The following is a 120,142-nucleotide window of genomic DNA, read 5'->3' as shown; positions in this document are numbered from 1 at the left end:
CAGTCATCACCCACCACATGGCCTCTGGCTGACCATCAAGTAGGCCCAGCATTTTCCATCCACACCACAGGCCCCATGTCCTAAACCAGGAGTTTTACAAGTCTCAGGGAACTGGCTGCAATAGCTAAAACCAGTATACCTCTGGGACCAGCAGCTGGAGCCCTCCAAATGGCAGGCACGTAGATTCATAGATAACACGTGCCCAATTTTTCCAGTTTTACCTCTTGCTTTTATGAATCAGAACAAGTCTGGGAGGTTGAAGTAGGGAGAGGGTTAGAAATCATTTCAGCATATACTTTTTTAGGTTCTGCCAGACAACCTTTTATTACATCAGAAAAGCAACACTAGGCACTAGATCTTGCAAAATATGTCCTGACCAACTCTAAACTGTCTGAAATTATAACCACATCAGTAAGGTTTTTAATGAACAAAAAAGTTAAATACAAACTTTCATATGCAAAATAGATTATTGTATAACTGGCAACCTCAGAGCCAAGTACTAAATTTTCTTCCACAAATTTCAGTGGGGATGGAGTGGGGAGATGTTAGTCTTAAATGAGTAGAAAACTTAATTTAGACTTAATTTATAGAAAAGAAAAACTCTGAGGAAAAATAGCTTTAGATTGAATAGTATCTTTTGAAATAAACAGCTCAGGCCAGCCCCTAAAATTCTGAGGTTTATACTCAACCAGATCTGGGATGAAAATGAAGATTTAGGGTTTACAGTTACTTCAAATCCATGAATCCAGTTTGAAGACTAAGCCAAGTCACCACATTTCCAGAAAGGGAAGTCTCTTTAAGGTGACCACGACACTCTTCAGAAGATGCTTGCATAGTCAGAGTCCCTTGGGCACAGTTCCACTGTTCAGGGCACTGTGCTAGCGCTGTAGTGTCAGACTTCCTCTGAAAGGCAACGGGAGCCCTATCCCACAGCATTTGCATTTCTCCCAGCATTTTTTGAGCCTCAAAAAAACAAAAACAAAAACAAAACAAAACAAATCCCAAACCCTCCAGCTTCACGTTGGCAGTTACTGCTCCAGCTCCACTTCCTTCCGCCCCCAGTGAGAGTTCCCTCCTGCTCTTCAGCAGGGAGTGGCAGCTTGAGTAACATTCCTTTCAGAAATAAATAGTTCAAACAAGTAATTTAGAGCTAACTGTAAAAGAGCAGCAGTAAATGACCACTGCCCATTATGTTTGCAAACGAGTGAGTGAATGAATATGCTGAACAAACACACAGAAAACAAACAATTCACAGAATAAATCCTGCATTTCCCACATTCATAGGGAAAAGAATCTCTTAAAAAATATATTAGTTAGCGTTTGTTCTTGTGTGGGTTGAACAGTCCAAAGCTCTGAGCAGGCACAGCCTTACAAACAGGATTGCAAGCAGCCCTCTGCACCCCAAGTCAGGACTAGAGTACAGTGAGAGGCCTTCATGCACTTTTGACAGCTCAGTACCTGTGAGAACAGAAGTGATGCAGGGACTTTTTAACCCACAATGCATGAGGTATATGGAAATGTCTGTGAAAGAACCACCAGCAGCTAGAGGGACCAGGCAAAGTTTTCTCACAGCAACTGCTGATGAAGGATTTCCCACACCATCTTCTTTCGGAAGAGAGGCATCTGGTGCTGCAAAGAACCCCATAAACAATGCACGCATTACATATTAATGTGCACAGCAGCACAACCTTCAGGTGTAATCACGTAATTAAGCAGGATGTCCATGTTCTTTTTCTAAGTGTTGACATTTTTACATCATGGAACATACTTATAAAACCATTTTTAAGTTTATAATTACATGATATGTACCATAAGTTTTTTTTTTTTTTTTTTTTTTGAGATGGAGTCTTGCTCTGTCGCCCAGGCTGGAGCGCAGTGGCGCGATCTGCTCACTGCAACCTCTGCCTCCTGGGTTCGAGCGATTCTTGTCTCTCAGTCTCCAGCGTAGCTGGGACAACGGGCATGCGCCACCACACCCGGCTTATTTTTATATTTTTAGTAGAGACAGGGTTTCACCATGTTGGCCAGGCTGGTCTTGACCTCCTGACTGCAGGTGATCTGCCCGCCTCAGCCTCCCAAAGTGCTGAGATTATTTATAGGCAAAAGCCACCACGCACAGCCTACCATAAGCATTTTTATATGTTAAGGAAAACCAAAGCAGGATGTAGAATTATACAGCATAGTACAACTTGACAGTCCTGCAAATATCCAAGTGGTGGCACAATAGACAACTTTTCTACTTATATGAATTTTCAAAACATTCTAAAATGAACATATTCTGTTTTTTTATGAGAAAAACATATTTATTTAAATAAAGAAAAAACAACGAAATCTACAAGTTTCTTTCTGCTCTACCAGGCGTTGTACATTGCCAATTCTGTTCAAATAGCAACTTCTCCCTTTAAAATCTCATCTTATGAGGTTCAAAGAACAGCCAACTGCTTTGCTATTTGGCAACATTAAACAATGAGATGTTTTACTTAATAAATTATTCTGCTTTAACTGACAATCACTACATGGGCAATTTGCAAAGCAGCAACACAAAAAGCAACTCCAAAATTACCCGTAGTACAACTAGTCCTTCTAGTGAAATCGGAAGTTCACATTCTTGGCCGGGCGCAGTGGCTCACGCCTATAATCCCAGCACTTTGGGAGGCCAAGGTGGGCATATCATCTGAGGCCAGGAGTTCGAAACCAGCCTGACCAACGTGGAGAAACCCCGTCTCTACTAAAAATACAAAATTAGCTGGGGGTGGTGGCGCATGCCTATAATCCCAGCTACTCGGGAGGCTGAGGCGGGAGAATCGCTTGAACCCGGGAGGCGGAGGTTGCAGTGAGCTGAGATCGCGCTACTGCACTCCAGCCTGGGCAACAAGAACGAAACTCCGTCTCAAACAAACAAAAAAAGAATTTCACATTATTGAGGTACTCCTGATGTATCATTATAAATAGTTGGATGTCCCTTACTATAAACTAGTGATGTCACCAGGCGTGGTGGCACATGCCTGTAATCCCAGCACTTTGGAAGGCCAAGGCAGGTGGATCACCTGAGGTCAGGAGTTCAAGACCAGCCTGGCCAATATGGTGAAACCCTGTCTCTACTAAAAATACAAAAATTAGCCGGGCATGGTGGTGCATGCCTGTAGTCCCACCTACTGGGGAGGCTGAGGCAGAAGAATTGCTTGAACCTGAGAGATGGAGGTTGCAGTGAGCCAAGATCACACCACACTGCACTCCAGCCTGGGCAACAGAGCAAGACTCTATCTCAAAATAATAATAATAATAAACTAGTGATGTCCTACCTAGGGGTGGGGGCTAAAAAGTCTTAACACATGATTCTTAAATTATTTTAAATAGTTCAAAACATCTAGTAAAAACTGCACATTTGCGCTTAGTAAAACTGCTGAGACTAAGCAATAAATGCCTTTATTTTTTACTGGAATTATATTAATTCAGCACGGGAGTCCTAGTTACTTCACGTAATGGAGTTTGTATTACAGTTTGTATTCATGGAATACATACAGTTTGCTTGGTAGACAACATCTATCAAAATAAGGTCTGTGGATGAAAAATATTTTTTAATAAGGTTGTCCTCAGTTGTAAAAAGGTTGAGAATCCACTGTTACAAATTCTCAAGAATTCCCAACATACTTGAGTTTCCAATCAAATGCAAAGCCATGGAGAATTAAACAAACAAAAGAGCAGAACAGGCCGGGCACGGTGGCTCACGCCTGTAATCCCAGCACTTTGGGAGGCTGAGGCAGGTGGATCACGAGGTCAGGAGTTCGAGACCAGCCTGGCCAACATGGTGAAACCCCATCTCTGCTAAAAATACAAAAATTAGCTGGGCATGGTGGCACACGCCTGTAGTCCCAGCTACTGGGGAGGCTGAGGCAGGAGAATCACTTGAACCCAGGAGGCAGAGGTTGTGGTGAGCTGAGATCATGCCACTGCACTCCAGCCTGTGCAACAAAGCGAGACTCCATCTCAAACCAAACCAAACCAAACCAAACCAAAACAAAACAAACACAAAAGAGCAGAACAGAAAGGAAAAGCAGTATTCACAAGTTACATCTTAGATCTGTGGCTTCAGTTCTCACAGGCCCATTCTTCCCTTGCTATTAAACACTGACATACCTCTTTCTTTGGCTAGAAATAATAATACACAGGAACCAATGAATGCCAGAGTTCAGAGATTTGCAAATTGTGCTCATTGTGTCACCAAAGACTAGGATAAACCTGAGAGCAATAACCCTGATTCTGGCAGGAGTAGGGCTAAAACCAAGATTTAAAGCAATAAGAATAGCACAGCTACTACTATTTTTTTTTTTTTTTTGAGATGGGGTTTCTCTCTTGTTGCCCCAGGCTGAAGTGCAATGGCACAATCTCGGCTCACCACAACCTCCACCTCCTGGGTTCAAGCAATTCTCCTGCCTCAGCCTTCCCAGTAGCTGGGATTACAGCCACCACGTGGCTAATTTTTTGTATTTTTAGTAGAGACATGGTTTCTTCATGTTGGTCAGGCTGGTCTCGAACTCCTGACCTCAGGTGATCCACCTGCCTCGGCCTCCCAAAGTGCTGGGATTACAGGCCTGAGCCCAGCTACTACTATTTATTTTATTTATTTATTTTTGAGACAGAGTCTCGCTCTGTCGTCCAGGCTGGAGTGCACTGGTGCGACCTCGGCTCACTGCAACCTCCGCCTCCTGGGTTCAAGTGATTCTCCTGCCTCAGTCTCCTGAGTAACTGGGATTATAGGCATGCACCACCATGCCTAGCTAATTTTTGTATTTTTAGTAGAGATGGGGTTTCACCATGTTGGCCAGGCTGGTCTTGAACTCCTGACCTCAGGTGATCCACCCGCTTTGGCCTCCCAAAGTGCTGGGAATACAGGTGTGAGCCACCACGCCTGGCCAGCTACTACTATTGAGAGCTGAATGTGTGCCAGGCGCTAGCCAAGTGCCTTATCTTGCTTAGTAACAAGTAAATGGATGAAGACAGTCTTCACTCACCTGAGTAAATGTGATAGGTTTGTCCCTAGAAATATAATCTGCATATTTACAAGTAAACATTCCACAATCACTCCCATTCAACTGTTGAGGAATCTCCTAAAATTACAAAGAAAAAAGAAGAGAGGAAAGGGTAAAACATCATTAAATACAAATTCCTTGGACTTTTTCTAAATATTGCTGTAAACAATATTATAAACGTAAATATTAAATCAGGTATTACCTAAACACACAGTCATATACAAAAAACACAATTATTCTTACTCTACGTGGTATAAAACAGATCATAGCAAGGGAAAAACAGGCCTTGTGAGAACTGAAGCCACAGGTCTAAGATGTAACTTGTGAACACTGCTTTTCCTTTCTGTTCTGTTCTTGTGTTTGTTTAATTCTCCACGGCTCTGCATTTGATTGGCTAGAGTGCAGTAGCACAATCCTATGGCATAGGCATAATCCATAGCAGGGCACAAACCCTAACTATGAGATGGAGTGCATGACCCCACAGGAAATGCTTTTCAGAAGAGAAAAACACAAAGTGAGAGTTGCATCTCTCAGCTCCCATTCCAAGAAACCAAACTGAAAGGAGGTTTACTACCAGGGATGCTAGTCAGAATTATTTCAGAAGCATTTATCAATTTTAAAAAGGGCCAAGTGTGGTCAATCAGAAATGTAACTTCTCTAGCTAAGAAAATAAGACTACTGCTTTGGACCCTACAGCTTCAAGGTGGACAGAGAGAAGTTCCTGGATAGGCTTTAACCAATTAGGATCTTGCCTTGATGGATCAGTTCTGCCGTAAGGCAAAAACAACACTTGCTACAAGCAGCACTAAGAGCATAATAAGCCAAAGGTGGTGGATTCTAAACCCAATGAGCTCACACCTTCTTCAGGCCTGTGTTGCCCTAATCTTGGCAGTCCCTGACACACTCTGGCTGTCAGTCACAATTAGCTCAAGTTAGTAAGAGTACGGGAGAGGCCACTTCCACTGCTGGAAAACACATTAGATGACAATAGCTCAATTTTTACTCAAAGAAATGAAGTTTATTATGATTTTTAAAGTTTGCTTAAATACATACCACCCATACATACACAGATACCTCACACTTTTCTCTCGAGCCTAGCATCTCTCACAGAATGGACAAAACTAGAGACTACAATATACAAAGAAAGGCAATTTGTTTTCTTTATTCCATTTCCCATACCAGAACACAGTATTCATCCTAACAGACTCTTCCTTATATCTGTGCTCTCCTTAGGAAATTTCAAAGCTTATCCTTCAAATTTTTCTTTTTCTTTTTTTTTTTTTTTTTGAGACAGTCTCGCCTCTGTTGCCCAGGCTGGAGTGCAGTGGCGCTATCTCCGCTCACTGCAACCTCTGCCTACCAGGTTCAAGTGATTCTCTTGCTTCAGCCTCCTGAGTAGCTAGGATTATAAGCACGTGCCACCAGACCCAGTTAATTTTTAGTGGTGACAAGTTTTTGCCATGTTGGCCAGGCTGGTCTCAAATTCCTGACCTCAGGTGATCTGCCCACCTAGGCCTCCCAAAGTGCTGGGATTACAGGTGTGAGCCACCACGCCTGGCCCAAATTTTTCAGTTTAGAAATTAAAATGCTTTTTTTGGCATGGGATCCTAAGACTTAAACAAACTCCCAAATTTTGGAAAAGAAATGTAAACTTTCATTAGCACCAACCGGGAAATTAGCCAACTTGAATGTAGTGGGTTCCTTCCCAATTCTGTGGGAGATATGCAAGCATATGTTAACATTTACATTTAGACAAGAAGATGAAAGCTAAGCAACCATTTTAGTTAAATTAATTGCTAAAGATTTAGAAGCAGATCATTCTTAAGATGTATACTCTGGCCAGGCATGGTGGCTCACACCTGTAATCCCAGCACTTTGTTTTGGGAGGCCCAAGACTAGCCTGGGCAACAAAGCAAGATCCCATCTCTACAAAAAAGAAAGAAAGAAAAAAAATGATGTGTACTTTAAAAGTATGCAGGGAGCCAAATCTGGATAATATACTATTAGTAAATGCAACAAAGTATGTCAAATATAGATGATCGTCACTCACATGTGGTTTCATGCTGTAATGGGTCCACTCTAAAAGATTCAGATCAATATTTCTTTTGGTCTTACTTTCATCCTGTAAATACTGACTAAAAAGCAAAACAAAGAAGAAATACATCAATAAATCCCTACAGAAACTAACCATTATGGTTACAAAGGGCTTTGTGATGTTAAACAGATATGCCATTCTCAAATCCATATTCATTAGCTTTTTAAAAACGTGACTGCTTTCTGGATTTTTTTTTTTTTTTTTTTTTTAAGACAGAGTCTCGCTCTGTCGCCCAGGCTGGAGTGCAGTGGCGTGATCTCGGCTCACTGCAACCTGTGCTTCCCGGGTTCACGCCATTCTCCTGCCTTAGCCTCCCAAGTAGCTGGGACCACAGGAGGACGCCACCATGCCCTGCTAATTTTTTATATTTTTCTTAGTAGAGACGGGGTTTCACCGTGTTAGCCAGGATGGTCTCGACCTCCTGAGCCTGTGATCCTGCCTGCCTCAGCCTCCCAAAGTGGCTTTCTGGATTTTTTATTTAATTTGGGGAGGTCTGCTTACAAAAATTGTACATGCTTGTTTTTAAAAGTTGAAATATATATCAGGTTGATAAGCATTAGATGCCCCCACCAAAATTAAGATATAAAAAATAACATAGGCCGGGTGTGGTGGCTCACGCCTGTAAATCAACATTTTGGGAGGCCAAGGCAGATGGATCACCTGAGGTCGGGAGTTTGAGACCAGCCTGACCAAAATGGCTACTAAATCTCTACTAAATCTCTACTAAAAATACAAAATTAGCTGGGCGTGGTGGCACAAGGCTTTAATCCCAGCTACTTGGGAGCTGAGGCAGGAGAATCTCTTGAACCTGGGAGACAGAGGTTGCGGTGAGCCGAGATCACGCCATTGCACTCCAGCCTGGGCGGCAAGAGTGAAACTCCATCTCAAAAAATAAATAACATAAAAAGCCAAAGATCGCCGGGCACGGTGGCTCACGCCTGTAATCCCAGCACTTTGGGAGGCTGGGGTGGGCGGATCACCTGAGGTTGGGAGTTCAAGACCAGCCTGATCAACATGGAGAAACTCCGTCACTACTAAAAATTCAAAAATTAGCCAGGCGTAGTGACAGAAGCCTGTACTCCCAGCTTCTTGGGAGGCCGAGGCATGAGCATCACTTGAACCCAGGAGGCAGAGGTTGCAGTGAGCTGAGACTGCACCACTGCATGGGGTGACACAATGAGACTCCATCTCAAAAAAAAAAAAAAAGCATGAATGTAATAAAATATGAATTTTCAAATCCTGTTACAAGCAGCACATCAAACTATACTGTATGATCCCAGTAAGAACATTTCTATACATGGGATAATACATGTATACGTATGAACGCAAATGTATGTGTGCACAATCTATACACATCTTCAAAGAAAAGACTAGAAGAGAACCATTTTATAAACAATTGGTGTATCTTACGATTTTTAGAATTTTCTTCTCTATGCTTTTTATTCAAGGTAAACAACCATAAATAAGAATAATATTTTATACTAAAACAATATTGAATTATTGTTAGCAGCAACTTTTCTTCACAAGATTCATTTGTCCTTAGTAAAGTTGAAAGAAGGAACTTCATTGCTTCCAGTGAGCAGAAAAGGAAAAATGGACCCATCTTACTGCTGCATTTTCTCACTGAACTCATGTCACTACTTTACCTAGCTAAGAAGTAGCTATGCTTTAAAGACCGGTTTCTATTATAGCAACTACTATTTGAAACAGTCCCCTCAAACCACACACTTTAAACACTGCGCCTGGGTTCTGAGATAAACTCAACTCTCATGGAAAGCATAAAGATATGAGTGGGCTTAAGAATTTAGAGGACTAACACTCCCCAACTAACAGTTCCTTAGAACATTCAGAATAACGTATCGATCCCAAAGAAATCTAATGCAAATCACAGGATTCTAATAAGATCTATTTTACATCATAATACATGACAAACTTGTTTCCAGTGATGCTACTAAACATGTTTTCTCAGTTGAAATCAGCTATTATTTTAAAAATAAAATGCATGCTAAGTCCTGAAATAGCCTTAACTATACATTAGACTACCATCCACACAGCTTCCTAGGATGAGATAGAAGAGCGATCACCTCAACAGGGGGTAGTGAGGTTTTCAACCTTTACTTACAGGAGAATCTCACAGATCCTGTGGCCCTTTTGTCCCATAGAATCCAGATATTTAAGACACTTTTTTCTTAGGTCAATCACCTATAATGGAAAAAGATAACATCCAGAAATATCTTAAATGTAAGAGGAGTGAGAGTTTTACTTCCAAAAATAAAAGCATCTTTTAAAAAATACATGTACCAATATAAATTGTTCATGTATCTTAGAAATCCATTTATGGACCAGGCATGGTGGCTCACACCTGTAATCCCAGCACTTTGGGAGGCTGAGGCGGGCAGCTCATGAGGTCAGGAGTTCGAGACCAGCCTGACCAACATGGTGAAATCCCATCTCTACTAGAAATACAAAAATTAGTTGGGCGTGATGGCATGTGCCTGTAATCCTAGCTGCTCAGGAGGCTGAGGCAGGAGAATCACTTGAACCCGGGAGGCAGAGGTTGCAGTGAGCCGAGATTGTGCCACTGAACTCTAGCCTGGGTGACAGCGAGACTCTGTCTCAAAAAAAAAAAAAGAAAAACGATATCCACTTATATTGATACATGTATTAATTTTTTTTTAGTTAAAAATGTATCTTACGTATCTTTAGTAAAAAAAAGTGTGTTCCTAAGTTAAAAAATTAGTGGTCCTCTCAGAGTGATGAGACTTTTTTTTTTTGCTTTCTTTATATCTGTATCTTTCTTTCTTTCCTTCTTTTCTTCCTTTCTTTTCTTTCTGTCTTTTTTTTTTTTTTTTTTGAGACAAGATCTCACTCTGTCACCCAGGCTGGAGTGCAGTGGTGTGATCACAGCTCACTGCAGCCTCGACCTCCTGGGCTCAGGGAATCTTCCACCTCAGCCTCCCAAGTAGCTGGGACCACAGGTGTGCACCACTAGGCCCAGCAAATTTTTAAATTTTTGTATAGACAGGGTCTTTGCATGTTGCCCAGGCTGGTCTCAAACTCTTGGGCTCAAGCAACCCCTCCTGCCTCAGCCTCCCAAAGTCTGGGATTATAGGCATGAGCCACCACACCTGGCCTTATAAATGCATGTAAACAAAACTAAATAAATTTAATAACCCTTATGTGTACTAAGACTCTTTCCTGTTAAAAATGAAAGCTCCTCGGCCGGGCGCGGTGGCTCCCACCTATAATCCCAGCACTTTGGGAGGCTGAGGTGGCGGATCACGAGGTCAGGAGTTTGAGACCAGCCTGACCAACATGGTAAAACCCCATCTCTACTGAAAATACAAAAATTAGCCAAGTATGGTGGTGCATGCCTGTAATCCCAGCTACTCAGGAGGCTGACGCAGGAGAATCACTTGAACCCGGGAGGCGAAGGCTGCAGTGAGCTGAGATTGCGCCATTGCACTCCAGCCTGCGAAACAGAGCAAAACTCCATCTCAAAAAAAAAAAAAAAAAAAAGCTCCTCAAGTACAAGGACTTTGTCTTGTAGCCTTCTAAAAGTTGTTCAACTCAAGAACTAAAAAGGAGGCCAGGTGTGGCATCTCACCCATCATTTTGAGAGGCTGAGGTGGGAGGACTGCTTAAAGCCAGGAGCTCAAGACTAGCTTGGGCAAAAAAACAAGACTCTTGTCTCTACAAAAAAATTAAAATAAATTTAAAAAAATTAGCCAGGCATAGTGGTGCATGTCTGTAGTCCCAGCTACCTGGGAGGCTAAAGTGAAAGGATCACTTGTGCACAGGAGGTGGAGGTTACAGTGAGCTATGGTTGTGCCACTGCATGCCAGCTTGGGTGGCAGAATGAGACCCTGTCTCTAAAAATAAAAATTAAAAAAAAAGAAAAGAAAGAAAAAGAAAAAAAGGCCAGGCGTGGTGGCTCACACCTGTAATACCAGCACTTTGAAAAACTGAGGCAGGAGAACCACTTGAGGCCAAGCATTGGATACCAACCAGGGCAACATAGCAAGACTCCATCTTGCCAAATAAATAAATAAAATTAGGCAAGCATGGTGGACCATGCCTGTAGTCCTAGTCACTCAGGAGGCTGAGGCAGGAGGATCACCTGAGTCCAGGACTTCCAGGCTACAATGAGCTATGATCACACCAATTCACTCCAGCCTGGGCAACAGAGCGAGACCTGGTCTCTAATTTTAAAAAATAGTAAAATAAAATAAACATAAAATTGTTTAAAGAATAAATAAATAAAAAGAACTAAAAGGGTTGGGTGAAGGATGGGACATTAAAAAAAAAAAACTAAAAAGAGACTCTGCAGAGTATGCTTATAATATATACTATTGGCCTCTATACACAGGGCAGAAAAGGGCAGCATTATTTTTAAAAAATGGTCTTTATCCAAGTCCAACAATTAACCATTAACCCTCTCTACTCACCACCAGGCTCCAATGTACCTTCCGATGAATAGGCACCAGAATAATTTCTTGTTCAAAGAGATTTACCCCTTTGGTCCATCGTTTCACTGCTTGGTAACCTCCAGACTTTAATTTAGGATAGAAGAAAGTACTGAATACATGAAGTGCTGGATAGCCTTGCTTTTTATTTCTTTCCACCAGAAGATTCATGTAAAAATTAATGACCTACAAAATACCAAGGGAGCAAAAGCTGGAACATGGCAAACATATTATCAAAACTAAATTTCTACCTGAATAAGGATGAATTCGAAGGTAAGGTACTAAAGAAGGGGATAAAAAGACTGTCTATAGTAGAAGACAGGGAAAAAAGTGATCAGTGCAAAATGGGACACATGAAAATGGAATGAAACTGTACTTTTAAGGCATGTGAGTAACACTTAACAGCCAGAAGAAGGAATCCAGGAAGAAAGTCTGTGCAATAATGGAAAGATCTACATAACCGTATCACACCAAAAATATGCAGAAATATTAACAGTAAGTGAATTTTACTACATATAAATTAGACTTCAATTTTAAAATATTAACTGGAAGGACATACACCAAAATAATAACATTTTATTTATCTCTGAGTGGTGATACTTGTTTTTTGAGACGGAGTCTTGCTCTGTCGCCCAGGCTGGAGTCCACTGGCGCCATCTCGACTCACCGCAAGCTCTGCCTCCCGGGTTCACGCCATTCTCCTGCCTCAGCCTCCCAAGTAGCTGGCACTACAGGTACCCGCCACCACGCCTGGCTAATTTTTTTGTATTGTTAGTAGAGACGGGGTTTCACTGTGTTAGCCAGGATGGTCTCAGTCTCCTGACCTTGTGATCCGCCCGCCTCAGCCTTCCAAAGTGCTGGGATTACAGGCGTGAGCCACCACGCCCGGCCGAGTGGTGGTACTTTTGAACCGTAATATTTTTTACTTTTCCTGTTTTTTCCAAATGTTCTACGATAAATAAATTACATTTATAATGTAAAACAAAACATTCCTGTTTTCAAAGAATGTGTTTATAAGTAACTAGTCATAGGGGACTTCCCTCAAAGAGAGAAGATGCAGGGGCTAAGCAGTTCGGGGAAGAACCCACCAGAAAATTGTCAAAGAACTTAAGAGTTAGCTTTTGCTAAATGTATTAAGGTTACAAGATGACAAGTTAGGCAAAATTTTTCAGCTATCACTCAAAGAAAAATACACATAGTATATAGTGATCAATATATCCCTTTATTATTCAAAAAATAAAACAGGCCAGGCACGGTGGCTCACGCCTGTAATCCCAGCACTTTGGGAGGCCAAGGTGGGCGGATCACCTGAGGTCCAGAGTTTGAGACCAACCTGACCAACATGGAGAAACCCTGTCTCTACTAAAAATACAAAATTAGCCGGGCATGGTGGCGCATGCCTGTAGTCCCAGCTACTTGGGAGGCTGAGGTAGAATTGCTTGAACCCAGGAGGCGGAGGTTGCGCTGAGCCAAGATTGTGCCATTGCACTCCAGCCTGGACAACAAGAGCAAAACTCTGTCTCAAAAACAAAACCAAAAAACAAAAACAAAGAAACAGCTACTGTAAGAATTCACCTAAAATACAGTATCACTTGCTGCTTCCTCCCATTTATCAGCTGTACCCAGGGTTTATTGAAGACCAGTAAATGAAGTGGTGGATGCAATAAAATACAGATGCAGAAAAGGGAAACATCGCTAATGAAAGGCAGAAAATCAGAACTAACCATCTTTTTAAGATTTAAGATGTTTTTGTTTTAATTATAACTAAGAGTTGCTTTACCAACCCATTATAACTGAGTAGGAGTCACTTTGATTGTAGATAATAAATAAATAAACTTAATGATAGCCAAAAGGGGGGAGGGAATACAACTTACTTCATCATTGAGCCAGTGATAGTTCTTTAATGTCTGAATATCTCCTCGAGTAATTCGCAATTTGAAAGCACTACTTAGGATTTCATCCTGTGGGCCATGGCCTAGGGCATTACTGATTTCCTTTTCCATGTCCTGAATTAGAAAGTCCAGAAGTTGCTATTTTAATATAGAACCATTCGTTATCAGTTATTGAAAACTCCGAGACTGAAAAAAGTTTTTCATCTCGGCAACAGCTGACTCTTGAGAAAAATATACTATCAAGACCTACTAAACTACAGTATGAAAACATTTTTTTCTTATCTTTAGTAATAGAGATGGGACCTCATTATATTGCCCAAGTTGGTTGCAAACTCCTGGGCTCAAGCAATACCCGCCTTGGCCTCCCAAAGTGCTGAGATTATAGGCATGAGCCACCGCACCAGCCCTGAAAATATTTTAACTTATAACTACAAAGTAGTCTTACTTATTTGTTGTAAGTAATACTTACAACAAATCCTGGTTCACTTATTAACTTGTGGAAACAATAATTTAATAATAATATTTACATCTAAAGTATAGTCTCAATTTTCCTACTACTACGTATTAACCACCATGAGTCAAACATGGTGTTAGATGCTTGAAGCACATCATTGATCCATATTAGTGAGGAAGACATTATTACCATTTTATAGAGAAAATTGAAACCCAGAGAATTTATTTTACATATTCAAAGTCATATAATTATTAAAAGGTAGAACGAAGATTTGAACCCAGGTGCATCTAATTTCCTGGACTTTGCTCCCTTTCCACTTTAAACTTTTTTTCTTTTTTGGAGACGGAGTCTCGCTCAGTCTCCCAGGCCGGAGTGCAGTGGCGCCATCTCGGCTCACTGCAAGCTCCACCTCCTGGGGTCACGCCATTCTCCTGCCTCAGCCTCCCAAGTAGCTGGGACTACAGGCGCCCGCAACCACGCCCAGCTAATTTTTTGTATTTTTAGTAGAGATGGGGTTTCACTGTGTTTGCCAGGATGGTCTCGATCTCCTGACCTTGTGATCCGCCCATCTCGGCCTCCCAAAGTGCTGGGATTACAGGTGTGAGCCACCCGCCTGGCCCTTTTTCCCTATTTTTTTTTTTTTTTTTTTTTGAGACAGCTTCTCACTTTGTTACCCAGGCTGGAGTGCATGCAGCTGCATGATCTCAGTTCACTGCAACCTCTGCCTCCCAGGTTCAAACAATTTTCATGCCTCAGTCTCCTGATTAGCTGGAATTACAGGTGCGTACCACCATGCCAGCTATTTTTTTGTATTTTTAGTAAAGACGGGGTTTCACCATGCTGGCCAGGCTGGTCTCGAACTCCTGACCTCATGATTCGCCCGTCTTGGCTTCCCAAAGTGCTGGGATTACAGGCATGAGCCACCTCCATTCTCTCCTTTAAACTTTTAAAACATCAAAATAGGCTGAGTGCAGTGGCTCACGCCTGTAATCCCAGCACTTTGGGAAGCCAAGACGGGCAGATCATGAGGTCAGGAGTTCGAGACCAGCCCGGCCAGCATGGTGAAACTCCATCTCTACTAAAAATACAAAAATTAGCGGGGCGTGGTGGTACGCGCCTGTAGTCCCAGCTACGCAGGAGGCTAAGGCAGAAGAATCACTTGAACCTGCGAGGCAGAGGCTGCAGTAAGCTGAGATCGTGCCACTGCACTCCAGCCTGGCAACAGAGCGAGACTCCATCTCAAAAATAAATAAATAAATAAAACATCAAAATAAGATTAGGACATCTAAGGGGTCATACCATCCTTTTTGACATGAAGAGAATAAGCAAACAGGCAGAAACTTGGAAATCACCCAGCAGTCTAGCAATTGACTCCTTATGGAATAAATGGCTTCATCATACTAAAGAATTATGCAGATAAATGCATTATTTAAGATACAAAACTAAATCTATAAACCCAATAGAAATTATTTTCCTCTAGGCCGGGGGCAGTGGCTTGCGCCTATAATCCCAGCACTTTGGGAGGCCAAGGTGGGTAGATCATCTAAGGTCAGGAATTCAAGACCAGCCTGGGCAACATGGTGAAACCCGGTCTCTACTAAAAATACAAAAATTAGCTGGGTGTGGTGGCAAGTGCCTGTAATCCCAGCTACTAGGGAGGCTGAGCCAGGAGAATCACTTGAACCCAGGAGGCAGAGGTTGCAGTGAGCCAAGATTGTGCCATTGCACTCCAGCCTGGGCAACAAGAGCGAAACTCTGTCTCAAAAAAAAGAAATTATTTTCTTCTAAATATATGCTTCTTCCCACTGCACATAGCTTCACTATTTTATGGATCTCTGTCCACCTGCATGCTCAATATAACAGTAAGTATTCAAGAGATTTGCCTACTAGGGCAACGTTGTGGAGGAAGCCAAGATGTGGGCACATCTTTAAAATAAGAATTTTAACTACCTTCATTGTTTATGTTCTGTAAGTTTTTACTATTTTCAAATGCAATAATCAACAAAGGGGGCATTTTAGTAAACTATAATAACTTTTTAAAAAAATGCAATGAACTTATTCCTAATGCCAAACCCATACTATATAACTCAACATATTTGAAGGTTAGAATTTACAAAGAATCTGTTGTATTCCAAGATATGAGATGATGGTGTTGACTCCCATTTGCTGAATATCAATCTGATCCCTTAGGCCACTAATGAACATGACTCACTAAAGATTAATGTCATCAAAGTGAATCAACAGACCATGGACCTGGCCTGTCTTCATGTACTCACCCCTAGCCTGGAGAAAGTGCTCAAAACAAAACATTCAAGTTAGAACAACTGAGGTTACTTAAAGACACGCCTCTTTTTAGGATCAATACAAAGAACAATACCTCTGTAAGTTCAAGGAGATCGTCCGTTCTTCTGTCCCTCTCTTTGCCTGAGCAATTCTTTTCCTTTGTCTCAATTATTGACACTTTCCTCCTGAGTAAGCCATTGCTTCCACTGCCCAGGCGGAGTCGGGCCGACACTTCTTCTGATAGGTCAGGCTCCAGTTGGTATCCCCTCCTCTGATCAAAAAATTATCTAAATTCTACTGACATGTTTGATACTTGCAAATATAAACACAGATTACACATGAAATATAAAACTGCCACTAATGTGAAAGAAAAGAGAATTAGCAAATCCCCCAAGTGATTAGATTTACCCTATCTGTCTGTCTCTGCAAGGGGGAACAAAAAAAACTCCAGACCTAGGCCTCACAAGACCCTCAGTTATGAACCATCAAACAGAACACTCACCACCTTCCCCGGAAGTAGCAAGAAAAGTATTTTTAGTTCTCCTATCACAATTAAAATTAGTATGTTTAAAAGATATTATGAAAGTTTTAAACAGCAAACAATATGACCCATAATCCCATCACTCAGAATAAATCCCTACTATCTTTATAGTAACTAAATTTGGTTCTAGTTTAGCCTTGAAAAAAGTCATTTTATATTACAGAAAATGCACAAAACATTAATGTACCACTTAATTTGTTTTTGTAAAATGAACACCTATATACCACAATTGTGGTAAACAAATAGAATTCTGCCAGCAACCCAGAACATGTCATCTCTCTCCAGAGATGTACGATGTTTAAGAAATTCTCCCTGAGAAGCCATAAAATGTAGGTAACATGCTGGTATGGAGGCAGGTTCGTCTCTCATAAACAAAGGTGGCTACTGTACAGAGGCAAAACTCCAACAACTCAGAAGGAAGAAAAAAGTGGTGTATTTTCAATGCTTCCTGCTGCTTTTTTTTTGAGACAGAGTCTCATTCTGTCACCTAGGCTGGAGTGCTATGGTGTGATCACAGCTCACTGCAGCCTTGACCTCCTGGGCTCAAGCGATCCTCCCACCTTAGCTTCCCGAGTAGCTGGGACTACAGACATGCCACCAGGCCTGGCTAACTTTTAAGTTTTTTTGTGGAGACAGTCTCACTATGTTGCCCAGGCTGGTCTCAAACTCCTGGGCTCAAGTGATCCTTCTGCCTTGGCTTCCCAAAGTTCTGGGATTACAGGCATGAGCCACTATGCCTGGCTGGCTTGCTGCTTTTTTAAAGAAAAACAACAGAATTAACAATCAAAGTTTTTTATATATATATATATATATATATATATATATATATATATATATATACACACACTTTTTCTTGCTTTTCATGAGCACCAAAACATGTTATGTAAGTAAACAGATATCAAATGTAACTAGGATTTTTACTTACACTTTCATTTTCAAATCTGATTCCAACCATCTTCTCTGTATCAGTAATTTTCCCCTTTGAACACCTAAGGAAAAAAATTGAGAGATGATAGACTTCTGCTAGATGATTCAAACCTAGTACATCCTAGTTTTAGAAATAAGATTTCGTAATTTGTAAATAAAAATTGCATTGAGTTTATATAATACTCTAAACCAGGAGTCAACGAACTTTTCTGAAAAGGAACAGACAGTATTTTAGGCTTTGCAGGTTTTATGGTCTTGGGCACATCTGGCAACTCTGCCACTGTAATTTAAAAGCAGCCAGACAGTATGTAAATGAATTCGCATGTTCCAATAGAAATTTACTATACAAAAATAGGCAAGTAGACCAGATTTGGCCCATGGGCCATAGTTTACAAACTCTGCTATAAACCATCATCCCAAAATCCTAAAGCATGCAGAGCTGCCTTTACTGTTCCTATCCTAAAGACACTGATCACTAGACATCCCCACTCCAACCAAACTCCCATCTAAGAAGCATGTGCTTCTCCCAACCCCTGATGCCTGGGAGATAAGGGGCACCCCCCAACCCACCAGGCTAGGGTGGGCATCTGACACAACAGCTAGCTACCTATCTACCCTATATGCCGACCAACTACCAGAACTCAAGAGAGTTCACAATTCCTCAGAACTGCTTACTCATAAATACAGCTTATAAAGTAAGAAAATATATATTAAAAGAAAGTGTAGAATGAACTGAATGTACATACCTCTTTTCACTTCTCAATGAACATAGAGGTCCCCTTGTTTCAACAAGTCTATCTGTGAGGATGGTAAAGAAAAGATTAAATGTTTCCTTCATTAATGAATAATATAGTTAGAATTTCAGCTTACAGAGTTTCCACAACATCAAAACATTCCTCTACACTGAAACGCTACAGTGAATTCCAAAGACACTAGCCTCCCTATATACTAAGTTGCCTAAAAAAATGCATACATATCTTCGCTGTTTAAATATAATCTTTACTATAAACTGAGTGATATCTGCTTATCTGGTAAGCTGTCATTTAGTGGACAGTAAGTGGAGAAATATAAGGAAATTGTTATATAAGGAATATAATAAAATTTCAGCTCACAAAATAGTTGCTACTATCTAGCAGCTTAGGAATAATAATCCAGAGCCATGTTATGAATCTATTTCACCCTGAAACAGCTTTTCTACTAAATTCCTAGATAAGCCCCAGTCAATGCTGTGAGTTTTTTTTTTGTTTGTTTTTTTTTTTTTGAGACAGAGTCTCGCTGTCACCCAGGCTGGAGTGCAGTGGCGTGATCTTGGCTCACTGCAATCTCCACCTCCCAGGTTCAGGCAATTCTACTGCCTTAGCCTCCTGAGTAGCTGGGATTACAGGCAAGTGCCACCACGCCTGGCTAATTTTTGTATTTTTAGTAGAGATGGGGTTTTACCATGTTGGCCAGGCTGGTCTTGAACTCCTGACCTCAGATGATCCACCTGCCTTGGCCTCCCAAAGTGCTGGGATTGCAGGCGTAAGCCACCGCGCCCGGCCCAGTGCTGCGAGATTTGACAGTATTTTGGTACACCATCTACACTGGAATGTCAATTTGCTACCTCATATGAACACTGTAACATGAACTAAGGTCAATATATTAAGACAAGGCTAAATCTGGGAACTCACATTGTTTTGGAACAAACTGAGTTGTTTTGACTCCGTGATTTTGCTCTTCCCCCCAGCCTTTGGTCTTTAGTGTGTCCATCTGACTTCTTTGAGAACTTAGAAACACAAAAAGTGAGGGAGATCAGATACAAAAGCAAAGTCTACCATTAATATGCACTATCTCTGTCCAGCAAGCTTCTTCAAATAGGGGTGATTGATTACGCTATTATATCAAATTACAACAGAAAGGAAGCAACTATGTGGGACTAGGATAAAAGGAGTCTAATCCTGATTCTAATAATATTTCAGCCATGTTACCTAACCTCCAGTTTCTCTGTTTGTAAAATCAGAGGTTCTGAATCCCCAGTGATGCATTAACTGAAAAATCTCAGTGTGACAAAACTCAGATTAAAAGATAAAAAACTTTTTAAGCTATATATTTAAGTGGATCCTGAAACAATACATTAAAAGCAAGAATTTTTTGTTTTTTCAGATGGAGTCTCCCACTGTCGCCTAGGCTGCAGTGCAGTGGTGTGATCTCGGCCTCACTGAAATCTCTACCTCTCAGGTTCAAGCGGTTCTCCTGCCTCAGCCTCCCAAGTAGCTGGGATTACTGGTGCACGCCACTACACCTGGTTAATTTTTGTATTTTTAGTAGAGATGGGGTTTCACCATGTTGGTCAGGCTGGTCTCGAAGTCCTGACCTCCGGTGACTCACCTGCCTCGGCCTCCCAAAGCGCTGGGATTACAGGTGTGAGCCACCGCACCCAGCCAAAAGCAGGAACTTTAATCATTTATTTATTTATTTTGAGATGGAGTCTCGATCTGTAGCTCAGGCTGGAGTGCAGTGGCACAATCTCGGCTCACTGCAAGCTCCGCCTCCCGGGTTCACACCATTCTCCTGCCTCAGCCTCCCGAGTAGCTGGGACTACAGGTGCCCGCCACCACGCCCAGCTAATTTTTTGTATTTTTTAGTAGAGACGGGATTTCACCGTGTTAGCCAGGATGGTCTCGATCTCCTGACCTCATGATCCATCTGCCTCAGCCTCCCAAAGTGCTGGGATTACAGGCGTGAGCCACTGTGCCCAGCCAAAGCAGGAACTTTAAAAAGCAAAAATAGTTTGAGGGTTTCGCCAACATGACAAAGCTAAGAGTTCGTTAAACATACTGCTGTTTCCAACATATGGCTGGTCAAAATGGAGAAAATACTGACATTCTGACTAAACCAAAAGAATTTTTTTTAAAAGTTCACAACTGATTATTCTCAAATAATCTGTTATTTCTGCATTCAAAAGCTAGATAGTAGGCTGGGTGCGGTGGCTCACGCCTGTAATCCCAGCACTCTGGGAGGCTGAGGCAGGTGGACTACCTGGGATCAGGTGTTCGAGACTGGCCTGGCCAACATGGTGAAACCCCGTCTCTACCAAAAATACAAAAAATTAGCTGGGCATGGCGGTGGACGCCTGTAATCCCAGCTACTCAGGAGGATGAGGCAGGATAATCGCTTGAACCCAAGAGGCGGAGGTTGCAGTGAGCCGAGATTGCGTCACTACACTCCAGCCTGGGCAACAATAGTGAAACTTCATTTCAAAAAAAAAAAAAAAAAAGTTAGATAGTATTGTGTGACTTTTTAATCTTCGATTTGCTATTATATAATTTCTGGGATCCCTGTGTTTTCTTACACCACTTGTTAGAATTACCTATTGTACCTCAATCCTGAGCTCACACATTTTTTGTCCTCCTTTCACAGGCAAATACAAGGCCAAATATCACTTCCTTCTGCCACTCTCATCTATTAATATTTGCTCAAATCATTATTTAATTAATAAGCTGTCCTATAAGGAAAATTGTTATGACCTGGGAGACTTTAATCTTGTCTCTAGTGGGTTTCCAAATGTGCTAAGATTCAATCTCTATGATGCCGTAGGGACTAGGTGTGTCTCATGGGGTGGGGGTGAGGCAGGGGGAAGGAAAAAAGACAAAAAGAAAGACCGGAAGGAGGTGAAGGAGAAAGGGAGAAAGGAAGGAAGGAAGGGAGATGGGAGAAATGGAGAGATGGGCAGGAGTGGGGTGGGGAAGGGAGGTAGAGAGATTGTGGGAAATGTATGCTGGGGAGGTTGAAGAAACTCTCTGCCTCTTGGGAGCCCTACTTCAACCAGTGATCCACTTTTTTATATAAGAGTTTCAAGTAAAAGTTTACTTGAACAAAAGGTGCTAAAGGTAACATAAAATTTTACTTTGCAAAACCACTGTTACATATTATTACTAGATAAATATCCAGGCAAATGATAGAGCTAGTTCTCTCAGGGTTAACCTCTTCTTTCAATATAGCCCTTCCCACCAATACTTTCTCCAAAACAAACAAAAAAAAGATGCCTAGCAAAGCATTATCTGTTAGCTCATTGTCACCTGTGATAATTTGAAGTTACAGGACAGACAGAGTTTCCATGACCACTTTCTTTAAGTCGTTCCAATAACTTTCGGTACTTCTCTCTTTCCTCTTTTTGAACACCCTAAATAAAAGAAAGCATGTTAGATAAGTACCAGCACATTAAATTTATAATTAAAAGGCCAAATGTAAACCATAGATGGTTTTATTTGCCAGCACTATGTTTTTAATATTTCTTTGAATTAATTACTAACTTTATACATTTTTTAAAAATAAAAAAATCTAGCCTCCTTTGATCAACTGAATCTACAATCTATAGCTATGTAGGGCTATCCCATTTAGATGAGCCACTGCTCTCCAGCCCACTTTATTCGTGTTATCTGCTAAATTCTGATGGCATCTAGGTTTTTGACAGAACTGGGTTGAACAGAATTAGGTTAACTACAAAAAAACTCAGCAGAAATCACCTGCTTGCATAACGAGAATATGCAGCTTCCAAAATGAATTGGCCTCACCAACATCACCAGTAACCTCTATGGCTACATTTAATAGACACTTTTCCAGCGCTTATGTTGCTTGATCTCTCTTCAGCATTCCACCCTGCTGGCCTGCCTTGCTTTCCTACACAACAAGCTCTTCTGACTCTTTTCTCTGTCTCCACTGCAGACTATTCCTTCTGCCTACATCATACTGATGGTTTGCCCATATCTCTTCTTGCACTACATTCCTTCCCTGAATAATCTCATCAGCTCCCTTGATTTAAATAACACCAACAGGTTAAAGATTCAGAAATGTGTCTCCTCCTCAAAATTCCCATCACATATATCCACAAGCTTCCAGGAGAGGGTTTCTTGTGGGTTTCACAGTGAGTTTAAACAATGTCCAAAACTGGAGTCATCATCTTCCCCATAAACATAGGGTTATCTTGGTAAGTGACACGTAGTGATTCCCAAAACTGAAATCTGGGACTCAGACCCTTCTATCTACTTTAGATCACACTTAATCAACAGATACGTCCTTGCTAATACTACCTACCAATATTTCTAGAGTATATCTTCTGCATATTTCCCTGTAGATACTGGCTCAGTCCCATTTCTGATTTCTCATCTAAGAGACTGGAATATTTAACACCTCATCTTAAAACCCCTTTCAGGGATATGATCCATTCCTCTCTCTCTGCCTGCTTATCAAATAGCAACTATTTATGTATAAGCTCTTAGAGAGCAGAAACTGCATTTCATTTAATCTTGAATTGCTAGCACAGTACAACTAGCACAGCACCTGGGACCCAAATAAATATTTCTTTGATGAACTAAATTAAACAAGTGGCTCAGAAAACTAGTTGGCAAGTGAAACAGCAAATGGTCCTCAGGAGTGCCAGATACAGGAATAATTCTAAATTTTCCTGGAATAAAGGAAAACCTCAAAAGGAAAGTAAAAAGATTGACTCTTCATCATGCTGAGTGTTCTGAAAGGTGAAGGAAAAAGCAGAGATGCACACCATTTACTTCCCTTCCTTAGTCACAGTTATTAAAGTTTGTAAAAAGAAACAAGTTATGGCTGGACGCAGTGGCTCACGCCTGTAATCCCAGCACTCTGGGAGGCCGACGCTGGAGGATCGCTTGAGTCCACAAGTTTGAAACTAGCCTGGACAACATAGCGAGATCCCATCTCTCTCTATAAAAAAATAACTTGATAAATTTTTTTTAAAAAAGCAAGTTAGACTAATTCAGTTACCCAAAAAGAATCTAATCTTGGCCAGGCGCAGTGGCTCATGCCTGTAATCCCAGCACTTTGGGAGGCTGAGGTAGGTGTATCACCTGAGGTCGGGAGTTTGAGACCAGCCTGGCCAACGTGGTGAAACCTCATCTCTACTAAAAATACAAAAAATTAGCCAGGCGTGGTGGCACATGCCTGTAATCCCAGCTACTTGGGAGGCTGAGGCAGGAGAATCACTTGAACCTGGCAGGTGGAGGTTGAAGTGAGCCAAGATCACACCATTGCACTCCAGCCTGGGCAACAAGAGCAAAACTCTGTCTCAAAAAAAAAAAAAAAAAGAATTTAATCTTATCTCTTCCTAACATGACTCTTTTTCTTCCTTATGATAAAAATAACCACATCTAAAAATTGACTAAATTATATGTATATAGAATATCTACAAAAGAATACATATAGGTATCAGAGGTTACTTGCTAAGAAGTAAACATGGTGGTGGAAGCCAGGTATGGAAGGGAGTCTGAGAAACTTAGTTACCGTATATACTTTAGTACCTTTTGAAATATATAACATATGCTGGAACATGGGAGACAGAGGTTGCAGTGAGCCAAGACTGCACCACTGCACTCCAGCATGGGTGACAAGATTCTCACTCTGTCTCAAAAAAAAAAAAAAGGAAAAAAGAAATATATAACATAGTAGATATATTATTTGCTCCCAAAAATATTCATTAAAAATTCTTTTTAGTCTTTTAATTTTTATTACTCAAAAAAGTTTCATTTTTAAATTTAGCTGTCTGACTCTGTGTCTGTGCCTTCAATACTTTCACAACAATTTTCTGCTCCTTGACAAGCAACATGCTTGATCCTGTCACGGACTCATTGAGCACACGTGGCCGCTATAGGCCTTGCTAATGTGATCTGGACAATCTCATAAGAACTTTAGGTCTCATAGCATGAACCCCTCAAAGTCTGCCTGGGCACATGCTGCATGCAGATTTTTGGTGCATCTGGGTTTAAGACAGCCTCATTTTGTTAGAGGCTGTATTGTAGGAAAACCTACAATGGTATGTCAAATGTTGAACCATTCTGAGTGTCTCTAGGCAGCATCCTTGGGAAGAGCTGTAAAAATTTTTTTTAAGAAATCAAGCTAAAAAGGCTTACCTCCTCCACAGTACAATGGGGACGCCTCAGACCCTTGCCACTCTCTTCAGAAATCATCTCTGTTACAGCCTGTTCCTGAGGTTTCCACATTAAAGAACTCTCTGGATTACCTTTGCTATGGCGACGGCCACCTGGTCTTCTATTATAGCCTTCTGAGTTCAAAGTAAAACTGAGCAACAGAAAAAAAAAGAACAAAAGTATCACCAAGCTGCTTAAATTGCTGGAATCTAAGCTCCCAGACCATCCTGTGATTAAGCTGCTTTAGGTCAAGCAAGTTGCTTTACTCCTGGCAAGTCAGACCAGTACAATTATGCAAAAGTTAGATCTATCCCTAGAGCACAGGGCACCCCAGCATTCCACTATGGAATGAATGTCTGTTTCTAAACTAGAGCTGCCACACAAAGAAAGTCTCTGCCTTCCTCTTCATGCCCATTTCCAACCCCAAATCTAGATTAAGCTCCCCTATTGCATATACCCCTTCTGATACTGCATTTTTCCTTTAGTCACCTGGAACCACTGAAATTCATTATTGGTGTGATTATTTGTTTAACGTCTATATTCCACACTAAACTTTAAATTCCATGAAAAGAGATTACATCCTTTCACCACTGTTATCTTAGTACAGGGTCTAAGCCACAAGGCCCTCAATAAATATCTGCTGAATGCTAAATTAATAAATGCTAAAGGAACTGAAGCCTGGAATTCCTACCCAGTCACAGTTGCTGGTGACAAATCTGCCTTTCCTGCCATTACCAACAATGCGACAAACTGACATTATGCCCCTCCTTCCTTGGGTGATGCTTTTGAAATGCATACCACTTATGCGGTGTTTCACAAAAAAAAAAAAAAGGCATAATCTGAAGCAAATCATCAGTAAATATCAGACAAAATTAAAATATTAATGCCACTGAACACAAAGAAAGGGCAAGGAGTTGTTGCAGAATAAAGTAGATCAAAGAGACGTGAAAACTATGTGCAATACCCAATCCTGCACTGGATCCTGTATTAGGAAAAAGAAAAAGCTATGAGATAAAAATTTAAATAAGACCTGTAGATTACATAATAGTATTATATCAATGTTAATTTCCTGATGTTGGTAATCCATGATCATGTAAGTGAATGCCCTTATTCTTTTTTTTTTTTTTTTTTTGAGACGAAGTCTTGCTCTTGTCCCCCAGGCAGGAGTGCAATGGCGCGATCTCGGCTCACTGCAACCTCCACCTACCAGGTTCAAGCAATTCTCCTGCCTCAGCCTCCCATGTAGCTGGAGTTACAGGCACCTGCCACCACACCCGGCTAATTTTTTGTATTTTAAGTAGAGATGGGGTTTCACCATGTTGGCCAGGCTGGTCTCAAACTCCTGACCTCAGGTGATTTGCCTGCCTCAGCCTCCCAAAGTGCTGGGATTACAGGTGTGAGCCACTGCACCCGGTCTTGAATGCCCTTATTTTTAAGAAATAAACAGATTCGGCCAGGCGCAGTGGCTCACGCCTGTAATCCCAGCACTTTGGGAGGCTGAGGCGGGTGGATCACGAGGTCAGGAGTTCAAGACTAGCCTGGCCAATATGGTGGAACCCCAACTCTACTAAAAATACAAAAATTAGCTGGGCATGGTGATGCATGCCTGTAGTCCCAGCTACTCGAGAGGCTGAGGCAGGAGAACTGCTTGAACCCAGGAGACGGAGGTTGCAGGGAGCCAAGATCGTGACACTGCACTCCAGCCTGGGAGACAGAGCAAGACTCCATCTCAAAAAAAAAAGAAAAGAAAAAAATAAACAGACTCAACTATTTAGGATTAAAGGGACATGAATCAAAGACTCTCAAATGGTTCAAAACAATATGTATATATGAGAGAATGAGAAAGCAAATGTAACAGAATGACAACTGGTGAATCTAGGTCAGGTTATCCGCCTAATAGAGCTTCAAAATATATGAAGACAAAAAAACATGGAGCAAAAACTAGCAAAGCTGAAGGAGAAATAGAGAAATCCACAATTATGGTAGAAAACTCAATTCCTGACTCATCAATCAATAAAAAAGTTGACAGAAAAATCACTAACACCTGTAAAACATTATCAACCAAGCTGACCTGACATTTAGGTCACTCTACCCAACAACAGCAGAATATGCATTCTTTTCAAGTGTACATGGAACATCATCCAACTGGACCATACTCTAGGCCAGAAAACAAACATTAAAAAACTTAAAAGAAATAAAATCATACAAAGCATATTCTCTAACCATAATAGAATTAAACTAGAAATCAATAACAGATATCTGCAAAGTCCCAAATATTTGGAAATTAAACAACATATTTCTATCCTTCTAAATCACAGGTCAAAGAGGAAGTAAAACAGAAATTAGAAAATATTTATTTACTTTTTTATTTTTTTATTTTTTTGAGACAGTGTCTCACTGTGTCGCCCAGGTTGGAGTGCAGTGGCCCAATCTCAGCTCATTACAACCTCTGCCTCCTGGGTTCAAGTGATTCTCCTGCCTCAGCCTCTCGAGTACCTGGGATTACAGGTGTGTGCCACCATGGCCAGCTAATTTTTGTATTTTAGTAGAGATGGGGTTTCACCATGTTGGCCAGGCTGGTCTCAAACTCCTGACCTCAAGTGATCCACCCGCCTCGGCCTCCCAAAGTGCTGGGATTACAGGTGTGAGCCACCACACCTGGCCTAGAAAATATTTTAAATTGAATGAAAATGAAAACCAACATTTCAAAATGTGGACAATGCACCTAAGCAGTGCTTACAGGGAAACAGCATTAAATGCTTAGAGAATAAGTTCACCCCTAACTAACTCTGTATCTCCTAAGAACAAGGGCATCTCTTATATAACCACAATATAATCACCAAATTCAGGAACTTTTGCAATAGTACAATGTAATATGTAGCCCATATTCAAATATCTCTAAAGCTATTAAAAAATAACCGTCATAGCAATTTTGTCCCATCTAAAATCTAATCCAGGATCTCACATTGCATGCATTTAGTTATCATGTATCTTTCATCTCCTTCAGTCTGAAACAACTTTTCAGCTTTTCTTTATCTTTTTAATGAATACAGGCCTATGGTTTTGTAGAATGGACCTTAATTTCAGTTTAACCAGCTTTCTCATGATTAGAGTCTATCATTTTTGCAGGAATGCTGCATTTAGTTATGATGTCTTTCTCAGTGCAATACATTTGAATGCCATGATGTCAGTTTGTCCAACTGCTGGCAATTTCACTTTGATGTCTTGGTTAAGGTGGTGTCAGTCGTGCTTCTCCACTTTATTTTTCCCTTTGTAAGTAGTAAGTAATGTGGGCTGGGCGTGGTGGCTCACGCCTGTAATTCCAGCACTTTGGGAGGCCGAGGCAGGTGGATCACCTGAGGTCAGGAGTTCGAGACCAGCCTGGCCAACATAGTGAAACCCCATCTCTACCAAAAATACAAAATTAGCTGGGCATGGTGGCACGTCCCTGTAGTCCCTGCTACTCGGGAGGCTAAGGCAGGAGAATCACTTGAACCCAGGAGGCAGAGGTTGCAGTGAGCCGAGATCATGCCACTGAACTCCAGCCTGGGCAACAGAGCAAGACTCCATCTCAAAAAAAAAAAAAAAAAAAAAAAAAAAAAAGTAATGTGTAAGGAGATATTTTGAGTTTATGTAAATACCAGTGCCTCATCAAACTTTCTTTTTTTTTTTTAAGACAGAGTCTCACTCTGTCACCCAGGCTGGAGTGCAGTGGTGTAATCTCAGCTCACCGCACCCTCTGCCTCCGGGTTCAAGCAATTCTACTGCCTCAGCCTCCCGAGTAGCAAGGACTACAGGTGCGTGCCACCACACCTAGCTAATTTTTCTATTTTTAGTAGAGACGGGATTTCTCGCCACGTTGGCCAGGCTGCAAACTTGTATTTACTAGTTTTGGCTCAATTGATGATTCCTGCCCATATCAGTTATTACCAAGACAGTTACAAAATGGTGATTTTCTAATTCTATCATTCCTTCCACACTTATTAGTTGGCATTCTACTATAAAGATCTATCCCTCCTCAACACTATATATTTATTTATTAGCATCTGAGTCCCTGTCTTTATTCATTTTCATGTTTAAATTATCCCATCTGGCCAGTGAAAGCCCCTGTGAAATCTCCTCCTCTGTCAGGGTGGCATGCCCAGTTTTTGAACACTCCTTTACTTTCTGGCACAAGATGTTCAGACTCACTTTATACTTTCTTTCCTAGCCCTACAATCAGCCATTTATTCAATTCCAGAGGGCGCTAGTTTTTAGTTTCTCATTCCTAAATATAAGTGGATAGCCAAGGAGTACCAAGTACTTGAATCAAGACTCTAACTTCAAAGATCAGACCAAAATAAACAAACACAGAGGGAGAGGGCATAAACCAGAAAGGAGCACTCAAAACATATTTTAAAATAATAAACAGCTTTAGAGAGATAAGGAAAGATTTTGCATCCTTATAAGAACAAGATGCTTAGAGAAAGAAAAAAAACATTGGGAATAGGCAGGGGGAGAACTTTTCTAACTTAAAAACTGACAGTCAAGAAAGAATTAGTAAAAAATGGTTTTAAAAAGAGCAAGAAGGCTGCGTGCAGTGGCTCAAACCTGTAATCCCAGAACTTTCAGAGGCTGAGGTGGGTGGATTACCTGAGGTCAGGAGTTCGAGACTGGCCTGGCCAACATGGTGAAACCCTGTCTCTACTAAAAATGCAAAAAATAGCCGGGCATGGTGGCACGCCCCTGTAATCCCAGCTACTCAAGAGGCTGAGGTGGGAGAATTGCTTGAACCCAGGAGGCGGAGGCTGCAGTGAGCCGAGACTGTGCCACCAAACTACCTGGGTGACAGAGCAAGACCCCATCTCAAAAAAAAAAAAAAAGCAAGAACGACAAAAGGAGAGAATATATGGGAAAATTAGATCAATCCAGAAGGTCTAATGTCCAAGCAATAAAAATTCTACAAAGGGAAGGAAGAAAACTATTAATAATAACATTTTAAAGAACTGATGGATATGAACAGTATATGAAAATTAACCAGGCCATGTACACTTATAATTTCAGCACTTTTCTGTATGTATAATTATATTTTTAAGTTGAGAATAAAGTAAGTGGCAATTCTTTCTAAAACAGTTTTCAAAATCAGATGCTATGGGCATATAATACAGTAGAAAATGTAAGGCCAGGTGCGGTGGCTCATGCCTGTAATACCAGCACTTTGGGAGGCCAAGGTGGGCGGATTACCTGAGGTCAGGAGTTCAAGACCAGCCTGGCCAACATAGTGAAACCCCATAACTACTAAAAATACAAAAATTAGCCGGGCATGGTGCAGGGGTGCCTGTAATCCCAGCTACTCAGGAGGCTGAGGCAGGAGAATTGCTTGAACCTGGAAGGCAGAGGTTGCGGTGAGCCAAGATCGCACCAATGCACTCCAGCCTGGGCAACAGAGAAAACTCCATCGCAAAAAAAAAAAAAAAAAAAAAAGAAAAAAGAAAGAAAACATAACACACTCCTACTAAGTTCAAGTCTCTCACTGGCTGCATGACATTCAGCAAGTTACTAACCTCAGAGCGCTTAGCAGGACTACATAATAGAACAAAAGTGAGACTGCCTAGCAAGAATGAGCACCTAATAAATGCTAAGTTTCCATTTACAGAAAGAATTTAACACTTACCCAAAGGAAGGCAGGACTCTGCGTGGCTGATCTCGGGTTACTGTCACTCTGATCTTTGGATAGTCACTTATTCCATTAGGAGATTTATTACCTATTTAAAAAATGCATTTGTAATTGTGAAATGAAAAATCACCTTCAAACAGTCTGCATAAGGAAAGAAAAAAGTCTGTGAGCAACCTACATCATAGAGCTAAATCAACATCTTGTTTTTCAATGTCTATTAATAGCACAGGAGTCTAGCACAAATTTTGTAGAAGTTAAAGGAAAGCAATAGGGCTTAGTTTGTTTTTGATCTCAGATAGGTAATAACAGAATTCACTGGCAGGCTTTGCTTATTTTGCTTGATGGGACTGTTAAGAGGCCACGAAGAACTCAAAGATTATAACTCTCTGTAATCTAATCAATTGGAGTAAATTGTTCAAATTCAAACCAGCCATACGTTTGGCTGGTAACATACCTAAAATATGAAAAATTCTGAATTCCCAAACACATCTGGCTCCCAGGGGTTGCAGATAACAGATTGTGGACCTCTTTACACAAGAAACCTGCCCTAGGAACACCTGGGCTTCTCTGACTAGACTACACAAAACCCACAGAAACACAGTAGTGCCAGCATCTCAGGCACAAATCTACCATCCCTCATATATGTCAATCTTAATGGTAAACAATTCTAAACAAATATTCCAAACAGATGATAAAATTCAATTTATATTAACTTTTTAAATGAAATAAAAGCCTTCAAAGAAATATCATCTTTGGGCCGGGCATGGTGGCTCACGTCTGTAATCCCAGCCCTTTGTGAGGCCGAGGTGGGCAGATCACCTGAGCTCGGGAGTTCAAGACCAGTCTGACCAACATGGAGAAACCCAGTCTCTACTAAAAATACTAAATTAGCCAGGGTGGTGGCGCATGCCTGTAATCCCAGCTCCTCGGGAGGCTGAGGCAGAAGAATCGCTTGAACCCAGGAGGCAGAGGTTGCGGTGAGCCGAGATCACCCCATTGCACTCCAGCCTGGGCAACAAGGGTGAAACTCTGTCTCAAAAAAAAAAAAAGAAAAAAAGAAAAAGAAATATCATCTTTGTTCCAAGTTTTTAGGAACTAGCTTCTCAGACACAGGGGTATGTATTTGTTCTCCTTTGCTTTTCTCTACTCCTAGAGGTACTTTTTTAAAAAGTTTGAAAAGCACAACTCTAAGGCTTTTATCATTTCCTTAACTTCTTCCACTTTTGAATTTTAAACCTACAACTTCTCTAAGCTCATTTTCCCTAATTTCCTTCCCCCGCAACTTTATAAGCCTTCCTGAGTGGCAGACATCACAACTATCTTGCAGGATTCCGGCTTCTTCCTACTTTTCCCCACCATAGCATTTTGTATAGTGCATATATATAATAATGACAATTCCACTTCAGGATCTAAGGATGACATGGAAGTCCCTAGTCCATAAAACTGTGATAACTGGGAACCTAAGGCTGCTCCCCAACTAGATGATGAACTCCTAAAGGACAGGAATAAGGTTTTATTATTTTGTTATTCTTAATAACTTAGCACAGCACCTGGCACAGAGTAAGTTCTCAGGAAATGTTTTGCTTTTTTTTTTTAAATGAATGAACCTTTTTAATATGACCTTCATCTAAGTCACATTGAGGACACCGATAATACAAACAAAAAACAACAGTAAATTCAAAGACAACAATTCTGAAGAAAAGCTATTTGCTTTTTAGAATGGTAGAAAGAATGTCTTTCTCATCCCAATCCAAATCAGTGTTTTCCTTTCATATTTTCAAAATATAGGAAAAAAATGGGCAGAAGGAGGTAGGGGGAAACAGAAATATTTTTGACCACCTCACCCAGTTTCAGCATGTTGTTCCAGGATCCAGAACCTGTCAGTTCACAAGATGAAGAGTTCGAAAATACCTTAAAATCAAACAGAATCACTTCTGTAGCATCTAAATTTTCTCATCTAAGTAAGTTTCTATTATGAAAAGATAACTTTTTCTTAGGTAGCTCACAGAAGAGATACCATCAATAAGACCTAAGGTTTAATTTGTCAAGACTCACAAAATGATGTAGAAATAACAATTCTAGTTTCTTTGTACATACTTAAATAAGAAAGCATATATAATAATATTTAGCTCTTTATAAACGCGTTTTAAATGTTCATTTTATTAACCTTTAATTTCTTGGCCTTTATAGCACAGCTAATAAATATACAAATATTTCTGGAAAAAAGTAATTATACACATTAACTCTCAAAGAGAGAATTTTCTAAAATGTAATGATTAAGTATAAAGATCAGTATTCCTAATGGAGTCTCATCCCCACTGACCTCTCCTGAAGGGGCCACATTCCGTGTTCCATTACAAGCAGAAGTTACCATGGGCTTTGTGGTCAGCTGGAATGGGAATCCAAATAAGCTGGCAGCATTGTAGAGACTGTTTTTCACTTGGTGAATAAAGCAATCTAGAAAGTGTCAACAAACTGTAAATATAAAGTAATAAACTTCCAGCTAAAAAACAAAATGATATCTTGGAAAAAGCCTCTCTCAATTTTTATCAAAAGTTCTATTTGCTGGGTGTGGTGGCTCACACCTGTAATCCCAACACTTTGGGAGGCTGAGGTGGGAGGATTGCTTGAGCCCAGGAGCTCGAGACCAGCTTGGGCCACCATGGAGAAACCCCATCTGTACAAAAAATTAGCTGGGGATGGTATCACACGCCTGTAGTCCCAGCTACCTGGGAGGCTGAGGTGGGAGGATCACCTGAGCCCAGAAGGTTGAGGCTACAGTGAGCTGTGATTGTGCTACTGCACTCCAGCCTGGGCAACAGAGTGAGACTCTGTCTCTGAAAAACAAAAATTAAAAAAAGTCCTATTTTCAACCATTGAAATAAAAAGGTATTTATAAATATAATCCTTTTCTAGGTCGGGTGTGGTGGCTCACACCTGTAATCCCAGCACTTCGGGAGGCCGAGGTGGGCAGATCACCTGAGGTCAGGAGTTCGAGACCAGCCTGACTAACATGGAGAAACCCCATCTCTACTAAAAATACAAAGAATTAGCTGGGCGTGGTGGCGCATCCCTATAATCCCACCTATTCAGGAGGCTGAGGCAGGAGAATCGCTTGAACCTGGGAGGCAGAGGTTGTGGTGAGCCAAGATCGTGCCATTGCACTCCAGCCTGGGCAACAAGGGCGAAACTCCATCTCAAAAAAAAATTGGGCCAGACTTGTGGCTCTCATCTGTAATCCCAGCACTTTGGGAGGCCAAGGTGGGTGGATCACTTGAGGTCAGGAGATTGAGAACATCCTGGCTAACACAGTGAAACCCCGTCCCTACTGAAAATACAAAAAATTAGCTGGGCATGGTGGTGCACGACTATAGTCCCAGCTACTCAGGAGGCTGACGCAGGAGAATCGCTTGAACCCGGGAGGTGGAGGTTGCAGTGAGCCAAGATCGTGCCACTCCACTCCAGCCAGGGCGACAGAGTGAGACTCCATCTCAAAATAAATAAATAAATAAATAAATAAATAAAATTTTTCTAACTGAATAACTGGAATGCCAGTATTGTAATTGTGTTTTTTAAATAAAACATCTGAATATAAAAACATAAAACCATCACTTTAGCAAATCCATACTGATTCACACACACACACACACACACATACACAAAATGTTCTGAAATGACAGCTTTTAAGCAGAGTTCTCCAGGATATATAAAATAAATTTTTGCTGGGCGTGGTTGCTCACGCCTGTAATCCCAACGCTTTGGGAGGCCGAGGTAGGCAGATCACGAGGTCAGGAGTTCAAGACCAGCCTGGCAAACATGGTGAAATACCGTCTCTAAAAAAAATACAAAAATTAGCTGGGCTCAGTGGTGTGCGCCTTTAGTCCCAGCTACTTGGCAGGCTGAGGCAGGAGAATCGCTTGAACCCGGAAAGCAGAGGTTGCAGTGAGCTGAGATCGTGCCATTGCACTCCAGCCTGGAGGACAGAATGAGACTCCATCTCACAAAAAATAAACAAATAAATAAATAAATAAATTTTTACCACAGAGATGAGGGCATGATTAAACAACAAGGAGCATATAGCCACCAAGTACGGCAGAATTCTACAGGAAGCACTGTCATAGTCTCACTAGCTTGTCCTTATTTCCCAAGCAGGTAACAATATACTGTAGTTGCCCTAAACAACTATTTACTAAGCCCCTATTATATGTTGGCTAAGTAAAGTATAAAATATGCAGTTTTTTTTGTTTTTTTTTTTTTGAGGCAGGGTCTTACTCTGTCACCCAGACTGGAATGCAGTGGCATGATCACTACTCACTGCAGCCTCAACCTCCCAGGCTCAAGTGATCCTCCTACCTCAGTCTCCTGAGTAGCTGGGATCACAGGCATGCACCACCATGCCTGGCTAATTTTTTTGATTTTTTGGTAGAGGCAAGGTCTCACTATGTTGCCCAGGCTGGTCTGGAACTCCTGGGCTCAAGTGATCCTTCTGCCTCAGCCTCCCAAAGTGCTGAGATTACAGGTGTATGCCACTGCACCTGGCCTAAAATATGCACCTTTTAAACATCTAAGATAGAACAAGACTATCCCTCTAGTGGAGATGTGTTAGAAGATCTTAGGCAGGGCACGGTGGCTCATGCCTGTAATCCCAGCACTTTGGGAGGCAGAGGCGGGCAGATCACTTGAGGTCAGGAGTTCAAGACCAGCCTGACCATCATGGCGAAACCGTCTCTACTAAAAATACAAAAATTAGCTGGGCGTCATGGCACACACCTATAATCCCACCTACTCTGGAGGTTGAGGCAGGAGAATCGCTTGAACCCAGGAGGCGAAGGTTGCAGTGAGCCAAGAAGGTACCACTGCACTCCAGTCTGGGCAACAGAGTGAGACTCCATCTCAAAATAAATAAATAAATTAGCAGGGCCTGGTGGCACATGCCTGTAATTCCAGCTACTTGGGAAGCTAAAGCAGAAGAATCGTTGGAACCCGGGAGGTGGAGGTTGCAGTGAGATGAGATCATGGCACTGCACTCCAGTCTGGGTGACAGAGGGAGACCCTGTCTCAAAAAAAAAAAACAAACAAACAAAAAAAAAACCTCAGACTCACCCTTCCTTGCCACCAAAAATAAAATGAAAGGGTAGGTTTCAGTGCTTTCCTCACTTCCTCCTTTTATTACACTACCTCTTTCTCACTTTCTATATATCTGATGTAAGCTTTCTATAATTTCCTATGTCCTAATTAAGGGTATTTGAAGATGCTAGTTTGAGAAAAACAGAACATCACGTTAGCCATTCTGCTTTAGAGAAAGACAGACTGCAATGGTAGCTTTTAAGCAGTGCTCCAGAACATGTAAAATACTTTCCAGAAACATAGGGGAATAACAAAAGGGAAAAAGTAATGGCCAGGTAAAGCACAATCCAATTTGAGTAATTTGCTAATAGTTATAAGTACCAAACTATGCAAATGAGTTGTTTTTCATTTTAGGGATCAGAGAATTCCAGGTTATCCCCCTCTAATACTGCTGAGGGATAGTACCCACTCTGCTGCGCTTTCTAAGGAGGAGAAAAAGAGCTTTAGCGATTGATGCTTAATCCACAGTCTGTCATCCAGACTCTAGAGGACAAGAAGCCTCTTGGTAACATAGCAAATTGTGGCTACTAAACAATATCATAATATTTATTTTCCTATGAATGTTATCAAAATCTGGGTATGCCCCTGAGATTATGTCAAAAGATCTCACTGATTTTTTTAAAAAACAGAAGGCCTGCCTCATCTGTAAAATGGGGAAAAGATCACATTACTTTCCTGAAACTAGACTACATAGATCTCTTAAAATCTCTTTCACCTTTAAGGTCATGAGCCTGAGCCAGGTACGGTGGCTCACACCTGTAATCCCAGCACTTTGGGAGGCCAAGGTGGGTGGATCACTTGAGGTCAGGAGTTCGAGACCAGCCTGGCCAATATGGTGAAACCCTGTCTCTACTAAAATATAAATATTAGCTGGGCGTGGTGGTGCACACCTGTAATCCCAGCTACTCAGGAGACTGAGGCAGGAGAATCGCTTGAACCTGGGAGGTGGAGGGTGCAGTGAACCGAGATTGTGCCACTGCACTCCAGCCTGGGTGACACAGCGAGATTCCGTCTCAAAAAAAAAAAAAAAAAAAAAGATCATGAGCCTGAAATTCTGAGGTCTTCTTTCTTTTACCCTTGCTTTGCTTTTTTTTTCTCAAAAGCAACCAATGGAGTTGTACTGTCCAACACAGTAGCTAGTAGCCAGATACGGTTACCTAACTTAAAGTTTTATTAGAATCAAATAAAGTTTAAAATTCAGTTCCTCAGTTGAACTAGCCATATTTCGAGTGCTCAACAGTCATCACTGCAGGAAGTTCTCTTGGACAGCACTTTACAGGCCTTTACAAACTCTGCTACCCACTGCTTACTCTTTGGTTTAGATTCCCTTCTACAATTTGCCATTCAGAAAATCATACTACATATTTAATGGGAATGATGCAATAAGTGATCCTTAACATAGAATCCATAAAACAGATGATTATCCTAAATAATTAAGTCAGAAAACTTCTGTAATACCAAAGTTTGTGTTCTTGTTTTTTTTTTTTTTTTTTAGCCACATCCAAGTACAAGCTATTTCTTTAAAACTGACTTCCTTTTTTGGCTTTAAAAAAAAAAAGATAATTTTAAATTACTACTGTATACGTAAAGCCAACATCACCTGCCTTATAAAGAAATGAAAACACAGCCGGGTGCGGTGGCTCACGCCTGTAATACCAACACTTTGGGAAGCCGAGGCGGGCGATCACTTGAGGTCAGGAGTTCGAGACCAGTCTGGCCAACATGGTGAAACCCTGTCTCTATTAAAAATACAAAAATTAGCCGGGCATAGTGGCGGGCACCTGTAATCCCAGCTACTCAGGAGGCTGAGGCAGGAGAATCACTTGAACCTGGGAGGTGGAGGTTGCAACGAGCCAAGTTCGCACCATTGCACTGCAGCTTGGGCAACGAGAGCAAAACTCTGTCTCCAAAAAAAAAAAAAAAAGAAAACACAATAATACTAAGTTATAGTTGGGCCTGTTAAAAAAATGGGAGATTAGCATATATTAGACAAGTATTGAAGATATACTAGCATTAAATCAAGATTTTTCTGTTTGAAATAAACAGAATGTGAGCACCTCAAATAAATAACTGAAAAGGATACACCTTTCTTAGTACATAATCATCATTCAAATGTTACATAATGCTGTGAATGTTGAATCCCCTAAAATCATTTCCTAAATTGGTATCTATCCTGTGCTTTGGGAAATACTGTTCTAATGAATTTAGTATAAATTCCTGTCATTCGAAAATCCTTGGCCGGGGATGGTGGTTCATGCCTGTAATCCCAGCATTTTGGAAAGCCAAGGTGAGAGGATCACTTAAGCCCAGGAGTTCGAGATCAGCCTGAGCAATATAGCAAGACCCTGTCTCTATTAAAAAACAAAACAAAACAAAACAAAATGATAATTTGATCTACCTGTCTTCAGCCATTTTTTTCCCCTGAGCTCTATTCGTTATTTCTTGAATTTGTACAACTTTCCCATACTATTCCCTCTGCCTAGAATATTTTTCCTTCCTATTGCTCTCCTTTGATATCCTATCCATCCCCTTCAAGACCTGGGCTAACATACTAACTCATACTAACTCCAGCAAACATTTACTGAGACTCGATGAGCTGAAAATTGGATAGGATTTTGCTACTATCTTTGTTTATTTTTTATATTTTCATTGACATTAGCATTATTATGTGATTGTCTTATAACCCCTACCATATAATCATATAAGGTCCTTAAAAATGGAGACCCAGGCCGGGCACAGTGGCTCACGCCTGTAATTCCAGCACTTTGGGAGGCCAAGGCGGGTGGATCCCTTGAGGTCAGGAGCTCGAGACCAGCCTGGCCAACATGGCGAAACCCTGTCTCTACTAAAAATACAAAAATTAGCCAGGCGTGGTGGTGGGCACCTGTAGTCCCAGCTACTTGGGAAGCTGAGGCAGGGGAATCACTTGAACCCGGGAGGCGGAGGTTGCAGTGGGCCGAGATTGTGCCATTGTACTCCAGCCTGAGCAACACAGCAAGACTCCATCTCAAAAAAAAAAAAAAAAAAAAAAAATGGAGACCCTGTCTTACTAATTTTTGTATTTTCTGTAAAACCTAACACATTGGTTAGCACTGAGACATGCTCAATAAGTACTCACTGAATTTAAACAAAATATTAACACAAATATGTCCATACTCAATTACCACATCTGGAGGTAGACCCAAATTTATAATCATTTTTGAGAAAGAGGAATATATTATTATAGTATTTTACTATGCCTTTTTCCTTTAATCTACTTTTATTTTCTTTATCCATTCAGACATACTGAAGTAAAAGACTTGGCTGGGCACAGTGGCTCATATCCATAATCCCGGCACCTTAGAAGGGCAGGAGTTCCAAGATCAGCCTGGGCAACATATGGAGACCCAGTATCTACATATGAAATAATTTGCCAGGTGTGATGGTACGGGCTTATAGTCCCAGCTACTCAGGAGACTGAGGCAGGAGGACTGTGTGAGCCCAGGAGTTTGAGACTGCAGTGAGCTACGATCGTGCCACTGCACTGAAGCCTGGGTAACAGAGTGATACCCTTGCCTCTTACAAAATTTAAAAAAAAAAATTGTTGATGACAAGATCAAGACAGAGCAAGATCCTGTCTCAAAAAAAAAAAAAGAAAAGAAAAGAAATATTACCGGTTCCTAAAGACAGGAGTATTCTTTCAAAATGCCACTGCTGCCTATTTTCAGCCTGTGCAATGTGGCAAGACCCTGTTTCTACAAAAAAAATACAAAAATTAGCTAAGTGTGATAACGTGCCTCTAGGCCCAACCAACTACTTGGGAGGCTGAGATGGAAGGATCACCTGGGCCCAGGGAGGTGGAGGCTGCAGTGAGCCATGATTACGCCACTGCATCCCAGCCTGGGTGACAGAATGAGACCCTGTCTCAAAAAAAAAAATAGAAAAGTAAGATGGGTTCCCTCAGCCATCTGAACAACAGTCACCTCAGTTTGAAACATTTACAACATTTCCTCCTTAAAAATAAGTAGGGCTGGGCGCGGTGGCTCACGCCTGTAATCCCAGCACTTTGGGAGGCCAAGGCAGGTGGATCACGAAGTCAGGAGACAGACCATCCTGGCTAACATGGTGAAACCCTGTCTCTACTAAAAATACAAAAAATTAGCCGGGCGCCTGTAGTCCCAGCTACTCAGGAGGCTGAGGCAGGAGAATGGTGTGAACCCGGGAGGCGGAGGTTGCAGTGAGTCGAGATTGCACCACTGCACTCCAGCCTGGGTGACAGAGCGAGACTCCATCTCAAAAAATAAATAAATAAGAAGTATCTTTTCTTTGTAGAATGATTTAGAATTTTAAAATGCATAGTCTACACCTAGGCTTATTTACCTGCAAGGATTAGACAAGTCCCTGGTAACAGTAGTTACCTCTAGAAAAGGTAAGAAAGGGACAGGAAAGAGACTTTCTTGGGTTGGGTGCGGTGGCTCACGCCTGTAACCCCAGCACTTTGGGAGGCCGAGGCGGGCAGATCACGAGGTCAGGAGATGGAGACCATCCTGGCTAACACGGTGAAACCCCATCTCTACTAAAAATACAAAAAAATTAGCCAGGTGTGGTGGCGGGCGCCTGTAATCCCAGCTGCTCGGGAGGCTGAGGCAGGAGAATGGCGTGAACCTGGGAGGTGGAGGTTGCAGTGAGCAGAGATTGTGCCACTGCACTCCAGCCTGGGTGACAGAGCGAGACTCCCTCTCAAAAAAAAAAAAAAGAGACTTTCTTTTTTTTTTTTGAGATGGAGTGTCGCTCTGTCACCCAGGCTGGAGTGCAGTAGCAGAATCTCGGCTCACTGCAACCTCCACCTCCCAGGTTCACGCCATTCTCATGCCTCAGCCTCCCAAGTAGCTGTGACTATAGGCGTGCACTACTTGGCTAATTTTTTAATTTTTAGTAGAGATAGGGTTTCACCATGTTGGCCAGGCTGGTCTCAAACTCCTGACCTCAAGTGATCCTCCCACCTCAGCCTCCGAAGTGCTGGGATTACAGGTTTGAGCCACCGCGTCTGGCCAGGAAAGAGACTTAAGTTTTTTGTTTTTTTTGCCTGACACAGTCTTGCTCTGTCGCCCCAGGCTGAAGTGCAGCGGCACCATCTCGGCTCACAGCAACCTCTACCTCCCAGGTTCAAGCGATTCTCCTGCCTCAGCCTCCCGAGTAGCTGGGATTACAAGTGCCTGCCACCACACCCAGCTAATTTTTGTATTTTTAGTAGAGACAGGGTTTCGCCACGTTGGCCAGGCTGGTCTCAAACTCCTGACCTCAGGTGATCCACCTGCCTTGGCCTCCCAAAGTGCTAGGATTACAGGTGTGAGCCACTGTGCCCGGCCAAGACTTACTTTTTACCACATACTTTTTACCTTTTGAATGTTGTTCCATGCATATATTTTTCCTATTTAAATACTAAGAATTTTTAAAATTTATATTTAGTACCTAATCTTGGTCTTTTGGCTGGTATTTCATCGGTGTCCACTGTAGAAAACAGAGTGCTGAAAAAGAGAAAGAAAAAAAAATACATATATAGATATTTACACACACATTCATGTCTGTAAGTAAACTTACTATTCATATAACACATCCCCCTTCTATCACTTTGTCATAAAATGAGATCCAACTGATGTTTTGAAAGAGAACGCTGGTGGGACGCAGTGGCTCGCGCCTGTAATCCCAGCACTTCGGGAGGCCGAGGGGGAGACCGCTTGAGCCTTGGAGTTTGATATCAGCCTGGGCAACAAAGTAAGACCTCATCTCTACGAAAAAAATAAATAAAAAATTAGCCAGCCTTGGTGGTAAGTGACTGTGGTCCCAGCTACACTAAGGCAGGAGGATCACTTGAGCCCAGGAAGTCGAGGCTGCAGTGAGCCCAGGTCATGCCACTGCACTCCAGCCTAATCAAAAGAGTGACACCTTGTCTTAAAAAGAAATAAAACTAAAAATAAAAGCAAAACAAAAGAGAGAATGCTATTCTATAGTAGGCTTTTCACATCCGAAGACTCACTGCTACAGTTTCAACTATTTGAGAGAGACCCAAACTTCTTACCAAATAATAATTTGCCATCTGGTTAAAGAACAAACTTAAAACTGGCCAAAGTCACTTAGCTAGTAAATCAACCCAGGTAAGAGTTTAGGACTAGTATTTTCTCTTTCGCTCCAGAAATGATTTAAAAACAACAAACAAGCAATTTCCTTTTGAAAATGATCCCCAAAGGAAGCCATCTTTTACTTTAGGTGACAGTATTAATATGAACAGCCTTAAAAGACAATTCTTTTTTATTGTTTTTTCTTTTGTGTGTGTGTAAGGGAGTTAAAAAAAACTGTTCTACAACTTAAAAAAGACAAATCTTAATCAAGTGTTATATTTAATTTCATTTGTATCACGCAAACTCCATTACGGTGGTAATAAAGAACTTTGGAATTGAGGAAAGTTTCAGGACCCAGATGTCCAGAATGTTAAAGGGTCATAGTATATTACTCATCATCTCTCTGAACCCTTATGATCAATTATATTCACACATGCAAAAAAAAAAAAAAAAAAAAGAATAGAATGAGATCCCAGGATTCCATTCAGCTCATAACTTTATACATTCCAACAAGCCCTGCGGGGCTTCATTTTGACTGAAAATTGGTTTACACTGAGAAGCGTTGTTTTGGATTAAGGATGTGAACCTAAAGTATAGTAAAGATCAAGGTTTTGATCGCCAAACCATGTTCCACTGACTAGCAAGGATTCACATCAAAGAGAGGACAAAGGAGAGGAAATTAGCTTTCCCTTATTCCATAAATAGGGACCAAGTGCTTATCATGCACCAGACTCTGCAAAAGGCCCCAGGGTAGGACAGACAAATACTACCCTTATATACATTAAGCATCAGTTTAGGCACTTTACACCACGTTCTCAAATGATCCTCACATCAACCCGACGGAAAGATAGGAGAGAAAAATAAGGCAAAACCATGCATCTCTGGAACACACGATGCAATTTAGCCAACAACCAATCTCATCAATAACCTGCATTCTCGGACTAATGTATTAGACATCTTGTTCTCTCAAGCTCCCACAAATGAACACTTCTTCCACTTTTCTTGCTATTGAGGCTTAATTAAAAAAATGAAATTAACGGCCGGGCGCGGTGGCTCACGCCTGTAGTCCCAGCATTTTGGGAGGCTGAGGCGGGTGGATCACGAGGTCAGGAGATCCAGACCATCCTGGCTAACATGGTGAGACCCCGTCTCTACTAAAAAATACAAAAAATTAGTCGGGCGAGGGCCGGGCGCTGTGGCTCACGCCTGTAATCCCAGCACTTTGGGAGACCGAGACGGGCGGATCATGAGGTCAGGAGATCGAGACCACGGTGAAACCCCGTCTCTACTAAAAATACAAAAAATTAGCTGGGCGTGGTGGTGGGCGCCTGTAGTCCCAGCTACTCAAGAGGCTGAGGCAGGAGAATGGTGTGAACCCGGAAGGCGGAGGTTGCAGTGAGCCGAGATCGCGCCACTGCACTCCAGCCTGGGCGACAGAGCGAGACTCCGTCTCAAAAAAAAAAAAAAAAAAAAAAAAAAAAAAAAAAAAATTAGCCGGGCGTGGCCGGGCGCTGTGGCTCACGCCTGTAATCTCAGCACTTTGGGAGGCCGAGGCGGGTGGATCACGAGGTCAGGAGTTCAAGACTAGCCTGGCCAAGATGGTGAAACCCCGTCTCTACTAAAAAAAATACAAAAGATATAAGCCGGGTGCAGCGGCAGGCGCCTGTAATCCCAGCTACTCCGGAGGCTGAGGCAAGAGAATCGCCTGAACCCAGTGGACAGAGGTTGCAGTGAGCTGAGATCGCGCCACCGCACATCAGCCTAGGCAACAAAATGAGACTCTGTCTCAAAAAAAAAAAAAAAAAAAAAAAAATTAGCCGGGCGTGGTGGCGGGCGCCTGTAGTCCCAGCTACTCGGGAGGCTGAGGCAGGAGAATGGCGTGACCCCGGGAGGCAGAGCTTGCAGTGAGCCGAGATTGCGCCACTGCACTCCAGCCTGGGGGACAGAGCGAGACTCCGTCTCAAAAAAAAAAAAAAAAAAGAAAAAGAAAAAGAAATTAACACTTGATCACTAAAGTTGGGGAGGGGGCATAGAATTTGTATAGTATTTTATTTTCCAGATTTTTAGGTAAGGAGGTCGATACAATAAAATGGGACACTCCAAAGAGTAGATGCTAAATAAGAATAGCTTTTGGGGCTGGCTGCAGTGGCTCATGCCTGCAGTCCCAGCACTTCCAGAGACTGGGGTGGGCAGATCGCTTGAGGTCAGGATATGTTCAAGGCCAGCCCGGCCAATACAGTGAAACCCCATCTCTACTAAAAACACAAAAATTAGCCAGGCGTGGTGGTGCACACCTGCAATCCCAGCTACTTGGGAGGCTGAGGCAGGGGAATCGCTTGAACCCGGGGGAGCGGAGGCTGCAGTAAGCCGAGATCGCGCCACTGCACTCCAGTCTGGGCGACAGAGCAAGACTCCGTCTCAACCAAAAGAAAAAGAAAAAAATAAAAGAACAGCTTTGAGTTTCCCCCAAATTTTAACCGAATTTAAGAGTACAGACTAGTGATTGTTTTAAAGGAGTGAGGCACCTAAGCCTTTTTACTCATTCACTAATTCTAAAGCACAAAACCCTTCTGGCCCCAAACACACAGACTGTTTGACAGCTGTTTTAGAACAAAACAGGTGCTGTTTCTTGCTGCAAGGACAGTACTCACAGTCAAAACGGCTTTGGGCAAGCTATGAATCTCACTTCCTTTAACTGCACTTAATGTCTGCAGATGACACTTGCGAGGGTGCTTTGTAAACAGTGCGCCACAACAAAGACAGTATTCCTTCAATGTCAGCGTTCAGCCTAAGAGCGGCAAAGCCCCATTTGTTATCAGCAACCAGCTTGGCCTCTGACAAGAATGTCAAAGACCCTGCCATCACCGGCCGCTACGAAGACGACCAGCTCCTCCTTCATCAGGAGCTGCCTCCCCACAGCCTGGCGGGAGCGACTACGTCACTAGGATCCCGGCGACCTGCTTCGGGTGAGCCTGGCTGAATCAAAGCTATCACGGCCGAGGAGCCCGCTGTGGGGGAGGGGGTAAGGCCAGGCTGGCGCTCAGCCCCCTCTGCGTCTCACCTGTCTGAGCGCCGCCTCTTCAGGAGGGCCCGGGCAGGGGGCACCGACCGGTCGCAGAAACGGAAAATGGTGCCGAGAATCCTAACCAGCCATCTGTACATACCAGGCCCGAGCAGCAGCGGCGGCCGACACACCCCGAGACGCAAACCCCAGAGCTGTCGCCGCCGCTGCCGCCTTCGCCGTCTCAGCCACCGCCGCCAGAGTTCGGTCGCTGATTTGTGACGCGATTCAAGAGCCCACAGATACAGCGTCCCCAGGGCTACCAGAGGCCCCCACCCGCCACCGCTCCTGACGTCACCTCCTCCCGCCCGACCGGAAAGCTCCATTCTCAATCTGCGCACGCGCAACCTAGCACCGCTCCCTATTTCCGAGCCCAGCAACGAGAGTAATTGTGGGACGGTCCTGGCCCAATCGCTGACGAGATCGGAAGGGCTGTAGGCAGGGTTTTCTCTTCGGCGGAGCCAATCCCGAGCCGGCCCGTGGGACAAGGCCCACAGGCCACCTGTGAGGCTGCTCCACTCCGGAGGAGGCGTTCCGGGGTCCCAGAGGACTCAGTGTTTGCTGAGTGCACATGTAAAGGTAGATCGGGTTAATTAACACACGTTTACCGTTTTAGGCGCCCTTTATTTTGCACTTACCTTTTGCCTCGTACTTTTCACGCATTGTCACCTTAATATGCCCAGCAATGGCATGTGACAGAGAGTCTTATGCCAATTTCATAAGTCAAGGAAATTGAGGCATAGAGCGATTAAGTTATTTGTCTAAGATCACAAAACTAGCTAGAGACGTGGCTGGAACTTGAACCCGGGGTCTAAGTACCAGCGCCAGTCCCTGGCCCTTGAGGTCAGTCTACTTGGAGACATGTACATAGATAATTACAAATTACAATACACCGTAAGTGGTTACTGTGATAAAGATGTGTGCAGAGTGCAGTGGGAGCCAGAGAAAGGAAAACCACACACTGAGGGAGAGAAGGAAAGGGCAGATGTCCTCAAGAAAGGCTTCACAGAAATTTAAGGATGAAACCTGCGGCCCACTAATGTCTCTACCCTGGGCTAGTAAGTAAAGAGTCTCGTTACTCTCCCTCTATAATTCCAAGGTCACACTTCTAGTTAATTGTCAACTACAGGCCGGGCGCGGTGGCTCCTGCCCTTAATCCCAGCACTTTGGGTGGCCGAGGTGGGCAGATAGCTTGAGCCCAGGAGTTTGAGACCAGTCTGTGCAACATAGTAAAACCCCATCTTTACAAAAAATACAAAAATTAGCCGGGTGTGGTGGCACGCACCTGTAGTCCCAACTACTTGGTAGGCTGTGGTGAGACGATCGCTTGAGCCCAGGAGGTTGAGGCTATAGTGAGTCGTGATCACGCCACTGCACTCCAGCCAGGGTGACAGAGTGGGACCCTGAGGCACCCCATCAAAAAATTATCAACTGTAAAACAAATCCCACCCTATTTAGTGGTAGAAAATCCAGTCCCCTCTTCCAAACAATCCTGAGAATCCTCAAAGGTTTTCATGCCCCACAAATCCATTCCTGATTAACCTGTTTCCTACTTGTGATTCAGTTAAGGCCAGAGTTTTACACTTGGTTGAACTTCAACGCTAGCACTCCCCAGTACAGCCTCTTCCTTTCCTCAATAGACAGCATTCCAGGCCGGGTGTGGTGGCTCACGCCTGTAAACCCAGCATTTTGGGATGCCAAGGCAGGCGGATCACTTGAGGACAAGAGTTCAAGACCAGCCTGGCCAACATGGTGAGACCACCCCCCATCTCTACTAAAAAAAAAATAACAAAAATTAGCCAGGCATGGTGGTACACTCCTGTAATCCCAGCTACTTGGAAGGCTGAGGCAGGAGAGTCGCTTGAACCTGGGAGGTAGAGATTGCAGTAAGCGGAGATTGCACCACTGCACTCCAGCCTAGGCAACAGAGTGAGACTCTGTCTCAAAAAATAAAAAAAAACCAAATTAAATACATATATATATATGTGTAGCATTCCAGAATTCTGCTGCAAGCCACCCCCTAGAGCTTCGGAATCACCAGCCACACACCTGAAGCTACCACCACTCTGGCCTGGGGGGCTGGGGTCATATCCTAGAGGATGGAAGCAAATCCTAAGTGTGGACACACCCGCCTCCCTTATTCCCCTAAGCATAGCAAACACCAACCAGGCTGTTGCTGAAAGTTTGGGGCATTACAAAGCTGAGAAGACTTAGAAGTGGCTGTTAGATTATGCAGCATCTATAGTCCCTGGCCTATTGTCTCGCAAAGGAATTCCCTTCACCTCAAGGCCATCCCTTTACTCTTAACACCTTTGGCAAGCTGCCAACAGAAGGGACTTTTCCCTCTACCTCTACCCCGACTATTTCAGGCTGGACTCCCTATAAATGCAATCAGAGTCAGGACTCCTATTAACAATAGACAGTCATTGGCATTATTGTGCAGAGCAGTTCAGTTACGTCTGTCCCTTCCACTCACTATGAGAGTTGGGCTTTTGCCTTTGCCAAACCAAGAAGCTCACTCAAGTACTGGAAGAGGATTCTCCCAAATAAAAGAGCAGTCTTCATTTAAACACAAATCATACATCCCAAGAAAACAATTTTTTTTTCCAAGTTAAGAAAAAAAAAACAACACATAAATCAGAAAACTACAAGCTCTGCCAGGCACGGTGGCTCATGCCTGTAATCCCAGCACTTTGGGAGGCCGTGGCAGGTGGATCACGAGGTCAAGAGATCGAGACCATCCTGGCCAACATGGTGAAACCCCATCTCTACTAAAAATTAACTGGGCGTGGTGGCACGTGCCTGTAATCTCAGCTACTCGAGAGGCTGAGGCAGGAGAATCGCTTGAACCCGGGAGGCAGAGGTAGCGGTAAGCTGAGATCACGCCACTGCACTCCAGCCTGGTGACAGAGCGAGACTCTGTCTCAAAAAAAAAAAAAAAAAAAAACTACAAGCTGCTTTTGAATAGCAACTTATCCCAGGTCTGGCCACTGAGATTTAAGAAATACTGTGGTAGGCTGGGTGTGGTGACTCACACCTGTAATCCCAGCACTTCGGGAGGTCCAGGCAGAATGATCACTTGAGCCAGGGAGTTTGAGACCAGCCTGGGCAACATAGGGAGACCCTGTCTCTAAAAAAATTTTTTTTTTTTAATTAGCCAAGAGTGGTGGCATGTGCCTGGAGTCCCAGCTACTTGGGAGGCTGAGGTGGGAGGTCAAGGCTGCAGTGAGCTGTGATTTCACCACTGCACTCCAGCCTAAGTGACAGAGTGAGATTTATAGTCTCAAAAAAAAGAAAAAAAAGAAAAAGAAAAAAATATATTGGGGTCACACTTGATAGCCCTGCGGTGCAACACAACAACACATTTTTTTTTCTTTTCCTGCCTCATAAATAGCACCCTTACAAACTCAATACTGAAACACTGGCCATCTGCCAGGAAGAGTGCGAAGGCTTCAGGATTACAGATCTCAGTCAGAATCCCAGGACCCCATCAGCAAACAGTAACTCATGAAACGAATGTGGCAATCCTCAGCCTCCCACCGTGCATGTTCCCTCCATATCCCCCTAGTTACCCTCTAGAAGGAAGAAAAGGAGACGCATCCTTATACTCGCTCCCACCTGGGACTTGTCTGCCGGTTGGTGCCTTCGCTGTCCTGTGGTCCACAGTAGAGACATGGGTGACTGTCCATCCACTGGCCAAGGAGTGGGATTATCCTTAACCCCAACCCCACCACTGCCACAGCCTTTCCGGGACCTAGCAGCTCTTTACTGCAGGGCCATGGGAGAACCCCAAGGCCATATGGAGTAACAAGGACATTGAGATTTCTGCCCTTGGCTTGGATAATTTGCAGCCTTGTACTGCAAGAAGGGCACAACCTCATTGCTTAAGCTTTCGTAGGTGTTCCAGTCAGATGCCCCAGTTCTCCAAGAAGATCCTTAGCCCCTTTCAGCTCAGAGCAGCTCCTTGAAGCCTTTTCAGGGCCCCACCCCCTTCTTCCTCCAAACCTACCTCCCCTCCAATCCGTTCTTTAGTGTTGCAAATTTCCCCTTTTAAAGCATTCAGAGAACGTTAACAAACTTCTTCTCAACTTTGTTTTTCCTGACCCCTGGACAGAAAAGAATTCTAGGCCATTTGTTGGAAGGGGTAAGAGCCCCTAGAGGAGGTTGTGTTGGGTTAGGCCTAATGTGCCTAAAATCCAACATAATTCACCACTCTGTAGATTAATTTCTTTCTAGGTACCAACCCTTCTGGTACTTTTTTTTTTTTTTTTTGAGACAGAGTCTCATTCTGTCACCCATGCTGGAGTGCAGTGGCACGATCTTGGCTCACTGCAACCTCCGCCTCCCAGGTTCACACAATTCTCCTGCCTCAGGTTCCTGAGTAGCTGGGATTACAGGTTTTTCTTAAGTACCAGAAGAGGGCCAGGCGCGGTGGCTCACGCCTGTAATCCCAGCACTGTGGGAGGCCGAGGCGGGTGGATCACGAGGTCAGGCGTTCGAGACCAGTCTGGCCAACATAGTGAAACCCTGTCTCTACTAAAAATACACAAAAATTTAGCCAGGCGTGGTGGTGGGTGCCTGTAATCCCGCCTACTCAGAAGGCTGAGGCATGAGAATCGCTTGTACCCGGGTGGCCGATGTTGTAGTGAGCCGAGTTCGCACCACTACACTCCAGACTGGGCGACAGAGGGAGACTGTCGCAAAAAAAAAAAAAGAAAAGATGATGGGCGCGGTGGCTCACGCCTGTAATCCCAGCACTTTGGGACGCCGAGGCAGGCGGATCACGAGGTCAGGAGTTTGAGACCAGCCTGGCCAATATGGTGAAACCCCGTCTCTACTAAAAAAATACAAAAATTAGCCGGGCGTGATGACACGTGCCTATAGTCCCAGCTACTCTGGAGGCTGAGACAGGAGAATCGCTTGAACCCGGGAGGCAGAAGTTGCAGTGAGCTGAGATCGTGCCACTGCACTCCAGCCTGGGCGTCAGAGCAAGACTCCCTCTCAAAAAAAAAAAAGAAAGAAAAGAAAAAGAAAAATGTTTATGTGGATGAAGGGCCTATTCAGTGCCCAGCACAGCTAGCTGACGCTTAACATTTCTCTTGCCTCTCCTTCCTTCTCATATCTAATAAATCTTAACTTGCCTGGTCTGTATCCTACATTTTTCACAGATCTGTTCATTCCTCTTTCCAAACTTATCAGAACTACAGTCCTTCCTTTTTTTTTTTTTTTTTTTTTGAGACAGAATCTCCCTCTGTCGCCCAGGCTGAAGTGCAGTGGTGCGATCTTGGCCCACTGCAATCTCTGCCTCCTGGGTTCGAGCAATTCTCCTGCCTCAACCTCCCGAGTAGCTGGGATTACAGGTGCCCGCCACCACATCCAGCTAATTTTTGTATTTTTTGTAGAGACGGGTTTTCACCATATTGGACAGGCTGGTCATGAACTCCTGGCCTCAAGTGGTCCACCCGCCTCAGCCTCCCAAAGTGCTGAGATTACAGGTGTGAGCCACCTACCGCACCTGGCCCAGAACTATAGTCTTTTATAGGGGCTGATCATTTCTCACACGGTTGCAATAGACATTTCTGCTTCTACCTTTCATCTTGTTAACTTATGCTGTTTGCAGGATGATCTCTCCTGTTGTCTTTTGTCTTTTGTTCTTCTGTTGTTGTTAAGAAACTAAATTTTATATTCTTATTTATTAAGAAAGGTAAATTTATAAACTAAGTTTCTATCTTTTTCTATTATCGATTGACTAAAAATGGTTGGATTGATTTTCACCAAATTTGGGAGGTTTGTTTGGGGTGGTCTGACTTAAAATATAGAGCATATGGCAACCTTAAAAAATTTTTTTTCTTCTTTTGAGACAGGGTCTTGCTCTGTCACCTAGGTTAGAGTGCAATGGAGTGATCTGGGCTCACTGCATCCTCGATTTCCCCGGGCTCGAGCGCTCCTTCCTCCTCAGCCTCCCAAGTAGCTGAAGTAGCTAGGACTACAGGCACCCTCACCACCATGCCCTGCTAATCTTTGTATATTTAGTAAAGATGGGGTTTTGCCACGTTGCCCAGGCTGGTCTGAAACTTCTGAGCTCAGCCCATCTACCCACCTCAGCCTCCCAAAGTGAGTGAGCACGCCCAGCCAACTCTAAAATTAACTTCGGATGGCCCTGGGGAGAGCCTAGAAAAAAGAGACAGGCATCTCTGGAAGCAGCTGCAATTTAGGAGCAGCCAGAAGACAGGGATTCCTCAAAGTGAGAAATGCCCTGCAGAGTGAAACAGCATGAACCCCTTAAATGGTTCATGAAGGTTCTAAATGATGGCCCAAGAAACGTTACAAGGATCAACCTTCCAAATTACAGAAATTTCCGTAGAGTTGCTTCTCACATGGAGAGACAACTCTCCATGCATGCTACAGGAAACAATTGTCTGATAAAGGCTCCCAGTTTCATGACCAATGCTTGGGAAGCCAGTTAAGTAAAAATAAAAACAGAAATCTGGCCCTAAGAATAATATTTTAAAATAACAGTTTAAGATCCAAGTACATTTAAAAATTATGTGGTACCAATGGAAAGTTATGTAAATATTGCACACTTCCCTCAAATTTTTATTTATTTATTTATTTAAATTTTTTCAGGCTGGGCGTGGTGGCTCACGTCTGTAATCCCAGCGCTTTGAGAGGCCAAGGTGGGTGGATCACTTGAGGTCAGGAGTTCAAGACCTGCCTGGCCAACATGGTGAAACCCCATCTCTACCAAAAATATATAAATTAGCCAGGCATGGTGGTGCGCGCCTGTAATCCCAGCTACTTGGGAGGCCAAGGCAGGAGAATTGCTTGAACCCGGGAGGCAGAGGTTGCGGTGAGCTGAAATCGTATCACTGCACTCCAGCCTGGGTGACAGAGTGAGACTCCACCTCAAAATAAAAATTATCGCTGGCTGGGGTGGCTCACGCCTGTAATCCCAGCACTTTGGGAGGCTGAGGCAGGTGGATCACCTGAGGTTAGAAGCTCGATACCAGCCTGACCAACATGGCAAAACCCAGTCCTACTAAAAATACAAAAATTAGCAGCCAGGCACAGTGGCTCATGCCTATAATCCCAGCACTCTGGGAGGGCGAGGTGGGTGGATCACCTGACCTCAGGAGTTCAAGATCACCCTGGGCAACATGGTGAAACCCATCTCTACTAAAATACAAAAAAGAAAAATTAGCCGGGCATGGTGGTGCACAGCTGTAGTCCCAGCTACTCAGGAGGCTACGGCATGAGAATCGCTTGAGCCACGGGGGTGGAGGTTGCAGTGAGCCGAGATTGCACCACTGCACTCCCACCTGGGCTACAGAGTAAGATGCCGTCTCAAAAAAAAAAAAAAAAAAAAATTAGCTGTGCATGGTGGTTTGGGCCTGTAGTCCCAGCTACTGAGGAGGCTGAGGTGGGAGGATCACTTGAGCCTGGGAGGCGGAGGTTGCAGTGAACCAAGATTGTGCCACTGCACTCCAGCCTGGGTGACAGAGTGAGACCCTGTCTCAAAACAAAAACAAAAACAAACAAATTACAAAACCAAAAAAAAAACTTTTTTCAGTGGGATGCATTAAATTAAAAAAAAAAAAACTTTTAGTAGGCTGGACGTGGTGGCTCACACCTATAATTCCAACATTTTGGGAGGTGAAGGCAGGAGGACTGCTTGAGCCCAGGTGTTTGAGACCATCCTGGACAACATTGTGAGACCCCGTCTCTACTTTAAAATTTTAGGCCAGGCATGGTGGCTCATACTTGTAATTCCAGCACTTTGGGAGGCCGAGGCGGGAGGATCACCTGAGGTCAGGAGTTCAAGAATAGCCTGGCCAACATAGTGAAAACCCGTCTCCATTAAAAATACAAAAAATTAGCTGGGTGTGGTGGCAGGTGCCTGTAATCTCAGCTACTTGGGAGGCTGAGGCAGGAGAATCGCTTGAACCCAGGAGGCAGAGGTTGCGGTGAGCGGAGATTGCGCCATTGCACTCCAGCCTGGGCGACAGAGCAAGACGCCGTCTCAAAAAAAAAAAAAAAAAAAAAGGCCGGGCCTGTGATCCTAGCACTTTGGGAGGCCGAGGCAGGTGGATCACCTGAGGTCCAGAGTTCGAGACCAGCCTGACCAACATGGAGAAACTCCATCTCTACTAAAAATACAAAATTAGCCGGGCGTGGTGGTGCATGCCTGTAATCCCAGCTGCTCCAGAGGCTGAGGCAGGAGAATGGCTTGAGCCCGGAAGTTGGAGGTTGCAGTGAGCCGAGATCGCGCCATTGCACTCCAGCCTGGGCAACAAGAGTAAGACTCCGTCTCAAAAAAAAAAATTAATTAATTAATTAAAAAAATAAATTTTCAATAAGAAAAAGTGTTTTGTCTCTGTCTTACTAGTGTGCATACTGACCTTGTTAGAGCCATCTCTCCTTGAAATGTCCTGTGCAGCACTCTGAATACAAGCAGTAAGTGGCAGGGTGGACTTGCATTGATTGTGTTTGATACATTGTCTGTAAAGAAGTCATGGTAGCTCTATGCCATGAACAATACTTTTTAAGCAGATTTTAATCTTTTATCTTTTTCTTTTTTTTTTTTTTGAGAAGTAGTTTGCTCTTGTTGCCCAGGCTGGAGTGCAATGGCAGGATATCGGCTCACTGCAACCTCCGCCTCCCAGGTTTAAGCGATTCTCCCGCCTCAGCCTCCCGAGTAGCTGAAATTATATGCATGTGCCACCAAGCCTGGCTAATTTTTTTTTTTTTTTTTTTTTGAAATGGAGTTTTGCTCTTGTTGCCCAGGCTGGAGGGCAATGGCGCGATCTCGGCTCACCACAACCTCCGCCTCCCGGGTTCAAGCGATTCTCCTGCCTCAGCCTTCCAAGTAGCTGGGATTACAGGCATGGCCACCAGGCCTGGCTAATTTTGTATTTTTAATAGAGACGGGGTTTCTCTCTGTTGATCAGGCTGGTCTCAAATTCCCAACCTCAGGTGATCCACCCGCCTTGGCCTCCCAAAGTACTGGGATTACAGGCGTGAGCCACCATACCTAGCTGATTTTTTTTTTTTTTTTTTGAGAGGAAGTCTCGTTCTGTCGCCCAGGCTAGAGTGCAATGGCATGATCTCAGCTCACTGCAACCTCTGCCTCCCAGGTTCAAATGATTCTCCTGTCTCAGCCTCCCTAGTAGCTGGGATTACAGGCATACACCACCACAGCCAGCTAATTTTTTGTATTTTTAATAGAGATGGGGTTTCACCATGTTGGCCAGGCTGGTCTTGAACTCCTGACCTCAAGTGATCCATCTGCCTTGGCCTCCCAAAGTGCTGGGATTACAAGCGTGAGCCACCACGTCTGGCCAGATTTTAATTTTAAATAGATTTTTCCTTCGGTTTTTTTTTTTTTTTTTTGAGATGGAGTCTCGCTCTGTCGCCCAGGCTGGAGTGCAGTGGTGCGATCTCGGCTGACTGCAAGCTCCGCCTCCCAGGTTCACGCCATTCTCCTGCCTCAGCCTCTCGAGTAGCTGGGACTACAGGTGCCCGCCACCACTCCTTGCTAATTTTTTGTATTTTTAGTAGAGATGGGGTTTCACCGTGTTAGCCAGGATGGTGTCTCGATCTCCTGACCTCGTGATCCGCCCTCCTTGGCCTCCCAAATTGCTGGGATTACAGGCGTGAGCCACCGCACCCAGCCTGTTTTGTTTTGTTGTGTTTTGTTTTTTTGGGACAGAGTCTCCCTTTGTTGCCCAGGCGGGAGTGCAGTGGTGCCATCTGGGCTCACTGTAACCTCCACCTCCTGGGTTCAAGCAAGTCTCCTGCCTCAGTGCCCCCTAGTAGCTGGGATTACAGGCACACGCCACCACGCTTGGCTAATTTTTGTATTTTTTGAAGAGACGAGGTTTCGCCATGTTGGCCAAGCTGGTCTTGAACTCTTGACCTCAGGTGATCCGCACACCTCGGCCTCCCGAAGTGCTGGGATTACAGGCGTCAGCTACCATGCCCAGCCTTTCCTTCTTGTTTTGTAATAAATGACCAAAAATTTTTTGTGTGTAATAATGTTAATAAGTTAACATATAGATATGTTATATTTATTATGTAGTATAGTATATATTAAGTATTATTATATTATATTCATTTGTATTATTATATAATAAAACATATTAACTTTTAAATGAGTTAACAAGAAGATGGTCAGGTTCCTACCACCTCGAAGGTGAAATCCAATATCTTAAGCATGGCTATGAAGTTCTTCACAGCTTATCTTCAAATTATCATTTCCCTGTTCATACACACCAATCCCTTAAGCTGCGCTTCTGTCATGGCTTCATGACTCCTGGTCTTTTCACTTTGCCTGAAATACCCTTCCCCCACCTTCTGTACCTCATGAACACTTACCTAGTTTTTGGAACCCAGACCAAAGGGCACCTCCTCCGTGAGGCTTTTGCAATGCTTTTGCAATGTCTGAGATTCCCTATATCTCATTGCTTTCCCCTCTGTTCTCCCATAGAATTTGTGTCCATGTCTCTATATTCACTTTTTTTCTTTCTTTCTTTCTTTCTTTTTTTTGAGATGGGGTCTCTCTCAGTTGTCCAGGCTGGAATGCAGTGGCACAATCTCGGCTCACTGCAGCCTCTGCCTCCCAGCTTCAAGCAATTCTCCTGCCTCAGCTTCTCAAGCAGCTGGGATTACAGGCACCTGCCTCCACGCCAAGCTAATTTTTGTATTTTTGGTAGAGATGGGGTTTCATCTTGTTGGCCAGGCTGGTCTCAAACTCCTGACCTCAGGTGACCCACCTGCTTCGGTGTTCCAAAGTATTGGTGCAGAGCTTATAGCTTGCAGTGAACGCCAATAATGAGTTCTCAGACAATTCCAGCTGAGCAGGGCGGGGGGCAGCTCTTCTAAGAGAGTCAACCTTAGCATCCGTCTGTCATTTATTGAAAGGGCTTGTGAAACCACAAACATCCACTAGATGGCTTTTTTGAGGTCGGGTCGTGAGGCACCTGTGGCCTTGTAAAAGCACTCAAACTGCATTCTCAGGAGGCTGTTTTCAGCGTTCCTTATCACAGCACACACTCCACTCCCTGTCCTGTTTTCAGGGTCGAGTTTCATTCTCATGCACACATAACATAGACACAGCGCCTCAGTATTTTTCCATGCCCCGACCTCAAATGCCTTGTACATAAGCTTGAATATGTTGCCATGTGCCTCCCACATCTCCCCCTTCTTTAATTCTTAGAGCTTGCTGGTCATCCCATGCAACGTAATTCTTCCCTGGTATCATTCTTCTCTGGTCATAGATGCATCGGGTGGCAGCACAGAGCCTTCTGCAAATGCCTAGCAAACAGATACAAAAAAGAGTAAGTACAGCGGCCATCATCCAAATGCGTATATTTAACCCAGACAACCAAGTGTTCGGGTTTAACCATTGAAAGCCTTCTTGTAATTGTTGAAGGGTACTTGTTTGTAATTACTGCGACCATTCTTCAAGTCCTTTCTTTAATTCACACTCAAGAGTGGAAATCTGAGAAGACAAATGGTCGTGATAAGCCCCTTGCAGATGTGCTTTCACTCTCTCCCAATTATATTGGGAGCTATTATATGGCAGGGGTGTGATCCAGATAGAATTATATTGCCAATCACAGTGTAAATTTTGATGGGTAATGAATGCCTGCTGCTGATTCCCCAGCTACGTAACAGAAGCTTCAAGAGCCTTCAGATGAGACAGAATAGTTTTATCAATATTTACCTGTTCTTGAAATTCATGGGTTACATTATATACCATGTGGTTTGCCACTGAGGCTGTGTGAATAGATTCCATCAGAGAAACAGCTGCAGTGGCAGCAGTTGCTAATATAATAATAGCTGAGACTAAAAAGGCAATTAAAGTGGCCAGAAATCTCTTTTTTTTTCGAGTATGAGACAGCGCTTTTCTAAATAGCTGCAGGGTGGAATCTACTTCCCAGCTCGGGGTTAAATTTACAGGCAGCCACAATTCCACACACCATTTTAAGATCATGACAGGTTGTATTCAACTGTGTAACGTTTCGGTGAGACAAGCATGTAGCATACCAACTACTGGAAGAGACTTTAATACTATAAAAGGATTGATTCTGCTCTATGTTAGGAACACCTTGCCCAAACAAAAGCATATAAGTGTGCATAGTACAAATCAGGACTGTGTCAGTAACATTATTACGCAAAGAGAGGGTATAGTTGCCACCGCTAGTAATATACTCACCATGTGAAATAACCCGTTCAAAAAGGGAAATCCTAATCTCCAAATTTGGGTATGAGCAGGGCTTAAAGATTGTTTCCCTTTCAGTTGTAATATTGGTCCTGAAAGCCCACATTCTGACTAGGTAATAGAACTATTGGAGGGACTCCTAAGTCCAGTAGTCTGATTTGCAGACATAAGATTTCCATGGGGACCCCAATCAATTAAGGTGCCATTATCAAACAGAGGCCCTTGACATGGTGTAGGCTGTCTGCACGGCAACCACTGGATGGCCTCAAACTTATGTCACCAGTCCCTTCTCGGAAGGCGTATAGGAAGATCAGGCACTTGTGAAGCTTGATTAGAGACCTCGGTAAGATTAGTGGTTATAGTAGAAATAAAGGTCAAGTTTGCAAGCTTAGCATCCCTTTTAGGCTGATAGTGAAGATACTCCTGAGGGATGAGAGTAACACACTTATGTGCTATTGTGGAAAAACTAAGAGGGGGGTTACTAGACAATAAAATCAAGGAGTCATTAAGTTTAATCCATCACAAATTTTCAGTTAAGAGGTAACACAGGGGCATCCATCAGCCTCCTGTCCAAGAAGTATCATTAGATGACAAAGGCAGGTCAGCATCCCACCATGTAATAACATTAAAACAGGGGGATTTAGAACATGACTCAAATAAACATGTTCTTGAGCTGATCCCACTGACAAAGGACAAGAATTACCAGCCACTCCAACATCCATGTCTGTCTTACTTTCTCAGAAGTTTCCCCAATTACTGCCAGATACATAAGAAACTGATTCTCTGCAGTTACAGGGGCTTCCATGGCTGCAAGCGGAACAGATGCCTGTTGATCCAATTTCTTTAGCTGTCCCCAGGTAATGTCAGGTGCCTTCTGAATCATCACCGTCATTGTCAGTTGGTTCTCCAACAACAGGTCTTGTTTTCGAGAAGAGAGTCCCATATTCCCCCTTTTTTGTTTATTAAGATATACTTTAAGAGTTTGATGAGCTCATTGAACAATGGCCTGACTGGTTGAGTTATAAGGAATACCAGTTTTGTGTTGAGTTATAAGGAATACCAGTTTTGTGTTGTATGTGCCAAAGGTGCAATGCATATGCAAATCAAGCACTAAGATAGCAAGGTCCATTATTAATTATAATTTTTTTGTTGTTGTTTTGGTGAGACGGAGATTCACTCTTGTTGCCCAGGCTGGAATTCATGGTGCCATCTCGGCTCACCACATCCTCTCCCTCCCAGGTTCAAGCAATTCTCCTGCCTCAGCCTCCTGAGTAGCTGGGATTACAGGCATGTGCCACCACGCCCGGCTAATTTTGTATTTTTAGTAGAGATGGGGTTTCACCATGTTGCCCAGGCTGATCTCGAACTCCTGACCTCAGGTGATCCGCCCGCCCCGGCCTCCCAAAGTGCTGGGATTACAGGCCACTGCACCCGGCCCATTATTAGTTTTTCTAGTGTCTGGAAGGCTTAGAGTTATAATAGATTTAAACAAATGAGCAACTGCATCTTTAGTTTTTTTCTCTGGTCTGGAGGGTAGCATGTATCAGGCCTGTATACGTGTCCACGGTAACGTGGAGAAATTTGAAACGTCAAAAGGGTGGATACTGACTAGCATCAGTTTGCCAAATAGCATTAGGCAGACCTCGTGGGTTGGCACCAAGGCCTAAGGAAAAAGGGGAAAGAGAATGCAGTTGGCAATCAGCACAAGTTTTAATAATCATGTGCGTTTGAATAAGTGTCAGATGAAACTGTTGTTTAAGACTACGGGCATTCTGATGAAAAAAAGCATGATCAGCCTGAGCTCGCAAAAAGCAGGAGAATTTGCAAACCACATCTGTGGTCATACCAGAGTAGCAGCTCGAGCGTTCCCTTCTGATAGGGGACCAGGTAGCCCAGAATAGAATGAGAGCGGGTATCTGTGATGTAAAGAGGGTGATGACAGGCACAGAGGAGCTCTTGCGCTGCAAGAAACAAAGCTAATAAGGGTTTATTAGTAATGCCCTTCACATGTGCAAGATCTAAATGAATAATACTATACATCACATAAGCGGAATCACTAACTATATGTCTTGGTGAGGAAAAGTTTGTAAGGCCAATATCAGGACACCTAACTCTGCCTGTTGTGTAGTTTTTAAAATGCTCCTGGATTTTGTGCTGCCAGTTCTGCATGGCATCTTGCCACACTATAGCTGCTTTTTCAATTTTTTTTTTTTTTTGAGCCATCTGTAAAGACAGTGGTGGCATGAAGTAAAAGGCTCAGAGACAACAATAGATACAAATTTAACAGGCACAGTTTGTAAAAAGTTCAGGAGCTTAGAGGCTGGTAAATGAAAGCTGATATTACCAATAAAGTCAGTCATTGCTACTTGCCAATCAAGATCACAAGCTAAGAGATACTCTCTTAGTATGAAATTGTTCCTCGCTTAAAGACAGGAAAAGAATAGCAGGGTCATATCCTGACAGCTGGACGCAACGTTGGCATCCCTTTATGAGAAGAGAAGCTATTAAATCTGTAGTCTTTTGCAATGTTTAAAGGAATTATGAGACAGGTACATAACATATAAAATACAGAAATGGCAAAAGATAAAGCCTACCTGTTAAACTAAGGCATGGAAGGGATGGATATTTTAAGTGATTTTTACTATATTTTGGCCCTTGAAAGTCATTAGAATGTGACTGCAAGTCGCCAGGATAATAAACCTGCATTGAGTTAGCTTAAGTGTGTAGAAAACAGAAAAAAAAAAAACTTTAAAAAATGTCCTTTGATGTTGGCCATTTTCCTGCATCAGCCTTTAGCTGGAATGTCTTAGAAGTGAGCTCGAGAAAGTAGGGTTGTGGCTGGTTTCTTTGTATTCATTCTGGGCTCCTTAGGCAGCTTCTCTTTTTAATAGCCTGCCACTTGTTGCTGTCCTTACCCTGAGAGGAAGGAAGGAAGACTACTATTGGCAGTAAGAGGCTAGAGAATGACTGGGTGGTAAAGTGCATGTGTAAGCACAGAGGCTGGAGGCAAGAGAGTAACAGGCTGGGAGAAAACCACTCCCCTTATCTTCTAGGCCCCCTACGCCTGGAGCCAACCCTGTTAGGTAAGGTACTGAAAATGTGCTTTTTATTATTTTTACCACCCCCAAGCAGAGAGGCTTAGGGGAGGAGCACACATGCAGCACAGGGTCTGCTTTGAAGTTTCTTAGCCACAGTGTTTTTAAACATTTTATAAAAAAGCAAAACAAACATTCCTTACTGCTGTGTCTGTCTTCTGAAGATGACAGCAGCTGGCAGAGCTCCTCCACCTTAACCTAGTTAGCATTTAATATATGGCTACAGGAGAGCGCCCCTTATTAGCGGGCTCCTCCCCCCCAGGGCTCTGTACTCTAGGATGCTTCACTCCTTTGCCCACCTTAGGCTAGTGAGATCGGGGTGCACATGGACAGTTTTTTAGCTCTTTCCCTAGGGAGCCAGGGAAGACAAAGGAATTGCTTGTCAACTGAGACATGCGAGGGGTGGCAGGGAAGGGCAGAAAGAGCAGCACACCGAGCAGCAGGCCACTTCCTGGGCACAGTTACTAAGGCACGTGACCGTGGTGAGGCGTATCCTCAGGACCCGGCTGGAGCTGCCTGCTCTTTGCCTTTTGGCTTCCCCTCCGTCACCATAAACCCAGAAAGGGGTAACCTGCCCAGACTGCCAGTGACCAAATGGGCACTCCCTGGCATCTTAGCAACTCTCCTGCCCCAGGCCTCTGTGGGCAGCAAGAAAGCTACAGCTAGCTGGGATAAAACCAAGGAGGCAGCATGCAACTTCCCCTTATACTCCAGAAAAACAGAAAAAAAGACAAGGCCAGAAAGGCTGATGCTGGAAATAGGAAATGGGAACTTGCATATTAGGAAGACAATCATAATTAGCCACTTTCCTTCCCTCCTGGCGGCACCCCTCCAGCAGGGAAGTTGGTTGAGGAGACGCGGTCACCCGATCATACCGATGTTCGCTGACCAGGGGGTCTTATCTAAGAACTGTCCCTCGGGCGGCCTCTAGTCTCCTTAAGGGGGATGGGAGGTGCTGTTGGCCGAACGGGGCCAACAAACGCAGGTCCCTTTAAGGGTGGAGGAAAGGAGGTCAATGGGTTTTCTATACGGGGAGGAAAAGGCTCCGGTCGTCTTTATCTTCACTAGAAAAAAAGTCCTCATTAGGCCCCTCTACAGAAGGGAATGTAGTAGAGAGAGGAGCACTGCCCCGCCCCCGCTGTTCTGGTTCCTGTTTTTCCTCACTGGAAAAAATCTCTTCCTTATTCCCCATAGAAGGGAATGAAGTGGGGAGAGGAATCGCTCCCTTTAAATCTTCTGAATTATTTTCAGGTGGAGATAATGGGCCATCTAACCGCGATCTGGCAGATAAAGAGGATACAACGCAGAGTGTACCAGCGCCCAGGTGGTCAAAATAGTAAAATTAGTAGAATGACCTTGCTCATATCCTCTTTTCAGGCAGCGACCTACCTGCTCCCATAGCTCTAAATCTAAGGTTCCTTGATCAGGAAACCAAGGACATTCCTGCCGAATTAAAAGCATGAGCTTGTGTAGAGCTCCAGGCTCTACAGTGCACTGGATAGCCTTAAGTAGCTGTTGCACTGTTTTAAAAAATACTTTCTGGGCCGGGCGCGGTGGCTCACGCCTGTAATCCCAGCACTTTGGGAGGCCGAGGCGGGCGGATCACGAGGTCAGGAGGTCGAGATCATCCTGGCTAACGCGGTGAAACCCCGTCTCTACTAGGCTGACGGGCGCGTGTAGTCCCAGCTACTCGGGAGGCTGAGGTAGGAGAATGGCGTGAACCCGGGAGGCGGAGCTTGCAGTGAGCGGAGATCGGGCCAGTGCACTCCAGCCTGGGCGACAGAGAGAGACTCCATCTCAAAAAAAAAAAAAAAAAAAAAAAAAAACTTTCTGTTCGTTGGTCATTTCCTGACCCATGATAACCCAACCCCTGATATTTTACGTGTGGGTCGTGTCCTCCTGATGGGAGTCAGGAATCTCTCCCTTTAAATCTTCTGAATTCTTTTCAGGTGGAGATTCCCCGAAAATTGATGAGCTCTCCTCCTTCACACGTAACTTCAAGGCGATCATGTCAGGGACACCACTTGCAGAGCTTATAGCTTGCAATGAATGCCACGAAATGAGTGCCCAGACAATTCCAGCTGAGCGGGGTGGGGGGCAGCTCTTCTTTTTCTTTTTCTTTTTCTTTTTTTTTTAATTATACTTTAAGTTCTGGGTTACATGTGCAGAATGTGCAGTTTTGTTACATAGGTATACACGTGCCCTGGTTGTTTGCTGCACCCATCAACCCGTCACCTACATTAGGTATTTCTCCTAATGTTATCCCTCCCTTAGCTCCCCAGTCCACAACAGGCCCCGATGTGTGAACAGACACTTCTCAAAAGAAGACATTTATGCAGCCAAGAGACACATGAAAAGATGATCATCATCACTGGTCATTAGAGAAATGCAAATCAAAACCGCAATGAGATACCATCTCACGCCAGTTAGAATGGGGGGTGGCTCTTCTTTCTTTCTTTCTTTTCTTTTCTTTTCTTTTCTTTTTTTTTTTTTTTTTGAGACGGAGTCGCTGTGTTGCCCAGGCTGGAGTGCAGTGGCATGATCTCGGCTCACTGCAACCTCTGCCTGCTGGGTTCAAGCAATTCTCTGCCTTAGCCTCCCGAGTAGCTGGGATTACAGGCACCTGCCACCACGCCCGGCTAATTTTTTGTATTTTTAGTAGAGACAGGGTTTCACCATCTTGACCAGGCTGGTCTTGAATCGTAACCCACCCGTCTCCGTCTGCCAAAGTGCTAGGATTACAGGCGTGAGCCACCGCGCCCGACATTGGGGGGTAGCTCTTCTAAGAGAGTCCGCCCCAGCATCCGTCCGCCAAGTATTTATTAAAAGGGCTTGTTAAACCACAAACATCCACTAGATGGCTTTTTTGAGGTCACGTCGTGAGGCACCTGCGGCCTTGTAAAAGCGCTCAAACTGCATTCTCAGGACGCTGTTTTCAGCGTTCCTTATCACAGCACACACTCCACTCCCTGTCCTGTTTTCAGGGCCGAGTTTCATTCTCATGCACAAATAACATACACACAGCGCCTCGGTATTTTTCCATGCCCCGACCTCAGATGCCTTGTACATAAGCTTGACTATGTTGCCTTGCGCCCCCCACAGTTGGCATCACAGGTATGAGCCACCATGCTGGCCTATATTAGCATTATTATTACCATTTTCATTGTTAATGTGTCTGTCTTCTTGAGGGAAGAAGCATGTTCTATTTCTTCCATATTTCTTGTACTGAGAGCTCTAGAAATGTTCGATAAATGAGGGAATGATGAAATGAAACGAATAAACGGAATTGGGGAAAGTTACCCTTATCTCTTTGCAGGATATGAATTGAAAAAACCCACTTATCTTTCCAAACTTGAACTGCAAGTGAGAAATGGCAGGGTCACTGATGTGGAAGGGAAGACCAAAGGGTGTTACAGTGAGTCATATCCCAGCTGGGAGCCCTAGACCTGGGCGGATGGGGACATAGGTCACCTTTCTTGGCTGTTGAAACAAATGAGAGTTATAAAACCTCCACCCCTTAGCTCCATTACACTTCATACCTGTTTTTCCTGTCCATGCGTTTGGAAGCTTGCCTGTACCTTTTAAATATGCTCTCTGTAGCAAGTGACTTTTAGGTTTAATAAAGAAGAAGAAAAACCCACAGGTTTCTAGATTGGAAACTAGGAAAACTGTGGTATTCTTGAGTTGTAATCAGGAGGTCATAGGATTGAGAAAACAGTAGTTAACTGATTGGAAATGAAGAAATGCTTTTTCTTAGAGTACTTTTGAATAAATTATTTCAAATGATTATGAGTTGACTCATCTTTTAAAATTGTGGAAAAGTTCTTTTTTTTTTTTTTTTTTGAGACTGAGTCTTGCTCTGTCGCGCAGACTGGAGTGCAGTGGCGCAATCTTGGCTCACTGCAACCTCCACCTCCTGGGTTCAAGCGATTCTCCTGCCTCAGCCTCCCGAGTAGCTGGGAATACAGTCGCCTGCCACCATGCCCGGCTAATTTGTGTGTGTGTGTGTGTGTGTGTGTGTGTGTGTGTGTATATAGAGAGAGAGAGAGAGAGAGAGAGAGAAAGATGGAGTTTCACTCTTGTTTCCCAGGCTGGAGTGCAATAGCACAATCTCAGCTCACTACAACCTCTGCCTCCCAACCTCTGCCTCCTGGGTTCAAGCGATTCTCCTGTCTCAGCCTCCCAAGTAGCTGGGATTATAGGCGTATGCCACCACGCCTGGTGAATTTTTTTGTATTTTTAGTAGAGACAGGATTTCATCATATTGGTGAGGCTGGTCTCGAACTCCTGACCTCAGGTGATCCACCCGCCTTAGCCTCCCAAAGTGCTGGGATTACAGACATGAGCCACCACGCCCAGCCTGGAAAACTTTATTTTGAAATAATTTTTGGGTCGGGCATGGTGGCATACACCTGTAATCCCAGGACTTTAGGAGGCCGAGGAGGGTGGATCACTTGAGTCCAGGAGTTTGAGACCAGCCTGGCCAACATGGCAAAACGCTGTCTCTACTAAAAAATACAAAAATTAGCTCTGCGTGGTGGCACATGCCTGTTATCCCAGCTACTTAGGAGGCTGAGGGGCAGGAGGATAGCTAGAACCTGGGAGGCAGAGGTTGCGGTGAACCGAGGTTGCACCACTACACTCTAGCCTGGGCTACAGAGCAAGACTGTGTCACAAAAAAAAAAAAAAAGAAAACTAAAAGAAAATAAAAAGAATTATTGGTTCTCAGAAAGTTACAAAAATAGGTGCAGTGGCTTGTGCCTATGGTCCCAGCTACTCAGGAGGCTGAGGTGGAGGATCAGTTGAGCCCAAGAGTTGGAGGTTGTGGTGGGTGACAGGGTGAGACCTTGTCTCCAAAAAATATAAAGTCAGTATAAAAATAAGCAAAACAAAAAAATTGACCCTGGTTGACAACCCACAGACCTCACTTAGAGTTTCACATATAAGTGTGTGTAGTTGTGTGCTATTTTATCACCTGTCCACCACCACATAGCCACTACCACAATTAAGATACACAATTATTTCATCACTAAAAGATGATTTTTTTTTTTTTTAAGACGGAGTCTTGCTCTTGTCACCCAGGCTGGAGTGCAGTGGCACGATATCGGCTCACTGCAACCTCCACCTCCTGGGTTCAAGCAATTCTTCTGCCTCAGCCTTCTGAGTAGCTGGGATTACAGGCACCTGCCACCACACCCAGCTAATTTTTGTATTTTTAGTACAGTCGGGGTTTCACCATGTTGGCCAGGCTCGTCTCGAACTCCTGACATCAGGTGATCCACCTGCCTCGGCCTTCCAAAGTGCTGGGATTACAGGCATGAGCCTGGCCAACTAAAAGATTCTTTTACAGTCACACCCATTCTCCTCTCTTCCCTGCCTCTCCTCTCCCCATTCTCGGCAATGTTTTATGTTTTCTTATATTTGATATTTCTCACTATTGCAAAAAACTAAGGGACAGATTCTCCATCGATTTTTGTGCTGTTCTGAAAGCCTAAAATAGAAAGGAGCACAGTTAAGAAGTTAGAGACCTTCTGTGCCCACCAGCAGGAAAATCATTAATAGTAACACAAAGAGGCCAGGCACGGTGGCTCATGCCTGTAATCCCAGGACTTTGAGAGGCTGAGGCGGGAGGACTGCTTGAGTCCAGGGGTTTGAGACCAGCCTGGGCAACACTGTGAGACCCCATCTCTACAAAAACATTAAAAAATTAGCAGGGCATGCTGACATGTGCCTGTGATCCCAGCTCCTCAGGAGGCTGAGGTGGGAGAATCCCTTAAGCCCAGGAGGTCAAGACCAGTGAGCTGTGATTGAGTCACTGCACTCAAGTCTGGGTGACAGAGTGAGACCTGTTTCAAAAACAACAACAACAACAAAAAGTAACACACAGAGTCCTCCCAACAGAAATGATTCCCATTCCTATAATTGGATAGTTTCCAGGAAAATGTACATTAGCTCTGTGTAGATAAGCACTTGGCATGGTACTTAAAACTCACAGGACCTCAACAAATATTTATCAGGCAAGTATACTGATTAAACAGGGAGCAAGGAATTCCCTAACAGGTTCCTAAAAGATATGTGAAACAAGTCTCCGTTTGTTCCAGAGGGCAGTTGTTTTCAAATTAGTAAAGCTTACAGCAATAAAAGCAAATTTTTCTCTAAACTAAACAAAAGCTGAGCGAGAAATAGACAGGCTAACAGGCCATCTATTTGGTTTTTCTTTTTTTTGTTGTCGAGACAGAGTCTCACTCTGTCGCCCAGGCTGGAGTGCAGTGGCGTGATCTCGGCTCACTGCAACCTCCACCTCCCAGGTTCAAGCGATTCTCCTGCCTCAGCCTCCCAAGTAGCTGGGATTATAGGCGTGTGCCACCATGCCTGGCTCACTTTTGTATTTTTAGTAAAGATGAGGTTTCACCATGTTGGCCAGGCTGGTCTTGAACTCCTGACCTCAGGTGATCCGCCCGCCTTGGCCTCCCAAAGTGTTGGAATTACAGGCGTGGGCCATCACACCCGACCTATTTGGTTTCACTTATTCACAGTTCCTTAATTTATTTCTCCAAGCAGGAGACAAAATCAAAAACAAAAACAGGCTGAAGTGGTGACTGAAGTCTCTCACCTGAAGCCCCAAGACTTAGGGTGCCCCCCAGTCCTAAAAATCCTGTCTAAGTCTCTCTTCTCAACATTGTGCAGCCTGCCTTCTGCTGGAAAGGAAAGGTACAGATGTGTCGCCAGCTAGATAATAACAATAGTTATCAAGTTGCCAGAGTGCTTACCTTAGCACAGTGCTAAGGACTTTAGCTGTAATATCTCATTTAGTCCATATAACAACCCTGTGAAATGTGTGATTTTATTATCTTCGTTTTACAGCTAAGAAAACAGACTTTAAGTACCTAAATGTTGGGTCAGGCACGGTGACTCACGCCTATAATCTCAACACTTTGGGAGGCTGAGGTGGGAATATCACTTGAATCCAGAAGTTCTGAGACCAGCCTGAGCAATGTAGCAAGTATCCCACCTCTACAATCAAAAAATTAGCCGGGCGTGGTGGCATACACCTGTAGTTCTAGGGAAGCTGAGGCAGGGGGATCACTTGAGCCTAGGAGTTTGAGGTTACAGTGAGCTTGCACCACTGCACTCCAGCCTGGGTGGTAGAGTGAGACTTTGTCTGGAAAAAAAAGAAAAGAAAAGAAAAGAAAAAAAAGCGGCGGGCCGGGCGCGGTGGCTCACGCCAGCACTTTGAGAGGCCGAGGCGGGCGGATCACGAGGTCAGGAGATGAGACCATCCTGGCTAACACTGTGAAACCCCGTCTCTACTAAAAATACAAAAAATCAGCCGGGTGTGGTGGCGGGCACCTGTAGTCCCAGCTACTCGGGAGGCTGAGGCAGGAGAATGGCGTGAACCCGGGAGGCGGAACTTGCAGTGAGCCGAGATCGCGCCACTGCATTCCAGCCTGTGCGACAGAGTGAGACTCCGTCTCACCAAAAATAAAAAATAAAAAAAAAAAGAACTTAAATGTTTTGCATAAGTCTACACAACTAAGCTAGTGGAAGACAAGGGATTCGAACTCAGGTTAGTATAATAAGTCAGCCCTAGGCAGTCTTGGTATTCATTAGGTCTGACGTGTGACACAGAAATCTGCCCACAGTACTTTTAAAAGCTCCCAGGTGATTCTGACTTACTGACTTCTTGGGAAGCATTGCTAGAATCTACTTCCTGCAAAGGAATCTCCTGCTATTCAAATGGGGTGGGAACATGAAGAGAACTAATAGATAAACTTATATGAGCAGTACTATTACTTCACAAACCCATACTTCAGGTAGACAATGCTAAATGACTAATTGCTTTTGCCTCATGCTTTGGATGAAATGTTTTCTTAAGTTGTGTCTTTATTATTTATTTATTTAGAGACAGGGTCTCACTCTGTCACCCAGGCTGGAGTGCAATGGTATGATTTTGGCTCATGGCAACTTCCTGCTTCCTGGGCTCAGGTGATCCTCCCACTTCAGCCTCCTGAGTAGCTGGGACCACAGGTGCACTAAACAATGTCTGTATTTTTTTTCAGAGATGGGTTTTTGCCATGTTGACCAGGCTGGACTGGAACTCCTGGGCTCAAACGATCCACCCCCTTCAGCCTCCCAAAGTGCTGGGATTACAGGCATGAGCCACTGTGCCCAGCATATTAATTTATTTTTTTATTATTTTTTATTTATTTATTTTTTTTGAGACGGAGTCTCACTCTGTCGCACAGGCTGGAGTGCAGTGGCACGATCTTGGCTCACTGCAAGCTTCGCCTCCCAGGTTCACACCATTCTCCTGCTTCAGCCTCCCGAGTAGCTGGGACTACAGGCGCCCGCCACCACGCCTGGCTAATGGTATTTTTAGTAGAGATGGGGTTTCGCCATGTTAGCCAGGATGGTCTCGATCTCCTGACCTCGTGATCCGCCCGCCTCGGCCTCCCAAAGTGCTGGTATTACAGGAGTGAGCCACCGCGCCTGGCTTATTAATTTATTTTTAAGCTCATCAGACCACTAGAAGCCTGAGTTAGTGTTGCAAGCATTCTCACCAGAAAGGGAATTAAATTACCTTGGAGCTATGCAGCACAAGTTTAGTTACCTCTATCACTGAGATACATAGATTCTGGCACGGGGTTCTATTTGAAAGTTTTTCATTCATTTTTCCCTTTTATTTATGTATTTATTGTTTGAGACAGTCACTCTGTCGCCCAGGCTGAAATGCAGTGATGTGATCTGGACTCATTGCAACCTCTGCCTCCCGGGTTCAAGCAATTCTTGTGCCTCAGCCTCCTGAGGTAGCTGGGATTACAGGTGCGTGCCACCACACCCGGCTAATTTTTGTAATTTTAGTAGAGACAGGGTTTCGCCATGTTGGCCAGGTTGGTCTCAAACTCCTGACCTCAAGCAGTCCACCCGCCTCAGCCTCCCAAAGTGTTAGGATTACAGACGTGAGCCACCGCGCCGGCCTGTTTTTCTTTTTTAAAAATGACCTATTAGAGATGTAGAAATTCTAGGTAGGAAGAAATACAAATAAAGATATATAATACCAAAAAAAGTTTCTTTTAATCTGAAGCATACATATATTTTGGCAAATGTAGATGTATAATTGGACCTAATGATATGTTCTTAAAATCTAAAGACTGCCCTATGATGAATGAGTGTATGAATTAACAAACATAAAAACTGGTTTTGTATATACAGGCCAACAGATACAAACTGGATTTGTTATTTCATTCACAAGAACCAAGGGGAAAAGATCTCAAGTCATACTTGGTTTCAACACACCAAGCCAAACAACTAATAAACCGCCCACGAAGAATGAAACTATTCTGAACTCGTCATTCTGCAGATGCAGATTATAATATTAAGATATGCACAAAATTGTATAAAGTAGACAATAACTGACCTTTTATTGAAAAGAGGAGGAGTCAAAGATCCTGAAAGGGTTGGGACTGCCTGCAGTCAGTCCCTAGGGAACTTCCTGTTGTCACCACACCTCTGAGTCGTCTGAGCTCACTGTGAGCAAAATCCCACAGTGGAAACTCTTAAGCCTCTGCGAAGTAAATCATTCTTGTGAATGTGACACACGATCTCTCCAGTTTCCATATGTTGAGATTCTACTTATTCGTCAGTTTGATGTGCTTGTCAAGATCAGGTAGGTTATTTACAAACTGGTTTTCTTAACTGCTTAAAAAATAGAATTAGTTGTGTTGTCATTTTGCATGTCATCATTCCACTTCCTTCAGTGAACTTAAGTTCCATAGAGTCGTTTTTAAGGAAAAAGATATAGGAAGCCTGTATCATTTCCCTAATCTTTCCTTAAAAAAAAAAAAAAAAAAAAAAAAGATACAGGTTAGATGAACTTTCTCATCCTGAAAAAAATTTCTCAATAATAAAAGAAGCTATTATGTCTTAGAATTAATTTCTTCTTATTTACAGCAATCAAATATGCTGAAAAATCTAGAAGTCTTATTTTCTTTCTTAGCCTATTTATCTGTGCCTTTCTAGTTCTGTGAAATGAGATGATTTATTTTCTGGAAATATAAAAATCTATCTTATATTTAATATATCGAGGGTTGGTTTATATATTTTCATGCATTGAGAGTTTATTTAAATTATTCTTAGAGAAAACATAATTTTATATAAATAAACTCCTTGGAATGGTTCCTGGCATTCTTATAACTTAAAAATTATTAATCATAATGAAGAAATCAAAATTAAAACCCTAATGTATCAGATAATGTAACAAAAATAAAGTGAAATGCTTAAAAAAAAATTCGACACTTTGCAACCTTTTTAGGTATTCAGTTTTGTTTCAGATAGCTGTGGTAATGAAGGTTGATATAATTTTTTTGAAGGGCAAAGGGTAAATATGTTATATATTAAGACCTGTAAAAATGTTCATATACTTTAAGCTAGTAAAACCATTGCTGGGAATTTATTCTAAATGAATAACTTTTAAAAGAAAAAAGCCTCCTATGCAGAGATAAGTCTAACTATATTACTTGCAATAACTTGAAACTAGATATAACCAAAATGTTTCTACATACAGGAATGGATAAAAGATGGTATATCAACTTAATTTTTTTAAAGTAGCCTTTAAACTAATTCTGATGATATGCAGAAATAAGCAAACATTTTTAAAGTAATGCAAAGTAGAAAAAGCATAACTTAAATTTGTTGGTAAACTATAATTACAACTATGTTAAAATCATGTATGTATGCATGTGAATGAAGTTGAGAAGGGAAATGGAAAAATAGTATTAGGATTTCTGGCCTATAAATTTTTCTTTATATATGGTTTTGAAGTTGATTTTCTAGTAAGTTAAAATCATACCAATGATGATATTTTTAACTGAGAAGTCGATATTTTAAAGTATATGTTTATTATCTTTTTTTTTTTTTTTTTTGAGACGGAGTCTTGCTTTGTCATCCAGGCTGGAGTGCAGTGGCGTGATCTCGGCTCACTACAACCTCCCCCTCCCTGGTTCACGTGATTCTCCTGCCTCAGCCTCCCAAGTAGCTGGGACTACAGGAGTGCGCCACTGCGCCTGGCTAATTTTGTATTTTTAGTAGAGATGAGGTTTCACCATGTTGGCCAGGATGGTCTCAATCCTGTGATCCACCCGCCTTGGCCTCCCAAAGTGCTGGGATTACAGGCGTGAGCCATTGCACCCAGCCTATTATCATTTTTAAATTAAAAAAATTAAGATAAATGGCCAGGAGCAGTGGCTCACGCCTATAATCCCAGCACTTTGGGAGGCCAAGGCACATGGATCACCTGAGGTCAGGAGTTCAAGACCAGCCTGGCCAACATGGTGAACTCCGTCTCTACTGAAAATACAAAATTAGCTGGGCCTGGTGGCATGCACCTATAATCCCAGCTACTCGGGAGGCTGAGACGGGAGAATCTCTTGAACCTGGGAGGCAGAGTTTGCAGTGAGCCAAGATTGTGCCACTGCATTCCAGCCTGGGCAACAAAGTGAGACTCCATCTCAAAAAAAAAAATAATAATAATATAAATGTAGAGGTATCTTAAGTGGGTCAGGGCCAACCCTAACACAAAAACACGAGATGGCTTGTGGGTACCTTCTTCCAGTCTTTCATTATGTATCTCCATTTATAAAGTTGAAAAAATGGCAACTTAATTTTTTTGTGACCTTCCTTTTCCTTAGCATCTTCTCAGAAGTAAAGTCTTGTTTTACATGATTCTAGAAGACTGTCACTGCTGCATGATAGAATCTCAGCAGACAGAGACACACAAGAATAAACTTCTGTAGGTAGAAGGAAAAAAACTAGTATAGCTGTAAGCTAATTCTAGTCTTCTCAGTGTCTAGGAAACCATAAACTTGGAACTTTCATTAGGGAGGGTGTTGAATAGTATTCATCTGGTAGCAGACATTGTCAATCTCAAATACACGGACTTTTTGTTTTTCCCTTCTGCTTGCAGTTCAAAAATTAACAAGCATTAAAATGGGCTTCAGAAATCCCAAGGATACAAGTCATTCAGTTTCAGAAATGTTTGTTTTGTTTTCTAATCTTTGTCAAATCATGTTAGGAATGTTTGCCATAATCTTACCAGTGAACAAAGCAATGGCTAACAAACTAAAGTACACTAGAATCCCCTGAGGGCTTGATTAAAATGCAGACTCCACCTCCAAAAATCCAAACTTAGTAGGTCTGGGAGTGAGATCCTGGAATCTACATCTTAAAAAATTTTTTGGTTGGTCCTAGGGGCTCACACCTGTAGTCCCAGCACTTGGGGAGGCCGAGGGGGGAGGATGGCTTGAGCCCAGGAGTTGGAGGCTGCAGTGAGCTATGACTGTGCCTCTGAGTAGCCATTGCACTTCAGCCTGGCTGAACAAGACCCTGTCTCAAAAATTTTCCTGCTCTATCTGTATCTGGAACTTACAGGCACATACCATTGTGCCTGGCCTGGAATCTGCATTTTTAACAAGCCCTCAGGGTTTTTCAGCTGCAGGTGGTGAAACAAACATAGGCTTTAAAATATTGTTCTAAATTAAGGCTGCTTGACATAAGTATTTTTAAAAGTTACTCTGCTATCAATATTTTGGCCCATAGCAACTGTAAAACTAGATAGATATTTTCCCAGAAAAAATTGTTTAGTGCCAAAACCAGAATTATTTCCTCAGATATTTGCAATCCTCTAGAATGATTTGGAACTGTGCCTGTGTGCTGACTCATCTTTCTCTAACAAGTTGACAAAGGTGAATGAGGGGGTGTGAATGTGCATATTTATGCACACGATTCAGAAATGAGAATGAGAAAATCTGGCATCTCATTTATTTTCTCGGTTGCATCCTAAAGAAATACAGCCAGTGGTTAAAAGCAGGCATGTCCTTCCAATCAAGAGGGTGTCCTGCCCATATGCTTCTTGCCTGTCTCTGCCCAGGGTAAAAAAGAAACAAATATTTTCTTTTTTTTTTTTTTGAGATAGAGTCTCGCTCTGTTGCCAGGCTGGAGTGCAGTGGTGCGATCTCGGCTCACTGCAACCTCTGCCTCCCAGATTCAAGCGATTCTCCTGCCTCAGCCTCCCGAGTAGCTGGGGATTACAGGTGCCTGCCACCACGCCCGGCTAATTTTTTGTATTTTTAGTAGAGATGGGGTTTCACCATGTTGGCCAGGCTGGCCAGGCTGGTCTCTCGAACTCCCGAACTCAGGCAATCCACCCTCCTCAGCCTCCCAAAGTGCCGGGATTACAGGCGTGAGCCACCGTGCCCTGCCTTCAGTAAATACTTTCAGGCAGCATCAAGTCAGTAAACCTGACTGTGAACCTCTGTTCTAAAGAATGTATTGATATACATCTATGTCATGTTTGGGGGCGGGGTGGAGGGGAAGAAAGCTCAAGCACACCTTAGAAACTAAAACTCGAGATAAAAAATCAGTATGAGTCAGGGCTGTTTTACTTACTGACTGGGCACTACATGTCAAGGTTAATTTCATGTAGGACATGTCAGAATTTCACTTCTGTAATGTAGGTTTGGAGGTCAGTGGACCAAAGGGTCCAAGGCACCTTCATCAACCATGGGTCTGAGATATCGTCTTTTTTTTTTTTGAGACGGAGTCTTTCTGTCACCCAGGCTGGAGTGCAGTGGTGTGATCTCGGCTCACTGCAACCTCCGCCTCCCGGGTTCAAGCAATTCCCGCCTTTGTTTACTGACTATCGTAGAATCGCAGAACTTCCTCGCCTCTGTCCATAATTCCGTCTTCTTTTTTCACAGATGCCTCTTTGGATATGAATGAGGAGCCTCCTCTCTTTGAAGAGGGTTTTCTCCAATCAGAAATGTGGGAAATAAAATTAATTCCTCCAAAATGAGGTAGAAGTTAAGAAGCCAGAGCTGAGTGTGTAGCTGAGACAGCACAGGCCGTTTTTTTGGTTTTTGTTTGTTTGTTTTTAGACAAGTTCTTACTCTGTTGCCCAGGCTGGAGTGCAGTAGTGTGATCACAGCTCACAGCTCACTGCAGCCTTGATTTCCTGGGTGCAAGCCAACCTTCTGCCACAGGCTCGGTGTAGCTGGGACCACCAGCATGTGCAACCACGCCCAGCTAACTTTTTGATTTTTTCTAGAGACAGAGTCTCACCTTATTGTTCCAGGCAGGTCTTGAACTCTTGGGCTCAAGTGATCCTCCCACCTTGGCATCCAAAAGTGTTGGGATTACAGGCGTGAGCCACAGCACCCGGCGGGAAAATTTTTTTTTTTTTTTTAAAGAGATGGGTCTTGCCGTATTGCCCAGGCAGGCTTTGAACCCTGGACTCAAGTGGTTTTCCTGCCTCAGCCTCCCAAGTAGCTGGGATTATATAGGCCTGCACCACCATGCCCAGCTTTAGAAATTTTTTTTTTTTGAGACGGAGTCTCACTCTGTCGTCCAGGCTAAGAGTGCAGTGGTGCAATCCTGGCCCACCACAACCGCTGCCTGCTGGGTTCAAGTGATTCTCCTGCCTCAGCCTCCTGAATAGCTGGGATTACAGGTGTGCGCTACCACACCTGGCTAATTTTTGTATTTTTATTTTTATTTATTTATTTATTTTTGAGACAGAGTCTCACTCTGTCACCCAGCGTGGAGTGCAGTGGCTGGGTCTCGACTCACTGCAAGCTCTGCCTCCCGGGTTCAAGCAATCCTCCTGCCTCAGCCTCCCAAGTAGGTGGGATTACAGGCATGTGCCACCACACCCAGCTAATTTCTTTTTTTTTTTTTTGTATTTTTAGTAGAGATGGGGTTTCATCATGTAGGCCAGGCTGGTCTCAAACTCCTGACCTCAAGTGATCCACCCGCCTCAGCCTCCCAAAGTGCTGGGATTACAGGTGTCAGCCGCTGTGCCCGGCCTATTATGATTATTTTACAGATGCAAAGCTGAGGCCCAGAGAGGTTAGGCAATTAATTACCAGGGGTCACATAGCTAATAGGCAGTGGAGTTGGACGTCAAATCTAGGTCTGACTCAAAAACTCATGCTGTTTCCAAAGACGTGTTTTTTTGTTTTTTTTTGTTTTATAGAGATGGGATCTCACTATGTTGCCCAGGCTGGTCTCCCACTCCTCACATCAAGGGACCCTCCCAAAGTGCTGGGATTACAGGTGTGAGCCACCCGCACTTGGCCTGTATTTGTGTTTAGGACATTAGACTAGGGTTGGCAAACATTTTCTGTAAAGAGCCAGATAGTAAATATTTTCAGCTTTATGGGCCATTAGTCATAACCACTCAACTCTGCCTTTAGAGCAGGAAAGTAGCCATGGACAATATATAAATGGGCATGACCAGATTTGACCTGCAGGCGACCATGCGTTAAATTGCAAGAAAACATCTCAGGCACAATTATGCTAAAGAAGTTACAGTCAGATTGCCCTGGTATCCTACTTGGATATGTTTCTTTTCTTTTAAGAGATAGAAGGGAATAAATGATAATCATGCCTGCTCTAAATAGGAGTCCGAATTCCTTATCAAAGGATATTGGAAACGCCACTCATCCAACTGTAATTTTCCAACTGTCAACAGGAAATGGCATTTCAGAGTAACTGAATTTCAAAGTAGTCTGAAGAGGACAGGCAAAATTTCTCCTGTTTCAGATAAACTCAAATAGAAGAAGTTAAGCTTTAAAAACCAGTTTAACATGTTCTGTGGTCACTGGTTATATGTGCTCTGTTGCACTACCTCTGAACAACCTTGACTTTGTACCATAACAATAAAATAACTCAAAAGGATTTTGCTTTCTGAAGGCATACAAGTATCTGATGACTTTAGAAATACCAACAGAAATAAATTTTTAAAGAATGAGGCCGGGTGCGGCGGCTCGCACCTGTAATCCCAACACTTTGGAGGACCTGATGTCTGCAGAACATGCTAGCAGGTTGATATTCATTTGTTCAAGCAACATTTATTGATGCTAACTCTGAACCAGGCCCTGTTCTTGGCACTGACATTACAATGGGTGGAACAGATTAATTATCCTGGAGCTTCTACATCAGTGGGGAGTTTTTCTGGAAAAAGGAAATAATGCTTCAGGTATGTGGTAGAAAAAATGCAAGTGACATAAAAAGGAGAAAATTCTCGCCCAGGCTCAGTAACTCATGCCTGTGATCCCAGCACCTTGGGCAGCTGAGGCAGGAGGATCACCTGAGGTCAGGAGTTCGAGACCAGCCTGGCCAACATGGTGAAATGCCATATCTACTAAAAATACAAAAATTAGCTAGGCGTGGTTGTGGGTGCCTGTAATCCTAACTACTTGGGGAGGCTGAGGGAGGAGAATCGCTTGAACTTGGGAGGCAGAGTTTGCAGTGAGCGGAGATCACGCCATTGCACTTCAGCCTGGGTGACAAGAGCGAAACTCCATCTCAAAAAAAAAACAAAAAAACAAAACAAAAAAAAAACAGAGGAAAATTCTCCAGGGTAGAATTCAGTACAAGAAAATAGTAGAATATTGATTTTTCCTGAAGGAAAGAGTGTGGTTCAAAGCCAGGTCATCATTTAGGCTAAGGAATTTATTCCCAGATACAAATGAATTTAGGCATTATATTAACCATGAGCCCTCCTTGAAAGACAGCAAGAGCACCGGGCATGCTGGCTCAAGCTTGTAATCCTAGCACTTTGGGAGGACGAGGCAGGTGGATCATCTGAGGTCAGGAGTTCGAGACCAGCCTGGCCAAAACAGTGAAACCCTCTGTACTAAAAATATAAAAATTAGCTGGGCGTGGTGGCATGCACCTGTAATCCCAGCTACGGGAGGCTGAGGCAAGAGAATCACTTGAACCCGGGAGGTGGACGTTGCAGTGAGCCGAGACCATGCCATTGCACTCCAGCCTGGAGCACAAGAGTGAGAAACCGTGCATCGAAAAAAAAAAAAAAAAAAAAAGACAGCAAGAGCCAGTCACCTTAGTGGTAAAGGGAGAAGCTTAGGAAAAGGACTCAGTGAGCAATGGACATGTACTTTATAGAACTAAAACTACATAACTGGAGAAGTATGGTTTCAGAAGATAATTACAAAAAAATAGATATGGAGTCTTGCTATGTTGCCCAGGCTGTCTCAAACTCCTGGGCTTAAGCAATCCTCCTGCCTTGACCTCCCAGAACACTGGGATTACAGGCGTGAGTCCAGAAGATAATTTTTATATCCAGCCTGTTCTCATTGTTTGTGTTAGTTATGTCCCATGAAGTGGCCTCAAACACTGAATTAGCAAATGCTGAACCATTGCTCCTAGGGGAAGTCCAAGGTTAGTTTTCTGCAAGCCTCTGGTCACAATATTTTTGTCAGTGGATCAATACATAATTTTCTGTGTGTTTCTGTTTAAAGGCATCTGATTTAATATATACTGTTGATTCATTAACATTGGACTTATGGCCAACGGCACTCTAACTCATGCTTGAATGAAGCTTACCTAACACATGTATTTTCTCTCTAAGGCACATCATAGCCTTCTTCTGCTTAGAAACATTAGACAGCACTTCAGCATTATGCTTGTGCACCATTTTATTTATTTATTTATTTATTTATTTATTTATTTATTTATTTTTGAGATGGAGTCTTGCTCTGTTGCCCAGGCTGGAGTGCAGTGGCATGATCTCAGCTCACTGCGACCTCTGCCTCCTGGGTTCAGCAATTCTCCTGCCTCAGCCTCCCGAGTAGCTCAGATTACAGGTGTGTACCACCATGCCTAGCTAATTTTTGTATTTTTAGTAGAGACGGGGTTTTGCCATGTTGCCCAGGCTGGTCTCGAACTCCTGAGCTCAGAGTGATCTGCCTGCCTTGGCCTCCCAAAGTGCTGGGATTACAGGCGTGAGACACCACGCCCAGCCCTAGATATATTATTTAGCTCTTCTTTATAAGTGAGAACATGCAGTATTTGTGTTTCTGTGTCTGTGTTATTTCACTTAAGATAATGGCCTCAGGTTCTATTCATGTTGCTGCAAAAGACATGATTTCATCCTTTTTTATGAGCACATAGTATTCCATTGTATATATACATCATATTTTCTTTTTCCAATCATCTTTTGAGAGACACTTAGGTTGATTCCATATCTTTGCTATTGTGAATACTGCTGCTATAAACCTATGAGTGGACACCACTTTAAACAGCGAAATAACCAAGAAAAAGCACAGGAAGCGGCTGGGTGTGGTGGCTCAGGCCTGTAATCCCAGCACTTTGGGAGGCTGAGGTGGGTGGACCACCTGAGTTCAGGAGTTCAAGACCAGCCTGGACAACATGGTGAAACCCTGTCTTTACTAAAAATACAAAAATTAGTGGAGCGTGGTGGCAGCCGCCTGTAATCCCAACTACTCGGGAGGCTGAGGCAAGGAGAATCGCTTGAACCTGGGAGGTGGAGGTTGCAGTAAGCCGAGATCTCGCCACTGCACTCCAGCCTGGGCGACAAGAGCAAAACTCCTTCTCAAAAAAAAAAAAGAAAAAGAAAAAAGAAAAAGCACAGGAAGCAAAAAACGTGGCACTAAGTGACTGTCACCTAAGTGTTCATGAAAAGGACACCTGTTTAGAGTATGAGAGCTGAAACAAATAAGAAGGTGGAGTGTTGCTCTCTCTGACCTCAGCTGAGATCATGCATGTCAGGCAACACAAATTTTTCGCCACTCTACGCATGTCCCTGAATGACTGAAAAGGTTCCTCAAGTATTGATTTTGGGGTGATGAATAATTTTGCACATAAGAAATTCACAAATATGGCCAGGCACAGTGGCTCACGCTTGTAATCCCAGCACTTTGGGAGGCTGAGGCGGGCAGATCACCTGAGGTCGGGAGTTCGAGACCAGCCTGGCCAACATGGCGAAAACCTGTCTCTACTAAAAATACAAAAATTAGCCAGGCGTGGTGGTGCACGTCTGTAATCCCAGCTACTCAGGAGACTGAGGTGGGAGAAATGCTTGAACCTGAGAGGCGGAGGTTGCAGTGAGCCAAGATCATGACACTGCACTCCAGCCTGGGTGACAGAGTAAGACTCTGTCTCAAAAAAATAAAATAAATAAATAAATAAAACACAAAAAACCAAAAAGAAATCCACAAATATGGCTGGGTGGGGTGGCTCACGCCTATAATCCCACACTTTGGGAGGGTGAGGCAGGAGGATCATTTGAGCTCAGGGGTTCAAGACCAGTCTGGGCAACATAGCAAGACCTCATCTCTACCAAAATTCAAAAAATTCAAAAAAAAAATAGCCGGGTGTGGTGGCACTCACCTGTAGTCTCACACACTTTCAGGGCTGAGGCAGGAGGATTGCTTGAGCCTAGGAAGTCAAGGCTGCAGTGAGCTGTGATTGTGCCACTGTACTCCAGCCCGGGTGACAGAGTGAGACCCTGTCTCAACAAACAAACAAACAAACAAACAAAGAAAGAAAGAAAGAAAGAAAAATCCAGAAATAATGAGAATCGACTGTATTTGACAATGGGAAGAGACTGCATGCTTCCAGGGGTGTATGTATATATTCTGAAGGAAGGATCAAGGAGGATTTGAGAGGCAATATAGGTGTATTAACTTTCTCATTTTTCTTGGTAGAGAATGAGTTGATAGAACAGATACAGTAAATAGAACAGAAACTCTGTGACTGATACATCAATACACAGAGGCTTAAACATTTATTTTGAAACTATATAAGGAATCACCAGATGAGACAAAAATAATTTTGCAACTAATAAAAATCAGGAGGTAGAAGTCCAGTTAGTGGGGAGAAGTATTAAGTGTGTTAATGTCCTTGTCACATATAACAAAGAAGCATTACATATTGTCTCAAGGCACTAACACCAGGACTACAGCAGAGTCAGGAAAGAGCTGTTCTGACAAAGATCAGCAGCAGAGCACATGGCAGAAGTTGGCGGTGCACTCCGAGTTGGAAATCCAGTTTCCAGATGCCCAGAAACCCTTGCCAGGGGTTGCACATTGGTGAATAAGTGTGGATAGATATATTTCAGTCTGGAACAGTTCTGCAGGTAGTCTGCTTCTGGCATACAGGTCTCACATCTACATTCCATGAAAAAGGATTTTAAATATTTCTTTTTTTTTTCTTCTTTGAGAGGGAGTGTTGCTCTGTCGCCCAGGCTAGAATGCAGTGGTGAGATCTCAGCTCACTGCAACCTCCGCCTCCCGGGTTCAAACAATTATCCTGTCTCAGCCTCCTGAGTAGCTGGGACTACAGGCGCACGCCACCATGCCCGGCTAATTTTTGTATTTTTAGTAGAGATGGGGTTTCACCATGTTGGTCAGGCTTGTCTTGAACTCCTGACCTCAGGTGATCCACCCGCCTTGGCCTCCCAAAGTGCTGGGATTACAGGAGTGAGCCACCGGGCCCAGCCTTAAATATTTCATATAAAGTTATCAAGGTGTTTACCAGAAGAATTAAAGCAAGCTATAAACTTCCCAATATGAGAAAGAACACATACATACAAAAGAATCCCCGATAAAACAACAACAAAAAACATGAGGACAATCCATAAAGCAAAAGATAGTGAACCTAGAAGGCACTAATCCTGGAAAATATAGCATTGTAGAATTCATTTCAGCCGTGTCCATGTGGGACCTCTGAGAAGATGGGGATGGATGTGCAAGAGATCTATTTCAGAAAGTGTGAAGGATAAAGGAGGAGGGAGTGGGAATAGGCAGAGGGAGCCTTCACACCATGATGCAGGCAGTTTGGCACCTGAGAAAGCAGAGGAGAAAGGAAAAGTTGGGTAGGAAGAGCCTCAGATCCCAGCACAGTTCTGAGAATATTTCTGCCAGACTGATGGGGAGTCCTTGAGCCAAAGTTTCCAATTAGAGAGGGCCACATGGGACAGGAATGACCTGCCTGGCCTGGCTCAGTGATTGGTGGGGAGCAGCATGGGGAGCCATGGCTTCATGTAAATGCTGTGGGGCAGCTGGAGGCTATCGGCCAACTCAACTGTGCTTCCTCCAGAAGTTTCTCTGAAAGGCAGGTCTTAGGCATTTCTATGGGCACCACACCAAGTATATGTTATGCCAATAAATGTAAATAGATATACTCATTTATCTTTTTTAAAGGATCTCAGAATGGGTCAATTTGATCCTATATATAAGATCCATAAAATAGGGCCAGGCGTGGTGGCTCATGCCTGTAATCCCAACACTTTGGGAGGCTGAGGCGGGTGGATCACCTGAAGTCAGGAGTTTGAGACCAGCCTGGCCAATCTAGTGAAACTCTATCTCTACTAAAAATACAAAAAGTAGCTGGGCGTGGTGGCGGGCACCTAAAATCCTAGCTACTCCAGAGGCTGAGGCAGAAGAATCACTTGAACCCGGGGGGTGGACGTTGCAGTGATCCAAGATCGTGCCACTGCACTCCAGCCTGGGCAACAGAGTGAAACTATGTCTCAAAAAAAAAAAAGATCTGTAAAATAAAGAAATTCAGAAGGTAAAAAGGATAAAGACATGGTAGGCAAATGCTGACAAAAAAAGAGCCCAGTTATGATTAAAAATATCATTTGAGGCCGGGCGCAGTGGCTCACGCCTGTAATCCCAGCACTTTGGGAGGCTGAGGCGGGAGGATCACAAGGTCAAGAGATTGAGATCATCCTGGCCAACATGGTGAAACCCTGTCTCTACTAAAAATACAAAAATTAGCTGGACATGATGGCACGCACCTGTAGTCCCAGCTACTTGGGAGACAGGCAGGGGAGTCACTTGAATCCGGGAGGTGGAGGTTGCAGTGAGCCAAGATCATACCACTGCACTCTAGCCTGGCAACAGAGCAAGACTCTGTCTCAAAAAAAAAAAAAAAAATATATATATATATGTATATATATATATATATATAAAAAATTTGGTGGAATTAAAGGTAAAAGGGCCATATTAAAATTAAAAAGGACATAACACCTGAAACATTAAGTATAGGTAATAAAAGAAAAATAATCTACAAAAATAAAGCTTAATAGTTTGGGTAACTTGAATTTGCCCAACTGTGATGTTATCGTACTTTGATGTTATGTTTTTATTCTTTAAAAAGAATCCCCCATTGTTGGCATTTAGATACTCATTATTTTCAGAGGATGCAAGAGAAAGAAGATTGCTGATCCCCAGACCAGACCAAGCTCCCTATTTAAGTTCTCATCTTACACTCTATCTCTTTTACATGGCACGTACCACAGGTAGCAGTTTTATACTTATTTGTGTGTATTATTTCATTACTGACTGATTCTTCCTCTAAAATGCCACCTGACATAGAATCTAGGATAGAGTAGATTCTTTTGGAATGAATTGCACATATTCTCTGAGGATGAGAGATAATATATGTAAAGCTCTTATAATATTTAGTATTTAGAGGAACAAGGAAATCTATTTCACTCAATACTTACGATGGACTTCTCCGGGGGACAGTACCATTACAAAAATAACTAAGACTTAAAAGAAATTGGGTAGGGCTGGGTGTGGAGGCTCATGCTGTAATCCCAGCATTCTGGGAGGCCGAGGCAAGTGGATCACTTGAGCCCAGGAGTTCAAGACTAGCCTGGACAACATAGCGAAAGCCTGTCTCTACAAAAAATATAAAAATTAGCCAGGCATGGTGATGTGCGCTTGTAGCCCCAGCTACTTGGGAGGTTGAGGTGGGCAGATTGCTTGAGCCCAGGAGGCAGAGGTTGCATGAGCCGAGATCATGCCACTGCACTCCAGCCTGGGCAACAGAGCAAGACCTTGTCTCAAAACAAAACACAAAACCAGACAATTAAACAATCCTCTTCCTGGGAAAGTAATCTCTGTCTTCTCAAGTATGATCTCATTCGGAATTAGTCTCCCCAGGATTCCTCTCTTGGGCAGATAGGTGGCAAGTGAAAGATGACATAATTTCCCCAGGCCACCTGGTGAGTCAGTTGCACAACTAGGAACAAAACCCAGCCTTACTGATAGCTAAGAAGGAGAGGCTCACCCTACCCCAAGACACCTCCCGTTCAATAAGAAGATGACTAATTACACAGGCAACTCTTTGCTCTGGGTTTTGCTCTACAAACAACTGGGCAAGTCCATGTTCCCAGGAGCATGCGACTTACAGAAAGAGGAAATGAAAGAGGCCAATGGATGGAGAAAATATTTACATCATGAGCATGCCTCACTACACAGGCTACTTGATGCAGTAGAGTAAAAGGAGGAATGCACGCATTTGGGGTTCAACATTAACCACCTGTTTTCTAGGATGAGGGATTTCAAAGCCTCCTTAACTTTTTTTTTTTTAAGAGATAGAGTCTCGCTGATTATTTATCTACCTGATTAACCACAGTTTTGAGCACTACACAGAGGATGCAGATAATTTTCAGATACCAAGAAAAATTATTTAAAATGGCAAGCTTGGCTGGGCACGATGGCTCATGCCTGTAATCCCAACACTTTGGGAGGCCGAGGCGGGCGGATCACCTGAGGTCAGGAGTTCAAGACCACCTTGGCCAACATGATGAAACCCTGTCTCTACTAAAAATACAAAAATTAGCTGGGCATGGTGGCGGGCCCCTGTAATTCCAGCTACTTGGGAGGCTGAGGCAGGAGAATCGCTTGAATCCCGGAGATGAAGGTTGCAGTGAGCCGAGATTGCACCAGTGCACTCCAGCCTGGGCAACAGAGCAAGACTCCATATCAAATAAATAAATGAAATGGCAAGGTTTTAGTCCTAAATAAGTCTCTTTAACTTCATGAAAGCAGAAATCCTACAGACGGTGTTTTCTGGGAACAAATTTCACTAATTGTTAAGTAACGATAAAAGCCATTAATTTAAGTATAACCAACAAGTAACATCTAGCCACATGTAAATTTCCTTTAAGTTCATTTAATTTTTATTTATTTATTTATTTACATATTTATTTATTTGGGGGGTTGGTTTTGTGCCGATTCTATTATGAAACTTCACTCACTCCTGAGTACCAGAGACTTTGCAAAAAGTTTCAATAAATGCATAAATGAACAGACTCAGGTTGTTAAAGATGGGCAGGGACCCCAAGACGAAGGTTACTCTGAGGCTTAGAATGAAGAATAATTCCTGGATGTGCAAACGAAGATTCATTGAGAACAGGAACCCAGAGCAAATGCTTCCTGAATTCCTACTGGAGGAAGTCAGACTGATGTTTCCCAGGGCACTCTTGTCTTCTGTTGACCCACTGCATGTTAACAGCCTTCCCTTTCTGCTCTTGTCCACCAAGAATGGCCATTGGTAGTGCCTTGCCTCTTCTGAGTATCTTACAGAAGATACTCATCATCTCCCACTTGGAACTGGGGATGACTTGCTGTTCCACATGTTATTGAGTCCTCTACCATGTGCTGGGCACTGTGAGGGATATACAAGTAATGAGCTGCCATTTCAAAGAGATTGTGTTCTAGCAGGATAGACACATATGTATGTAGATACCTATAATGCGTGCCTGAAAGTGGGTTTTCATTGTGTCGTCAACAAGGTGCATAAAGGGAGTTTTGGGAGTTCCGGGGTGAAGGATAGTACTTATAGCTGGGAGGGTCAGAGAAGGCTTCATTAAAGTGGCTTTTGGGTTAAATCTTCAAGGAGGATAGGATTTGGAAGAGTGGTTTTCTGGTGAAGCAAGAGGTCACTACTTACAAGCTCTGGATCAAATATGATTTTGTTGGCTGGGCACAGTGGCTCATGCCTGTAATCCCAGCACCTTGGGAGGCTGAGGTGGGCAGATCACCTGAGGTCAGGAGTTCGAGACCAGCCTGGCCAACATGGTGAAACCTCATCTCTTCTAAAAATACAAAAATTAGCCCGGTGTTGTAGTGGGCGACTGTAATCCCAGCTACTTGGGAGGCTGAGGCATGAGAATCACTTGAACCCGGAAGACGGAGGTTGCAGTGAGCTGAGATTGCACCACTGCACTCCAGCCTGGGCGACAGAGTGAGACTCTGTCTCCAAAACAAAAACAAAAACAAAAAAACAAATGTGATTTGGCAGCCAGGTGCGGTGGGCTCAGGCCTGTAATCCTACCACTTTGGGAGGCCGAGGTGAGTGGATCACTTGAGGTCAAAAGAGTTTGAGATCAGCCTGGCCAACATGGTGAAACCCCGTCTCTATGAAAAAATACACAAATTAGCCGGGCATGATGGCATGCGCCTGTAGTCCCAGCTGCTCAGGGAGGCTGAGGTGGGAGAATTGCTTGAGCCTGGGAGGTGGAAGTTATAGTGAGCTGACATTGCGCCACTGCACTCCAGCCTGGGTGAGAGTGAGACCCTGTCTCAAAATATGTATATATGATTTTGCAACTTCATTCAACTGGATCCAGCCCTTAGCCAGGTCCTATCAGGAACATAAGAAGAACTCCTACAAATATAGAACAGCACTCTTGCTTGATGCCCAGCTAAGGAAAGACCTGTCGTGATGCCATCTAATTTTTATTTTCAGACGCAGAAGAAACATGTCCTTCATTCACCAGGCTGAGCTTTCACAGTGCAGTGGTTGGTACGGGACTAAATGTGAGGCTGATGCTCTACACAAGGAGAAACCTGACCTGCGCACAAACCATCAACTCCTCAGCTTTTGGGAACTTGAATGTGACCAAGAAAACCACCTTCATTGTCCATGGATTCAGGCCAACAGGCTCCCCTCCTGTTTGGATGGACGACTTAGTAAAGGGTTTGCTCTCTGTTGAAGACATGAACGTAGTTGTTGTTGATTGGAATCGAGGAGCTACAACTTTAATATACACCCATGCCTCTAGTAAGACCAGAAAAGTAGCCATGGTCTTGAAGGAATTTATTGACCAGATGTTGGTAAGAGAATTCTCTTAGATGATTCAGAGCTAAGCTGAAACTGGCCCATTATCTGAGGGCTTAAAGCCAAGAGATAGCTACAGTGAGCAGGAGGCCTATATTGCAACATTTTGCAAATGTGAATAAGCCCCAGGGAAGGTGGGATGAGGGAGCACCCTTGTCATTGTGACATTATAGATTTATATATTTATTATGATAAATTTCCCAGATGATGACAAAGTGTCTTGAGGAAGGGGCATTTTTTTCTAGCTCACAATAAAGGTGTCTTACAGGTGGGAGAGGTTCTGTCTAGGAGTTCTTGGTTTGAATGCCTAGAGCTTCCTCAACTTCTTTTTTTTTTTTTTTGAGACGGAATCTCGCTCTGTCAACAGGCTGGAGTGCAGTGGTGTGATTTCAGCTCACCACAATCTCTGCCTACCGGGTTCAAGCGATTCTCTTGCCTCAGCCCGCTGAGTAGCTGGGACTACAGGTACACACCACCATGCCCAGCTAATTTTTGTATTTTTAGTAGAGACAGGGTTTCACCATGTTGGCCAGGCTGGTCTTGATCTCCTGACCTTGTGATCCACCTGCCTCGGCCTTCCAAAGTGCTGGGATTACAGGCGTGAGCCACTGCGCCCGGCTAATTTTGTATTTTTAGTAAAGACGGGGGTTTCTCCATGTTGGTCAGGCTGGCCTCGAACCCCCGACCTCAGGCGATCTGCTCACCTCGGCCTCCCACAGGGCTGGGATTACAGGCGTGGGCCACTGTGCCCAGCGGACAGACTATTTTGAATCCTGCTCTGCTCTCTCCCCAGCTGCCTGATCTGGGGCAGATGACTTCAACTTGGGGCCTCAGTTTCCTCATCTGCATAATCAAAAGAATAGTATTTACTTTGCATAGGTGTTGTGACCTTTAAATGAGATAATAGATGTAAGGTGCTTAGAATTACTTCTCCAAAGTCAACAGCCAGGAAATTTCTACAAATGTTAATTCCTTGGCCCCTTACAATTTACAATGATGGACCTCTTGAAATTCCAGGCAGAAGGAGCTTCTCTTGATGACATTTACATGATCGGAGTAAGTCTAGGAGCCCACATATCTGGGTTTGTTGGAGAGATGTACGATGGATGGCTGGGGAGAATTACAGGTAAGTGCCAGTGAATGGGCAAGGGGTGGTGGCCTGGGCAGGGTGCTCACTGGGGGAGCATTATGTAGGCCAATCCAACTCCTTGGGTTCAAAGTCAGCTCCAATTACCTAACCTCTCTGAGCGTGGGTCCTTGCGTGCAAAAGGAAGATCAAAATAATATTGACCTCAGGCTACTGTGTAATAAAACATAAGTAAAGCATTTTGTAAATTGTGTATACTATAGAAAAGATAGGTCGTGACTTTATTTCTATTATGGCTGGAAAAACAGCTATGTCTCATTCAGATCTGTGTGCCCCAAGCAGTTAGTCCTCTTCCTTTTATTTAATCCAGGAGACCATGAACTATAAACCTAATACGCTTCAGTCCCCAGGCACAGCTGGAGTCTCATAAGAAAATGAGATGGGAATTTTGATGGCTGGGGCTTATTCTCTAAATATCAGCTTTCGGGCCAACACTGAATGAAAACCTTCAAAAATGCAGCAGGTCAGATCCCAAACAAAGACTCGCTTGCTGGAATCTCTTGCCTAGGGCTTAGTAGTTTTCCACAGTGGCTCTCTCTTTCAGAGTCTCAACGCCTCTCCCATTTCTCCTTTCCCAGAATCCATCCTCATACCTAGAGGGCTATTTTAAATCTATGGAAACTGAAAAGGCAGAAGTGGATGGAAAAAGGGGAGAGGTAAATGATTACAACTACATTTAGGAGGTAAACTTTTAGGGCCGCAAGTTTTTAATTTTATTTTTAATTTAAATTTTATTTTATTTTATTATTTATTTATTTTTGAGAAAGAGTCTCACTCTGTCACCCAGGCTGGAGTACAGTGGTGCAATCTAGGCTCACTGCAACCTCCACCTCCCGGGTTCAAGTGATTCTCCTGCCTCAGCCTCCTCAGGAGCTGGGATTACAGGCATGCGCCACCACTCTTGGCTAATTTTTGTATTTTTAAAAGAGATGAGGTTTCACCATGTTGGCCAGGCTGGTCTCGAACTCCTGACCTCAGGTGATCCACCCATCTTGGCCTACCAAAGTGCTGGGATTACAGGCATGAGCCACTGCACATAGCCTTTTTTTTTTTTTTTTTTTTTGACAGGGTTTCGCTTTGTTGCCCAGGTTGGCACGCAGGTCACTGCAGCCTCAACCCCATAGGCGCAAGCAATCCTCCACTCAGCCTTTCAAGTAGCTGGGACTACAGGTGTGTGCCACCACACCTGCTTAATTTTTAATTTTTTTGTAGAGATAGAGTCTTACCATGTTGCCCAGGCTGGTCTTGAACTCCTGGGCTCAAGCAATCCTCTCACCTCAGCCTCCCAAAGCGCTGGGATTACAGGTATGAGCTGCTGTGCCCGGCCTATGTTGTATTTCTGTTGGACAGCACTTCCTTCAAGAGTTTACGTTGATCTCGGGTATGGGAGTAAGAGGCCATGAAGTTGCATGCAAAATGTTGGGTGTCTGTCCTGGGGAGGGGTCCAGAATTTTCATCAAATTCTCAAACCAGTTAAGGCTGCAATAAAAGCCAAGGATTCTTATCTGAACATTTTTCTGGTGACTTAGAGCAACAAGAAAAAGCTCTTTGGCTGGGTGCAGTAGTTCATGGCTGTAATCCTAGCACTTTGGGAGGCCAACGCAGAAGAATAGCTTGAGTCTAGGAGCTTGAGGATGCAGTGAGCTATGATCGTGCCACTGAACTCAAGCCTGGGTGACAGAGTGAGATCCTGTCTCAAAAAAACAGTAAACAAAAACCAAAACAAAGCAACCAAAAAGGAAAAGCTCACTTTTTACATTCTGTTTGTATTCCACAATAATCTCAGAATGTTCTGGATTTAGATTCAGGAGCCATTTATTTATTTTAATTTTTTTAATTTAGTGATGGGATCTCATGATGTTGCCCAGGTTGGCCTTGAACTCCTGGGCTCAAGCAATCCTCCTGCATTGGCCTCCCGTAGTGCTGGGATTACAGGTGTGAGCCACCACCTGATCTTAGGAGTCCTTTCATAAGTCTTCTTTTTTTTGAGACAGAGTCTTACTCTGTCGCCCAGGCTGGAGTGTAGTGGCGTGATCATGGCTCACTGCAGCCTGAAGCTCCCCGGGCTCAGGTGATCACCTCTGAGGCTCCCATCTCAGCCTCTCAAACAGCTGGGACTACTGGCATGCACCACCCTGCCTGGCTAATTTTTGTATTTTTTCTAGAGATGGAGTTTCGCCATGTTGCCCAGGCTGGTCTTGAACTCCTGTGTTCAAGCAATCTGCCTGCTTCGGCCTCCCAGATTGCTGGGATTACAGACATGAGCCACCACACCTGACCTTATGAGTCTTCTGAAGTAGCTATTAATTCTACCTCTATTTTATAAGTTAAAGGAACTGAGATTCAAAGAAGTAAAGTAACCTGCCTAAGGGCACACAGCTGGTTAGCGCTAGGTTTGGGGCTCTGTATCTATCTGCTCACACATAGTATGCAGCTTTTACTATAATTTTTTTTCTGACACTGGAAGCTAATCATTTGCTATGGCTTATCACTAAGGAAATCCCAAGTCCAAGCCTGCCTGTGACAGTCTCAGTTTGTACCTTTGTCTTGGTATAATTATTAATAGCACCGTTATCACTCTGAAAACTGTCCTGGTTCAGATGTTTTATTCATCTTGAATCTGGAGGTTGCTATAAACTGAGGCTTTCACCGTTAATTTTATTTATTTATTTATTTATTTTTGAGATAGGGTCTTACTTTGTTACCCAGGCTGGAGTGCAGTGGTGCAATCACAACTCACTGCAGCCTCAAACTCCCAGGCTTATTAATAGCATCCTTATCACTCTGAAAATTGCCTGGTTCAGATGTTTCATTCATCATGAATCTAGAGGTTGCTATAAACTGAGGCTCTGTTAATTTTATTTATTTATTTTTATTTTTTTGAGACACAGTCTCACTCGGTCACCCAGGCTGTATTACAGTATCACGATCTTGGCTCACTGCAAACTCTGCCTCCCGGATTCAAGCAATTATCGTGCCTCAGCCTCCCAAGTAGCTGGGATTATAGGCGCCTGCCACCACACCCAGCTGATTTTTGTATTTTTTAAATTAATTAATTATTATTATTATTATTTGAGACCGAGTCTCACTCTGTCGCCCAGGCTGGAGTACAGTGGCACAATCTCGGCTCACTGCAACCTCCGCCTCCTAGGTTCAAGAGATTCTCATGCCTCAGCCTCCCGAGTAGCTGGGACTACAGGTGCCTGCCACCACGCCTGGCTAATTTTGTATTTTTAGTAGAGATGGGGTTTCATCATGTTGGCTAGGCTGGTCTCAAACTCCTGACCTCAGGTGATCCACCCACCTCAGCCTCCCAAAGTTCTGGGATTACAGGCATGAGCCACTGTCCCCAGCCTATTTATTTATTTATTTATTTATTTATTTATTTATTTATTTATTTTTGAGACAAGGTCTTACTTTGCCACCCAGGCTGGAGTGCAGTGGTGCAATCACAACACACTGCAGCCTCAAACTCCTGGCCTCAAGCCATCCTCACAGCTCAGCTTTCTGTCCATCTCCCCACCACCTCAAGTAGCTAGGACTACAGGGACTACAGGCGCATGCCACTGTGCCAGGCACTGGTTATTTCCTTCCTTCCTTCCTTCCTTCCTTCCTTCCTTTCTTTCTTTCTCTCGCTTGGTCTGTCACCTGGGCTGGAGGGCAATGGCACAATCATGGCTCATTGCAACCTGGAATTTCTGGGCTCAAGTGATCCTTCTGTCTCAGTCTCTGGAGTAGCTAAGATTACAAGCATGAGCCACCACACCCAACAAATTTTTAACTTTTTTGTAGAGACAGGGTCTCCATATGTTGCCCAGGCTGGTCTCGAACTCCTGGTCTCAAGCAATCCTCCTGCCTTGGCCTCCCAAACTCTAGGATTATAGATGTAAGCCACTGCAACCAGCTGAAATGGAGGGATTAAAGCTAGAATCAGGTAGGCTGGGTGTGGTGGCTCACACCTGTAATCCTAGCCTTTTGGGAAGCTGAGGCGGGAGGACTGCTTGGGTCCAGGAGTTTGAGACCAGCCTGGGCAACATAGCAAGTACCCCCACAACCAGCCCTCCCCTAGCCCCACCAAAAAAAAAAAAAAAAAAAAGAAAAGAGAAAGAAAAAGGCTAGAACTTAGGAAATAAAGGCAAAGATACTCTTGCATTTTATATGTAACACCAGGGGATAGGAGTTATAAAATGACATTCATAGACAAAAACTTCAAGGGAGACTTCCCTTGAAACCTTCTTCACTCCAGGTAGGGATCTGGTAAACCAGACCTTTTGGAGCTGCTGAGTTTTTTTTTCCTTTTTTCTTTCTTTTTCTTTTTCTTTTTCTTTTTTTTTTTTTGAGATGGAGTCTTGCTCTGTCACCCAGGCTGGAGTGCAGTGGCACGATCTCGGCTCACTGCAACCTCTGCCTCCCTGGTTCAAATGATTCTCCTGCCTCAGCCTCCCGAGTAGCTGGGACTACAGGCGTGTGCCAACACGCCCAACTAATTTTTTTTTTTTTTTTTTTTTTTTTTAATAGAGACGGGGTTTCACCATGTTAGCCAGGATGGTCTCGATCTCCTGGCCTCGTGATCCGCCCACCTTGGCCTCCCAAAGTGCTAGGATTACAGGCATGAGCCACCACACCCAGCTTTTTCTTGTTGTTGTTTAATCTTTATTTTGTGGTTACAACATCATAGGAGCTTCTCTCCTGTTTTTCCAGCTGCTTCGTAGTGATGGTGAGGAACACCCAAATAACGTTGACCAAGAGTGAGAAACCGGTTTAGGCATTTATAGAGTGGGTTAATTCTGCAGGGACTGACACCCACTTGGTTTCCCTCTTCAATACCTGGCCTGATACTTGGCCTGACCAGTGAGTTTCGCCCTCTCCTGCCGAGCTTGCTAAACTCAGGGCAGTGAAACCAAGAGCTCAACAGATAGACGTGGTTGCACTAAGAGGCTGTGTTCTGATCAAGGTTCTTGATCTTCCCGAATCACAGTTCATTCATCCGGAAAATAATAATAGCTACCCTGCCTCCCTCACAGGTTTGCAATGTGGATCAAATGGGCTAGCATATATGAATAAGAGTGGAAGTTCTTTATTTATTAACAACAAAAAGGAAGGGCTGAGTGAGGTTTCTGGGTCATCTAAAGTGAGATAAAGATGAGTATAGCATCTGCTCCTTCCTTCCTTCCTTCCTTCCTTCCTTCCTTTCTCTTTCTTTGAGACGGATCCTTGCTCTGCCGCCAGGCTGCAGTGATCTTGGCTCACTGTAACCTCTGCCTCCCGGGTTCAAGCGATCCTCCTGCCTCAGCCTCCTGAGTAGCTAGGACTACAGGCACACACCATCACGCCCAGCTAATTTTTTTGTATTTTTAGTAGAGACGGGATTTCACCATGTTGGCCGGGATGGTCTTGATCTCTTGACCTCATGATCTGCCTGCCTCGGCCTCCCAAAGTGCTGGGATTACAGGTGTGAGCCACTGCGCCCGCCTGCTCTTTTCTCTTTAATGCGCCCTTTGATGCTTTTTTCCTGGGGAACACCCGTTTATCCCCACCCCTGAACCTCATGCATGTGTGCGTTCCCTACTGTTGAGCTCTGCATGAGACATGCCCCTGATGGAGTCTGGATGCCATTCCCAGGGGCACAGCCAGGGTAACCGTCTCCACTGTGGGAACAAGCTGCAGAGCCATGGAAAGGAGTCCTGGCCAAGTGGGACGGGAGTGTGAGTGCTCGCCCACCTGAGGGTGCCCTGCAGCCTGGGAGCCACCCTCATCCAGAAGGATCAAAGGCCCGGCTGCAGGTGACTCATGGTGTGGGGCTGCCAAGTGACTCTGTTTTCCTTCCAGGCCTCGACCCTGCGGGCCCTTTATTCAACGGGAAACCTCACCAGGACAGATTAGATCCCAGTGATGCGCAGTTTGTTGATGTCATCCATTCCGACACTGATGGTAACGCTCCTTTCCTCGTGGGCCAGTGACTACCCCAGTCTCCTAAAGAGTCTCCCCTGGGGAGAGACCATCACGTAGGAGCAGATCAGGTTCCTCTAGATTCCTACTTTTTTTCCGGGCAGGGTTCCAAATCCACCGAAATATTGAAGGGAAGCTGGTTTAATGTAGGCACCCACGACCTTGTGCTACAGCATGGATGATTATCCCACGGTCTCTTCATATTTTTATTTTTTTTATTTTTTTTGAGACAGAGTCTCCCTCTGTCGCCCAGGCTGGAGTGCAGTGGCGCAATCTCGACTCACTGCAAGCTCTGCCTCCCAGGTTCTCGCCATCCTCCTGCCTCAGCCTCCCGAGTAGCTGGGACTATAGGCGCACGCCGCCACGCCTGGCTAATTTTTTGTATTTTTAATAGAGACGGGGTTTCACCATGTTAGCCAGGATGGTCTCGATCTCCTGACCTTGTGATCTGCCTGCCTCAGCCTCCCAAAGTGCTGGGATTACAGGCGTGAGCCACCGCGCTTGGCATATTTTTAAAGGAATCATCATGCTCAATGAAGGACAGGCTAATTTTTTCAACATGAAGATAAGTGTTTTCCTATATGCGACTGGGTTTGCATGCATGATTTCTTGGTGTTGTTGGTTCTTTTTATTTTCTTGAGCTGCAGGTGTTAAATCTCTCCACGCAGAGTCACTTTGATGCACCCACAGCTCTCTGGCTCTCTGCAGATCTTCTTGGCCTTTGCTGTCTTTATTTTTATTTTATTTTATTTTATTTTTTTTGAGACGGAGTTTCACTCTTGCCGCCCAGGCTGGAGTGCAGTGGTGTGATCTTGGCTCACTGCAACCTCTGCCTCCTGGGTTCAAGCAATTCTCCTGCCCCAGCCTCCCAAGTAGCTGGGATTACAGGCACTTGCCACCATTCAAGTAGCTGGGATTACAGGCACTTGCCACCATTCCCAGCTAATTTTTGTATTTTTACTAGAGACAGGGTTTCACTATGTTGGCCAGGCTGGTCTCAAACTCCTGAGGTCAGGCGATCCACCTGCCTTGGCCTCCCAAAGTGCTGGGATTACAGGTGTGAGCCACCGTGCCCGGCCATCTTTATTTTTTTAATTTTTAAATTTGTCTTCTTTTTGTAGAGATGGGGGTCTCGCTATGTTGTCCAGGCTGATCAATCGATCCTCCCACTTCAGCCTCCCAAAGTGCTGGGATTACAGGCTTGAGCCACTGCAGCTGGCCCATTTCTGTCTTTCACGGTGCTGTTTTTGTGTCTGGGATTGGACACGTGTCATGTGGGGTTGGGTGATACTCAAGGATGGGTACCTATATCCAGGTGTCTGGGAGAAGAGCTGGAGTAGGAATTTGAGGAAGATTGAGGAAACAGCAGAGTGGTCATTTAGTCGGACATTCTCTTCATGATACAACCACCTAAAAAAACCCTTGCCATCTCTCATCGGCATTCTGGTGTGGTGTTCAACAATTATTTGCCTTGAAAGAAATTGTCTCTTTGTGAAACAGTGGCATTCTTACTATGAAGTTTGCAAAGTACATTTTAATGCTTGGTGGAGTAGGATAGAGCAATTTATTTTTGGGAAGTGAATTTTGAAGGAAAGGGTATAGTTTTGCCATCAGGCAGACGTAGATTCAGATCCCAGGTTTTACCCTTTCTAGTGATGTCATGTTAGTTCCTTAAGTCCTCTGAGCTTCCTGGTTTTTCATTGATAGAGACGAGGTCTCACTATGTTGCCCAGGCTGGTCTCAAACTCCTGAGCTCAAATGATCCTTCTGCCTTGGCCTCCCAAAGTGCTAGGATTACAGGAGTGAGCCACCATGCCTGGTCCCATATCTTCACCTAAGCTGTTTCATCTGAATTTACCAGTGGCCACTTTGCATTGTGAAACACCTAGTACCATGCCCAGAGACACATGTGGGTTCTCAATATATAATAACTATTATTATTATTACTATGATGCATTATGTATATACATGTGCATATATATGTACACCTACATTAAATTAATAAATCAAGCACTTTACTGATTGGGGGTTTAATAAACACAATAAACAGTTATTAAATCTATATATACTTTTTAAAATTTTTATTATTATTATTTTTTAAGACAGGGTCTGTCTCTGTCACCTAGGCTGGAATGCAGTTGCACTTTTGGCTCACGGCACCCTCCTCCTCCTAGCTTGAGTGATCCTCCCACCTCAACCCCTTGAGTAGCTGGAACTACAGGCACACACCACAATGCCTGGCTAAGTTTTGTATATTTTGTAGAGACAGGGTTTCGCCATTTTGCCCAGGCTGGCCTCGATTCTCCCACCTCAGCCTCCCAAAATGCTGGGATTATAGGGGTGAGCCACTGCAACCGACCTATGTATACATTTCTAGGTCCTCATTTTCTAGAAGTAGTTCCAATCTTTTTACCATCCTAGATCTCAAATATTTAAAGATTTTATCTACTAAGTAAAAATTCATTTTTTCCTGTCTCCTATTTATTAGTTATACAAATGCAAATAGAGGCTTGGAAGCACCAGGCAATTAAAGGGTTGCAGCAAAATATAAGGAAGAAATGGGGCCGGGCGCAGTGGCTCATGCCTGTAATACCAATGCTTTGGGAGGCCGAGGTGGGCAGATTGCGAGGTCAGGAGTTCAAGACCAGCCTGGCCAACATGGTGAAACCCCGTCTCTACTAAAAACACAAAAAATTAGCTGGTCATGGTGGCACATGCCTGTAATTCCAGCTACTCGGGAGGCTGAGGCAGGAAAATTGCTTGAACCCAGGAGGTGGAGGTTGCAGTGAGCAGAGATCTCGTCATTGCACTCCAGCCTGGGCGACAGAGCAACACACCATCTCAAAAAAAAAAAAAAAAAAAAAAAAGAGAAGAAATGTATCATTTTATCAGCCTTGCAGTGGATGAGTGACCAAACTCTCTTAGGTCGTTAGAAATACTGGAAGTAAATTCCTCACCATCTTCACAGTTACCTAGTTGGAAATCATTGCCTTCTAACTAACTAGCTGGGTGACTTTGGGCAAAACACTTACATAGGTATAACAACAATGATATAACAACAATAATAATACAATTCCTGCTTATATCCGGCAGGCAAATGAGCTGTGAGATAGGAAAAATTCAAAGCAGTATAAAAGCAGAATGTGTTCTCTTTTAGCACTGGGCTACAAGGAGCCATTAGGAAACATAGACTTCTACCCAAATGGAGGACTGGATCAACCTGGCTGCCCCAAAACAATATTGGGAGGTAAGCACAGATACTTTATATTTTGTAAAATAGTGGTATAAAAAGGCATATTTGGAGGCCGTGCATGGTGGCTCATGCCTGTAATCCCAGCACTTTGGGAGGCCGAGGCGGGTGGATCACCTGAGGTCAGGAGTTTGAGACGAGCCTGGCCAACATAGTGAAACCCCATCTCTACTAAATACAAAAAATTATCCAGGCATGGTGATGCATGCCTGTAGTCCCAGCTACTCAGGCGGCTGAGGCAAGAGAATCTCTTGAACCTGGGAGACGGAGATTGCAGTGAGCCGAGTTTGCGCCACTGCACTCCAGCCTGGGCAACAAGAGTGATACTCCATCTCAAAAAAATAAAAATAAAAAAATAAAAAGGCATATTTTGGCCAGGTGCAGTGGTACATACCTGTAATCCCAGCACTTTGGGAGGCCAAGGTGGGAAGTTTGCTTGAGCCCAGGAGTTCAAGACCAGCCTGGGCAACAGAGGGGATATGCCATCTCTACAAAAAATAAAAACAAAATTAGCTGGGTGTTGTGGCATGCTTGTGGGCTCAGCTACTCAGAAGGCTGAGGTGGGAGGATTGCTTGAGCTTGGGAAGTAGAGGTTGCAGTGAGCCATGATCATGCCACTGCACTCTAGCCTAGGCAACAGAGTGAGACGTGTCTCAAAAAAGAAAAAAAAAGAAAGAAAAGAAAAAGGCATATCTTTAAAATCTGACATTATTCTACATGTAGTAATTTTTAATAGAAAACAAACTTCCTGAGAAGATACAGGTAGTATAAATATAAATTATAAATTATAACTCAAATATACTACTTTTAAAACTATAGCCACATGTTTGAAAGCTATTATGAATTATTTCTCTTTCTTGAAAAGGTATGTCTTTGACCTAGAAATTCCACACCTGGAAATTGCTCCTAGAGAAATAATGGAAAATGTAGACAAGAATTAGAGTGCAAAGATGTTCAACATAACATTATTTATAATAATTAGAGCTTTTGAAATAATTTAAATGGCCAGCTTACAAAAATTATTAAATGAATTATGGTATGCTCACAAAAAATATAATTCTTAAAAGTCACATTTTCAGAGATTAATAAAAATTCTTAGTGTGATAAGTGAAAAAGATAAAACTATATAATATGATGCCAATTTATTTTTTTAATCTGTATTTGTACAGATGTAAATACAGATAAAAAGACTAAAAGTAAATGCTCCAACTAATTATTACTGGCAATCTGTTGATATCAGACTTTTAGGTGTTTTTGCATCACTGTTTCCTATCATTTTGTGTTTTTCAAATAATTATATATTACTTTTACAATGAGAAAAAACTCAAAAACATAAATGGGGAGTTACAGGGCAACATAAAAGTGAGATGACTGACAGAATATGACGGCCACCTTCCTTCCTTCCTTCTTTCTTTCTTTTTTTCTTTTCCTTCTTTCTTTCTCTCCCTCCCTCCCTTCTTTCTTTTTTCTCTCTCTCCTTGCTTCCTTCCTTCCTTCATTCCCTTCCTTCCTTTCTTCCTTTCTCTCTCTTCCTTCCTTTCCCTTCCTTCCTTCCCTCCTTCCTTTTCCTTCCTTCCTTCTTTCCTTTCCCTTCCCCTTCCTTCCTTCCTTCCTTCCTTCCTTCCTTCCTTCCTTCCTTCCTTCCTTCCTTCCCCTCCCTCCCTTCCTTCCTTTCTCTTCCTTCTTTGCAGTCCTCCTGCCTTGGCCTCCCAAAGTGTTAGGATTACAGGTGTGAGCTACACCTGCCAGCAATAATGTCAGCCTACCCTGAGAATGACCCTTACAGCAGACACAGCTGACAGCAACACTTCAGTAATGAGGGTTGCCATGTGGAGGTTGCTGGATGGGGTGAGGGTGCTAAGTGAAGATGCTGTAAAAACTGCATGCTTTGTACAAGTGGTTGCAGTTCTCATGTCCGGCCTGTTGTCACTGGACTGTCCCTGTACGTAAGTTCCTCCAATAAGCTGTAGGTCTTGTTCACTGGCTCTAGGTATCTTCTTTAGCCTTTTGAACCTGGTGTCATCCTTAATGAAGTCAACAGGGGCCCAGCACAAACAACCATTCCTGGCTGTTGATAGTGTTTCTGATTGTTCTATTTCAGCGGTTATAAGTACAATGTATACATTTCCGGTTTTAAAATATTTGAAAACAAATTTGGGATACTTAATTGGCTGAGTTAGGAAAAAAATCCTAAACCACAAAAATACATCTATCATCACCATTATTTCATAACAAAGGGCATTTAACGCATATACCCACAAAAGAAAGGACATAAACCCAGAGCATGCAGAACTTTACATTAATTGCAGTTAGCTTAATGAAATACTCACTGTCTCATCTGTGTGGTTCCCATACTCTACTACAGACTCGTGAACACATTGTCGTAAACCAGCACTAGTCCAGAAATGGCATTTTGGAACTACTGAGCAGTTGTACTTTCCAATGACCCTCAACATCTGGCAGGTGTCCCCCATGTCTCTCTTGATTGTCTGCCTGGTTTCTGTGCAGTGCCAGGCCCCGTTGCCTTTGACATGAATGAAAAATGTGGCAGGAATCTGAATGACTCTTGCTCTTGAGTTTTTGGCAGTTGTTGGGATTATTGGCAACAGTCAATAGTCTGGCAACAGGCAACAGTCTGAACAGTACCAGACCAAGGAAGCTCATAAGAACCAGACTTCCAGTTAAACCCTCGAGCAGAAATAAAGCAGACGGGTTTCAGCAAACAGGGGAACCCGCTAGAGGTTGCATTTATTCATTCATCCAACAAAAACCTATTAATTTGCCATGCGTCTGGCACTGTGTTAGGATCTGGAACTATAGGAGAACAGTTCAGTGTATTATAACAGTTCAGAACAGTATTAATAGTTCAACTATCACGGTGAACTAAATAGACAAAGTCTGTACATTGAGAAAAGCAGAGTCAAGGTTATTCTATTCAAGATAGAAGCTAGTACTCAGCCGAGTACGGTGGCTCATGCCTGAAATCCCAGCACTTTGGGAGGCTGAGGTGGGCAGATCACCTGAGGTCAGGAGTTCAAGACCAGCCTGGGTAACATGGTGAAACCCTGTATCTACTAAAAATACAAAATTAGCCAGAAGTGGTGGTATGAGCCTATAATCTCACCTACTTGGGAGGCTGAGGCAGGAGAATTGCTTGAACCCGGGAGACGGAGGTTGCAGTGAGCCGGGATCTCGCCACTGCACTCCAGCCTTGGCAACAGAGCGAGACTCCATCTCAAAAAAAAAGATAGAAGCTAGGACTTGAATAGATCTAATAGTGGTATTTAACAGTGAAAGATTGGTTTTTAAATGCCACAACGCTGGAGAGTAAGTGAAATAAGAATGGGAGAATTTTGATAATTACTCAATTACTGGAGCGGGGATGATATGGGCCTGAGGGTTCTTTGTATCCTTCTCTCGATTTTTGTGCCTGTTTGAAAATTCCCATAATAAATGTGGCAGGGGAGTGAGAGAGCTCCATGACTGAAGCTAGTTGTTTGCATTTTTCAACCTTTCTCTAAGTAAATGTATCATATGAAAAGGAATTAGTTAATGATTCACAATTTGCTTTTTTTTTTTTTTGAGATGGAGTCTTGCTCTATCGTCCAGGCTGGAGTGCCATAGCTCAATCTCAGCTCACTGCAACCTCCGCCTTCTGGGTTCAAGCGATTCTCCTGCCTCAGCCTCCCAAGTAGCTGGGATTACAGGCATGCGCCACCACGCCCAGCTAATTTTTGTATTTTTAGTAGAGACAGGGTGTCACCATGTTGGTCAGGCTGGTCTTGAACTCCTGACCTCATGATCCACCCATCTCAGCCTCCCGAAGTGCTGGGATTATAGGCGTGAGACTGTGCCCAGCTAGCAATTTACTTTTATGATAACGATTTTGGTAATTCCTTCTGATTCTCCATGACCTAGGGAAGGTTGGCCTGGGACCCAAACACCCTCACCATGTCAGCTTGATGAGCAGACACAGCATCTTTGTAGTCTGAAGTAGCCCTGCAATGTTAGACCACGGGCTTTCAAACTTACATGCTTCAGGACTGCATGGAAGACAGGGGACAGTGTTTGTTAAAATGCTGATGCCTGCACCTCCTCTGAATTAGAAATGTTTGAAGGTGGACCTGAACTCTGTATTTTAACAAGCACGATTTTGATGCAGGCAATCTATGGATCAAGCATTGGATGACAGTGAAAGCTACCTCGATTGCTACATGAGCAATCCAGGTCTTTTTTTTTTTTTTTGAGATGGAGTGTCACTCTGTTGCCCAGGCTGGAGTGCAGTGGCGCGATCTCGGCTCACAGCAACCTCCGCCTCCCAGGTTCAAGCAATTCTCCCTGCCTCAGCCTCCTGAGTAGCTGGGACTACGGGTGTCCACCACCACGCCCAGCGACTTTTTGTATTTTTAGTAGAGATGGGGGTTTCTCCATGTTGGCCAGGCTGGTTTCGAACTCCTGACCTCAGGCGATCCATCCGCTTCGGCCTCCTAAAGTGCTGGGATTACAGGCGTGAGCCACCGCACCTGGCCCTGGGTCTTTCACCAAAGCATATTTGCTCTAATTCTTGCCACAACCTTAATTTGATTTCATCTTTTCTCCTCCCACTTGCCAGCATGAATTCTTATCTATGGGATTTTATAAAGATTAAATGAAATAAAATACACTGAAAGAGCGCAGGGCCAGATGAGAAATTGTGTGTGTATAGAATTTGTGATATAGTATTACTTAAGGCTTCAACTGCTCTACTCTTTCATCACTTCTTTTACAACCAAGGATTTCAGTATTTTAAATGTGACCACCAGAGGTCTGTATACCTGTACCTGTCTTCCCTGAGAGAGAGCTGCACCATCACTGCGTATCCCTGTGACTCCTACCAGGATTATAGGAATGGCAAGTGTGTCAGCTGCGGTGCATCACAAAAAGAGTCCTGTCCCCTTCTGGGTAAGTCCAACCAGCAGTTTCCTCTCTGATTCACAAAGAACTAGTTTTTGGTATGAATCCCAGAACCACTTTATCGTGTAAAAACCGGCCCCATAATTGTATTAAAAACTTGTTTTTCTGCTGGGCACAGTGGCTCATGCCTGTAATCCCAGCACTTTGGGAGGTTGAGGCGGCTGGATCACTTGAGGTCAAGAGTTTGAGACCAGCCTGGGCAAAATGGTGACACCCCGTCTCTACAAAAATACAAAAAGTAGCTGGGTGTGGTGGTGCGTGCCTATAGTCCCAGCTACTCGAGAGGAGGCTTAGGTGGGAGGATCACTTGAGCCCAGGAGGTTGAGGCTGCAGTGAACTGAGATCATGCCACTGCACTCCAGCCTGGGTCACAGAGCAAGACCCTGTCTCCAAAAATAAATAAATAAAAGATTAAAATTAAAAAAAATTTTTCTTAAAAAGAAAAAAATTTAAAAAATAGACTTTTTTTTTCTAGTCAGCTTTTTCTAGCCAATTTGTTCTTTGAACTACTCTAGTCTCCTACTAATAAACAGTGTTAGAAAGCAATGTAGACCAGGCACGGTAGCTCACGCCTGTAATCCCAGCACTTTGGGAGGCTGAGGCGGGCGAATCACAGGTCAGGAGTTCGAGACCAGCCTGGCCAATATGGTGATACCTCATCTCTACTAGAAATACAAAAAAAATTAGCTGGGCATGGTGGCGGGCGCCTGTAATCCCAGCTACTTGGGAGGCTGAGGCAGGAGAATCACTTGAACCTGGGAGGCGAAGGATGCAGTGAGCTGAGACCGCGCCATTGCACTCTAGCCTGGGCAACAAGAGTGAAACTCCGTCTCAAAAAGCAAACAAACAAAATAAAGAAAAAAGAAAAGAAAAGAAAAGTAACTGTAGAGTATTCCATCCAGAAGGCAGTACAGCCTCCCTGGACCCTCTATTCTAGCATGGAATAGAAGGTTCCAGAAGAGTTTCCAAGCTTACCCAGGGTACAGTCACTCTACATAGCCTGCTCCTGTGGGGACAGGAATACCCTTTCTGTGCATACAACCTCTCTGCTGGGAGTGGGTCCACAATGAGCCCAGAGACCCTCCTGACAAGTGAACTTTTTCACAGACTCATGTCTGTGTAAATGCCCTCACTCCACATTCCGGCTCTTGTGTGCACGTACAGCAGGTGGAGTGAGGTAATAGATATTGTGGAGGCTGCTTGGATATTCGCTAGGGATTAGTACAGATATTCTAGGTGGTTAGGACTTTGAAACTGGATGGCCATGAGGATTTTCTATTTTTTTCCAAAAGGAAAAATCCAAGTTAACAACAGGGCATGGTATAGACAAGGGGTTCTCAACCTTGATTGTGCTTTAGAATCCCCTAAAGAGTTTTAACACAATACTGATGCCTGGGTCCCACCCTGGATCAATTAAGGCAGAATGTGAAGGCCATTCTCTAGGGCTAGGGACAGAGGAGAGAAAGAGGGCCCTCTGGACAGCACACAAAGGAGGACACTCACCTGCTTAGTGACACAGTCAGTCATGTGGCAAGCCCAGGTCTATGCAATTTAGGGGTCCCATTGTAGTTCTTCAAGAAAGCATATTGCTTTTCAAGAGTGATGCTATTTTAAGTATGAACTTGAATCTGTTTCAATCTAGAAAATGAATGTATTACTGAAAAATGTCAGTGTTATTTTTAGTCCACACCAGTGTGTGCCACACCCCACACCCCTCCACCCTGCTACTGAGAACCAGTAAAGGAGGAAAACCACTGGAGGGTCCTGTTGCCCTTCAGCTCTTAGGGACAGGGTCGGCCAGCAAGATGGGTCACCCTGAAGGCCCTCACCATGGGGGATGGAGGTGGGAGGGAGTTTCTCTCAGAAGTGGTGGATACAGTCAAACTCAATGTTCTTGCTACCTCAGTTGCTTTTACGTTTATATCATACATGTTAATCTTACAATTTTTTAAACTTGTTTCATAGGCTATTATGCTGATAATTGGAAAGACTATCTAAGGGGGAAAGATCCTCCAATGACGAAGGCATTCTTTGACACAGCTGAGGAGAGCCCATTCTGCAGTGAGTGGTGAATGTGGTTGTTGGCTTTTGCCTAACTCTTATTTTGGGGATGGCTGAGTCTCAGCTTCCTGGCTACTTCTTGGCAAATAAGGGCCAGGATGAAGCATCAACTTTGGAGCTGGAAGGGCCTCGGTTGACTCCTGAGTCTACCACATAATAGCTGTGGGACCTTGGTGAAGTCATTTGACTTCTCTGAGTCTCAGTGTCCTGACTGGTCAAATGGGGGTAATAATGCCTGCCTTCTGGGATATTAGGTTTAATCTGATGCCATTTAAAAATATTAATTTAATAAAATCTCAACAAATCAGAGTTGTTAGTTTCACTGGATGACCATTCTAATCACTAAGATCTTCCAGAAAATTGCTTGATTCCCCAAAAGACATAAAATTGAGACTAGGAAAAATCAGGTGTCACCCATATCTACGGGTCAGTGCCAGCTCTAAAGCAAACATGATGACCTAAAGGCCTAGAGAGGTTAAGTATTCCAGATGGGAATTAAAGGGGGCAGCCGATGATTAGACGCCTTGGGAAACAACTAGAATTTCCTTGGGCAGATGTGTTTTTCCTACAGTCTTGTACCCATTTTCACTTTCCTTGGGAACAACTATTTTATTTCATTTTATTTATTTTTTTTGAGACAGGGTCTCACTCTGTCACCCAAGTTGAAGTTCAGTGGCGCAATCTCAGCTCACTGCAACCTCTGCCTCCTGGGTTCACGTGATCCTCCTGCCTCAGGATGCCGAGTACCTGAGACTACAGGTGTGCATCACCATGCCTGGCTAATTTTTGTATTTTTAGTAGAGACAGGGTTTTGCCATGTTGGCCAGGCTGGTCTCAAACTCCTGACCTCAGGTGATCTGCCTGCCTTGGCCTCTCAAAGTGCTGGGATTACAGGCATCAGCCACCATGCCCAGCCTATGTTATTTTTTTTTTTTTTGAGACAGGGTCTTGTTCTGTCACCCAGGCTGGAGTGCAGTGGCACAATAATGGGGCACCACAGCCTCAACCTCCTGGACTCAAGCAATCCTCCCGCCTCAGCCTCCCAAGTAGCTGGGACTTCAGGCATGCACCACCATGCCCAGCTAACTGGTTTTTTTTGTTTCTTTTAGGGACAGAGTCTCACTATGTTGCATAGGCTGGTCTTGAACTCTTGGGCTCAAGCAATCCTCCTGCCTTAGTGCTGGGATTACAGGTGTGAACCTCCATGCCAGGTGTGAGCAACTCTTTTAAAAGAGCCTGGAGGCTAAGCATGGTGGCTCACGCCTGTATTCCCAGCATTTTGGGAGGCCAAGGCAGGCGGATCACTTGAGGCCAGGAGTTCGAGACCAGCCTGGCCAACATGGTGAAACTCCGTCTCTACTAAAAATACAAAAACGCCAAAAACAAAATACAAAAATTAGCCGGGCGTGGTGGTGCTTGGCTGTAATCCCAGCTACTCAGAAGGCTGAGGCCGGAGAATTGCTTGAACCCAGGAGGCAGAGGTTGCAGTGAACCGAGATTATACCACTGCACTCCAGCCTTGGCAACACAGAGAGACTCTTTAAAAAACAAAAAAAGCCTGCAGATCACTGGGTTTCCCTCTTTCTTTGGAGCCATGTGTGGCAGCCCAGGATTTGGCACCTACCTGGTCTGTATGGGGCAAGCCCCTGAGCAACTTGGGGCCATAAAATGGCAAATCCAGGACTGACCTTATTCCTTCGTGGGACTGTCATCTCCCTGATTAGTTCCTGTTGTAGCATGTTTTAATTTTATCTTTAAAAAAAAAACCCATAAGACATTATTCAGATAACATTTGTATAGATGTACCCACATATTTACCACTTTTTTTTTTCTCTGAGTCTGCTGGTTAGGGAATGCCACTTTATTTTTATTATCATCCTTTCTTGCATTTTGTAAATACAGGAAAGTGTGCTGAGTAATAATGGGGGGAGTCCAGAGTATAGCAGGAACATCAAGAAAGGAGACCTGACTTAGTCTGGGGGTCAGGAAAAGCCTTCTGGAGGAATGACATTAAGCTGAAACCTGAAAGGTGGGTTCACAGAGCTGGCAAAGTAAGAGTGCCCAGGTGGGTGAAGGCCCAGGAGCCTTCACAGTGAAGGGAGTGCAGGTGGTGGGGCATGATTGGGAGAAGGATGAGGAAGGCTGGGTAGGCTGGTGGACATGGCCCAAATTGTGGAAAACCGTCTCAGCCATGGAGGGTCTCCAAATGGCCCCTTTGTTGGTTGAGTCTAAAATGGGCAGGAATTGATGTGAACCACACTCAGCTGTAGGCCCTAAGACTTCACAATACCTGGAAACACTGGTTCAACGATGATGCCTGACCATGGTGACTGGAAGCCAGTGAACTCTGCTATCACTCATGCCATCTTTACCAAAGAGAAGAGAAGGGAATATTAGAAACTTCTGCCCTGGATCTTTGCAGAGAAACTAGAGAGAAAGAGAAGAAGAGACTCAGTGATTAGGGAGGTTCAGTTTTTAGGAACCAACCCTTCAGGGGATCAGTTGGTAGTATCTCTCTCTTACCGTGTTCTCTCTCTGTTTTGCAGTGTATCATTACTTTGTGGATATTATAACATGGAACAAGAATATCAGAAGAGGGGACATTACCATCAAATTGAGAGACAAAGCTGGAAACACCACAGAATCCAAAATCAATCAGTAAGTTGAGTTACAATTGTTTGCAGTGCACTATTTCCCTTTTTGCTCAGAGAAATTAAATCACAAATCTACCTACTTTCTTATTTATAGATCTATGCTTTTCCTTGTTCTATAAAAGATATAAGGGGAACTATTGCTTAGTTGCTTCCCTGGTTCTTGATCTCCCAGGGTCTTTACAAATGGGATTGGTGCAAGGGTTTTCTTTCCTTCCCTCCTTCCCTTCTTCCTTTCTTTACTTCCTCCCTTTTTCTTTCCTTTTCTCTCTCTTTCCCTCCCTTTCTCCCTTCGTTCCTCTCTTCCTTACTTCCTTTGATTAAACATGTAATACAAAAGTTATCCTTGTTTGCTATAAAGGATTTAAACAATAAAGGAATATGCCGATTTAATTATCCCACATTGTATACATATATCAAAACATCACATTGCATCCCCTAAATCTATGTAATTATGATTTCTCATTATCAATCAAAAATAATAGTAATTTAGAAAAAGGAATTTCAAACATAAAAGTACAAGTCCTTGCCGAATCTCACCAACAATCCCAGCCCCAAAGGCAAAAGGCATCTCTACCCGCACACATTTCTATTCTTTCATGAGCTCATAATATATATGTAAACATATATAATACATATATAACATATGTATGTTGTGTTTTTATATATATGTTTCTGAAACTCAGGAAATGTTATTTGCTGCTGGGCATGGTGGCTCACGCCTGTAATCCCAGCACTTTAGGAGGCCGAGGCGGGCAGATTACCTGAGGTCGGGAGTTCAAGACTAGCCTGGCCAACATGGTGCGATTCCATCTCTACTAAAAATAAAACAATTAGCAGGTGTGGTGGCCTCTGCCTGTAGTCCCAACTACTTGGGAGGCTGAGGCACGAGAATGGCTTGAATCCAGGGGGACGGAGTTTGCAGTGAGCCAAGATCACGCCACTGCACTCCAGCCTGGACAACAGAGCAAGGCTCCATCTAAAAAGAAAAAAAATAAAATAAAAAGTAATTTGCAATAAAAATTGGAAACATTCTAAAAATCTAACAATGGGAAAATGGTTAATGTAAATATTCCCACTATACACTGAAGTCATTTATAAAACATAGAAAAGGAAATGCTTATAATGTGCTAAGCGAAAAATGTAGAATATCAAATGATATAAAGCACAAAATTAGCTTAACAATGTAAAAATCAATGAAAAAGAAACATGCCAAAATGTTACATTGCCCTTTGGGTGGTGGGAATTTGAGTACTTTTTTTTCATCTTCTCTTTTCTTTTTAACTTTCTGATGGATATATGTGGTTAAAATTAATTAATACTTTAGAAAATCTTTTATTATCAGGAAAAGCGGTGAGGAGGTTTTAAGCAAAGGAATTTGAAGCTCATTTTATTCAGGAAATGTTTTCTGGGACCTATTGTTTACTAAGCACTTGGGTTGTCTCTTGGCCACATCCACAGAAGACTGCATAGAATGTCATCTGAAAGTGGCAGTCACCCTACGGGTTCACTGTGTAGATAAATAGAGAAAGTGGGTGTGGGGTGGGTGGTTTGTAGGTGGCTTTTTTAAATGCATTTTTGGATCATAATAGTAACCTTTGTTTATTGAACTAAGCGTGTTATATAAATTGGCTAATGCAATTATACCAAAACCCTATGAGGTACTATTACCATTCCCATTTCATCTATGAAGAAACTGAGGCTCAGAGAGACCAGGTAATTTGGCCAGTATCATACAGTTGATCAGTGTGAATCAGGTGAAATCAGAAGCAGGTCTATCCAACCCCAGCACCTATAGTTTTAATCACTACATTAGATTCCTCCCATTAAGCTGTATTGCTCCCCCTAGCCCCACCACAGTTGAAGTTTGGGAGTGCAGTGGGTTTTTTGTTTGTTTGTTTTTGAGACGGAGTCTCGCTCTGTCCCCCAGCTGGAGTGCAGTGGCGCGATCTCGGCTCACTGCAAGCTCCGTCTCACGGGTTCACGCTATTCTCCTGCCTCATCCTCCTGAGTAGCTGGGACTACAGGCACCCGCCACCACGCCCGGCTAATTTTTTGTATTTTTAGTAGAGACGGGATTTCATCGTGTTAGCCAGGATGGTCTCGATCTCCTGACCTCTTGATCCACCCGCCTTGGCCTCCCAAAGTGCTGGGATTACAGGCGTGAGCCACCGCGCCCCGCTGGTTTTTTGTTTTTTGTTTTTTTTTTTTTTTTTAGGGTTCCCTGTTGGTCTGTTTCATTGCTAATGTCCCCACACCCACGGTGGGGCAGTATTTTCAGGGAGAGCACCGCTAGGGGGCGCATCTTGAGGACTCTTCAGTGAGGAAGCTAGAGCAGAGACCTTATCTAGAATCTAGAATTTTCTATTCTGGAGATTCTAAGAGCTAGCAGGGGAGATTGTGCAATTATATAATGAAATTTTCTCACCTAGCAAAGCTTAAGTATTCTGTCAATAATTTGTTACATATTTGCTTTACATATGTCTTAGAATTTTTTTTTTTTTTCTTGAAACTGTTGCACTCTGTCACACAGGCTGGAGTGCAGTGGCAAGATCATGGCTCACTATAGCTCAACTGCCTGGGCACAAGCGATTCTCTCTGCTCAACCTCCTGAGTAGCTGGGACTACAAATGCACCACCATGCCTAGCTACTTTTTAATTTTTTTGTAGAGATGATGTGTCACTATTGCCCAGGCTAGGCTTGAACTCCTGAGCTCAAGCAATCCTCACTCCTTGGCCTCCCAAAGTGCTGGGATTACAGGCATGAGCCACCAAACCCAGCCCAATTTTTAATTTTATATAGTGGATGTCTCCCAAGTAGGAATTCGTAAATTTGGAGTTTTGTATCTTGATTAAATAAATACCTTAACATCTTTAATGCACATTCTTATTTTAGTCATGTTTGTGAAAACGTCACTATCAATCAGAGAATATGTACAAGAAGGAAATAATTGTTCTATTACATGGTGAGATTGTGGGTACTTTTCTCTTTTTTTCAAGATGTACTTTAACTTTTTTTTAAAATTATTTTTACAATTTAAGAAAAAGAAAATGGTATTAGAGCATGTACCCTGAGTTGATCCAGTCTCACCAGACTATGGGAATAGATGAAGTCACAGTCAAGGTTATTATTGGCCTGGTGACTCTCCCTGTATTTATGTATTTGTATTTGCTTTTTTAAAAAATCATTTTAAAAGGCCAGGCCCAGTGGCTTACTCCTGTAATCCCAGCACTTTGGGAGGCTGAGGCAGGGGGATAGCTTGAGCCCAGGAGTTTGAAACCAGCCCAGGCAACGTAGCAAGACTGTCTGTACAGAAAGCAAACAAACAAACAAACAAACAAAAACAAAAAAACAAACAGCTGGGCTTGGTGGTATGTGCCTGTAGTCCCAGCTACTCAAAAGGCTCAGCGAAGGGGATCACACGAATCCAGGAGTTTGAAACTACAGTGAGCTATGATTACAGCACTGCAGTGCAGCTTGAGTGACAAGGTGAGACCTTGTCTCAAAAAATAAAATAAAAAATTGAGATGTAATTCACATAACATTCACTTTTTTTTTTTTTTTTTCAGACAGAGTCTTGATTTGTTGCCCAGGCTGGAGTGCAGTGGCGCAATCTCTGCTCACTGCAACCTCCGCCTCGTGGGTTCAAGTGATTCTCCTGCCTCAGCCTCCCAAGTAGCTGGGATTACAGGCGCCTGCCACCACACCCAGCTAATTTTTATATTTTTAGTAGACATGGGGTTTCACCATGTTGGCCAGGCTGGTCTCTAACTCCTGACCTCAGATGATCCGCCTGCGTCGGCCTCCCAAAGTGTTGGAATTACAGGCGTGAGCCACCGTGCCCGGCCACGTTCACCCTTTAAAGTATACAATTTGGCTGGGTGCAGTGGCTCATGCCTGTAATCCCAGCAGTTTGGGATGCTGAGGCATGGGGAATCACTTGAGCTCAGGAGTTCGAGACCGGCCTGAGCAACATGGCAAAACCCCATCTCTACAAAAAATACAAAAATTAGCTGGGTGTGATGACTTGTGCCTGTAGTCTCAGCTACTTAAAGGCTGGGAGTGGGAGGATGGCTTGAGGAGGCAGAGGTTGCAGTGAGCCAAGATCGTGCCGTTGCACTCCAGCCTGGTCAACAGAACCAGACCCTGTCTCAAAAAAATAAAAATTAAAAATAAAGTGTACAATTTAGTAAATTTTAATATAGTCACAAAATGTACAACAATCACCATCATTTAATTCCAGACCATTTTCATCATCTCAGAAAGAAACCCTATATCCTTTAGTAGTAATTCTACATGTCTACTCGCTACCTGCTGGCAACCACTAAACTTTCTCTGAATTTGCCTATTCTGGACATGTCATATAAACAGAATCATACGATATGTGGCCTTTTGTGCCTGGCTTCGTTTGGTTAGTTTAATGTTTTCTTTTTTTTTCTTTTTTTTTTTGCTACGGAGTTTTGCTCTTATTGCCCAGGCTGGAGTATAATGGCATGATCTCGGCTCACCAAAACCTCCGTTCCCTGGGTTCAAGCGATTCTCTTGCCTCAGCCTCATGAGTAGCTGGGATTACAGGCGTGCGCCACCACGTCCGGCTAATTTTATATATATATATATATATATATATTTTTTTTTTTTTTTTTTTTTTTTTTTTTTTTGAGACGGAGTCTCACTCTTGCCTCCCAGGCTGGAGTGCAGTGGTGTGATCTCGGCTCACCGCAATCTCTGCCTCCTGGGTTCAAGCGATTCTCCTGCCTCAGCCTCCTGAGTAGCTGGGATTACAGGTGCCCACACAATGCCCAGCTAATTCTTGTACTTTTAGTAGAGACGGGGTTTTGCCATGTTGGCCAGGATGGTCTCGAACTCCTGACCTCAGGTGATCTGCCCACCTTGGCCTCCCAACATGCTGGGATTACAGGCGTGAGCCACCGCACCAGGCTTAATTTTATACTTTTAGTAGAGACGGGGTTTCTCCATGTTGGTCAGGCTGGTCTTGAACTCCCGACCTCAGGTGATCCGCCCGCCTCGGCCTCCCAAAGTGCTGGGATTACAGGCGTGAGCCACCGCGCCCAGCCAGTTTACAGTTTTCAAGATTCATCCAAGTTGCAGCATGTAGAAATACTTTGTTCCTTTTTATGGCCAAACAGTTTTCCATTGTATTTATATGCCACATTTAATGCATCAGTTCATGGGCATTTGGGTTATTTCCACTTTTTGGCTATTATGAATAATGCTGCTATGAACATTTGGACAAAAGTTTTTATGTGACCATGTTTTCATTTCTCTTGGGTATATACCAGGAATAGAATTGCTGGGTCACATGGTAATTCTATGTTGAACATTTTGAGGAACTGCCAAACTATTCTGGCAGTTGTACTATTTAACATTCCCACCAGCAAGGTATGAGGGTTCCAATTTCTCCACATCCTCGCCAACACTTGTTATTATTGTCTGTCTTTTAAAGAAAATTCTTTTTTGGCCGGGCACAGTGGCTCACACCTGTAATCCCAGCACTTTGTGAGGCCGAGGTGGGTGGATCACCTGAGGTCAGGAGTTTGAGACCAGCCTGGCCAACATGGCGAAACCCTGTTTCTACTAAAAATACAAAAAATTGGCTGGGCGTGGTGGCTCACGCCTGTAATCCCAGCACTTTGGGAGGCTGAGGTGGGAGGATCATGAGGTCAGGAGATTGAGACCATCCTGACTAACACGGTGAAGCCCCGTCTCTCCTAAAAATACAAAAAATTAGCCAGGCATGGTGGTGGGCGCCTGTAGTCCCAGCTACTCGGGAGGCTGAGGCAGGAGAATCACTTGAACCCAGGAGGCAGAGGTTGCAGTGAGTCAAGATCGTGCCACTGCACTCCAGCCTGGACGACAGAGCCGACACTCTGTCTCCAAAAAAAAAAAAAAAAAAAATTAGCCGGGCATGGTGGCACATGCCTGTAATCCCAGCTACTCAGGAGGCTGAGGCGGGAGAATTGCTTGAACCCAGGAGGCAGAGGTTGCAGTGAGCTGAGATTGCGCCATTGCACTCCAGCCTGGGCAACAAGAGCAAAACTCTGTCTCAAAAAAAAAAATATATTTTTTATTGTGGTAAAAATAAATAACATAAAAATTACCATCTTAATCATTTTTTTGACCTACAGTTTAGTAGTGTTAAGTATATTCACATTGTTGTGAAATAGATTTCCAGAACTTTTTCATCTTGTGAAACCAAAACTCTATACCCATTAAACAACTCCCCTTCCCCCGACCCCAAAGTAAACCCCATTCTACTTCCTCTATGAATTTGACTGTGTTAGATATCTTATATAAGTGGAATCCTACAGTATTTGGATACAGTCACTAAGTGAAATAAGTGACTGGCTTATTTCACTTAGCATAATGTCTTCGATGTTCATCCATGTTGTAGCACGTGACAGGATTTCCTTCATTTTTTTTCTGGGAAACTCACTTATTGATTGATTGACTGATTTGATTTATTTATTTTTTTGAGACAGAGTCTCACTCTGTCACCCAGGCTGGAGTGCAGTGGCGCAATCTTGGCTCACTGCAATCTCCTCCTCCCAGGTTCAAGCGATTCTCCTGCCTCAGCCTCCCGAATAGCTGGGACTACAGGCACATGCCACCATGCTCAGCTAATTTTTTGTATTTTTAGTAGAGACGGGGTTTCACCATGCTGGCCAGGATGGTCTCAAACTCCTAACTTCATGATCTGCCCACCTCGGCTTCCCAAAGTGCTGGGATTACAGGTGTGAGGCACTGCGCCTGGCTCATTTCCTTCATTTTTAAGGCTGAATAATATTTGATTGTATGCATATACCACATTTTGTTTATTCTTCCATCAATGAACACTTGGGTTGCCTCCTCCTCTTGGCTATTGTGAGTAGTGCTGCTATGAACATGGGTGTGCAATTGTCTGAGACTCTGCTTTCAATTTTTTTGGACTTATATCCAGAAGTGGAGTTTCTGGATCATATTGTAGTTCTATTGTTAATTTTTTGAGACACCACTATACTGTTTTCCTTAATGGTTGTGCAATTTTCCAATCCCACTGACAGTGCATACAGGTTCCAGTTTCTCCACATCCTCACCAACATTTGTTATGTTCTATTATTTTGATATTAACCATCTGAAAGGGTGTGAGATGATTCTGTGTCTTTTGAACATTTACATCACTTATTTATTTATTTATTTTTTCAGACAGAGTCGCGCTCTGTCGCCAGGCTGGAGTGTAGTGGCGTGATCTCGGCTCACTGCAAACTCCACCTCCCAGGTTCAAGCGAATCTCCTGCCTCACCCTCCCGAGTAGCTGGGACTACAAGCGCGAGCCACCATGCCCAGCTAATTTTTATATTTTTAGTAGAGACGGGTTTTCACCATGTTGGCCAGGATGATCTCCATCTCTTGACCTTGTGACCTGCCTGCCTCAGCCTCCCAAAGTGCTGGGATTATAGGCATGAGCCACCATGCCTGGCTTCCATCACTGTTTAAAACACTTCCTAACTTTCTGGCACACGGGTTTCCAGGATTACTTTGCACGTTTCCTGCCCCAGCTGTGGAATCAACAATTTTCTCTAGGGAGCCCTGGTTTCTTTCAGTAGAGATGGTATTAAGAAAACAAAATCTGGGCGCCTTTTAGATTAGTTTTATTTGTAGCACTTCTGTACTCCATGCGACTTTGACATGATCCCAGTGGGGTGACAGATACCTTGTCACAATCACCCCATTCCCAAAGTAAGTATTACTGTTGGCTAGGCTTGGTGGCTCATGCCTGTAATTCCAGCACCTTGGGAGGCCGAGGCAGGCGGATCACCTGAGGTCGGGAGTTCAAGACCAGCCTGGCCAATATGGTGAAACCCTGTCTCCATTAAAAAATACAAAAATTATCCAGGAGGAGTGGCAGGTGCCTGTAATCCCAGCTACTCGGGAGGCTGAGGCAGGAAAATCACTTGAACCCGGGAGGCAGAGGTTGCCGTGAACCGAGAGAGATCACACCACTGCACTCCAGCCTGGGCAACAGAGCAAGACTCCATCTCAAAAAAAAAAAAAAAAAAAAAAGGATTAATGTCTAGAGCAAGCCTTCTGTTCCCAAAGCCAGGGGCTCCATGGTTCTTCCACCTCCCCAGAAAGACAGTGACTGAGCTGAACCTCTCCAGTGATATACCTTACCTTCAATTTGGTCTTCCACCTATAGAAAACATCTCTATACACTTGGATAAAAGTATCAGACTCTGGATTTGCCTCTTTTAAGGTTCATCTTGAGAGGGAGAACTAAAAAAAATACATGCTAAAGCACAATTCAATTAGCATCTAGTTTGGCTAAAGATATACCTAGGCATCTAGGGATGCAGTTTAATGGAAAGATCATAACTTTGAACTCAGCCAGAACTGGGCTGGAATCTCTTCACTGCTACATATAAGGCCTGTCACCTGGGGAGCTTGATCTCTGTAAGCATCTATTTCTGTCTATTAAATGAGAAGAATAATGCCCCCCTTGCGGAATGTTTCGGGGGGTTGGAGAGATGAGTCGAGAGACAAGGACATCATCTGGTGTGTACTAGGCAGTCATTAGCATCACACCTCTCTAATGTCATTTTGGGTCACTTACATAGCCCTTTGGAGTCAGCAGACTTTGCCCATCAAAGTTGACTAGTTCTTGGAAGGTTTCTACACTCCAGCCTGGGCAACAGTGTGAACCCTGTCTCAGAAGAAAAAAAAAAAAGTCAGCTGGTGCAGGCTATGAGGTGAAATAGTTACCAGCTTACCAGTGACTTGCAGGCTTCAAAACTGCTTTCTCTCATTAGTAGTCTTTATCCATTTTTCAATATTATTTCTTCCTTCCAGTGAACCCACCACATTTCAGAAATATCACCAAGTGAGTCTACTTGCAAGATTTAATCAAGATCTGGATAGAGTGGCTGCAATTTCTTTGATGTTCTCTACAGGATCTCTAATAGGCCCAAGGTACAAGCTCAGGATTCTCCGAATGAAGTTAAGGTCCCTTGCCCATCCGGAGAGGTGAGCTGAGGGTAGGGTTTGACAAAACGCTGTTTTCCAAAGATATTGCTGGATCCTGTCCAATCTGCTTGGTCTGATGTTTTAATAAGACTCTATTATTCACAATGAGGGACATGATGGGTTTTCCAAAAATAGTTTTTATTACAAACAAGTAGCCCAGGCCAAGTGTACTGGCTCAAGCCTATAATCTCAGCACTTTGGGAGGCCAAGCTGGGAGAACTGCTTCAGCTCAGGAGTTCTAGCCAGCCTGGGCAACATATGGAGACCCTGTCTCTACAAAAAGAGAAAAAAAAAAAACAACCCAAAACAGAAAGCAAGTGGCCCAGCCCACCTGCATTTGATGGTACATGCCTGTAATCCCACTACTCAGGAGGCTGAGACGAGAGGATCACTTGAGCCCAGGAGTTGGAGTCCAGCCTGGGCAACATAACAAGATCCTATCTCAAAATAAAAACAAAAAATTAAATAAAAAATTTTAAAAGTAAAAACAGGTAGCCCAGTAATCCAAGAAAATTATACTGCATGTACTTAAAGGTAGATAAGGTAGATGACCTAGTAATCCAAGGAAATAATGTTGTTATATGCTTAGAATTATACAGTTCTTCTCTAACTACCACACTGCTTGTAAGCTGGTAATTTGTTGTAGAAAAGAAAGCTTTATATAATTTGGCAAGCTGATTAAACAGAGCCTAGTATTAAAAAAAGGTACAGAAAATTGGAACATTTTATTCCCTTGACCACAGGCATGTCCACCACACCCAGCTAATTTTTGTATTTGTGATTTTGTATTTTTAGTAGAAAAAAATATTTTTGCATTTTTAGTTTCGCCATGTTGGCCAGGCTGGTCTTGAACTCCCGGCCTCAAGTATCCGCCCGCCTCGGTCTCCCAAAGTGCTGAGATTACAGGCATGAGCCACTGCACCCTTGACAGTACAAAAGTATTATATTGAATTTCTTAAATTTGATAATGGCACTGAAAATGTCCTTGTTCTTAGGAAATATACAATGAAGTATTAAGGAGTAAACAATCTATTCTCAATTGCTCCAGAAAAAATAAACAATGTATGTTTGGGGAGAGAAAGAGAGAGAAACAGAGAAAGAGGGGGAGAAGGAGAGGAAGAATTATTACTTTTTAAGTACAGAGCTGTGTTGACATGTATGTTTTGTGACAAATGCCACTCTACCATATAGTCCTAGCATCTAACCTGCGGACAGAGAGGGAGACACGAAATGATGTGAGCAGTTAGTACTTTGTGAATTCCTTTTTCTTAAAAGTTTAGGGACTGAGCACAGTGGCTCATGCCTGTAATCCCAGCAGCTTGGGAGGCCAAAGTGGGCAGATCACCTGAGGTCAGGAGTTCTAGACCAGCCTGGCCAACATGGTGAAACCCCGTCTCTACCAAAAATATAAAAAATTAGCTGGGCAGTGTTGGTGTGCACCTGTAATCCCAGCTACTCGGGAGGCTGAGGCAGGAAAATTGCTCGTACCTGGGAGGTGGAGGTTGCGGTGAGCCGAGATCATACCACTGCACTCCAGCCTGGGTGACAGAGTGAGACCCTGTCTCAAAAAAAAAAAAAAAAAAAAAAAGAAAACAAAAAAAGAAAGTTTAGGGTACCCTAAAACATTTAATAATACAAGTTTCTCCTAAGAGGATAGTCATTACATCCTAAAACTTTTTAATACTTTTTTCCCCTGAATATCAGACAATATATGTCTATTTGACAAAATCTAGAAAGTACAGAAATTGTTAGGAAGCAGAAAAATATCACCCATATTGTCATTATTCAGAGGCAACCACTGTTAATATTTATTGTTATTTCTATATAATCTTCCTTTCTTTTATTGTTTTTAAAGCTAAAGTTATGTGGTAAATACAATTTTACATCTTTCTTTTTTGGGACGGAGTCTCGCTCTGTCACCCAGGCTGGAGTACAGTAGTAGCGCGATCTTGGCTCACTGCAACCTCCACCTCCTGGGTTCAAGCAATTCTCTTGCCTCAGCCTCCGAAGTAGCTGGGATTACAGGCACACGCGACCACGCCCAGCTAATTTTTTGTATTTTTAGTAGAGACAGTGTTTCACCATGTTGGTCAGGCTGGTCTCCAATTCCTGGCTTCAGGTGATCCACCCGCCTCGGCCTCCCAAAGTGCTGGGATTATAAGCGTGAACCACCGTGCCTGGCCATGTATCTTGCTTTCTCCTTGGTGTTTTACTTACCATAAGCATTTTCTTTCTTTTTTTTCTGAGACAGAGTCTCGTTCTGTCGCCCAGGCTAGAGTGCAATGGCGTGATCTCAGCTCACTGCAACCTCCACCTCCTGGGCTCTAGTACTGCCTCGGCCTCCTGAGTAGCTGGAACCACAGACACGTGCTACCACGCCCAGCTAATTTTTGTATTTTTAGTAGAGACGGGGTTTAGCCATGTTGGCCAGGCTGATCTTGAACTCCTGGCCTCAAGTATCCGTCTGCCTCGGCCTCTTAAAGTGCTGGGATTACAGGCGTGAGTCACTGCACCTGGCCACTGTAAGTGTTTTCTATATTAAAAACAATTGCTAAATAATTTTGTATCTTAAGGATATAATATTATTTACTAGACCATTGCATTTTTATAAATTCATTGACAAGGATATTTTGTCTTATTCTCCCAGACCCCAGCTGTGTCGGTATGATCTTGTCCTGATGGAAAACGTTGAAACAGTCTTCCAACCTATTCTTTGCCCAGAGTTGCAGTTGTAACTTTTGCCAGGACACATGGGCATCAATAATAGAAAGAAAGCTACAACCACAGGCTGTTTGAAAGCTTCACCTCACCTTTTCTGCAAGGCACAAAAAGTATGAAAAAAACCAAGGCTTTTTTCAGTAGCGTCCTATGGATGTCACATTGTACAACGTCAAACAACCTTGTGATTATAAAACGATCCTGGGAAGGGAGCCCGTAACTAGGGCAAGTCAGAAATAGCCAGGCTTGCGGCAGCCCAGCGCTGTGTCTGCTGCGTCCTGGGGCCTCGTTTGTTCCGACCTGTCAATTCCGCTGCCTGTCACGCGGGTGGTTCTGCCCATCGTGGCTGCGGGTCAAGCATCTTCAAGGGAAGGACGGACTGGAGGCCTCACCGTGGACTCAACTCTGCATTCTCCGTGCCACATTCCTCCAGTTCCCACACGTAGAAGGGAACGAAACTGATGTCTACCTCATGGGACTGCTGTGTGGGTTTGGGAGGCAAATACCTTTGAAGGGTTTTTTGAAATCCCATAGGTGCCACATCTATGAGATGTTTGATAAATGTGAATATGCTTTTATTTATTTTCATAGGGCTTATCTAATTTGCAATAACAGAGCCTCTCTCTATCAACACCAGCTTCTCTCTCGGGCTGTTTGCTCAGGGAAGGCCAGAAAGCCAGGTGCTGGCCCTCTGCCTTCTCTAAAGTGTTGTTGGAGCATGGAGGAGCTGGAGGAGATGGGGATGGAATGACAGCTAAGAGGGCGGCTGCTGGGACTAGATAGTAAGTGGATGAAGAAAGAAGGACGAGGAAGCTGTGGGGCAGCCTCTCCACACGGGGACAGGGGATGGAGCATGAGGCAAGAGAAGGAAAAGCAGAGCTTATTTTTCACCTAAGGTGGAGAAGTATCACTTTACAGGCAACCCTCATTTTAAGCAACCCTTAAGAAATGTTTATGTTTCTTTATTACCAATGTAATCTATGATTATTGAAGGAAATTTAGAAAATGCATAGATACAAAATTAAAAAAAATACTATCCACGATCCCACCTATTAGACGTAATTAATGTTAGCCTTTTGGAACAAGGCTGTCACCTGTTTTGCTAACACGTGAATTCAAAGCATGAACTGGTTTACTTTTGGAAAATCTGAAGCCTCCAGTTTGAGGAATCCTTTGCTTCCCTGGAGGTAGATGCTGTCTGCGAATCTAGAATGACAGCAGGAGTCCAGTCAAGAGGTCCTGTCAGGCCAAGGCCAGAAAAAAGGGAGGACAATCCCTGGGGCCAGATGCCCAGTGGGAGGGGAGGCACGATCTGTCCCAGGGCTGTGGTCACTGCAGGAAGGTCTGTGAAAAGGAGGTGACAGGCCCAGTCACCTGCTCTTCACCCAAGTGATTGCTCCTTCAACTGCTATCTGTGAAAATAGCCCTTGTTATGAAGAAATCGACTCTCTCTCTCTCTTTTTTTTGGAGTTGCCTAGGCTGGAGTGCAATGGTATGATCTCAGCTCACTGCAACCTCCACCTCCCAGGTTCAATTGATTCTCCTGCCTCAGCCTCCTGAGTAGCTGGGATTACAGGCATGTGCCACCACACCCGGCTAGTTTTTGTATTTTTAGTAGAGACAGGGTTTTACCATGTTAGTTAGGCTGGTCTCGAACTCCTGCCCTCAGGTGACTGCCCGTCTCGGCCTCCCAAAGTGCTGGGATTACAGGCATGAGCCACCACACCTGGTGAAGAAATGGATTCTCTATGTCATAAATTAAAGAAATCTATAATTATATTCCTGTGTGGCACATCTGCTTACAGATTTACATTTGCAGCAAATACAGAGTCTGTTTTATTTAAGCGAGGGATGACTGAACTCTGAGTGGAACAAGCTCTTGGACATGTTACCATCCTTCCTCCTCCTTCCCACATTTCCTCAGCAATTGTGGATAGAGATATCAGTGTGCTGTAGGCCCTGTTTTTTTTTTTTTAGATGGAGTCTCGTTGTGTTACCCAGGCTGGAGTGCAGTGGCACGATCTCTGCTCACTGCAACCTCTGCCTCCCGGGTTCAAGCAATTCTCTGCCTCAGCCTCCCAAGTAGCTGGGATTACAGGCCATGCCTGGCTAATTTTTGTATTTTTAGTAGAGACCTGGTTTCACCGTCTTGGCCTTGAACTCCTAACCTTGGGATCCGCCCGCCTTGGCCTCTCAAAGTTCTGGGATTACAGGTGTGAGCCATCGCGCCCGGCAGCCCTGGTTTCTTCTTAGAGTTTTATTGGTCCGTATTTTGATTAGCACAGTCACTTTTTTGTTCTTTTTCCTGGTAAGCAGGGAGTCAAAACAATAGCAAGAAAATGCCAGAAATAGAATTTCTACCAATTTGTAAACTCTAGGCTCATGGGTCTCCTAGACCAGAAGGATGGTCTGGCTCACTGTAGGATGGGTAGATGGGTGAATGAATGGATAAAGAAAGGAAGTTTGTTCACCAGAGGAGATGAATTTCAATAAATTTCATGTAACAGTGATCAGGAGAAATAAAGGCAGTTATAATTGTGGCCACTCTGTTCTCAGAGTCTTTCTTCCAAGGGCCCCTGGAACTTTTGACTGTCTCTTGTTATCCTTGCTTCTCCTCCCCTCTCTTTCTCAGTACCATGTATCTGTCTGAGTGCCAAATTCAAAGCACAATTAAATTACAGTCCACCCTATTCCCTCCCCGCTTCACTGGTGACCTCCTACTCATCATTTGGATCGTGGCTCAATTGCCACCTCCTCAGGGAGTCTTC

At 43.6% G+C, this 120,142-nt stretch overlaps 2 protein-coding genes and 1 long non-coding RNA gene across 8 annotated transcripts; 1 reads left to right on the top strand and 2 right to left on the bottom strand.

The window, feature by feature from the left end:
• Window positions 1-296: 296 nt before the first annotated feature.
• SENP2 (SUMO specific peptidase 2) lies at window positions 297-44,890 on the bottom strand. Of its 3 annotated transcripts, XM_054483568.2 has the most exons (17): window positions 44,566-44,890; window positions 40,858-40,913; window positions 32,603-32,736; window positions 32,124-32,190; window positions 30,277-30,367; window positions 24,606-24,774; window positions 21,747-21,850; window positions 19,359-19,453; window positions 18,435-18,486; window positions 17,687-17,750; window positions 16,315-16,491; window positions 13,466-13,597; window positions 11,574-11,777; window positions 9,248-9,327; window positions 7,081-7,165; window positions 5,013-5,108; window positions 297-1,629 (listed from the first exon to the last, which is right to left on the bottom strand). In XM_054483568.2, the coding sequence occupies exons 1-17, from the start codon at window positions 44,664-44,666 to the stop codon at window positions 1,567-1,569; spliced, it is 1,770 nt and encodes a 589-aa protein (XP_054339543.1). In that variant the 5' UTR covers window positions 44,667-44,890; the 3' UTR covers window positions 297-1,566. The 3 variants fall into 3 exon arrangements, with proteins under 3 accessions (XP_054339543.1, XP_054339545.1, XP_054339547.1); XM_054483570.2 differs by lacking the exon at window positions 13,466-13,597 and having other exon boundaries at window positions 44,566-44,864; XM_054483572.2 differs by lacking the exons at window positions 40,858-40,913; window positions 44,566-44,890 and having other exon boundaries at window positions 32,124-32,156; window positions 32,603-32,738.
• LIPH (lipase H) lies at window positions 44,820-119,914 on the top strand. 4 transcript variants are annotated; one of them, XM_054483574.2, is made up of 14 exons: window positions 44,821-45,144; window positions 55,781-55,901; window positions 61,135-61,207; window positions 63,200-63,298; window positions 69,097-69,550; window positions 85,252-85,619; window positions 86,641-86,749; window positions 92,600-92,701; window positions 95,877-95,966; window positions 100,743-100,910; window positions 102,888-102,983; window positions 105,530-105,641; window positions 114,483-114,656; window positions 117,304-119,914. In XM_054483574.2, exons 5-14 carry the CDS (start codon window positions 69,502-69,504, stop codon window positions 117,389-117,391), a joined length of 1,356 nt encoding a protein of 451 aa, XP_054339549.1. In that variant the 5' UTR covers window positions 44,821-45,144; window positions 55,781-55,901; window positions 61,135-61,207; window positions 63,200-63,298; window positions 69,097-69,501; the 3' UTR covers window positions 117,392-119,914. The 4 variants fall into 4 exon arrangements, with proteins under 4 accessions (XP_054339551.1, XP_054339550.1, XP_054339548.1 ...); XM_054483576.2 differs by lacking the exons at window positions 55,781-55,901; window positions 61,135-61,207 and having other exon boundaries at window positions 44,820-45,144; XM_054483575.2 differs by lacking the exons at window positions 61,135-61,207; window positions 63,200-63,298 and having other exon boundaries at window positions 44,820-45,144.
• Window positions 101,756-114,336, bottom strand: LOC134739207 (uncharacterized). Its single transcript, XR_010125797.1, has 4 exons — window positions 114,247-114,336; window positions 105,274-105,349; window positions 104,608-104,735; window positions 101,756-102,560 (listed from the first exon to the last, which is right to left on the bottom strand). It is a non-coding gene; the product is annotated as an uncharacterized LOC134739207 (long non-coding RNA).
• Window positions 119,915-120,142: the final 228 nt, after the last annotated feature.

The sequence above is a fragment of the Pongo pygmaeus genome, chromosome 2 (assembly GCF_028885625.2).
Source record: "Pongo pygmaeus isolate AG05252 chromosome 2, NHGRI_mPonPyg2-v2.0_pri, whole genome shotgun sequence".
In the NCBI taxonomy this organism is placed as follows: Eukaryota; Metazoa; Chordata; class Mammalia; order Primates; family Hominidae; genus Pongo; species Pongo pygmaeus.
Note: the sequence above shows the minus strand (reverse complement) of the source record. Positions and strands in the feature narration are given on the sequence as shown.

Coding starts and splice junctions, on each gene's coding strand:
- SENP2 (XM_054483568.2), bottom strand. CDS start 44,666: ATGTACAGATGGCTGGTTAGGATTCTCGGCACCATTTTCCGTTTCTGC. Junction 40,914..44,565: donor AAGAGGCGGCGCTCAGACAG/GTGAGACGCAGA, acceptor TCTCTTTTTCAG/CACTCTGTTTTCTACAGTGG. Junction 17,751..18,434: donor TCATTGAGAAGTGAAAAGAG/GTATGTACATTC, acceptor TTTTTTCCTTAG/GTGTTCAAAGGGGAAAATTA.
- LIPH (XM_054483573.2), top strand. CDS start 69,502: ATGTTGAGATTCTACTTATTCGTCAGTTTGATGTGCTTGTCAAGATCA. Junction 85,620..86,640: donor AATTTATTGACCAGATGTTG/GTAAGAGAATTC, acceptor TTGAAATTCCAG/GCAGAAGGAGCTTCTCTTGA. Junction 105,642..114,482: donor ACAGAATCCAAAATCAATCA/GTAAGTTGAGTT, acceptor TCTTCCTTCCAG/TGAACCCACCACATTTCAGA.